This window comes from Mixophyes fleayi, chromosome 10 (genome assembly GCF_038048845.1).
Source record: "Mixophyes fleayi isolate aMixFle1 chromosome 10, aMixFle1.hap1, whole genome shotgun sequence".
Taxonomy (NCBI): domain Eukaryota; kingdom Metazoa; phylum Chordata; class Amphibia; order Anura; family Limnodynastidae; genus Mixophyes; species Mixophyes fleayi.
The window spans coordinates 33,687,675-33,831,853 of NC_134411.1; the positions used below are offsets into that span (position 1 = coordinate 33,687,675).

General features: G+C 42.2%; 1 protein-coding gene across 1 annotated transcript; it reads right to left on the bottom strand.

Moving 5' to 3' along the window:
• Nucleotides 1–31,224: 31,224 nt before the first annotated feature.
• On the bottom strand, nt 31,225–104,195 carry LOC142104165 (uncharacterized). Its single transcript, XM_075188681.1, has 20 exons — nt 104,024–104,195; nt 103,705–103,751; nt 81,673–81,751; nt 80,830–80,855; nt 76,718–76,784; nt 75,859–75,884; nt 71,763–71,841; nt 70,916–70,941; nt 66,823–66,901; nt 65,976–66,001; nt 61,883–61,961; nt 61,036–61,061; nt 56,936–57,002; nt 56,077–56,102; nt 51,980–52,046; nt 45,186–45,211; nt 37,507–37,522; nt 36,585–36,638; nt 34,611–34,667; nt 31,225–31,745 (listed from the first exon to the last, which is right to left on the bottom strand). The coding sequence occupies exons 1-19, from the start codon at nt 104,193–104,195 to the stop codon at nt 34,618–34,620; spliced, it is 1,038 nt and encodes a 345-aa protein (XP_075044782.1). The 3' UTR covers nt 31,225–31,745; nt 34,611–34,617.
• Nucleotides 104,196–144,179: the final 39,984 nt, after the last annotated feature.

Here is a 144,179-nt window from a genome sequence, read left to right on the forward strand (position 1 = left end):
TAAGACACAAATAACAGCCATGTCATCTCAGCGCCCTCCTGTCCTGTAATCTTCCTCTCCAGCTGCTGTAAGACTATAAAATGTGTCAGATACAGAGGTGATCCAAAATGCTGGTTCCCCGTTGAGGAGTGCTCAGTCTAAATGGATTCATTTCAATTTTACAGTCACAGGGAAGGCCGCAATACCACAGCTGAGCTCTGGCACTCTGCATGCATGAAAAGCTCTGTCACGTAGGTGATATCACACAGACAGGCAGGCAAGGAGGGATAGACAAGCGCAGAGATTGCATCCAAAATGGGACACATCCAGATACAAGAACGTTCTTCACTTTTGAACAATGCCTGACCCTGAGGATCACACACTCTGGCCCTGACAATACATTTTTTTTGCATGTTAAAATGCACATAAACTAGAGATGCTCAGGTTCAGTTCCCCAGGAAACGAACATACCCGAACTTAGAAGATCTTTTGCACGCTCTTGGATTTGAAAGCGAGGTAAAACGTCATTGTTACGTTGTCGGATCTCGGATCTCACACGCTTTGGATTCCTTTTTAAGATCCAACATAACGGTGGATAGGAGGATGGGCGGTCCTAAGGACAATTCCATCTTGCACCATTTTTCTTTTCTGCCACTGCTGTGTGCCAATGTGTCCCAGATGTCCCAGATGTACTAGGAACTGCCGTGTGTTTGTGTCATTGCTCTGTCGCTTACCATCCAGCCAGGTCGCTGCAGTATTTGTCTGAAAGTGTATGAAAATAATATTGTGACCTGTGAGGGGGTCAAAATTGACTGCAAATGACTTGAAATTAGTGTTATTGAGGCTAATAATAATGTAGGAACAAAAAAAAGAGCAAAATTATGTGATTTTTAGCATATTTTAGGATTTATTCTAAAAAATAAATAAAAAAAATTCTAAACCAAAACACACGAGGGCGGTTTTGCCAAAACCAAAACCAAAACACGAAGCTAATCCAGATCCAAAATAAAAACCACTTCACGGGTGTCAGTGAGCATCTCTAACATAAACCACATTAAGATGCATTAACAAGTATGTTTGGACTGTGTTTTTTAAGCATGTGTCTGTGACAAAATAGGAATGTTATCTTGCTTTCCTCTGTGATACACCCAATAGTACATGCAATGTCCCCCTGGACTGATGCCCGGCAGCAGTTTGGTGGGAAATTCAAACTCCTGGCTCAATGGGTATGTGCTGTATGAGCTGATTGGATAGGAGCTGTAACCAATCCAGTCAGCTGTTGCCTGCCATGCACAACTCCATTGGTGCTTCAATAGCTGGGTCAGATCCAGTCCAACTTGTCTGACAGCCCTATTCTATTAAGAATAATAGGCTTAAATAAGTGCCCCCAGCTAAAAAAAAATATCATGATATAACTTCCTTCCCCAAGGAACACCAACAATTCATAAATTAATAATTGCTTTAGAAGTAGATTTATCAAAGCTTTTAAATAGGAAATGTGGAGGTGTTGCCCATAGCAACCAATCAGATTCTAGCTATCATTTTCTAGAATGCAGTAGATAAATGATCACTAGAATCTGATTGGTTGCTATGGGCAACACCTCCACTTTTCCGTTTTATAAGTTTTGATAAATCTACCTCTTAGTCTTCTGCTTGCTGGTTTTGTGAGTACTGTACGTGTAACTGGAGCTTGTTCTTACTCTGGGCTTAATTAAGGGCATAAATGTACAAAATAAAATCTGCAATACTAACTATGGAAACAATCTGAATCTTGTTTCCATCCAGTCTTTGCTGCAGATTCTCCTTATTTGGGTAAAACTGAATGCTGATTTTCAGTGCCGCAATAGGCAGCTCATAGTTATACAATACTTCACAAAACACACAGATAATATAAATAAGCTGCACTTATTATACTAATGCCCCTCCAGCTGTTATTGCACCGAGACTCTCAGCATGTCTTGCACTTGTAGTTCCACAGCTGCTGGAAAGCCGCAGATCTACACTAACAGACAGCATATTAATCATATTATAGATTGCAGAATAACCATTCATGTATGCGTCTCATCGCTAATGGGATCTCTGATTAATCGCTATCTGCGGCTCTGATGCGATGTGACATTTATCTACAGCGCTGCTGAATGTTGATTAACTTTCATTAACTTTCCATTTGCACAGATGGGATGTATTTTCTGTTTCACTCTTTTGATTGATATATTTGTCTCGTTTCCAAGTAAGTAGCAGTTATACGCCTTAAAATATGCTCGCAGCATATTGTTAGCTGAGACTTCAAGAGCATCAGTTGTTGGAAAACTAGTGTAGTTTATTTGTCCCCATCTCTATTAAGGGATCCAAAATGAACACCTGCCAGACATATATATAAGTGCCTAATCCAATCAACATTGATTTTAAGCCCAACATACAACATGAGAACCTATAGACTGGTATCAACAAATGTGACGTGTATAGCCTTAATAAAGGGAGCTTTTTCCTGAATTGTATTAGGAGAACGTGTCAGCGGACGCTCTCTGTGATTATTAATAGCCCAGACCCTAGACTACTATACACCAGTTGGCCTCCAGGAGATCTGCGGGCAGGTGGGCGTGTGGGGGCGGGCCTCCGCAAATCGTGTCATTTTAGCCCAGCCCCATGGCGCAATGATGCAAATGGGGGGGGTCTGACCTAAGTTAAGTTATTCCCTTAGAATTGCGTCACTCAGGCGTCGGGGTCACAGGCACGGTAGCAAGATCCAAGGTACAGGCTGAAAGCTCAAGGGTCACTGGCAAACAGGCAGAGTCAAAAGTCCAGGCAGGGGTCATACACAAGAAATCAATCCACAGGTTGTCACCAACACGATACAGGAGCAGGTTAGCTGACAGGCAAACTGGACGCTATAACCGTCAGTGAGGCTGCAGACCTCACTGCCTTAAATACACAGACAGACCAATCAAGGGTTGAATGCACACTTGCAGGCTATTTGCCTGCTATACCGCTAGACAAATCAGGGCTTGCCCCTGGACCTACACTCAGGTGTAGGCTAATAAATAATATGCCCTGCTTAATAAGCCCACAGGCTGTGAAACACAACTGAGCATGCGCCCGGCTACACAGCCTGCCGGAGCACATAAACAATACTTTTGGTGTCCGGGCGTTGCCCTGGCCGTTGCCCTGGTCGGCCCGAATCCCGGAAGTGACGTATCGGTCATCATAGCGATGGCCGGAACGCCAGGCGGAGCCATAATGAGTCGCGGCAGTGCCCGCGACCGCCACAACTGTCTAACACGGAGATGGCACAATACGAAATCACTATGAATTTATTATTAATCAAGTGTTCAACACAAACATTTTCAGAATTTCTTTGCAGAGAATTGCTTCAAAAATTCTTCAAAAAATTGTGTGTTGATTTTGTTTTGCTTACGTATAATTAGTATGTGTACGTTGTTTTAGTCAAGGTCAATATATGTATTTGCAACAGCAAGATCACATGTACAGATAACAGCTGAGGTGATTTGCATGTAAACGTTTTAATAAAGAGGGTTTGAAAAACTCTTATGGAATAATATATCGAAAAGTTGGCAAGCCTATGGGGCCCCCTGTAGAAACTGTCCAGCGTCCCCTTACATTAAGACAGCTGTGGGAATGTGCCCCCTTTGCACCTCCCTTAATCTGGTTCTGATTGGCGGTCTAATACATATTTTCCCTTTTCTCTTACACATTGTATACTCTTAGTACAACACACTGATTGCTACAACACACAATTGTTTCCTGTACTTTTTATTTTCCCCATAAATTATCTAGGTATTGAAATACACAGTGATATCAACAGCCAAGAAACGGTAGCTCATAGTTATTCATAGAGCAAGAGAAGGGAATATGTAGTGGAAAGAATGTGTCTCTGTCTTCACAGGAAATTCTTGTGGAGGTAATAAACATAATAATGAAACACTCACTATCTATCAACAATAAAAATACAAAATCAGAATTATTTTGAAAAAAAGGGACACAGAGCCATCTAATTCTCCAACCTGCGGACAACACATCGTGTCAATCATCATCATCATCATTTATTTATATAGCGCCACTAATTCCGCAGCGCTGTACAGAGAACTCATTCACATCAGTCCCTGCCCCATTGGAGCTTACAGTCTAAATTCCCTAATGTAGACACACACTCACACACAGACGCAGAGGGAGACAGACAGACAGAGAAGGGAGATGGACAGGGAGAGACTAGGGTCAATTTTGATAGCAGCCAATTAACCTACCAGTATGTTTTTTTGGGAGTGTGGAAGGAAACCGGAGCACCCGGAGGAATCCCACGCAAACACGGGGAGAACATACAGACTCCACACAGATAAGGCCATGGTCGGGAATCGAACTCAGGACCCCAGTGCTGTGAGGCAGAAGTGCTAACCACTAGGCCCTATACCTAAGTTGCCCTGTAGTACTTCTGCTGGAATATGATCCACTAGAACAGTGTATCCCAAACTCAGTCCTCAGTCCTAGGGTGATTATTAAGCTGTAAACTATATTAGAGAAGCTGAGGCCTATTTATCAAGGACGGTAAGTAGGCGTTTTATAGCTGTAAACCATACTTGACTACTTTCTGACTCTATCCTCTGGGACTTACAGCGAAAAAAAAGAGAGAGAAAGCAGAAATTGTTTTATCTAGGTCACTCTGCTAACATATAACCAGTAATGTAATTAAAATAATTATTCTTTATTGATAAGTATTAAAAACATTGTAGCGAATTATTAAAAAAGAGGTTGGATTAATTGATTGAAAAGATAAATGTGATTCTGCTAAAATGGTAGGAGAACTACCCTGCTGGCTAGCTGTCCTTATTATAGCATATATCGATAGTAATTGTGAACAAAATCAATGCCTATATTAGCACTCTGTAGGAAGTGTTAAGGTTTGAATCACTATTTGCCTTAGGTTAGTTGATGTTCTAAATTGTAACAACCTTAATTCCTATGATAAGGGATCACCCTGCAAAGAGAACCAACTGATACAGACTTAATTGAAGTTCTCAAAACAGATATATTATAATGCTGATATTAATAGTAAAATGTAAAAGTAAAAATGACACTTTTATGCGGCATATCTAATCTGCTGAAGTATTGTTACAGTCTCTCTGACAGAGGAACATACAGATGTCCCAACGTTATATGTACTTCGTTCAACTAATCTTGAATATTGTATATACCAGAGGGCTGTATGACTTGACTACTAAACAGTGATTCTGATCCTTTGTGAGTCCATAGTAAGGTGCATATACACATATACAGAGACTTGGTATGAGCAGGGCCAGTGCAAGGTCTCCAGGCACCCTAGGCAAGGTTTCAGCCTACCACCCCCCACCCCCACCCCCACCCCACCAATACTCTTTTTTTAATATTTCACTACAATGTTTTTTAATACTTATCAATAAAGAGTAATTATTTTAATTACATTACTGGTTATATGTTAGCAGAGTGCCCCAGATACACAATTTCTGCTTTCTCTTCTCTTTTTGCTGTAACTTCATGCTTACATTTGTGTGGAAGCACCTCCCCTCATATATCTTTAGTGTATTATTATACACAGTCATACTCTCATAGAGGGGTTTAACTAAAACTCATTGCAGTGTTTTTTCACTGTTAAACCCTGTCCACCGGGAGGACAGGTCATGTGACAGGAGGTAGGAGCGGGTGTGGTGACGTCTTTTCGTCACCATAGCTCCGCCCCCACCATAAAGTGCCGAAATTTACTGCATTAAATAGCTGGGGTTGGGCTTAATGACATGATTAAGCCCCGCCCCTGATATTCAATGCTGTGAATATTGGCATTTTTTAGGATCCGGGAGGCTTGCCTACACCTTTAGGAGTCCGGGAGGACTCCCCGTAATTCTGGAGCCTCCCGGAAATTTCGAGAGAGTAGGCAAAAAAATGCATTAAATTTATTAAAAATATATATATTTTTAAACCTTCATTCATTAAAAATGCTTTTATTCAAAGAATACATTTTTTTCAAATCTGTTTCTCCATCCTGAGGTGGCAAAAACAGAACAGGTATTGTGGCTCTCTCATCAGAAGGTATATTGGGTAATATGGTCAAACATGACCTCCCCGCACATGCAGCTGTGAGGTACTGTAGAAAGTTCTCTCACAACACGCTACGCTCTTGTAATACTCTGGAAATCACCATTATATTACTGGATGCACTCATTCAAAAAACTACAGTTCCCCAGCGTGTCTCTGGGAAGTTAAATGTAAATTGTGGCAGTCATTTTGGAGTGGGCAGACTGTAGTGACAGTCGTTTAGGGGGCGGGGCCAAAATGATGCAATTCATCAAGTTCCGCCCCCGCACACACCCACCTCCCCCGGGATCTCCATGAAGCCAACAAGGAAAAGTTGGCAAGTATGACTTACAGTAACGTCCTGTCCCCATACAGTGCATGTGCAGAACACAAGATAATATGAGCGGAGATTGGCTGAAGGGGGTGTGACTTATTTTGTCCCGCTTTCGGAGCTTTAAATGTTGTGAGGTATGTAAGTTTATAATGTATTTTGCTTTGCTATGTTCAAGTTATTAAAACAAATGAGACAACAAACTGTGATTAAATCCTCTGGTCGGGACACGAGGCCGAAGTTAGCTTATTATTGACACTTTAGCTTCTTATTCAGAAAAGGTTATTTTAAAAAGGATTACATCAAGTTGGATCACTGATTTCACATCAGATTAACACTAAAGGGTGTCCCTTACACAAACTGTTATAGCATTTAGCAGTTTTGGGTATGAAATCAGATGACAAAGTGGGCACAGATCGCATTTTGATCATTTTGAATAAGTAGCTGTAGTTTTGCAAGGGTTAAATGCTGTCCGGCCACCAATTTGATAATGGGATACAACAAAGGGTGGTCAGTTACATATAAAATACTTGTTTTTTGCCTGGCCCAACACTTTTTTGGGCATGAAATCAGGTGGCCAAATGGGCACGGACAGCATTTTTATCATTTTGAATAAGTAGCTGTAGTTTTGTAAGGGTTGATGGTTTTCATTTAAAAATTAGCTACAAAAATAAATCCCATATCACTTTATCCAAAATAAATTAGACAATATGCAACATCAAAGGGTTGAAAAAGACCAACAGGAACAAAACTTCATGTTCTCATAACACCCTACACCAGTGGTTCCCAAAATTCTTCAGTTCGCGGCACCCTTAGAGTCTCCATAATTTTTTCAAGGCACCCCTCCAAAACAATTACCGAGCAGTCCCGTTTTCTCCTTCATCCACTCTGGGGGACGCTGCTACCATGGGGTTGTATGAGGGCGCATGGAGTTGGCACTTAAATAGTTAACAACTAAGTTTGCTGCTGACTCCTCCCCTCTGCAACCCCACAGACCTCAGTTCTGTCTAAGTGCCCAAGGAGTTGGGCTGTGTCAGTATTGCTCTGCAGTACTTGCTGCTATATTAGATTGTTATTATTGTCTTAGTGTTACTGACAGTGTCAGTGAGGTTAGGAGTGGATTAGTGTTATGTTTTACAATGGTAAAGATGATAAAAGATATAAAAGAATCATCCTGCAGGCAGTGACACTATGTGACTGTCACTGCATTCTCCCGACGGCTCCGACACTGCCTCATACATAGAGCGCTGGGACTTAGTCTGAGCAGCGGCCATTTTTAGGGAAATACCAAGTCTCCCGCTGAGGCGGAGGGGGGACCTGGATTTCATCTGGCCACAATCTGAGCACAGATTAAAATGCTGCAACGCAAAAGAAACAAAAGAGAGCTATAATGAGCAAAACCCTCCAGTGAGCGGGTAGGATAATCCTGACCAAAACAAAAGCCTCCAGTGCGGGGAGTGTAATGTAGACCTTCCCTACCCCTGCTGATTGGTACATTCCAAAGGCGGGAAAATCCAGCTACAGTTACCTCAGAGGATCCTGACTGACATAATGGAGAATCTGCTGCTGCTGCTTCACTTCATTGAAGAAACAGCTGCAGGTAAGTACCCAGTGGGGGCAGTTGTTTATTATATAAATCAGCAGAGTTATATGTTTATGTATGTGTATATATATATATATATATATATATATATATATATATATATATGTATGCTTATATGTGTATATATATATGTGTGTTTACAAATGGCATATAGGATTATAACTAGACTCTCTCTGCACTTAGTTGAATTTTCACAATATTTTCCACTTGTACCTTTATATTACCACAGATATTTATATTACTGATTTGAGTCAGAACTAGTAATTATTTTATTATTTTACTGTATTTTTCTCTGTGAAAGTTGCCTAATCTGTGTTTCTGTAAAAAAAAAAAAAAAAAAGAGAAAATAAATATAATGTCTGATAAGAACAAGGATTCTTGTGCAGAGTTTTCTACCTGGTCACAATGTTCTGTCAGATTATCTGTGGGGTAAAGAGACCGGGGGTCTGTTAGTGCTCAGTGTGACCCTGTCCTCAGCAGTAAGTACTGGGGGATAACTAGTTACTGAGGGTCCTTGTGGTAATATAGAGAGAACACTGTTATATATATATATATATATATATATATATATATATATATATATATATATATATATAGTTTAGTTTTATTATAGAAGGGTCTAAAGTTAATGCAGACAGTGTTTTACGAGTGTTCAGTCAAATTATTATGAAACATTCCTTTTATTATCCAGATATTAATTTCCATACTGTTTTGAGGCATTAGCCAGGGTCAAAACATAAGTGATTATACTATATATTATCTCTGTGCTGTGATTGTGTATGGTCTGTCTTTTTATTTTTGAATAATAGCATTTAGTGGTTAAAATCTGAGGAGGAGCATGTCCTCTATATAGAGGACTGCTCCCCCTTCACAGATTGGTCTGTTCATTGGAGCCAATTCACGGAACTGGACAGTAGACTCTCTATGAGCAGTATATACTGTGTGTGACTGACAGGCTGCTCTCTATCAGCGGTATATACTGTGTGTGACTGACAGGCTGCTCTCTATCAGCAGTATATACTGTGTGTGACTGACAGGCTGCTCTGTATCAGCAGTATATACTGTGTGTGACTGACAGGCTGCTCTCTATCAGCGGTATATACTGTGTGTGACTGACAGGCTGCTCTCTATCAGCGGTATATACTGTGTGTGACTGACAGGCTGCTCTGTATCAGCAGTATATACTGTGTGTGACTGACAGGCTGCTCTGTATCAGCAGTATATACTGTGTGTGACTGACAGGCTGCTCGCTATCAGCAGTATATACTGTGTGTGACTGACAGGCTGCTCTCTATCAGCAGTATATACTGTGTGTGACTGACAGGCTGCTCTCTATCAGCAGTATATACTGTGTGTGACTGACAGGCTGCTCGCTATCAGCAGTATATACTGTGTGTGACTGACAGGCTGCTCTCTATCAGCAGTATATACTGTGTGTGATTGACAGGCTGCTCTCTATCAGCAGCATATACTGTGTGTGACTGACAGGCTGCTCTCTATCAGCAGCATATACTGTGTGTGACTGACAGGCTGCTCTCTATCAGCAGCATATACAGTGTGTGACTGACAGGCTGCTCGCTATCAGCAGTATATACTGTGTGTGATTGACAGGCTGCTCTCTATCAGCAGCATATACTGTGTGTGACTGACAGGCTGCTATCTATTAGCAGTATATACTGTGTGTGACTGACAGGCTGCTCTCTATCAGCAGCATATACTGTGTGTGACTGACAGGCTGCTCTCTATCAGCAGCATATACAGTGTGTGACTGACAGGCTGCTCTCTATCAGCAGTATATACTGTGTGTGACTGACAGGCTGCTCTGTATCAGCAGTCTGTCAGTCACACACAGTATATACTGCTGATACAGAGCAGCCTGTCAGTCATTTGTCACAAGAGTTTGTCTATATTCCATCAAAAGTTTGATTCTGTTGTGAAACTGCCTAAAAATGGTTGTTGCAGAGAGAATTGCAAGTTGTTTTACCCTACAGTTGCTGGGAGAGAGCTGCTTATTGCATTAGACAGATTGCTAAGTGGACACTGTCCTTTCCACTAGAAATTGTTTATTGGGCAGAATTGCTGTTGTTTACGGAGCATTGAAGTCACGCATGCGTTCAGTTGATTACTGATTTCACCTTGTACAAGTAAATAAGCTTCATGTGTCCGCTAGAGCGGATTCCATTTGTCCAAAATTTGGAGAATCCTCCGCTAACTTCTGGCACCTACTCTAGAGCTGCCCTCTAGGGGGGGACTTTTGGCTGCGGTTAGTGACTTGTATCCAAAACACGGGTATAGAGATACCATTATTATGCCCTAAGATGTGTATATTTGGTTTAGGTGTCAATTAATTGCTGGGGAGGTCAGCGACTAGATATATCACTAATTTATTCGCTCTCGCTAAGGTTACAATAGCCAGAATGTGGATGGCACGGGAAGGACCTGATTTTGGTGCCTGGTTAACTTTGGTAAATGCTGCAGTGAGTGAAAAATGATTTACTTATCAGTCTCGTGGTAATGTGCTAAAATATTATAAGGTATGGTCAAGGTGGGCGAAATCGAGGTTTGCGGTCAGTTCGCTGGCAGCAGACTTTGACCCAATTTAAATCGCTAGTGGGGATCTGCTAGTTGGGGGTGCAGGGATATACTTAATACCTGTATAAGCTTGCAGCGTACTTCTATTTGCTTTCCAGTTTGGATAAACTCTCCTTCAGGGTTCGAGATGTATAGCACTATAATCCTTTATGCAGAGTTGAGTTGAGATATGTAGATAGTACATTATAATGCATATTTAAGCTATATGTTTTATGGCATACTGTATTCTAGTACACTCATTCAGATATATATTGTGAAGATTTAATTATGTGATTGTTGGAATAATTTTTTTCTAAATCTGATTTAAGAGCTGTTATTTAAATGTTTTTTGTTTTTTTTGTATGTTTAATCCTGTGTGGAACTACAACATCTATCGTTGTGTTCATGTTTTCTTTTGTTTGCTATGTTTTTCTTTGTGTTCAAAACCAATAAAAAAACGTTTGATTTAAAAAAAAAAATAAGCTTCATGTGTCAGCTGAAACTTCGCTGAAACTTCTGGATTATAATTTACCCCCTTGAGTTTTGTATATCGTAAAGTGACCCTAGTCTACAGTCATTTCTTCTAAAGCATCTAACCTAAATCAGCTGGATTACTCCTTGTTGCATCTCTTCTGATTTTTGTGTGATAAGTATGATCTGTATAATTGCACTAAAAGTATTGTGATTGATTGGTCTATATTATCTGCTGCTGCAACATTTAGTGTGATGGTCTGATTAACTCTTAGCAACCGGTTGGCTCCTAAGGTATCTATCAAGTGAAATCCATTTCACTGAAGCACAGTGCCTAAATTTAAAGTGGAATATATTTATTCAGTGACCTATGTGTTGTGTGGATTTATATTTGCATATTGTTTAACCAAGATTTCTAAAATGTTATTTATTTGTGACATGTTTAATAACATTGCATGTTGATTGTATTACGGTATTACTTCCCTACACTACTGCTACTTATCTGCTGCTGTAGTAAAGCCTTATGCCACAAGCAAAGAGAATAAACCCACGAGTTTATGCAGTTCCAACACCACTGGGGGGACCTTCGCCTCTGCCATACCGTCAGGCCTGTAGAATCCTTCCTTTCACTGCTTCTGAGGCGCCAATCATCAGCCCCGTTACACTCTCATCTTCCCATTCTCGCACAGGATAAGTTCTGCTACATCTGATGTTTGGTACTTACTCAGCCGTAACACTCAACTTTTTCTAATACCCACTCTCCCAATCTTCCTTCTCTATCGTGTCATATACTCCTACGTCAAAAGCTGGTGTCAGACTTGAAATAGCATTGTACCATCGTGCATCAAACATAGAACATGGCTTTGCTTACTAAGTGTATAAATGAGATTGTGAGGGTTGGGGCTATCGGGCCACCTACACCGCATTTGTCCGTGGCCACAACCAATTGACCGTTAATACAAATATCTAATCAACCAATTATGTGACAGCATCTCCATGCATAAAAGCAGGCAGACATGGTCAAGAGGTTCAGTTGTTGTTCATAATTAAGCAATAGAATGGGGAAGAAATGTGGTCTAAGTGACTTTGACCATGGAATGATTATTGGTGCCAGATGGGGTGATTTGAGTATCTAAGAAACTGACAATCTCCTGGGATCTTCATGCACAACAGTCTCCAAAGTTTACAGAGAAACGTGCACAATTAAAAACCCATCCAGTGAGTGGCAGTTCTGTGGGTGAAGATGCCTTGTTAATGAGAGACATCAGAGGGGAATGGCCAGACTGGTTCAAGCTGACAGAGAGAGGCAGTAACTAAAATAACCATGCATTACAACAGTGGTATGTAGAGGAGCATCTCAGAATGCACAGCATGTCGAACCCACACCGGGTTCCACTCCTGTCAACTAAGAGCAAGGATCTGAGACTACAGCTAGAACAGGCAATATTCAAGTTGTTCTGGTGGGAAATGGGGGTCCTTAAACAGTACTAGAAAGGTGTACCTAATAAAGCGGCATATACATATATATTGAATATGGTGGTATGTCATACCACCACATTTTCTGCTGTCTTCATTGCAAAACTATTAAACTCCATTCACTTACATTTTCCATACCCAGGGCTGGTGCTACGGCGCCCTAGGTCCTCCCCTCCACTCACTGACACTAGTAAGTGGAGGGGAGGAGACGGAGCAGGGAGGCGGCGGTGGTGACAAAATAGCCTCTCCCCCCCCCCCCCCTCCCCGTCCATCTGAATGCTGTGCGGCGGCCGTGACAGGTATGGCCAGCGGTCGCCGCACAGTTTTAAAGTATTTTAGAATACTGTGGCGCCCTCCAGAGCCCGGCGCCCTAGGCAAGTGCCTAACCTTGCCTAATGGGAGCGCCGGGCCTGTCCATACCACTACTTCTAAATCACCATTTCGACTACTGACCACAACTGGAATAGATTACAACATTACAGACCCTCAGTTAGTTATCAAGGTTCAGCGCTGTACTTTACACAGCAGAGCTGCATATTAACGACTATATCTAGCTTCCACTGTCTATAGCTCTACATCAAAGCCAGATCACGCTTTCTCATTGTATTAATTGCTTTCCATCACTCAGAAGTTCTGGGATCCTACGCGGTTCTATTTTTTATTGCATTTGAAAAATGCAAACATTTATGCTGGAGGAAACGCAGGCGAGAAACACGTCTCTTCCATTCGAGGCTGTGGGAACACGTCCAAGCAGAAGGTTTCAAGCTGTTCTGGAAATGTTCTATTAACTCTTCCAGTCCCCAGGGAGGAATGTCACTTGCATGGCTTTAAACACCCTCTCCCCTTATCCCAGTCTGGCTGGACCAGAGCAGCTGATGACAGATTGTCAATCCATTCACTTCCTGTCTAGTCTTTTATTTTCCTATTTCATGGGCTGTTTGTTTTTCTCGTCTCTTCACCTGCCTGTACCCATCTCTGAGTTTACATTTGAGATAACGGCCATTTACTGTCAATATCACATCTCAGCAGATGGTGGTTATTTTCAGATTAATTCCCGCTAGCCATAACACCAATGTTAGACTGATCTTGCTGTTGAACGATGGAGGTGATATAACACATTTTTCTAAGCATCTGGGTTTAAATAAAGGGGATGTGCTGTTAATTTGCATAGTGCCATACAAAAGGGCGTATGTACAAATATTGCACTTAAACCATAGCAATCTACATTTTACAAGCCCTCAATTCGCTAAACTCCCATTTCCCGGTGACTTTCTGTAGACACCACCATGCAGTTCTTTGTACAACTAAGTGCACTTGCATAAATGTATAAATGTAGGGAGTGATTCATCTGCAAACTCAAATCCATTTGCGTGGTGTATCTTGCATGAAATAGCTCAGCGTAATTCATGTCCAAACGCGAATGACACAACTGCCTAGGACTTGAAGGGAGGAACGGGGGTTGGAAGAGGCGGATGGACGTATGCAATGTACATTAAGGATGGCAATGCGGCTGATTCAGGGTATCTCTTAAGTATGTGTTTTTTAGTTGTATAATTTGCACGAGCTACAGGGCAGGAGTAAGTGCTGCCTGATAGTGATGACTGACATGTATGCATGTCACAACATGTCTTTGCAAGTAGGATAGATTATAACAATGCATTTAATGCACATTATGCATTAAGAACATGCTTATTTATGTATTTACTGTAAGAAAAGTGACTTTTTAAAAAAATGTAAAACACATTTTTATATAAGATTATCGTATTAAGAAATGTTAATTTATTTTATTATTTTTTTTGCAATGTGTTCTGATTGGACTTTATATTGCACATATGCATGTGAGTTTCGTGCACTTTGTTTTGTCTGTCTACATACGGCAAGTAAAGCATAGCCAGATTAAAATGAAAACGTATCTTCAGATACCCTTGAAATTGAATACAGCGAATGTGTGTACAAGTTATGTGCATTTTTTTTAAATGCAAGTTATGTTCAGGTTACGTCTGAAGATGAATCGGGCCTGTGATGTCACGAAACAATGTTTGCAGTTTGTAATAGATCCTTATGGTCTATGTTGTACTAGAAACATAGAAAGTAATTGCTAATTGGTTGCTATGGTTCAGCGAAAATGCTGTAATTAAGTGCAAAGCTGTATCCATTGCGTATAAGATTTTTCTATTCTTCTCTTTAAATAATAATTGAGATGAGCAGGTTTCCAAAATATAATATTTCTATTCTTTATTAAAAAGATATTATGCATAGATACAGCCATTACCGAACGAAGCAGACATACGCCCAGGGCCTCAAATGCCAATTGACAATCCATATTTGATTAAATCCTTCTTTTATAGAAAATGTTACCCATCATTACTTAACACACACCTTCCCAGCTTACATCATTGCTGCCACTCTAAGGGCTAGATTTACTAAGCTGCGGGTTTCAAAAAGTGGGGATGTTGCCTATAGCAACCAATCAGATTCTAGCTGTCATTTATTTAGTACATTCTACAAAATGACAGCTAGAATCTGATTGGTTGCTATAGGCAACATCCCCACTTTTTCAAACCCACAGCTTAGTAAATATAGCCCTAAGTCTCTATCATTAATCTTCATTAAAGTGACATGTTCTTGGAGGGGTCTGTTTGGAAGGGTCTTCTTGACATATACGTGGTTTTCCGTTCTCTTAAAAGCACAGACAGATAAAACGTAAGTTCATTAGTTCATTCTATTGAACTAATTTGTAATATAGAGTTTATCGTTAATTATTACTTTAAAATTTGATAGGTGTAGCTGTATACCATTGCTGTGGTACATGTCCCTGAATCCATCTCTTTGGAAGCTGTGTGTATTGTTTTGTTCTGTTATATTCATACTCTCCCACTCTCCTGGAATGGCTGGGAGACTCCCGAGTTCAGAGTAGGTTTCCCAGACTCACCGGAGAGCAGGTCATTATCCTGCATCCTACCCACTGCCTATGGGGCCTCCATGATGCGATTAGCCGCAAATTTCATTTTGGACCTGTCCTCATGATGAAGTTACGCACTTGCATCAGGAGGGTCGGACTAAAATGGCTCGTTTCACGGTGTCCCGCTTCCCTCCACACTCACAATTCACTTCCCCTCTGGCAAGTATGGTGATATTGGGCCTGATTAAGGAGCAAAAATGCTGATTTGGGGTAAAATCGCTTCACGCATGCCCAGAATCGAACCGTACGCCATTGAACACAGCAATGTCCAATTCATATTTGAGCACAAAGGACCCTTACTACAGCCTATGATTTCATGGGCAGACCGGAGAGGGGAAGGGGCATTTGCACGTAGTCACTGTGCCAAGCTCGAGCGCATGCATCGGCGTCTGATTCAAGCTTTGTGCATCTCAAAGGTATGTGATTTTCTGTCTTATCTCTTGCTTCAGCTACAATTCAGGTGTAAATGCAGATAACTAGTGACAAAGGCTGTGTATGTGACACCCAGAAACAGATGGGCACTAGGACCCAGTGAAACAGGACTGTCTTACAGCATGATACTGGAGAGACTTTAAGACCCAGAAAAGTCCAGTCTGTGAGGCTGCTGGAAGGTTCTGTGTTTGGTGTGACAGGAAAAATGAGACTGTGGAAACAGTGATTCAAGGAAGTAGAGTAACAGAGAGAGGGCTGAATATAGAGGAAACAGATAAAAAGACAGCTAACAAACTGGAGTGACAGCAGCAGTGAGCAGAGGTGGTGAGACACAGTGCGAAAGAAATCTGAGGCCGACATTAAAAAGAGAGATAGTATTATAAAGAGATAGAAAGAGATAACATAAGAGGATGAGACAGTGAGATATATTTACCTGTTTGCATGTGACAATTTCTCTGACAGGAAAACAACAAATAGGTTCACATATTTATCAGAATATCAGTATCATTTATTCCTCCCAATTTATAAGAAGAAATGTATTGAACATTTGGCTGAAAGTTATGTCTAATCACCAGATAAGTGTTATGTGTGTTCAATAATGGAGACTCTAATCTCACAATTACAGAGAACCTCCATTGTAACTAACTGTCACCTCAGAGGCATCCTTCTTCTTGTGGTTGTCACCTCAGACATTGTCCATCTTCTGGTTGGCAGCCATATTGCCTAGCTACATTAATTTCCACAAAGACTACTGATTGTTGATTTAGAAAGGAAAAGATTAATTATTTTATTTGATATGCTGTATGTAAATGTAGTGCCGGCGGACATGATGACCCGCACATGTGCACTAATGCCAGGGAATTATAAAGCTTTTCTCACAGTGACATCACTGAGACCAAGGGAGCGACGGAAAAGTGACAGGTGTGAGAGGAATGGCAGTTGAAGTGTGTCAGCAGAGAAACCTGTGTGTCTGTCATGTTGTCAGTAGAAGAAGCCCTGTGAGTCTCTGAAGAAAATCAGCCTAGGAGGAAACAGCCGGGAGGGACAGAGGAGTATCAGCTCTGACAGGAGGGAGAGCCCGGTCAGACTTGTCAACCCTGTCCTGTGAGAGAAACAGTTGAAATTTCCTGTGGGAGGTCTGAGGAGAAAACCGCATCTAAATGGATAAGTAACCCCTGTTTATTATTTGGTGTGACTTTATATTGTGAATCTTGTTATTAGGTAGATATGGACTTGGTGGGAAGACCCGAAGATAATTTGCACACCCCTTTGCAGAACTGTGATAAACTATCAGGGGTAGTGATAAGGGAAAGACAGGAATCACAGACTGTGATATATTGTAAATGTCTTCACTAAACAACAACAACAACATTTACCTCAGACCAGTGACATTCATTACAGTGAAGTACAGAAGAGAGATAGCTCGCTGCAGGACTGGGCCTGTGTAATAGGACCAGACAAGGAGGAAAGTGTGTACACGCTTAATTTCTTCAAGTCATATTCCGCCAAAATAAAGACAGACTAGTGATTGTGCTTATTAGAAAAGTGAGGGATACTACAGAGTGTCACCATAAAAAGAGATTTATGTTTGACAAAGCTAAGGAAAACTGACACCAGCGACTTTATTCTGGAGCCTTTTCTACCACAGGGTCTGGGATAGAGAAGTGGAGAGACATTTGCTTGTCAATAATTTCCTCATAAGACCACTAAACTGCATTTTATTGCTAAATATGCATATATTGATGTATAACATGTTAAGTTAGTGGATATGTGTTGAGTTTAGAATGTACTATTGCTAGACATTATTACAGTTTGAGAATAATTACAAGTAAGCATTTAAGGTAGAGGTACCTCTTGGCTAGGGTACAAAGGGTTAAGGTATTGCATTGTATTCTTGTACGTTTACTATATTTCATCTGTTTTAAATGGTACTTTTGAAATACAGTTTATATAAGACATATTCTATTTTGGTATATATAAAGTCTAATCAGACATGAAAATCCTTTGAGCGCACGCGCCCAATCAATAAAAGTGCCGGCCTGGCTGTCAAAGACCAATTTGCCTATTGCTGTCTCTTTCTGTGTGTGCCTGTGGTTTTGTAAGTAGGGGGCGGAGGGTTCCCTGGTCTCCCTCTGATGTTGCTTGTCAAGAACATTGCCAAACGAAGAGCCTACTGCACTTAGACCAAGGTGGACGCACTGCGCTAACTGAGAATAGAAGTAAAGGAAACACCACAGGTCACATACACTTTACATAGACACCCAGCTGATCTATGGGAAAAGGGGTGTTACATAGAAGTGTAAAAATGTGTCTAAATATGCTGTGCAATTTCCATAACTGTTGCCAAATCACTCCAAGACAGTGAATATTTATTTAGATTAAGGATAAAATATTTGTGAGTAGTATTGCTTATAACTAAAAAATTGTAATTATATGGTATTTGTTGCTAATCATTATTCCCCCCCCCCCAAAAAAAAACCCAAAACATTTTAGTAATATATTGTTCCTGAATAATAAATTTGATGCTACTTAATTTTTGGTGTCCTACTTGTATTGGGGATCCGAGGGTTCTCTGTCCCACTGCCATGTTGTGAACTAAAAAAGAGCATCAGGAGACCAGGTACGATCCGTACTACACTCTAATAACACCTACCAATAGGAGTGTTAGATGTATGCTTGCTAGAATATGTAATCAGGAGCAACTGTAATTATGTATTTTATGTACAGTACATTCCTAACATCCAAATAAATGTATTTTATGGAGAAGGAAAAAAATGGGAAAAAAATGTGAAATTATGTTTTAATGTTTTGTCATTAATGACTATATTATTAACAGGTGACAATCATTGAATAGTTTTTTTTATTTTTCTGTGCATTCTTCTGTGACTTTATGTTCCACATATGTATTGGACGTACCCTGCAATGTATTTTTAGAGCAGAGTGGACCCGTATTCATTAACACCCGTATCTTCAGATGTGCTCCTTGTTGAATATAGTTGTGTGTATGCCCGATGTGCGTGCGCTTTTTAAATGAATCTATTTGATTATTATACCATATTTATTACAAACAATGGGAGTAATTTACATGAACTGGATTTAACACAATATCATAAGGTGACCAGAGGTGGAACTAGTGAGCTGTGGGCCACGGTGCAGGGAAGAGGGAACTGGGTCCCACAGCTTGCTAGATCTCCATGCAGCGGGCCCCATTATCTCATGGGCCCCTGTGCACCGCTCCTGCTGCACCAATGGTAGTTCCACCACTGAAGGTGACTTTGCTTACTTGGAGGTGTACCTAGTTTTGCAGGAGTGCATAGAGGGTTTTCAGCCCCATAGGTAGGATAATAGGACAGTTTTCGCTCAATTCAGGTGCAAATTATAGAAGAAAAGAAGTACATTATATATAAACCAGAATCAAACAAACAATACTATAGGAGAACACGTAGGGGGCTGGTCCAAATACAACAGAAGGAAGCATTTTGAAATAAGACTTTTCTTTAGATAACATTTCGGTCCTTCACCAAAAATCTGCAAAATGTTAAGGAAAGTAACTGTTTAAGTGTAACTGAAAATGCAGAATGGGGGACGCGCGCCTATGTAAACAATATTAATATTACATTGAAGGGATTACAGTGTGTAGTCCACACTTTCCCACCCACACATATACACAGTGTACTCACAACAAATCATCCGTATTGGGAAACTCCAGTACACGCTATTGATTACTGGGCCTGCACCAATTGTGTAAGTTACACGGAATATTGAAAATTTATTTTGTCTCTGCTTGGCCTTGTTTTCTTGTATAATGGACAAAAAATAATTCAATATGCTACTAAAAGAAAGCTATATCTACAAGAAAAACAATATACTTTATTTTTTGTATACAAACCATACTTGCCTACTCTCCTGAATTTCTGGGAGACTCACAAATTTCTGTCCCCGACGGGCCTCAATGACGCGATTCATGGAGAATCAAAGTAGGCAAGTATGGCATAAACCATATACTGTATATTGCTTGACTTGCTGCTGCCACCCCTACCCTCATCAGGGGCAAACGCAGAATTTGTAGAGAGGGGTTTCCATGCCACACCGCCAGTGGGCGTGGTCAGCATGCTTCGGGCGTGGCTATAATTTTAGACAGTGCTTGGCTGCTCTCCAACTCTTCCTATCCCCATCATATCCATGGGCAATGCTGCGTCCACTACTGTTAGGGGCACACAGCTCTCTCTTTTCGAGCAGAGCCGTGTGAAGCGGACATACCTCCCAACTGTCCCTACAATCAGGACAAAGTTCTGATTGAGTGTGTCAGAACAGTTGACAGACTTTCCTGCTCTATCATACCTGTTCCTGCTGCTTTCAATACTTGTTGGGGAGAGATGGCTGTGAACAGTGCAGACAGAAATGATCTGCACACAAGCTGCAAAGTGGCTGGTCCCAGGGCAGGTTCCAGCCACCTTAAGTATACAGCACCCCATGCTGGGAGGGGGGTTTCCAGGCACTAGGAACCCCCCCCCCCTCGGTTTGCCTATGCTCATGCAGTCTATACCTCATCACAGAAATGGCCCTGGTAGTAGCTGAAGGTGTGCAGCATGTATTAGTTTGAGACATTTAGGGCTAGATTTACTAAGCTGTGGGTTTGAAAAAGTGGGGATGTTGTCTATAGCAACCAATCAGATTATAGCTATCATTTTGTAGAAAGCACTAAATAAATGAAAGCTAGAATCTGATTGGTTGCTATAGGCAACAACCCCACTTTTTCAAACCCGCAGCTTAGTAAATCTAGCCCTTAGTGCCTTATGCCTCAATGATGTTACCAGTATATTGCTAGGGTACAATCTCATGAATATGAGTTGAGCCCACAAACTGGTTTCCTCAACTGCTGCAGAGGATGGCTCGCTTTCAGTGTATGGGCAGTGGTGTATTCCCTCCGTACTAACACAAGTGGATCCAGTGATCTGCATTTACTTAGTGATGCTAGTTGATGCAGAAGGCTGATATTTCTCTGTGGGCAATAAAAGTGTTAAGTTTTTCACAGGAAGCAGGAATTGTATGTCAGCCAACACATTATGCTAAAGCTGCAGCACTTCAGACTGAATATGACCCTTTTCTCTAATGTATAATTACACAATTTTCTCTTCTGCTCAGTCTCTTCCTAATCAGATTCCTTTCATTTCCAGCCATAGAAGACTGACCTTCTTGGCTTCAGCACCTCAGTCCCACTGGCAGACATAATGACAAGCAGGTGCTGATCAATCACACATCTCCCCGCAGGCACGTCATGGAATTGCAGGCAAAAACATCCACATTTTAGAGGAAAATATTCGACACCATACTTGCCTTTTTTTATACCTCCTGTCACGATCCAGCACTCATCGGAGCTTGTGTGACGTGTGTGACAAAAGGTTAATAAAAAACAACTACCTGGTCTGTTTAAAAATTATTAAAACTTTCCCTGTCTATTCCTCACACTAACTTCGCTTTACCACCAAGGTTTTGTGTAAAGACCTGACCCTCCTACTCGGAAAGCCTTCAGTTCTCCCTTTAAACTAATCAGTTATAACTTATTTTCATCAGAGTTATCATAAATCAAATGATCTCCTCTGTTTCAACTATGTAGCGTTGTAAAAGCAAGCCAAGTCTGACATGTAAATTCGTAAGAACATAGAGACAATTCAGTGTAATTTCATATGGAAAATAAATCCAATATGCTTAAGAGGAAAAACAGCACTTCGGAGCTACCCCTTCCTTAACTACAACATACTCCCGTTTGCTACAATATCCCCAGCCGTCATTGTTGCTTACCATCTCCCCTCCACTCCCACAGTTGTCAAATAATCCCCTCCCTTTCTTTTCTCCTCTCCATTATTCGTCTTCCCTCTAAAAAACTTTGGCATAAACTTAACCCATGGTATAACTAGGTCTCTCACATATAGTTTTTTTTTGTACATTGATATTGTCTTGTTAATAATCACTGTACCACAACACTTGTTAATTTACTGTTGGTTTTTATTTTTGTACCTTGACTAAAATCAATTAAAAAGTTTATAAAAAAAAAAAAAAAAAAGATGAAAAACAACAAAATAACATACAAATATATAATACAATAGTTCCATGTAAAATAAAAAGGCATAAAACACAGAAATGGTAAACTCACAAATGATCTGTTCTCTGTTTGCTGGGAGAAATAGTAATAAAGGTACACTTTTGAATGTGAAATTGACTCCCAAAAGTGAACATAACTGTTAGATTTTCAGGACATTTTAAACATGCTGTCATACCCAAAGCTCCTGTGATGTAAGAAATAGACGGTCTGTGTACTTGCAAAATTAGTTGTTTATAACCTTTGTTCAATCACCTTTCAAGTCAGGTTTTATTTACACTGGCCTAACTTCATACTAGAATGTCCTACAAAGATGATATTACCTCCACACAACAGCTCATAAGTTTCCCTTCATTTACATACCAGACATGACTCATGTTTGTATGACATTTTCCTGTGCCCTTATTACCCGTCATTCAAACTTATCTCATCTGTAACCTGTGTCTGAAGCTCTCTATCTATCAATACCTCATGTGGAGAACAGAAGAGTCTAGCATGATCAAATTTTCAGGTTTCCCATTTTAATTCAGAGTTCAGCTTAGCCACACCAAGCTAATACTATGAATTAATTCACAAACACATATTTGCAGTTTTGTATGACTAGCAATTAGCTTACATATGACACCTCCACTACAGGAGATCCCAGGGAGAAGCAAGTTTTTTTACACAAGGGCAGGACCTGAAGGCAAAGTGAGCTACAGATATTGGTCTTTTTAGAGACCTAGCCAAATATAGCCACTGTCTAGACTCACAATTATGGATACACAAGAAACAAAATCATGTTTACTCTACAAGGCAATGTACTATGTGCAAGGTATAGAGAGACAAGCTGACATGGAATGTCGGCAACAGAGAACAAAAACCAAATAGACCCAATTTAGCCAGTGAGGACAGCAGCGGTCTCTGGCTCAGAAGTTGAGCAATACCCCAGCAACACAGAAATCCTGGGTTTGCCTCACATGGATGTTTCATCTACAAGCCAAGGCAATGCAAAGACAGCATAACCTATCTTGGAAAAAGCACCAACCTGGGTATCCAGCCACTGTCCTGCCCTTTAAACTGAGGGCTAGGGAGCTGCTGTATGGAATAAGCCCTTCTCTAAAGCACAGGTTGAGATAACGCATGTTATCTATGTAGGGATAACTGCATAGTAAACATTAGCTCTATATGATGGTGTAGAGGTGCCTATATGCAATACAATCTGGTTGTTTGGCTTACTGATCAGGATGAATGACCTGATTTGACATAGGCTCATGCAACTTCCTTATTCCGGTTGGCTAATACCTGTTCAAATATGCATCGTTGGCTGTCCACATTTTCCACATTGTCCAATTGATTTGGTCTCATTGAAATGGATTTTAGTGGGTATCATTGTCATCTAATTGGAAATACTATGTATTCCTTATACTGGTACATAGACAAATATGCAGAAAGGAGCTATTATAATTAATAATCAATAATGACGGAGTCTGATTGTCTGTTATCGGTTGCAGCACTTTTATGCAGTTACCTGCACTCCAATTTTTATAAATGCTTCCACTGCATCATATTATTATAAAGAGCTACGCACAATTGTTTGCGCTGAGTCAGTGATCTCTGATTGCTTACTGCAAACACTAGTACGATGTTTTGAATACCATTGTAACAGCAGAGGTGTACAATTAGTGACAGAAGAATACAATTAGCGTCAAAGGTGTGTAATTATTGTAGAAGAATACAATTAGACACCTAGGATTAATGGGCTGTTCTTAGGAATTCATCAATCCCAGTATAGCAAAGTCTCTGTAAACAATGGATCCTGTCTCATAGTATATTTAAAAGTGTAAACAACAATTTTCAATGGACCTTGAACTGAAACATTCATTATTTAAACAATAATATACACCTAAGTGAGCTTTCTGTATAAAATATTGTTACTCCAATGTCTGAAAGATGCTTTATTCACAAGATAATGTTAAGTAAGTGTGAGGACACCAGGATTGGAACCAAAGCTCACTAGATACCCGGTCTTCTAAGTTCACAGGTCATACAGGTAAGGAGACAGGAAAGAAATAATAATCCCTTTTATTAAACAAAGTGCACACACTTAGTAAAATAGAACAGTGCTCCCCAAGGAGAAACTTGTTCCCCACCAAATATAACAATCACTAGTGCAAGTAAAGACTCCCAAACAAAGTCCCCAACAGGTTACCTCCAAGCACAGGCCAAAACTCCTAGTAATAAAATCCACAGCTGACAATCCAAGTGGGCCAGGGGTTCTGATCCGTAAGGTGGGTCTGTGTATCTTGCTGATCCCAGCCGCTCGGCTAACTCTCCACCAGCTTGATGGGACCCTGGGGATTAGTCTCCCTACCGATGTAGGGTCACCAATTCCCCAAAATCTGCAAGTGTCTCCCGATGGAGTGGTAACGAATCAGTCCTAGAGGTACACTGTCCGATCTGTGTCAAGAAGCTCCTGCTTAAAGCATTCCCTTCTGGCCCTGAGAGAATACGGTTACTCTCAATCAGTCCAATTCGTTGCTCTCACAAGATTCTCCAACAACAACCTCTCCTCCACCAGTCATCACCTTTTTGTCCCTTCTCACAAGACACTCGATCCTGGCCAACTTCCTGCGTCAACCCCCCACTCATTGTCCTCTTGTGATTGGTGGTATAAAGAGTTTGGGTGGTAACAGGGGTGGAAGTAGAGCATGACATCAGTGGTCTCCCACCTGTGGTGATGGTGCCATTCAGACTGTGTTGAAGAGTTGCTGGAATATTAGTTAGCAAACAGGGAGAGTCCACCTCCTGATTTTAGATCCTGAGACTTCTCTTTTTAATCCCTTCCACTGTTTTTTGATGTCCCAGGGTTCACCGCTGTTTCACACTTCCTGTGAGCTGCCTCCCTCTCTGGACTCCACAGCAATAACAGATCTGGCCACCAGGTGGCATTTAATAACAGAGTGGACCACTGTTGTTCAATTGGCCCACTGAGGACAGACCGGGTTGCCACGATATTCTCAATATAAGGTCCGGGTCTGTCACAGTAAGTATTCCACAAACTCCCACTAGGGGCACTGTTCTATTGAAGTGTATATGTTTCATATTTTAATGTTTTTGTTTTTTCAGTTTGATCAAGCAAATATTCAACTGTAAATTTCCCTCTCTCCATCTAGCAGAACAACAGAGGTCCAATGTTCAGAAAATCTGCCAATCAAGACAAACTCAGCAGCAGAAGAATTTAGAAATCAGGTAAACCTGACACCTTCGGTAATGAGAGCACTGATTGGATGACTGCTGTAGCAGGAGAATGGTCCAATACATATTACCCTAAAGCCAACATTTCCTGCATAAGACCCTACCATTTACTTAGCGTCTTATCTTTGTTTGTTCATCCTTTATTAAACAAAACTCTGGTAGACCTTAAAATTAACCTCATTTTAATGCCCTTTGCCAATTGCCATTAAAATACATGCCTTTACAAGGCATATATTTTGATGCCAATTTGTAAAGGGCAAATTCTAATAAAAGTATGTAAAACTGTATAGTTGTAGAGCTCCAATTACTGCAATGTAACATATTAATCTGGGTACACACTACAGGTTTTTCACCCAATTATTGTGCCAATCACACGATAAACAACTGTTAGTTCTGATATTGCATTAGTATGTACGCTCCCACAATCATGTTTTAGCACCTTAGCACATTGTATTGTTTCAATTGATTTTATAACCAGACTAAAAATCTCTATAAACGATGGAACGATGTCGGACAGATTCTGCAGTGTGTATGCACTCACAGCCAGCAGCGTAGGCAGATCCCCATAGAGTTTACAGAGTCACAATCTTTTCAGGCCATAGTTATGACAGATGAAGATCACAGATCTGAAGGTAAATCATGTTAAGTGTGTACACAAAATCAGCATGCTGATCGGGACTGTCAGTCAATGGTAAATCATTATGATACGTAATGATATCGCATTGGGAGAAATTTTCTCTAGTGTGTACCCAGCTTTAGGATTAATGAGTGTCTTTCCTCATGACTACAAGTACAAGCTCATATTAACCACACCTGTAGGTAATCAGTCTAGTACAGCTAGGTAACAATTCAGGCTGTTTCTCATAGTCTGAGCAATATTTCCTTACATGGGCTAATCTGACCTTGCAAACACATCTAACAGTGCTTGCGTACCACTGTTTCTAATTTTAATGATCTCTGTTCCATAGCAAACAGCCATCATTTCTACTACTTACCAGTACATGCGTTAATGGGGAATCATTACAGATCCAGAATCCACACTCGCTCTGTGCATTGACTAACAGGAAGTGGCTTGTGAGGTCCTGAACATAAATTATCTCTACACTGTGTTAGTACAGAGAGAAACTATGCACATTCCGGGAATAACGCTGCAAAACACATCATTACTTGCAATATATCAAAAGTCGAACTGCAGGGGCACACAGTATCCATTCTGGAGCAGATGTGAGCCTTGCCAGTGTCCACATATATTGTATTATGCAGAGATAATTGTACATCAGCTATAACAATTTATGTAGGTATCGGTATGTGCTAAATAAATATGTGCAGTGCAATGGCATTTTGGGACCCTAACTCGGTAGCCCTCAGTATGTAGTTCCATTCCCTGGGGGCAGTCCTATAGTGGCTGGGTGGCCTGGATATTGCTGCACTTCCTGGTAGCCCCCAGGACGTGCCACCACAACATGTCACCCCTCTCTCCTTTAACTCTCTTCTCCTTCACCTCACATGGGCCAACACCCCCATTACCCACAGCGACCTCACTGTTGCATCACTACAGGAGCCTTCTCACAGCAATCTACGAAAGTGGTAATTGTATTTGTGGGATTATTAACATCATGTGTGGACTGTAGAGATACTAATGTTATGTGGGAACGTGTGTTTGTGTGTTAATGTGATGTTGAGACTGGTGGGGAGGTTAATGTATATGAAGCTTTGTGTGTGGGGGGTTTAATGTTATATGGGTACTGGTGTGGGTGCTTAATATTAAGTGGGACCTCGTGTGGGGGTTTAATATTATGTAAGACTGGTGTGGGGAAGTTAATGTTATGTGGGGGCTATACATGTAATGTGGGTCAGGTGGGAGCTGTTAAAATATTTTAGGGGCGATTTACGCTATATAGGAATGCTATTTAATGTCAGATCTGGTAGGGGGAATTTATTAAATGTTAATGCTATTAATTTAATTTGGGGGCTGGCTGAAAGGAAGGATGCCTAAATACTAAATGTGGGTGCTATTGATTTAATGTCAGCGATATGTTGTGATCCTTCCTACAGCAGTTAGAATGCTGTAGATTCAGTTAAAGGACTTTCAACACCTCTGCAACTTGTTCTGCTATTAAGAACACTATATAATCTTGTCAGACATTCCCTACCAGATCAATTTGATTAGTAATGTATCATCCTGTTTTTCCCTGGCCAAGGTCCCTATTTGTTCCTGTATTTGTAGTGGATTCTCTGTTCTTGTTACTTGACCCTTGGGCGCCTTCATTTGCCATATACCTAGTGACTTCTGCCTTGGTCTGTATCTATTGCATGTGTTATTATTTTCATCTTACTTTTGAGTTTCTATTTGCACCTACTTGTGTTTCTATTTGCACCTACTTTCACGGCAATTACTGTCATTTTTTCATTTATGCTTCGCACATTCTCCCTGCATTGTGTTTTTGCTTCATGCCCCCTCTCTGGCACTTACACTCATATTTTCATCTTTCTGTTGTGACACGTTTTATAAACCTCTTCAAATACATTTTTTGTTGTATCAGACCTTACAGGCTGGTTGCCGGGAGAAAGGCTGTGAGGAAAGCAGGATACTTCAGGCATATAATAAAGATTAACCTACCTGGTACCTGTTATTCCAGCTAACAAATAAACTGTGTAAATTTAGGGTGCACTAACTAAACGGTACGCATCACAGAAGGTTAAAATAAGATATGGCATTGTCTTTATTATATTACGTAGTTAGTCTTCATACCATTATTATTGTACCTCTGTTGGGAAATATTGTTTAAATTACACCAGGTAGGCAGTTAATTACATAGTTAAGTGGGCATTATTGGGGACGCAGACTGTCATGAGTGTCACATGAAGGTGTTCAGTTGGCAGTTAATGACCCAGTGTTCCGTTCAGTCCAGTGTTCCGTTCAGTCCAGTGTTCCGTCCAGTCCAGTGTTCCGTCCAGTTCAGTGTTCCATCCAGTCCTGTGATTATCTAAATATCTCATCCCACAAAACAAGATCTTATCATTGTGATCTGGGCATATAGCCTGCTATAATATTGCACCTGTCTCTCTATGGTGAGGAGCATCCAGACAGTTTTACCCATCACAAGAAGGTGGCTGTAAAGTTTGGATGCAGCAGCCCCACCAATGGATCAATAGCATTCATATTTAATAAACAGGCCTATTCAACTCCAAAATCAAATTACCGGAATCTACATTTAATAAATACTTCTATTTCTTCTCCTTGACATCAAATTTATAGGATACATATTTAATACAGAGACCCCACATTGCATTTATAGCTTCTAACATGTATCAATAGCAACCACCAACCCCACATTACAGTAATAGTCTTTTAATAACATTAATATATCCACCAGTGTCAACATTAACCTTCTCACATTAGTCCCTTATAACATCAACCCATTAGACCCCTGTACCAGTCCCAACATATTATTACTTTCCGCCATTCCCACCCTTTATTAATAATCCCCCCAACACCCTTACATAGAATGCTGTGGATGATGAAGCATGAAGTCTCTGAGTGGGGTAGAGATTAAGCTTGGGGAGGGAATGGAAGGGGTGAGAGTAAGAAGGGAGGTAGTTTAAGATTAGTGGCTGAACCGTGGCACAACACTTATAAGAGGGTGGCTGGTCTTTGGCGAGAGGCCAGCCACTATGAAGCAGCAATACCCAGGGCGCCCAGTCCTGCCCGGGGATGCATAGCCTACATCTCCTAATCACATATAAAATTTGCAAAGTTCAGAATTTGATATCTGAGATCCCTTTTTAAGCTAATTTATAATTTAAGATTATTTTCTATATTTTGACTACTGTGATGGCAAAACAGTGTAGGACTTTCATGAATCACAACTACACGTTGTTGAAACATTTTCGTTGCTAAAACAAAATATTTTCTTAATGTACCTTAAGCCTGTTAATTCTTCCCAGTGCCTTTAAATGCTAATTTCACCTTTAAAAACTATGTACAGTTTTTTAATACCATATAACCCTTAGGGGTATATTTACTAAACTGCGGGTTTGAAAAAGTGGAGATGTTGCCTATAGCAACCAATCAGATTCTAGCTGAATTTTGTGGAATGTACTAAATATATGACAGCTAAAATCTGATTCTTTGCTATCGGCAACATCTCCACTTTTTCAAACCCACAATTCAGTAAATACAATCCTTAGAGTCATTTGTGCAAACGCAAATATAGCGCATAGATGCATGCTATGGAAATATCTGGTGGCAAGGAGCATACTCTGCACCCTTCTTGTGTAGGCGCAAAATTTAGACTTGGTAAGTAAAGTATCTCAAATGGCATGTCCATGCCTTCTTGTACTCCATAAGCACAAAAGCTGCATATGTCAGATATGTGTGGCTGAAAATACCGCTGCTAGCTTTGAGAATGCACAGTATGACTAATTTTGTATAAAATGCATATTTGCATTTGCGTCCAAAAGGTGTACTTTGCAAATATTTTTCTGTAGCTGTTTGCTAGATACACCCTCTAGTAGAGTTTAAATAGCACTTACCTCTTCTTCAGTCTCTGACATCTTTAGGTGGGTCAATAGCCACCCAATCAAAAGTGGTTTCCCACACTAGCCACTTGCAATTGGCTGAGCAGCTATTGACCCTCCTGGGCAAATGGGGACACAGTCACTCAGTGCCATGTCTTCCTAGCGAGCAGTCATCACCATGTATTATACTTTTTATGTTCTTCCCTGTTGATTACGATATCAAGTAAGATTTTTAAAATAAAATATTTGTAGTAAAATAGTGGTTTCGGGGGAGTCTTTTCTCATTTCTAAAACGTGTGTGTTAAATTTACGTATTTATTTTATATTAGTATAATGGAGAGGGGTCCCAAATTTGTACCATTATCCCAGGACCTACTGCCCATGGGAGGAAGGGTCCCAGCGCTTTCAATGCAAACATTCATTCTCTCTCTCTCTCTCTCTCTCTCTCTCTTCTCTCTCTCATATCCTATGTCCTATCCATTCTAGTATACAGTATACTCCTTTCCAGTCTCCTACTTAACTTCCTACCTTTTCTTCTGACTATTCCCCTTAATTCTTCTTCCCTTATCCTCCGTTCTCTCCTTCTCTCCCCCGTGTCTCTCTGCCAGTCTACCCCACCCCTTAGATTGTATGCTCCTTTGAGCAGGGTCTTCTCTCCTCCTGTCTTCACCACTTTTAACTCTGCTCGCCAGCTACCTAGCGTTCCTCCTCGAGGACCCTCTTCCCCCATCCCCTCTCGCTCCCTCCTCTTCCCCCTGGGGGTCTCCCTCTCTTCCGTGCCCTCCTTCCTAGGTGCCGCTGTTGTACCCCTCTCCCCTCCCCCACCTCTCCAGCTGTGCCCTGAGCTCACTGAGTTACTGTGGTTATTGTTTGCTGTTCTGTGCTGTCTCACCTCGTATTGTAATTTTGTTTGTCCCTGTACGGCGCTACGGACACCTAGTGGCGCCCTATAAATAAAAATTAATAATAATAATAATCCATGTATACATAAGAGTATGTGACATTCGTGTATACAGTATATCACATCAATGGCCCATCTATTCTAGTATACTGTATGCCCGCCCCATTCATGTATACAGAACAGAGCATGTGGCACTCATGTACACAGTATATCACATCAATGGCCCATCTATTCCAGTATGCATTATGCCACATCCACATTTACAAAGACAATTTCAAACTAGTGTACACATGCATACAATGCTAGCAAGTCTCAGACTTTTGATGTGAAATGGAGTTTCTCCGAGGATGCATTGTCTGGAGAACAAAAATAAAATAATTGAATCAATAGAGTGGGTTTGTAAACTACGAAGAAGTAAACCAGCTTATTCCTTTCATTATAACATTCATTATAATGCTGACTCGGAATATGTGGCGCCTTATAAATAAATGATGATGATGATTATACCAATATGTAGAAATATTTTTACATTTGTGTTAGTCCTCAGGCAACATCAAAACAGAGAACACCATTCCTGGTACATTATATATCTTTATTCACTGTCGAGCAGAATGGATTATAAATATGCATAAAACAATAATGGTTCTATCGTGAGTCTCATGTTATCAGTCTTCCAGGCAAAGCTTTGTGTTTGTGTTCTAATGATATAATCATATAAATGATGCTTCTCTGTGTCAACCTACAGGATTACATGAATTAGGGCAGTGGGTAGCTCTAATGTAATTGTAGCAAACGGAATCTATATCAGACAAGAAACAGGAAACTTTCTGCACTCTGTGAAACATAAATGGGTAATAGGGGGCTTGTATTCTAGTGATGGGAGTGTAGAAGATTATAAATTGGTGTTGTGCACCTAGAACAAATGGGAGCTATTAACTATATCTCTGTGGTATCAGTCAGTCATGACGTTGGTGTGGCTGTGTGTCAGGCTGAGATGCATCCAGCTGTAACCTTTACCACACATATGAGATACAACATAGCTGATTTTACAAGTGGCTGTGGGTGGAGCGAACGCATTTTGCAGTGGAGCATCTGCAGATCCTAAAAAAAAATAAAGAACAATTGAATGAGCAAATGAAGTGATTGTTTTCAATGCATTGCTGGCCCCCAAATGTGTGTAAATGATTCAACAATGCATAATATCTAAATTTCCTTAGATTCCATTAAACTGCAAATATTTGTTTAATTTTTCAGCAGAGCGGAGTTGAGATCTGTTACGCCTGTATATAACAGTCATTTACAACACACACAAAACTGCCAAGGTGCAGTGCGAATCCTATTTAGAGACCTCACATGCTGCCCTTTGCAACATTTGCACTGGCCGATGGGAGCAGTTGTGAGGAGTGAGGTTGTTTCTTGCTAAATGTCGAATACGCCTTGTTTCTGCAGACCAAACAATATGTAGTTTTGAGGAGTGAGATTATTAGCAGTATAAAAGAGTGGATAATGTTCATTTTTAGGAGTCCTTCTTGCTTTGCAGTAGGGTGCTCGTCCATTTCCACTCTGCAGTTTGAAAACTGGGTGAGGTGAAACACTGATACAAAACTGTGATCCATTGGTGTGATATGCGTGTTTGCTTTTAAATTCAGGTGGAATACAGCTGCTGAAGTTTCATATGTCAATATCCTTGATTGTTTTAGCTTGCGGCCAGCAAGCCTGCACAAAATTGGAAGGGAAGACTTGGCAATTTCTGTGAAAAAGACCACCCAACTCATTGAAACATAGAAACATATAATTTGACTGCAGATAAGAACCACTTGTCCCATCTAGTCTGCCCATTTTTTAACCTATGAAAACCTCAAACACTATTTGATCCTTAGTTCTTTTGTAAGGATATCCTTATGTCTATCCCAAGCATGTTTAACTTGCTCTACTGTATTATCCTCTACCACCTCTGATGGGAGACTATTCCACTTATCCACTACCCTTTCTGTGAATTAATTATTCCTCACATTTCTTCTGAACCTACTGCCCTCCAGTGTCAGTGCATGTCCTCGTGTTATAATACTTCTCTTCCTTTGTAGAATGTTTCCCTCCTGTACCTGATTAAACCCCTGATATATTTGAAAGTTTCTATCATGTCCCCCCATTCCCTTCTCTGGTCCAAACTATACATATTAAGATCTTTTATTCTTTCCGGGTCGGTTTTCTACTGTAGGCCATGCACCATTTCAGTTGCCCTTCTTTGTACACTCGGGTCTATCTAGTATTGAGTCACATGTTGTATGGATTTATGTAGTTTTAAGATTTACCCAGAAGTGCACCATTCTTTGTATCTTTAGAGGAAAAGGAAGAAATCCTGTATGCTCTTACATGCTCAGCAACACCACCCATTCATACATCTCCAATCTCATCTCAAAGCACAGAGCTCGGTAACACAAACTGGAGAAACTGCAAAGGTTGCTTTATGTGCACCTATTTCCTAATTTCTCATTGCGATTCTTGATGCTTGTCTGAGCAGATGCTTTGTAGATGTTTGGTCTGTGCCAGAAATGTGTATCTTGGCAAAAGTAATAATGTTACCTAGAATTACTGGCTACTGCCATTTCCACAACCCCCTTAATAACTATATACTACCTCATCTAATATATATAAGCCTAGTGGCGTGTGTTAGTGTGTGTGTGTGTGTGTGTGTGTGTGTGTGTGGAAAAAACTATTTTCTCAGAAAGGGCTCATCCAATTGAACTGAAATTTGGTATACTGACATTATTTGACAAAAAAATTATAATAGTGAAGTCAGTTAACTTCCATCCTCCCCCCTTCCCCCCGTGGGAGGGGTAGTAAAGGCTAAATTTACCAGTTGAGGCCTCAAACTCTTGACTGTGTGGGTATTTATTTACCAGAGCCTGTGTTTGGTCATGGACAATTGTATGTCGCATTTTCACGAGTACGGAGAAGCAGTGATGTGAAAGTGCAGGTTATGAATACTGCCCTTCAAGGAAGACTGATTGAGCACAGCGATAAGGTGTTTAGCAGAAACGTTGTGTATCGAGAGGTTTTAGAACAGTAAGACGATGGAGATTAAGGATGTGGCGATGAAGATGAAGGATGAGGTGATGGAGAAGAATGATGAGGTGGTGACATGTGGACCAAACCACGTTAAAAAAGGGTGCTTACGTCGGGAAGTAACGCTCTTCCCCTGAGGAGGCCTGGCCTAGCCCCAAATGCATAACAAGAACCTTTTTAACACCTTAAGTAGCTTGATTTGACTAGAATGCATGAGTATCATGCACGGGTTAACTGGTTTATATATGAACTTACTGATAACAGTAAGGGCATATTAAAGTTGCCTATATTTCAAGTGCAACAAATTTATATAGAGTTTAAAATTTACATTGGTTTTTGTACACATATTTATGCACTGAAACTGTGCCTAGATGGCTGAAAATGTGTCGCACTGAAAGCAGCTACTAAGGCCAAATTACTTTGACCCTGGTAGTGGTAAAAAATGTATTTATCTTGTGCGATTACAAAGACTATTTGGACACCAGCTGATTTGGTAGTGTCTCCAAATATTGCTCAGTCTGCAATTATATCCAAAAGCATGAGAAATGGCTATACCATGTTCGGGATAGAATTCCCTGACCCATTCATATCCTGCTCGCTTTGCCCATCATAAGTTTAAAAAAAAAAAGGTACTATTATTATGATCCTCTAATTTGGGCACCTAACAGAAAAAACAGGCAAATGTCATCAGAAAGCAGAAAGTAATGACTATTGTGCCGTATTGACATATTTTTGCCGGTTCAGAAATTACCTCCACAGTCTCTATAATGGACCTAGAACCGTTCAGCGGTGGTGAAAACGGTCAGTGTGTTTTTAGCATAGCAATGTAGCTACCACAATCGTCAGCTGACCTGCCCCTTTCTGCAATTGCTTTTTAGATTTAAGAATCTAAACACTCACCAAGTCTCTATGGGCTCTTGTGTGGTTTTGAAGGGCAGTTGAATCTGTTGTTTAGTTCTGCAGGGAGTAAAGACAACAAGGCTAATTAGAGGGAGCAATAAAGACTTGAGATTGGAAATGCAACAAAGAAATGTGCTACAAGAAAAAGCAACATTCTCTTAAGAATGTTGTCGGATCAATGAAGCAAAGCGCATATTTTATCTAATTTTGCATTATTACAATGGGGATATCTGGACAGCACGGTGGCTCAGTGGTTAGCACTTCTGCCTCACAGCACTTAGGGTCATGAGTTCGATTCCCGACCATGGCCTTATCTGTGCGGAGTTTGTATGTTCTTCCCGTGTTTGCATGGGTTTCCTCCGGGTACTCCGGCTTCCTCCTACACTCCAAAAACATACTAGTAGGTTAATTGGCTGCTATTACATTGCCCCTAGTCTCTCTCAGTCTGTGTGTGTATATGTTAGGGGATTTAGATTTTAAGCCCCAATGGGGCAGTGAATGAGTTCTCTGTGCAGCACTGCAGAATTAGTGGCGCTATATAAATAAATATATAATATAAAAATTGCTTTCCAACTTTAAACATGGCAATTAGATTCCTTTTCTCACTTCTTATACACCTTTAGAGATATCAACTGTACCAGTCATCTGCACTGCCAAGAGTAATGTATTTGTATTATATTGCAAGTTCTGTGTGGCATTCGGAGCCTTCTTTCTTGTAATCACTATGAAGGATCATCTGTTCTGTGAATGAATTGTGCTTTATAGTGAATAGACAGCTGAATATTAATTATTAATACTGTGTGAAGGCAGCAGATGCAATGTGCAACTATCGTAGGTACATCTATTGGGTAAAAAGAGACTTGTATTTGACTTATTTGTATTTATTTGAATAAACTGATTTAATTTAGCTGTTTGATATCATTGTAATTCTCATTCTCTCCTACAGGCTTTGTTGACCATGGGAAACATACGAGCTGCAAGATTTCTGGTATGACACCTGCAGTGAATTACGTTGGGTCATGAAGAATGCTGGCAATATTAAGGCATCGATAAACTTTTTGGCTCATCACATTCCGGCTTCAATATCAGAATTGTTTTCCGTGCAGTGCCCACAAGTCTGATTCATTACGGAAAGTAAAGAAAATGAGTAACTTTTGCACATTGGCAATACCATGTTGCATTGGAGGTGGAGGCAAATTTAAAATGTGATGACACATTTATAGTTGGGGTAGGACATGTCCTAGATCAATTTTAAATATCAGTGTACAAATAAAGCTATCAAGTATTTGTGTGCTACATGAAAAACAGCCAGTATTTAACTTATGTGCAAAATAATAAACTAATATGCACCCCTTGCATTGTAACATGGTTTTCTCCTGGAGAAAACTTACAATTTTTTTTTGCCTTACATTCCTTAATGAATCTGGCCCACCTTGTTTTCCATTGTTTGTGAACCTTGAGAAGAATTTAAAAGCAACGAATGTAGAAATTTTACGATATAAGGTATTTAAAAACCTGCCCGCACGTCATTTTTTCAATATGAAATGAGCAAACTGGCCACAGAATTTCACCCAAGCCAAATTTTTGCGGAGGAACAGGACATTTCGCATAGTTGTAAAGTTCCGGTGATATAATTTTGGACTTCCCTTTTAGTGTCACCATTCTGCAGAATTTATAGCTTATAGAAAGTGCTGGGGTGACGCCTGAGTCATTTCATTCTGCCCTGCGGGGTGGTGGGGAAATTAGTAGGGAATTCTATGAAGAACAATAAAACAAATTCGGTCCAGAGAACCGTGTAAAATTCCACAACCAGATGCATAATCAGACAAATATTTTGCGTCCCTGTTTTAAAAATTTCAATCGTCTTTACATTTAATTTAAGATAATTATTTGTCTTTAAACTCCTGAGTGGGAACAGAAGAAACCTTTCCAGAATGTTTGGCGTTAGTTAGTAATTAATATTGACAAACGTACCGCTTTCCGCCAGAAAACAGAGAAGTTTTCCAAATTGTACCGTGTATATTAGTCCTGTGGATTATAAAAAAGAAAATTAGTGCATCTCTCTTATTGTATATTTCAGAACAAGTTTTAAAAAGTTGACAAAGCTTAATGAGCTACAAATAGACTTACTGGTCTGAGGTCTAGGCAGTGATTATATAAATGGTGCTATATGGAGGCTTAGAATTGGATCCAATTAGTTGACCTCTGCTAACTTGTGGGATAATGTGTGGAACAAAGTAACACCCAACAAGCGTAATTTACATTTAAAAAAAGCCAGTAATTATGTATTTGCGGCTAAATGCTGAGTATCGTATCGTAAGATCTGTGCAGTTTAACACCAGCAGTAAATGTGGCTGGTTTAAACCAGGCACATGTCACATACACTTACGCCCCACTCGTGCCCATATTTTTATCCATTTGTGTTTCATCATCGCCCGCTATTTACGCCTGCCCAATACCACCTGCAAATAAAACAGCTTCCTCCGGCATATACACATCATTTTCCCAGTCTGCTTCGGATCATAACTGAACATGCGCGACGGGCAGGAGCACGCAAATCTGCATGAGCACATATGCGCCCGCGATCTCTCTGGGCATGCACAGAGCGAATTCATGCAAACTGGCATACATCCCACACTGCGTCAACCCTACATTTCAATATAACTGTCACCAGAGCGATATACATATCTTCTATCCCCAGCAGGCCCGTCTCAATAAATGAAAATACACCCTGAACGAAGAAGACCTTAATAGCGCATTTTCCTCTGGGTGCTGGATCCTCTATGCTGCCGAGATAATAATAGTCACATAGGCTGCGGTGGTTCAAAAAATTTTTAAATGCGTATTTCAATCTTTGTACCATAATACATTGGTTGACTTAGAAAAGATGTCCTACCTTCACACTCGTAATGCTACGGAATGGAAAAGAAAAGAGACATAAGACATTGCAGACAGAAGGTCCTACTAAAAAGCAGAGTGAACAACTAATGGAAAGTTGTAAACGGGATCGCATATTGTGTATATATATATATATATATATATATATATATATATATATATATATATATATATAATTTAACTCAATAAACTTTTATTGAAAGATATGAAGGATATCTTGCAAAAGACAACCGGTATTAAGGGGGTACTGACAAAGGAGGGGGAGGAGATAGGTGAATAGCTGGGGAATATTGAAGGAAAAATACAATTGTTAATTGACACATTAACTTTATGGAGGAGACAAAGAATTGCTCACAAAATTGCCAATGGGTAATACTGTGATACTCGTTATGGCGATATGGGAGAGCAAGGCGAATGTAAACAAACCATTGGTTCCATTTAAGCAGAGAAGAGGATGTTGAGGTTGAATATTTGAAACCAATGGCTTCCACAGCATAACTCATCTGAATTTTGGATACATTTATAAATAGGAGTGAAGGGGACAGATTTTTTTTGACTATTGAGCTATTGCGGCTCAAGTTGCAATTAGTATATGTGCTGTTACATATTTATTATGCCTCTGGAGCTGTGAGGGGATAATGATGGAGAAGAGCAATTTTGGGTAGAGGTTGGAGTCTTGATTTAGGAACCTGTTTGATTCAATCAAAAACCTCTACCCAGGGGTGTTGAAGTTTCGGACAGTTTCAGAATATATATGAGTTCCAGCCTCACCGCAGTCCATCCAGCAAAACTTGGAGACAGAAGACCAAGTTTTATGGCGTTTTTCTGGTGTAAGACATAATCTACGGATAATTTTCACTAACACCTCGGAATGTTTGATACACGTAGATATTTTATACACATATTCCATTCCTCATTAGGCAGGGAGTGGTGCGAGTCAGATTCCGACTGCAATTTGTTTCTTCACCGGTAGACATAAGGATTTTTTATACCAAGATGAAATTTCACCCCCATGACTCTGGCTTACAAAAGGAGACAGATGGTTCAGAAGAGAGGGGTGCATTTCCTGTGGTTGAATCCAATGATGGATTCGTAAATATTTGTAGAAGTCCAGCATGGGAGCAAAATATATATCTTGGAGTTGGGCAAAACATAGGAAAGAATTGTTAGGTCTTGTATCGTGTTGATGCCCTGATTATGCCATGAATCCAGTCTTCGATAAAAATAATATAGAGAAACGGGAGGAGAGAAATTTGATTTTAAATGTAGATTGAATAATTTTATCGTATACGTCAAGAATACATCATAGAGTGGACTTGTTTACAGGTCTGTGTTTCTTATCTGCCGAAAGAAGGTGTCACGATCTGCCTGCAGCATACTGCTTTGCCTGGCAGCTCCTGCCTCCTGGACTATCAGACTTTATCATTTGTGTTCATTTTATTTGTTAGCAGCAGTACCTCTGATCACCAGAGGTGCTGCTATTGTGACTGTTGTGCTCTTAGTACCTTAGGAGTTAACACTGCTTCACTCATTATCTCATGCGCCTGGGTGTGTTCCATTTATACCTGTCTCTCCCAGCATTCAGGGCTGGTTATTGTTGTCATATCCTGATGTCACATCCTGTTATTACTTGTTCCTGCCTTCTGATATGCTTCTGGTTACTTGCTGCTTGGGATTTGTTCATATTACCTCCTGCTTCCTGCATCAGCTTTGCACATGGTATTTACTACAGACTTGATTACCTGCTATTTGTACATTTCTGCAAATAAACACAGAGTGTTTTCACCATATTCGTGGCGCCTAGCTGTATTCCTGTATGTAACCGTGACAGGAGGTCACCCAGGGGGACAGGGTTAAATTGTGCTTTTCAATATCAACCCATGGCTTGTGAGGAGCTAGCCAATCCTTAAGTTGAACCCAAAGACTACCCTTTTAATAAGTCTCTAGCTTAGGAGTGGCCCCTTTTAGTTTCGATCTAAAGAGATGTTCCTGGGCAAGTCTCGGACATTTACCTCTCCAGACAAAATTTAGTAATACTGTTTATAATTTATTGATTGATTTATGGGAGAAGCATCATCATTACTGTGGCTATTCATCCTAGCCATGAAACATTGATGATGGTCCATGATTTGTTTAAACAGTCAAACTTTGAACAGCGGTAAATAATTACAGTTTATAGTGTTTGAAGGAATATATATCCCCAAGCATTTCAAAGATGTAGATCACCAGTGGTATTTATATGCAGATTTTAAGGGATCCTTGAATACGTTCGGGCACTGGGATTCAGATTTAGAGGTGTACAGCTTATAGTAGGAAGCTGGGGCAAATATAAGCGGAGATAGAGGACAACCCTCTCTAGTTCAATTTCAAATTCCAAAAATTTGAGGAAAGGACCCCATTGCTAAAGATCCGTGCTGAGAGATTTTCACATAATGTATGGATTGCCTGGAAAAACAAGCCTTTAAAGCTAATTCTGGCAAGAACCCTAGGCAAGAAGTCCCAATGGAGCATTGTCAAACATCTTCTTCGCATCTAGAGAAAGCAATACTAGAGGCTGAGAGCTAGTAATTTGATTTGCTATTCTATAATATTGTATTATTAGGTGCCTGACAGAATAAGACCCACCTCATCCAGATTAATCAGTTGAGGAAGGATGGGGTTGACTCTAATAGCTAGTTTTGGCAGTTTGTAGGGTCTTTACCAGGCTTGGGTATCGTAATGATTTCCTTAGGAAAATGGCTATCTCTTGTAGCTTTGTTAAATAGCACGTTCAAAATTGGGATCAGCTCGGCCTGGTATGTTATGTAAATGCCATTGGTAAAACTCTCTGAACAGGGGGCTTTATTTCTTTTCATAGACTTTAAGACACTTTTAATTTCCTCATCCTTCCAGGTGTAGCAGAGAGTCACCACTTCTTCTGAGGGTAAGGAATTGGAGGTTAAGTAATTCTAGGAAGGAATTAATGAAATCTGTTGTAGGTTGGAATGTTGATTGGTCGATTTTGAGGTTGTAGATTTGTTCATAATATAGTGCAAATTAGTTTGCAATATCTAAGGATTTCAAAATATGGGTCAAGGGTTTGAGTATGACTATTGGCCAAGGATTTAAAACGATTAACTGCATTCTAAGTTTACAAGCCAAGAGTTTATATGCCCTGTTTCCCAAAGTATTGAATTACTTTTTCTGTTGATCTTCTAATTGTGCTGTCCAAGATTAGTAAGAAAATTGAATTGTATTGTTTATTTTTTTAATTCTAACTAGTGCCCAAATTGCCACACCTCTCAAAACAGGTTTCTGAGGACCTGCATAACCGGTCAATCTCTAAAAGGAGTCTCTGAGATGCAGAAAGAATAAAGGTGAGCCAAGCATGCATGATATGACATTCTCATAGGTGGGGATTAAAAACAATCTGGGGGTAAATGTATCAAGCTGAGAGTTTTCCGGCGGGTTTGAAAAGTGGAGATGTTGCCTATAGCAACCAATCAGATTCTAGCTGTCATTTTGTAGAATGTACTAAATAAATAATAGCTAGAATCTGATTGATTTGGTTTTTCAAACCCGCCAGAAAACTCTCAGCTTCATACATTTACCCCCTGGTGTCTGTTGCTTTTCATTCTTTGCAGATATGGCTAATAGACTTTGAAGAAAAAAGTCAGGCCCTTTTCCAGAGACACAATTGTAGTAAAAGTTCCATTCTTATGGATTATGAGTTTTGACGGAAATCCACATCTGTATTGAATGTTTGCTGCTCTTAGGGCTGTGCTGATGGGGCGGAATAGTCCATGTTTAGCAAGAATTGTTGGGTTGTAGAGATGTCCGGGATTAGCTGAAGGTCACCAAAGGCTTCGGAGGTGTATGAAGATGGTAAGGGTGCTTTAAGGTTCTGCTCCTTAATGTGAAAGCAGTGCACTCTAAAAAGTAGCTCTAGGAGAGGCACTTGCTTGGATTTGGATAATCTATGGATCCTATCAATGCAGAGGTTGTTTGAGGCAGCTGAGGGAAGCTGATTGTGGAATAAAGCAGTAACATAACTGTAGAGGTTTGCGTTCGATACAAAATCAGAAAGGCCTCTTATTTTAATGTTATTGTGACTGGATCTGTCTTCCAAATCGGTAAGGAGGAAACTACTGGAAGGTTGAAACTACTCGAAGGTATATTAAGGGATAGTATTCAGGATTATTTGGTGCACAATAAGATTATTAGTGGTAATCAGCATGGATTTGTGAGGGATAGGTCATGTCAAACTAATATTATTTGTTTCTACGAGGAAGTTAGTGGGAACTTAGACCAGGGCAGCACAGTAGATGTGGTCTGCTTAGATTTTGCAAAGGCCTTTGATACATTGTTACACAAGAGGTTGGTTTACAAAATAAGGAAAGTGGGTCTAGGAAACAACATTTGTACTTGGATCTAAAACTGGTTAGAGGATAGGGAACAGAGAGTTGTGATAAATGGAACATTTTGTTATTGGTCAAAAGTTTAAAGTGGAGTACCTCAAGGTTCTGTGCTGGGGCTACTCCTTTTTAATATATTTATTAATGACCTTGGTGATGGTTTAGAGAGTAACGTTTCCATTTTTGCTGATGACACTAAACTCTGTTAGGTAATAAAATCAGAGCACGATGTAGCTTCTCTACAAAGGGACTGAAATAAAGTGGAAGATTGGGTGGCCAAATGGAATATGAGGTTTAACATAGATAAATGTAAGGTTATGCATTTAGGGCTCTAAAACAAGCATCTAATCTTTAAATTAAATGGGATTAATTTAGGGAAATCTATAATGGAAAAGAATTTGGGAGTGCTTGTAGACAGTAGACTTAGCAATAGTGCTCAATGTCAAGCAGCAGCTGCAACGGCAAATAAAGTATTGGCATGTGTAAAAAAAGGTATAGATGCAAGGGAAGACACTGTAATTTTGCCACTATATAAATCATTGGTCAGACCTCATCTTGAATATGGAGTACAGTTCTGGGCAGCACTCTACAAGAAAGATATTTTGGAACTAGAAAGTGTTCAGAGAAGGGTGACAAAATTGATAAAGGGTATGGAGTCATTAAGTTATGAGGAAAGGTTAGCCAGTTTAGGCATGTTTACTTTAGAAATGAGACGTCTAAGAGGAGATATGATTACTATGTACAAATACATTAAGGGTCAATACAGAGAACTTTCATGGGAACTTTTTACCCCAAGGACTATACACAGAACACACGGTCACCCCCTAAGGTTAGAGGAGAGGAAGTTTCACAACTAGCAAAGGAATGGGTTCTTTACAGTAAGGGCAGTCAAGATATTGAATTCACTGCCAGGGAAGGTTGCAATGGCAGATTTAATAGATATGCTTAAGAAAGGGTTAGAGAAATTTTTAGCGTAAAAGTGTATCCAGGGATACGACTGTTAATGAAGGATAATAGTGGATATAGGGTAAAAATAGGACTGCAATATTGGGTCTGGAGGTATTTTTCCCGATTGAAACGATAGGTGGTTGCATAATCTGGATCAATTTCAAATATAAGTGAGGGATCGCAGGAGATACAGAATAGGTTGAACTTGATAGACTGGTGTCTTTTTTTTTTCAACCTCATCAACTATGTATAGTACTGTCTATCTTGATCGCAGACAATTTTTCTTGGAGTAGATCATGCACAGATATTATGGGATAAAACTACTTCTTACATCTTGGTTGGTCCGTATGTGACCCAAAATCCGTCAGTTCAGTTTTTGTTTCTTTAACCATTGTTCTAAACTTATATTGGTTTTGAGAGTTGTTGACAAGGACAGAATAGATCAAAGTGTAACAGGATCATCAATTTCAATCAGTTGTGCAACATCCTGAATGGGAGAAGAAACCAAGAAGAGACCAATCTGGGTGGTGATACCTGTGTTAACTGCTGTGCTGTTTTGGAACGTGCATTAACCTGTATTTGGTGAGAAATTGATGAGGGGTAATTGTTGCCAAAATAGTTCACTTGGGGAGCCAGTTTGGTTGGTTATATCATATCGGTATGAAATAGTGTTTCCATTCAAGAAGTACAACAACACTCAACAGGATCCCTGAGAGTCTTTGGAAATTTCCAGCTTACAATCAGAGTTTTTATGACATTGAGCTGAGGTATGTCAGTAGTAGGTCAGTTAACTATACATATCTGAATGAGGCGCATATATTGCCAGTGGAACATTGCGTAACATATTGCATTTTGTTAATAATAGGATTTGCAGCAGTTAGCTGGAACAATCACAAGGTGGCAGTGGAGTGTCACATTCAGCAACTTGTATAATCTGCCGGGAGACACCTGCTGTTGAACTATGTTGTATAAAATCAGAAGAGTCAGTGGTAATAGACTGACAGTCCAGACAGTGAGTGTATATATATATTGATTTGATATGATTGAGATATGTAATGCAGGACAATTGTCAGCCTTGCATGTGGTTACATACCCAGCAGAGCTTGCAGATCTCAGAGCATTAATGATAGACTGCACATTCACGTGATCAGAGGATGTACTCACTAAGGCTTTCAGTGGTCTTTGGAAATAGCGGGTGGTGGATGCACTAAGGGCAATGGAAATGGTCTTTAGAGGTCCAAGGACTCCAGAATGTAGATGGACAGTGCTGCTTAACTGAGGAAAGGAGATCAGGGTCTCTGATGGGAAATACAGCACAGTGTCGCTCCTCCAAGGGTCCCAATGTAGCAGGTCGTGTTTGGGGTACAATCTGCACAAGTGGCAGGCTATTGCTGTGCAGTGGTTGCGTTCTGTTCCTGTCTACCAGCGAGTTTGACAGTCTGGTGATGTTCAGGAGAGAGTTCCTGATGCTCCTCAACTCGAGGCCTCAGCTTCAGAGACCTAGTGACGGTCACACGTAGCAGTACCTGGCTTTCAGCTCCCCATGTCTCCAACCCATTGATACAGGTGTCAATATATTCCTGGGGGTCTTCCCCGTGTAGATGTTGGTAAGGTTGCTTAGTTTGTAGAAAGGGAGTCCCCCATGTGTCTCGGATTTTATATTGGCTGAACGCAGCCCACTGCAAAAGTGTCCGTTCAGAATGACTGCTAGACCACACCCCACATTATAAATATTTATAACAGCCTCAATTGATAATAATTAGAAATAATTTTCATAAATGTAAAGGCTGTCTCTTGACTGAAAAGCTGTATTTACACTTACTGGTCTATCTAGTTTATTAAGAGCGTGTTCTAGAGTGAAAAGTAGGGCAGCTCACAGTGATACGTCTGCCTGCCTCCCAAAGTGAAAATATGGATCTTTCCATGGTGTCCTGACGTGACAGGGGCCTGGTAATGCCAAACTACACTCCTGAGGACACCGTTATTCTCAATGATCTTGAGAGACTTCAATTTAAACATGTGTGAATGTGGCAAAATATATTCTACTATTAGATCAACTATTTATTTTATAATTAATGACTCTTTAAAGAATAACCTCAAACTAAATAGATTTTTTTCCCCCTGAAATTCTCCAATATGTCCTACAGGCAAGAGAAAAAAATATCTTTTTACTTGCACTGACCAATATTTAACCAAGAGTTCCATTATGATGTCACTTATTACATCAATATTACATTACCTGTATTGTGGAGAACGTCACTGAGATACGGAACCAGACTTTCACTTAAAATGATAATCGTTCTTTGTGTGAAATTTTGTAGTGAATAATAATTACCTGTTTCTTAACTTCTTTTGATTTACCTGTGGATAAAAAATAGATTAGTTATAATTTCCTAAGAGAAAATCGGAGAGTCATCAGAAATGAACTAAACTGTGTTTTACCATATCATGCTTAGAATAATGATTGTAGATTATTCCTGAAGATAGATGGCCTGAGTCACTAAGGAGAGCAAATCATAAACAAAGGAGTAACTTTGCAAAACCATGTTGCATTTGAGGCAGGCAAAATTTAAAATGTGGGGACACATTTATAGTTGTGTTATGAGCCGCAGCTCCCTGACGGGCCGCCGCGGCTCACTTCCGGGTCACTCAGACGTCCCGGCTGTCTCCTTGACGACCGGGACGTCACTTCCGCCCTCCGCGTCCCGGTTGACTGGGCAACAACCGGGACGCTCTGCTCTACTGCCGCAGCGCCCGGCCAGCTGTCCTACAGTCGGGCGCATGCACGCAGACGAAATTTAACTAAATTATAACTTTAGGCTACTGTCAGAAACTATTGTGGGAGGCAGGATAGGAATATACATGGACACATGTCCAAGAGCTACCACTGTTTATTCAGGCTAGTTAGTCTGTTTAATATGATTGGCTGATTGTATTGGGAGGAGTCTCGCTGCACACTGCTCTGATTGGCTCCTCTCACTACTTAAGGCAGTAAGGACAGAGCCTCACTGCCAGTTATAGCTCCCAGTGTACCTAGGCTCCTGTTCCTTGTTCCCTGCTCCTGTGCTGTACTCTAGTTTGGATTTCCCGTGTATGACCCCTGGCTTGTCTCTGGACCTTGTTGTATTGCCTGTGACCCCTGACCTCGGCTCGTTATCTGGTATCGCTGTCTGCTGCCGGCCCTTGACCTTTGCTTGGATCTCACGCTGCTGTGTACTACTTCACGCTACCCCTGGGTTCTCCCCAGTCAGTGCACATTTCACGACCCTCCGTTCGTCTGCAGCCAAGTCTGTCCCCACGACTAGGGGCTCCAGTGAGCCGATCAGATTGATCTGAGAGGAGCATATCATTTGATCTGGATCAGAGAAGGGGATGAGTGGAAGACGGCTTTCAACACCCATTCGGACCATTATGATTATCGGGTCATGCCCTTTGGCCTATGTAATGCCCCCGCGGTGTTTCAAGATTTTATTAATGATGTCTTACGAGAAATTCTGGGAAAGTTCGTTGTGGTCTACCTTGACGACATTTTGATCTATTCCAAGTCACTGGAGCAGCACCGTATACAAGTAAAAAAGGTTCTCCTCAAACTGCGCCAACACTGCCTCTTTGCCAAACTCGAGAAATGCGAGTTCGATGTCACCCAGGTCACGTTCCTCGGATATGTCATCTCTCCTCATGGCTTCTCTATGGACCCCAGTAAGGTCCAGGCAATTCTTGATTGGGTCCAGCCTAGCAATCTAAAGGCCATTCAGAGGTTTTTAGGATTTGCTAATTACTATAGACGATTCATCCAGTCATTTTCAGTGTTAGTGGCTCCCATTACTGCCCTTACCCGAAAAGGGGCCGATACTGTTAACTGGTCTTCCGCTGCTGTGACATCCTTCCAGGCTCTCAAAGATGCTTTTGTCTCTGCACCCGTCTTCAGACATCCCAATCCGGATCTACCATTTGTTATCGAAGTGGACGCCTCTGACGTCGGGGCCGGTGCCATCCTTTCTCAGAAGGATCTTAATGATCACAGGCTGCACCCCTGTGCATTCTTTTCTAAGAAATTTTCTTCTGCTGAGACTCACTACGATGTGGGTAATCGGGAATTGTTAGCAGTCAAGTGGGCATTTGAAGAATGGCGACACTGGCTAGAAGGAGCTAACCATGTCATCACGGTATATACCCACCATAAAAATTTGCAGTATATTCAATCTGCCAAGATTGTGAATTCCCGACAAGCTCGGTGGGTCCTTTTCTTCTCCCGTTTCAAATTCACTATTACGTTCCGGCCAGGATCCAAAAACACGAAAGCAGATGCCTTATCTCGTAGCTTCGTTGCCTCGCATCCTCCTTCCACAGAACCCACTTTTATTATTCCCGCGTCCAAGATAATTCTTGGTCTGACTCAGGATCTCAGTACAATTCTCCATGACCTTCAGCATTTGGCGCCTCCGGCTACGCCCAAGGGTAAATTATTCGTACCCGACCATTTGAGAAGAACGGTTCTGGTGGAATGCCATGATAATAAGACTTTGGGTCATCCTGGAGTATCCAAAACGATGGAACTTTTGTCTCATTCAGTCTGGTGGCCCTCGTTATCCGCAGACACCAAGGAATTTGTCTTATCCTGTGAATCCTGTGCCAGGAATAAATCCTCCCGCAAACTTCCTGCAGGTCTTCTTTTGCCTCTGTCTGTTCCAGTAAGACCCTGAACACACATAACCATAGACTTCATCGTGGAACTGCCTTGATCATCCAGCTTTAACACCATCTGGGTGATAGTAGACAGATTTAGTAAGATGGCTCACTTCGTTCCTCTTGCGGGATTACCATGTGCCAAAACATTGGCTTCCCTATTCATTCAGCATGTTTTCAAGCTCCATGGACTTCCCGTTAACTTTGTTTCAGACCGTGGCTCCCAATTTGTCGCCACTTTCTGAAGGGCGTTCTGTACCCAATTGGGGATCAAAATTTGTCTGTCTTCTGGGTATCACCCACAGTCCAACGAACAAACAGAAAGGGTCAACCAATCCCTTGAGCAATACCTCCGGTTATATGTAACCAAATGCCATGCTCTGCTTCCATGGGCAGAGTTTGCCTACAACAACTCATGCCATTCTTCTACTCTGATGTCCCCATTCTTCTGCAACCTTGGATTTCATCCTCGGTCCAATTCTCTGTCTACTTCGGAATCTCCGAACCAATCTAAGTCTCGTTCTCCTATTTCTCATCTCTTCCGGATATGGAGGAAAGTTCACATTGCCCTCAAACAAGCTTCATTTAAATCTAAGCATTATGCTGATCGATACCGCCGACCATGTCCTTTCAAAGTTGGGGATAGGGTGTGGCTGTCGACACGCAATATTAAACTCAAGCAACCTTGTAAGAAGTTAGGTCCCAGGTTCATTGGGCCCTTTATTGGACAGGTTAACCCTGTGGCGTTTAGGTTAAAACTTCCTTCTTCGCTCAAGATCCCTAATACATTTCATTGCTCCTTGTTAAAAGCGGTCACATGGTTGCATAAATTCAGGCCACACCGAGTTCACAGACCCGGTCCCGTTTCAGTTAAAGGACATCAAAAGTTCATTGTCGAGAAAATCCTGGACTACAAAAAAAAGTGCAAAGCCAAATCCACTTTTTGGTCCACTGGAAGGGCTATGGCCCGGAGGAACGGTCTTGGGTACCACGAAAACATCTCCATGCTAATAAACTAATTAAGGACTTTTTTAAAAGGTACCCTGGGAAACCTGGTGGTCGGGGTGCCTTGACCCCACCTCAAGGGGGGGGTGCTGTTACGAGCCGATCCCCCATAGGAGCGGGTTTCTTCTTCGTGGCCAAAAAGGATGGGAGTCTTCGACCATGCATCGACAAAAAATATTTTACAGCTATAATTTCCTAAAAAGAAAACAGAGTATTCAGGAATTAGCTAAACTGTGTTTTACAAAGTCATGCTTAGAATAATGATTGTAGATTATTCCTGAAGATATTTGTGGTGATAATTCTAACTAAACAAAGCTAGACTGTGTTACAGAATTACCCAAATCATGTATTTGACACATAAAGAAGAAATCAATTTAATTTTGAAGTTAAGCTGTACAGACATACTGAAATATAGCCATTTGGGCAAACTGCCTTTACATCAATGTGTGGGGGCCACAGAACAAGTCTGATAGCCGAGGATGATCTGATTGTAACAGATCATTATGAGATATGCTCACAAATCTGTTCCGCATATAACTACAGTCACCCTGCGTCTGCCGATCCCTCTAACTCTCATATAATGTAGTAGACATCAGTGCTAGGATATATGGGTGATTTTTATTTTTTTCTCGCACAATCTCAAAATATTAATCCAATGAAAGAGATAACTCATCTTGTAATGCATTGTTTCCTATATGCTCTTCTACATAACCGAATGCTTTATCTCCTTCAATCTCACATTGCCATAGTTTTATCGCCTATCATGAACTCCAGACAATTAATTTGCTCCATAGTTAGTAATGAGATGAGCGATTCGCTCATTCTGGCGATATTATGCGATTCAGGGCAGGAAATGCTTATTGAACTAGAGAACACAGGAAGATTGTTTTTCCTTTGGATTATTCATTTCATGACATTGCATAAATCACAAAACTCAGTCTTACTTGTCATATATGGCAAACTCAGACTTTTTGTTACCGGTATGGGTACCTTTGTCTTCCTTTGTCCTCTCTTCATCGGTTTCACCGTCTTTCCCCATCCCTTTATCGTCGTCCCCCTTTCATAACATAGCAAAGTAAAAAAAAATGCAATGGTAAAAAAAAGTCAGGTTGAAGCATTGTCCTCTGCACAATTTGTTCTAACCACATTATAAACTTTAGGTTTTCCTTATTTCTCTAAAGGAATTGTTCATTTGTGGACAACCTTCTCTCTTTAATTGAGGCTTAACATGCAACACTGCAGTGGGAATCCATCCCTTAGAATCTCAGCTCTACATTATAGCTGCTTCTGTACTGTAATGAATGGTAGGAAGGAGAGAGCACTGAAGGATGAAACTGGTCTTAACGATAAAATAAGATAGGAGGGGAATGTGCGTAGCTCCCAACATTTTAAAACACAATAGACCTGATTCATCAAGACACGTATACTGAGTGCTATGTACGTTTGGTTCAGAACACACGTAATTCAGGTCTGTGCATACAAGGAACAGGTCTACAGATACATGTACAGATTAATACGGGTCTAGGTCTGCTCTGCTCTACTACACCACACACTGCACGATGCCTATGTGGAATATAAATTCGTAAAAGAATGTGCAGTAAAATAAAACTACTGAATTAATGTCACCTGGTAATAATGTAGGCATTAATGACAAAATTGTAAAAATATTTTATTTTAATTTTTTCCCCTATGAAATACATTTATTAGATTGATATTAATGTCTACCATACATAAAATACTTTTTTTTACAGCTGGTCCTGATTCCAAACACACGTTTTAGCATGCATACACAGCCGTCATCACTAGTAAGCGACACTTAGACTAGCCCTGCAGCTGGAGCAGGAGATACAGCTAAAAAAACAAGTACTTTTAATATGCTCATAGCTTGGACTGGACACTGCTGTGTTCACTCGCTATTGTCATGCCCTTACTGTACATTGACTATGGCCAAAACTCTCTTTCCTACCCCGTTCTCTCTCTGAAATCGTAGTCTGTAGTACGTGTCCTTTGTGCTCAAACGCAAATTAAATGTGACTGCGTCCTATGGCGTATGAGCCGGTTTTGGCAATGCGCAGAGTGATTTTGCGGATAATACATACAAAGTCTCTATTTATGTCCCTTGATGAATCCGACCCAATATCAGCATACCTTCTGATTCTAGGGCTTTGTCCTGCTCTCCCACCCTGGGACATGTTAGTCCCACAAGCATAAGGAGAATTTCAGCAGTATGTGAGAACCCACCACCGCCGGTGTCACCTAATCTCCTTCTCTCCTCGTTGACTACAAGAAGAGGAGGTGGAAAGCATACTGTGATGGATGCCGACACAGAATCTAATGAGATAGAACTGTGGCTCTGAGGTTAAACATTAACTGGTTGTTAACCCAAAACCTGGAATCGTTAGAGCACCAATAGGAGGCGGATGTGGAAGTTCTCCTGATCTGCAGTGGTCTGTGGCATGGAAACTCCACATTTCTTGCAGGGAGGAGCCAGCTAAAAGTGTCTAGAATTATCTTTTTAATTGCACTGAACTAAGAGTTCCATTATGATGTCATGTCGTTAACCATGTCAATATTATTACCTTTTTCTTTTCTCCTTTTGATTTACCTGTTGACAAAAAATATTTTACAGCTATAATTTCCTAAGAAGAAAACAGAGTAATCAGGAATGAGCTAATCTGTGTTTTACAAAGTCATGCTTAGAATAATGATTGTAGATTATTCCTGAAGATATGTGTGGTGATAATTCTAACTAGACAAAGCTAGACTGTATTACAGAATTACCCAAATCATGTATTTGACACATAAAGAAGAAATCAATTTAATATTGAAGTTAAGCTGTACAGACATACTGAAGTATAGCCATTTGGGCAAACTGCCTTTACATCAATGTGTAGGGGCCACAGAACAAGTCTGATAGCCGAGGATGATCTGATTGTAACAGATCATTATGGGATATACTCACAAATCTGTTCCGCATATAACTACAGTCACCCTGCGTCTGCCGATCCCTCTAACTCTCATATAATGTAGTAGACATCAGTGCTAGGATATATGGGCGATTTTTATTTTTTTCTCGCACAATCTCAAAATATTAATCCAATGACCGAGATCACTCATTTTGTAATGCATTGTTTCCTATATGCTCTTCTACATAACTGAATGCTTTATCTCCTTCAATCTCCCATTGCCATAGTTTTACCGCCTATCATGAACTCCAGACAATTAATTTGCTCCATAGTTAGTAATGGGATGAGCGATTCGCTCATTCTGGAGATATTATGCGATTCAGGGCAGGAAATGCTTATTGAACTAGAGAACACAGGAAGATTGTTCTTCCTTTGGATGTTTTATTTCATGAAATTAATTGCATAAATCACAAAACTCAGTCTCACTTGTCATATATGGCAAACTCATACTTTTTGTTACCGGTATGGGTACCTTCGTCTTCCTTTGTCCTCTCTTCATCGGTTCCACCATCTTTCTTCTTCCCTTTATCGTCGTCTCCCTTTCATAACATAGCAAAGTAAAAATAGAATGCAATGGTAAAAAAAATTCAGGTTGAAGCATTGTCCTCTGCACAATTTGTTCTAACCACATTATAAACTTTAGGTTTTCCTTATTTCTTTAAAGGAATTGTTCATTTGTGGACAACCTTCTCTCTTTAATTGAGGCTTAACATGCAACACTGTCTACACCTCTCTACTGTCTAACTCTACCAAGCCTCCTCAAACCCGCAGAAATCTGAATTCTATTAATCTTCAACAATTTTCCACCTCTCTCCAACACCTTCTCTCCCCTATCTCTACATTCTCATCCCCTGAGATGGCAGTACCTCATTTTCACCTGACCTTAGCAACGGCCCTTGATCAAGTTGCTCCAGCGACACTACATACTACACGTCGACTTCTATGTCAACCGTGGCACACTAAAGCAACACAAAATCTTCAAAAACTGTCCCGTAAAGCAGAACGTCACTGGCTTAAATCTCGCACCTCTAATGACTTCTTCACATATACTTCTGTCTACCACTCCTATCGAAATGCTCTGGACACTGCAAAACAAACATACTTCCAATCTCTTATCTATGCTCAGGCTTCTAACCCCAAACGCCTTTTCAATACATTTAAACATCTTCTCAATCCTCCCACCCCGAACCCTCCATCTACTATCAGTGCTCAGGATCTTGCTTCCTACTTCAAGGACAAGATTGATAAGATCAGACTAGAAATGGTATCCTCTTCCTCGACAAGCAATCGGCTCAATTCCTTCCCACTACCCTCTGACACCCTCTCTTCATTTGACTCCACAAATGAAGAGGAGATTTCTACTCTCTTCTTATCTTCCTACTCTACCTCCTGTCCTCTTGATCCTATTCCCTCACAAATTGGTAGATCCCTGTCACCTGTGCTCATTTCACCTCTAACTCAAATCTGTAACCTCTCGCTCTCTACTGGCATCTTTCCATCACTATACAAGCATGCAGTGATTACTCCTATTCTAAAAAAATAAAACTCCGACCCAAACTCTCTCTCAAATTACCGTCCCATCTCTCAGCTCCCTTGCCCCTCCAAGCTTCTAGAGAGACTTGCCTACACTCGCCTCACACGCTTTCTTTCCGCAAACAACCTGTTGGATCCTCTTCAGTCTGGCTTTCGTTCTCAACACTCCACAGAGACTGCGTTGGCCAAGGTTGTCAATGATCTGATCACTGCTAAAACTGAACGCCATTATTCTTTCCTAATTCTCCTGGATCTCTCGGCTGCATTTGACACCGTTGACCACTCTCTTCTCATACCAATGCTGCAATCCCTAGGTCTTCAAGACACTGTTCTATCCTGGTTCTCATCCTACCTCTCTAATCGCTCTTTCACTGTTAATTTCTCTGGAGCCACCTCTGCTCCGCTTCCCCTATCAGTTGGAGTACCACAAGGCTCAGTGCTAGGTCCTCTGCTGTTCTCTATCTATACCGCTTCTCTTGGAAATCTAATAAGTTCCTTTGGCTTTCAGTATCATCTCTATGTGGATGATACCCAAATCTATCTATCCTCTCCTGATCTCTCGACATCTGTGTTGTCCCGTGTAACTGACTGTCTTTCTGCCATATCATCTTGGATGTCCTCTCGCCATCTCAAACTTAATCTTTCTAAAACAGAGTTAATAATATTCCCACCCACCAACAAGAGCATACCTGACATTTCTATCTCTGTTGATAACATGACCATAAATCCCACCCACAAGCTCACTGCCTAGGTGTAATCCTTGATTCACACCTATCCTTTGTTCCCCACATTGACTCTATATCTAAATCATGCTACATACATCTAAAGAACATTTCCAGAATTTGCACATATCTCATGCAAGACACTGCTAAATCCTTAATTCATGCACTTATCATCTCCCGCATTGACTATTGCAATTCCCTCCTTACTGGTCTTCCCAAAACAGACTTAAACCCCTATAATCTATTTTGCACACTGCGGCAAGACTGATTTTCCTTGCAAATCGTTATTCCTCTGTTGAATCACTCTGTATGTCTCTACACTGGCTGCCTGTCTTCTACCGAATCCAATATAAAATACTTTTACTAACCTACAAGGCCATCAACAATGCTGCACCAACATACATCTCCTCTCTTGTCTCAAAATATCTCCCAACTCGGCAACTCCGTTCTACACAAGATCTGCGTCTCTCATCCACCCTCATTACATCCTCCCATTCCCGGTTACAGGACTTTTTTCGGGCTGCACCCACTCTATGGAATTCTCTCCCTCGCACAATAAGACTCTCCTCTGGTCTACAAACTTTCAAGCGTTCACTGAAAACCTACCTATTCAGACAAGCTTATAATATTCCTCAACCACCCTCTTAACCTCACTACCTTTAGCATGTTAACGCCTGTTACACAATTTCACACAAGACAACTACCCCCTAACCAACATTGTTGTGTGACAGGATCATTTAGCTTATGAGTCACTTTTACCTTTGCAGTCTGGCTGGGCCAATATGCAAAATGTATACTTAACCTCATGTGTCAATCTCCCATTGTCCCATAGATTGTAAGCTTGCGAGCAGGGCCTTCTCACCTCTTTGTCTGTTTTACCCAGTTTGTTTATTAGTTTATTATGTTTGTCCCCAATTGTAAAGCGCTAAGGAATATGTTGGCGCTATATAAATAAATGATGATGATGATGAACACTCCAGTGGGAATTCATCCCTTAGAATCTCAGCTCTACATTATAGCTGCTTCTGTACTGTAATGAATGGTAGGAAGGAGATAGCACTGAAGGATGAAACTGGTCTTAAAGATTAAATAAATAGGAGGGGAATGTGCGTAGCTCCCAACATTTTAAAACATAATGGACCTGATTCATCAAGACACGTATACTGAGTGCTATGTACGTTTGTTTCAGAACACACGTAATTCAGGTCTCTGCATACAAGGAACAGGTCTACAGATACATGCACAGATTAATATGGGTCTAGGTCTGCTCTGCTCTACTACACCACACACTGCACGATGCCTATGTGGAATATAAATTTGTAAACGAATGTGCAGTAAAATAAAATTACTGAATTAATGTCCCCTGGTAATAATATAGGCATTAATGACAAAATTGTAAAAATATTTTATTTTAATTTTTCCCCTATGAAATACATTTATTAGATTGATATTAATGTCTACTGTACATAAAATACTTTTTTTACAGCTGGTTCTGATTCCAAACACATGTTCTAGCATGCATACACAGCCGTCATCACTAGTAAGCGACACTTAGACTAGCCCTGCAGCTGGAGCAGGAGATACAGCTAAAAAAACAAGTACTTTTAATATGCTCATAGCTTGGATTGGACACTGCTGTGTGCGCTCGTTATTGGCATGCCCTTACTGTACATTGACTATGGCCAAAATCCCCTTTCCTACCCCGTTCTCTCTCTGAAATCGTAGTCTGTAGTACATGTCCTTTGTGCTCTAACGCAAATTAAAGGTGACTGCGTCCTATGGTGCATGAGCCGGTATTGGCCATGCGAGGAGTGATTTTGAGGATAATACGTACAAAGTCTCTATTTATGTCCCTTGATGAATCAGGCCCAATGTTAGCATACCTTCTGATTCTAGGGGTTGGTTCTGCTCTCCAACCCTGGAACATGTTAGTCCCACAAGCATAAGGAGAATTTCAGCAGTATGTGAGGACCCACCACCGCTGGTGTCACCTAAGCCCCTTCTCTCCTCGTTGACTACAAGAAGAGGAGGTGGAAAGCATACTGTGATGGATGCCGACACAGAATCTAATGAGATAGAACTGTGGCTCTGAGGTTAAACATTAACTGGTTGTTAACCCAAAACCTGGAATCGTTAGAGCACCAATAGGAGGCGGATGTGAAAGTTCTCCTGATCTGCAGTGGTCTGTGGCATGGAAACTCCACATTTCTTGCAGGGAGGAGCCAGCTAAAAGTGTCTAGAATTATCTTTTTAATTGCACTGAACTAAGAGTTTCATTATGATGTCATGTCGTTAACCATGTCAATATTATTACCTTTTTCTTTTCTCCTTTTGATTTACCTGTTGACAAAAAATATTTTACAGCTATAATTTCCTAAGAAGAAAACAGAGTAATCAGGAATGAGCTAATCTGTGTTTTACAAAGTCATGCTTAGAATAATGATTGTAGATTATTCCTGAAGATATGTGTGGTGATAATTCTAACTAGACAAAGCTAGACTGTGTTACAGAATTACCCAAATCATGTATTTGACACATAAAGAAGAAATCAATTTAATTTTGAAGTTAAGCTGTACAGACATACTGAAGTATAGCCATTTGGGCAAACTGCCTTGATATCAATGTGTAGGGGCCACAGAACAAGTCTGATAGCCGAGGATGATCTGATTGTAACAGATCATTATGGGATATGCTCACAAATCTGTTCCGCATATAACTACAGTCACCCTGCGTCTGCCGATCCCTCTAACTCTCATATAATGTAGTAGACATCAGTGCTAGGATTTATGGGCGATTTTTATTATTTTCTCGCACAATCTCAAAATATTAATCCAATGACCGAGATCACTCATTTTGTAATGCATTATTTCCTATATGCTCTTCTACATAACTGAATGCTTTATCTCCTTCAATTGCACATTGCCATAGTTTTATCGCCTATCATGAACTCCAGACAATTAATTTGCTCCATAGTTAGTAATGGGATGAGCGATTCGCTCATTCTGGAGATATTATGCGATTCAGGGCAGGAAATGCTTATTGAACTAGAGAACACAGGAAGATTGTTTTTCCTTTGGATGTTTCATTTCATGAAATTAATTGCATAAATCACAAAACTCAGTCTCACTTGTCATATATGGCAAACTCATACTTTTTGTTATCGGTATGGGTACCTTCGTCTTCCTTTGTCCTCTCTTCATCGGTTCCACCGTCTTTCTTCTTCCCTTTATCGTCGTCCCCCTTTCATAACATAGCAAAGTAAAAATAGAATGCATTGGTAAAAAAAAAGTCAGGTTGAAGCATTGTCCTCTGCACAATTTGCTATAACCACATTATAAACTTTAGGTTTTCCTTATTTCTTTAAAGGAATTGTTCATTTGTGGACAACCTTCTCTCTTTAATTGAGGCTTAACATGCAACACTGTCTACACCTCTCTACTGTCTAACTCTACCAAGCCTCCTCAAACCCGCAGAAATCTGAATTCTATTAATCTTCAACAATTTTCCACCTCTCTCCAACACCTTCTCTCCCCTATCTCTACATTCTCATCCCCTGAGATGGCAGTACCTCATTTTCACCTAACCTTAGCAACGGCCCTTGATCAAGTTGCTCCAGCGACACTACATACTACACGTTGACTTCGATGTCAACCATGGCACACTAAAGCAACACGAAATCTTCAAAAACTGTCCCGTAAAGCAGAACGTCACTGGCGTAAATCTCGCACCTCTAATGACTTCTATACATATACTTCTGTCTACCACTCCTATCGAAATGCTCTGGACACTGCAAAACAAAAATACTTCCAATCTCTTATCTATGCTCAGGCTTCTAACCCCAAACGCCTTTTCAATACATTTAAACATCTTCTCAATCCTCCCACCCCGAACCCTCCATCTACTATCAGTGCTCAGGATCTTGCTTCCTACTTCAAGGACAAGATTGATAAGATCAGACTAGAAATGGTATCCTCTTCCTCGACAAGCAATCGGCTCAATTCCTTCCCACTACCCTCTGACACCCTCTCTTCATTTGACCCCACAAATGAAGTATAGAGTTCTACTTTCTTCTTATCTTCCTACTCTACCTCCTGTCCTCTTGATTCTATTCCCTCGCAAATTGGTAGATCCCTGTCATCTGTGCTCATTTCACCTCTAACTGAAATCTGTAACCTCTCGCTCTCTACAGGCATCTTTCCATCACTATACAAGCATGCAGTGATTACTCCTATTCTAAAAAAACAAATCTCTGACCCAAACTCTCTCTCAAATTACCGTCCCATCTCTCAGCTCCCTTGCCCCTCCAAGCTTCTAGAGAGACATGCCTACACTCGCCTCACACGCTTTCTTTCCGCAAACAACCTGTTGGATCCTTTTTTAGTGTGGCTTTCGTTCTCAACACTCCACAGAGACTGCGTTGACCAAGGTTGTCAATGATCTGATCACTGCTAAAACTGAACGCCATTACTCTCTCCTAATTCTACTGGATCTCTCGGCTGCATTTGACACAGTTGACCACTCTCTTCTCATACAAATGCTGCAATCCCTAGGTCTTCAAGACACTGTTCTATCCTGGTTCTCATCCTACCTCTCTAATCGCTCTTTCACTGTTAATTTCTCTGGAGCCACCTATGCTCCGCTTCCCCTATCAGTTGGCATACCACAAGGCTCAGTGCTAGGTCCTCTGCTGTTCTCTATCTATACCGCTTCTCTTGGAAATCTAATAAGTTCCTTTGGCTTTCAGTATCATCTCTATGTGGATGATACCCAAATCTATCTATCCTCTCCTGATCTCTCGACATCTGTGTTGTCCCGTGTAACTGACTGTCTTTCTGCCATATCATCTTGGATGACCTCTCACCAACTCAAACTTAATCTTTCTAAAACAGAGTTAATAATATTCCCACCCACCAACAAGAGCATACCTGACATTTCTATCTCTGTTGATAACATGACCATAAATCCCACCCCACAAGCTCGCTGACTAGGTGTAATCCTTGATTCACACCTATCCTTTGTTCCCCACATTGACTCTATATCTAAATCATGCTACATACATCTAAAGAACATTTTCAGAATTTGCACATATCTCACGCAAGACACTGCTAAATCCTTAATTCATGCACTTATCATCTCCCGCATTGACTATTGCAATTCCCTCCTTACTGGTCTTCCCAAAACAGACTGAAACCCCTACAATCTATTTTGCACGCTGCGGCAAGACTGATTTTCCTTGCAAATCGTTATTCCTCTGTTGAATCACTCTGTATGTCTCTACACTGGCTGCCTGTCTTCTACCGAATCCAATATAAAATACTTTTACTAACCTACAAGGCCATCAACAAGGCTGCACCAACATACATCTCCTCTCTTGTCTCAAAATATCTCCCAGCTCAGCAACTCCGTTCTACTCAAGATCTGCGTCTCTCATCCACCCTCATTACATCCTCCCATTCCCGGTTACAGGACTTTTTTTGGGCTGCACCCACTCTATGAAATTCTCTCCCTTGCACAATAAGACTCTCCTTTGGTCTACAAACTTTCAAGCGTTCTCTGAAAATCTACTTATTCAGACAAGCTTATAATATTCCTCAACCACCCTCTTAACCTCACTACCTTTTGCCTGTTACCGCCTGTTACACAATTTCACACAAGACAACTACCCCCTAACCAACATTGTTGTGTGACAGGATCATTTAGCTTATGAGTCACTTTTACCTTTGCAGTCTGGCTGGGCCAATATGCAAAATGTATACTTAACCTCATGTGTCAATCTCCCATTGTCCCATAGATTGTAAGCTTGCGAGCAGGGCCTTCTCACCTCTTTGTCTGTTTTAACCAGTTTGTTTATTAGTTTATTATGTTTGTCCCCAATTGTAAAGCGCTAAGGAATATGTTGGCGCTATATAAATAAATGATGATGATGATGAACACTGCAGTGGGAAATTATCCCTTAGAATCTCAGCTCTACATTATAGCTGCTTCTGTACTGTAATGACTGGTAGGAAGGAGAGAGAACTGAAGGATGAAACTGGTCTTAAAGATTAAATAAATAGAAGGGGAATGTGCGCAGCTCCCAACATTTTAAAACATAATGGACCTAATTCATCAAGACACGTATACTGAGTGCTATGTACGTTTGTTTCAGAACAAATGTAATTCAGGTCTGTGCATACAAAGAACAGGTCTACAGATACATGCACAGATTAATATGGGTCTAGGTCTGCTCTGCTCTACTACACCACACACTGCACGATGCCTATGTGGAATATAAATTTGTAAACGAATGTGCAGTAAAATAAAATTACTGAATTAATGTCACCTGGTAATAATATAGGCATTAATGACAAAATTGTAAAAATATTTTGTTTTAATTTTTCCCCTATGAAATACATTTATTAGATTGATATTAATGTCTACTGTACATAAAATACTTTTTTTTACAGCTGGTCCTGATTCCAAACACATGTTTTAGCATGCATACAGAAGCGTCATCACTAGTAAGCGACACTTAGACTAGCCCTGCAGCTGGAGCAGGAGATACAGCTAAAAAACAAGTACTTTTAATATGCTCATAGCTTGGATTGGACACTGCTGTGTGCACTCGTTATTGGCATGCCCTTACTGTACATTGACTATGGCCAAAATCCCCTTTCTTACCCCGTTCTCTCTCTGAAATCGTAGTCTGTAGTACGTGTCCTTTGTGCTCTAACGCAAATTAAAGGTGACTGCGTCCTATGGTGTATGAGCCGATATTGGCCATGCGAGGAGTGATTTTGCGGATAATACGTACAAAGTCTCTATTTATGTCCCTTGATGAATCAGGCCCAATGTTAGCATACCTTCTGATTCTAGTTGTTGGTTCTGCTCTCCAACCCTGGAACATGTTAGTCCCACAAGCATAAGGAGAATTTCAGCAGTATGTGAGGACCCACCACCGCTGGTGTCACCTAAGCCCCTTCTCTCCTCGTTGACTACAAGAAGAGGAGGTGGAAAGCATACTGTGATGGATGCCAACACAGAATCTAATGAGATAGAACTGTGGCTCTGAGGTTAAACATTAACTGGTTGTTAACCCAAAACCTGGAATCGTTAGAGCACCAATAGGAGGCGGATGTGCAAGTTCTCCTGATCTGCAGTGGTCTGTGGCATGGAAACTCCACATTTCTTGCAGGGAGGAGCCAGCTAAAAGTGTCTAGAATTATCTTTTTAATTGCACTGAACTAAGAGTTCCATTATGATGTCATGTCGTTAACCATGTCAATATTATTACCTTTTTCTTTTCTCCTTTTGATTTACCTGTCGACAAAAAATATTTTACAGCTATAATTTCCTAAGAAGAAAACAGAGTAATCAGGAATGAGCTAATCTGTGTTTTACAAAGTCATGCTTAGAATAATGATTGTAGATTATTCCTGAAGATATGTGTGGTGATAATTCTAACTAGACAAAGCTAGACTGTGTTACAGAATTACCCAAATCATGTATTTGACACATAAAGAAGAAATCAATTTAATTTTGAAGTTAAGCTGTACAGACATACTGAAGTATAGCCATTTGGACAAACTGCCTTGATATCAATGTGTAGGGGCCACAGAACAAGTCTGATAGCCGAGGATGATCTGATTGTAACAGATCATTATGGGATATGCTCACAAATCTGTTCCGCATATAACTACAGTCACCCTGCGTCTGCCGATCCCTCTAACTCTCATATAATGTTGTAGACATCAGTGCTAGGATATATGGGCGATTTTTATTTTTTTCTCGCACAATCTCAAAATATTAATCCAATGACCGAGATCACTCATTTTGTAATGCATTGTTTCCTATATGCTCTTCTACATAACTGAATGCTTTATCTCCTTCAATCTCCCATTGCCATAGTTTTATCGCCTATCATGAACTCCAGACAATTAATTTGCTCCATAGTTAGTAATGGGATGAGAGAATCGCTCATTCTGGAGATATTATGCGAATCAGGGCAGGAAATGCTTATTGAACTAGAGAACACAGGAAGATTGTTTTTCCTTTGGATGTTTCATTTCATGAAATTAATTGCATAAATCACAAAACTCAGTCTCACTTGTCATATATGGCAAACTCATACTTTTTGTTACCGGTATGGGTACCTTCGTCTTCCTTTGTCCTCTCTTCATCGGTTCCACCGTCTTTCTTCTTCCCTTTATCGTCGTCCCCCTTTCATAACATAGCAAAGTAAAAATAGAATGCAATGGTAAAAAAAAGTCAGGTTGAAGCATTGTCCTCTGCACAATTTGCTCTAACCACATTATAAACTTTAGGTTTTCCTTATTTCTTTAAAGGATTTGTGGACAACCTTCTCTCTTTAATTGAGGCTTAACATGCAACACTGTCTACACCTCTCTACTGTCTAACTCTACCAAGCCTCCTCAAACCCGCAGAAATCTGAATTCTATTAATCTTCAACAATTTTCCACCTCTCTCCAACACCTTCTCTCCCCTATCTCTACTTTCTCATCTCCTGAGATGGCAGTACCTCATTTTCACCTGACCTTAGCAACGGCCCTTGATCAAGTTGCTCCAGCGACACTACATACTACACGTCGCCTTCGATGTCGACCGTGGCACACTAAAGCAACACGAAATCTTTAAAAACTGTCCCGTAAAGCAGAACGTCACTGGCGTAAATCTCGCACCTCTAATGACTTCTTCACATATAATTCTGTCTACCACTCCTATCGAAATGCTCTGGACACTGGAAAACAAACATACTTCCAATCTCTTATCTATGCTCAGGCTTCTAACCCCAAACGCCTTTTCAATACATTTAAACATCTTCTCAATCCTCCCACCCCGAACCCTCCATCTACTATCAGTGCTCAGGATCTTGCTTCCTACTTCAAGGACAAGATTGATAAGATCAGACTAGAAATGGTATCCTCTTCCTTGACAAGCAATCGGCTCAATTCCTTCCCACTACCCTCTGACACACTCTCTTCATTTGACCCCACAAATGAAGAGGAGATTTCTACTCTCTTCTTATCTTCCTACTCTACCTCCTGTCCTCTTGATCCTATTCCCTTGCAAATTGGTAGATCCCTGTCACCTGTGCTCATTTCACCTCTAACTCAAATCTGTAACCTCTCGCTCTCTACTGGCATCACTATACAAGCATGCAGTGATTACTCCTATTCTAAAAAAACAAAACTCCGACCCAAACTCTCTCTCAAATTACCGTCCCATCTCTCAGCTCCCTTGCCCCTCCAAGCTTCTAGAGAGACTTGCCTACACTCGCCTCACACGCTTTCTTTCCTCAAACAACCTGTTGGATCCTCTTCAGTCTGGCTTTCGTTCTCAACACTCCACAGAGACTGCGTTGACCACGGTTGTCAATGATCTGATCACTGCTAAAACTGAACGCCATTACTCTCTCCTAATTCTCCTGGATCTCTCGGCTGCATTTGACACCGTTGACCACTCTCTTCTCATACAAACATTGCAATCCCTAGGTCTTCAAGACACTGTTCTATCCTGGTTCTCATCCTACCTCTCTAATCGCTCTTTCACTGTTAATTTCTCTGGAGCCACCTCTGCTCCGCTTTCCCTATCAGTTGGAGTACCACAAGGCTCAGTGCAAGGTCCTCTGCTGTTCTCTATCTATACCGCTTCTCTTGGAAATCTAATAAGTTCCTTTGGCTTTCAGTATCATCTCTATGCGGATGATACCCAAATCTATCTATCCTCTCCTGATCTCTCGACATCTGTGTTGTCCCATGTAACTGACTGTCTTTCTGCCATATCATCTTGGATGTCCTCTCGCCAATTCAAACTTAATCTTTCTAAAACAGAGTTAATAATATTCCCACCCACCAACAAGAGCATACCTGACATTTCTATCTCTGTTGATAACATGACCATAAATCCCACCCACAAGCTCACTGCCTAGGTGTAATCCTTGATTCACACCTATCCTTTGTTCCCCACATTGACTCTATATCTAAATCATGCTACATACATCTAAAGAACATTTCCAGAATTTGCACATATCTCACGCAAGACACTGCTAAATCCTTAATTCATGCACTTATCATCTCCCGCATTGACTATTGCAATTCCCTCCTTACTGGTCTTCCCAAAACAGACTGAAACCCCTACAATCTATTTTGCACGCTGCGGCAAGACTGATTTTCCTTGCAAATCGTTATTCCTCTGTTGAATCACTCTGTATGTCTCTACACTGGCTGCCTGTCTTCTACCGAATAAAATATAAAATACTTTTACTAACCTACAAGGCCATCAACAATGCTGCACCAACATACATCTCCTCGATTGTCTCAAAATATCTCCCAACTCGGCAACTCCGTTCTACACAAGATCTGCGTCTCTCATCCACCCTCATTACATCCTCCCATTCCCGGTTACAGGACTTTTTTCGGGCTGCACCCACTCTATGGAATTCTCTCCCTCGCACAATAAGACTCTCCTCTGGTCTACAAACTTTCAAGCGTTCTCTGAAAACCTACCTATTCAGACAAGCTTATAATATTCCTCAACCACCCTCTTAACCTCACTACCTTTAGCATGTTAACGCCTGTTACACAATTTCACACAAGACAACTACCCCCTAACCAACATTGTTGTGTGACAGGATCATTTAGCTTATGAGTCACTTTTACCTTTGCAGTCTGGCTGGGCCAATATGCAAAATGTATACTTAACCTCATGTGTCAATCTCCCATTGTCCCATAGATTGTAAGCTTGCGAGCAGGGCCTTCTCACCTCTTTGTCTGTTTTACCCAGTTTGTTTATTAGTTTATTATGTTTGTCCCCAATTGTAAAGCGCTACGGAATATGTTGGCGCTATATAAATAAATGATGATGATGATGAACACTGCAGTGGGAATTCATCCCTTAGAATCTCAGCTCTACATTATAGCTGCTTCTGTACTGTAATGAATGGTAGGAAGGAGATAGCACTGAAGGATGAAACTGGTCTTAAAGATTAAATAAATAGGAGGGGAATGTGCGTAGCTCCCAACATTTTAAAACATAATGGACCTGATTCATCAAGACACGTATACTGAGTGCTATGTACGTTTGTTTCAGAACGCACGTAATTCAGGTCTCTGCATACAAGGAACAGGTCTACAGATACATGCACAGATTAATATGGGTCTAGGTCTGCTCTGCTCTACTACACCACACACTGCACGATGCCTATGTGGAATATAAATTTGTAAACGAATGTGCAGTAAAATAAAATTACTGAATTAATGTCACCTGGTAATAATATAGGCATTAATGACAAAATTGTAAAAATATTTTGTTTTAATTTTTCCCCTATGAAATACATTTATTAGATTGATATTAATGTCTACTGTACATAAAATACTTTTTTTTACAGCTGGTCCTGATTCCAAACACATGTTTTAGCATGCATACACAACCGTCATCACTAGTAAGCGACACTTAGACTAGCCCTGCAGCTGGAGCAGGAGATACAGCTAAAAAACAAGTACTTTTATTATGCTCATAGCTTGGATTGGACACTGCTGTGTGCGCTCGTTATTGGCATGCCCTTACTGTACATTGACTATGGCCAAAATCCCCTTTCTTACCCCGTTCTCTCTCTGAAATCGTAGTCTGTAGTACGTGTCCTTTGTGCTCTAACGCAAATTAAAGGTGACTGCGTCCTATGGTGTATGAGCCGGTATTGGCCATGCGAGGAGTGATTTTGCGGATAATACGTACAAAGTCTCTATTTATGTCCCTTGATGAATCAGGCCCAATGTTAGCATACCTTCTGATTCTAGGGCTTGGTTCTGCTCTCCAACCCTGGAACATGTTAGTCCCACAAGCATAAGGAGAATTTCAGCAGTATGTGAGGACCCACCACCGCTGGTGTCACCTAAGCCCCTTCTCTCCTCGTTGACTACAAGAAGAGGAGGTGGAAAGCATACTGTGATGGATGCCAACACAGAATCTAATGAGATAGAACTGTGGCTCTGAGGTTAAACATTAACTGGTTGTTAACCCAAAACCTGGAATCGTTAGAGCACCAATAGGAGGCGGATGTGGAAGTTCTCCTGATCTGCAGTGGTCTGTGGCATGGAAACTCCACATTTCTTGCAGGGAGGAGCCAGCTAAAAGTGTCTAGAATTATCTTTTTAATTGCACTGAACTAAGAGTTCCATTATGATGTCATGTCGTTAACCATGTCAATATTATTACCTTTTTCTTTTCTCCTTTTGATTTACCTGTCGACAAAAAATATTTTACAGCTATAATTTCCTAAGAAGAAAACAGAGTAATCAGGAATGAGCTAATCTGTGTTTTACAAAGTCATGCTTAGAATAATGATTGTAGATTATTCCTGAAGATATGTGTGGTGATAATTCTAACTAGACAAAGCTAGACTGTGTTACAGAATTACCCAAATCATGTATTTGACACATAAAGAAGAAATCAATTTAATTTTGAAGTTAAGCTGTACAGACATACTGAAGTATAGCCATTTGGACAAACTGCCTTGATATCAATGTGTAGGGGCCACAGAACAAGTCTGATAGCCGAGGATGATCTGATTGTAACAGATCATTATGGGATATGCTCACAAATCTGTTCCGCATATAACTACAGTCACCCTGCGTCTGCCGATCCCTCTAACTCTCATATAATGTTGTAGACATCAGTGCTAGGATATATGGGCGATTTTTATTTTTTTCTCGCACAATCTCAAAATATTAATCCAATGACCGAGATCACTCATTTTGTAATGCATTGTTTCCTATATGCTCTTCTACATAACTGAATGCTTTATCTCCTTCAATCTCCCATTGCCATAGTTTTATCGCCTATCATGAACTCCAGACAATTAATTTGCTCCATAGTTAGTAATGGGATGAGAGAATCGCTCATTCTGGAGATATTATGCGAATCAGGGCAGGAAATGCTTATTGAACTAGAGAACACAGGAAGATTGTTTTTCCTTTGAATGTTTCATTTCATGAAATTAATTGCATAAATCACAAAACTCAGTCTCACTTGTCATATATGGCAAACTCATACTTTTTGTTACCGGTATGGGTACCTTCGTCTTCCTTTGTCCTCTCTTCATCGGTTCCACCGTCTTTCTTCTTCCCTTTATCGTCGTCCCCCTTTCATAACATAGCAAAGTAAAAATAGAATGCAATGGTAAAAAAAAGTCAGATTGAAGCATTGTCCTCTGCACAATTTGCTCTAACCACATTATAAACTTTAGGTTTTCCTTATTTCTTTAAAGGATTTGTGGACAACCTTCTCTCTTTAATTGAGGCTTAACATGCAACACTGTCTACACCTCTCTACTGTCTAACTCTACCAAGCCTCCTCAAACCCGCAGAAATCTGAATTCTATTAATCTTCAACAATTTTCCACCTCTCTCCAACACCTTCTCTCCCCTATCTCTACTTTCTCATCCCCTGAGATGGCAGTACCTCATTTTCACCTGACCTTAGCAACGGCCCTTGATCAAGTTGCTCCAGCGACACTACATACTACACGTCGCCTTCGATGTCAACCGTGGCACACTAAAGCAACACGAAATCTTCATCAACTGTCCCGTAAAGCAGAACGTCACTGGCGTAAATCTCGCACCTCTAATGACTTCTTCACATATAATTCTGTCTACCACTCCTATCGAAATGCTCTGGACACTGGAAAACAAACATACTTCCAATCTCTTATCTATGCTCAGGCTTCTAACCCCAAACGCCTTTTCAATACATTTAAACATCTTCTCAATCCTCCCACCCCGAACCCTCCATCTACTATCAGTGCTCAGGATCTTGCTTCCTACTTCAAGGACAAGATTGATAAGATCAGACTAGAAATGGTATCCTCTTCCTTGACAAGCAATCGGCTCAATTCCTTCCCACTACCCTCTGACACACTCTCTTCATTTGACCCCACAAATGAAGAGGAGATTTCTACTCTCTTCTTATCTTCCTACTCTACCTCCTGTCCTCTTGATCCTATTCCCTTGCAAATTGGTAGATCCCTGTCACCTGTGCTCATTTCACCTCTAACTCAAATCTGTAACCTCTCGCTCTCTACTGGCATCACTATACAAGCATGCAGTGATTACTCCTATTCTAAAAAAACAAAACTCCGATCCAAACTCTCTCTCAAATTACCGTCCCATCTCTCAGCTCCCTTGCCCCTCCAAGCTTCTAGAGAGACTTGCCTACACTCGCCTCACACGCTTTCTTTCCGCAAACAACCTGTTGGATCCTCTTCAGTCTGGCTTTCGTTCTCAACACTCCACAGAGACTGCGTTGACCACGGTTGTCAATGATCTGATCACTGCTAAAACTGAACGCCATTACTCTCTCCTAATTCTCCTGGATCTCTCGGCTGCATTTGACACCGTTGACCACTCTCTTCTCATACAAACGTTGCAATCCCTAGGTCTTCAAGACACTGTTCTATCCTGGTTCTCATCCTACCTCTCTAATCGCTCTTTCACTGTTAATTTCTCTGGAGCCACCTCTGCTCCGCTTTCCCTATCAGTTGGAGTACCACAAGGCTCAGTGCAAGGTCCTCTGCTGTTCTCTATCTATACCGCTTCTCTTGGAAATCTAATAAGTTCCTTTGGCTTTCAGTATCATCTCTATGCGGATGATACCCAAATCTATCTATCCTCTCCTGATCTCTCGACATCTGTGTTGTCCCATGTAACTGACTGTCTTTCTGCCATATCATCTTGGATGTCCTCTCGCCAATTCAAACTTAATCTTTCTAAAACAGAGTTAATAATATTCCCACCCACCAACAAGAGCATACCTGACATTTCTATCTCTGTTGATAACATGACCATAAATCCCACCCACAAGCTCACTGCCTAGGTGTAATCCTTGATTCACACCTATCTTTTGTTCCCCACATTGACTCTATATCTAAATCATGCTACATACATCTAAAGAACATTTCCAGAATTTGCACATATCTCACGCAAGACACTGCTAAATCCTTAATTCATGCACTTATCATCTCCCGCATTGACTATTGCAATTCCCTCCTTACTGGTCTTCCCAAAACAGACTGAAACCCCTACAATCTATTTTGCACGCTGCGGCAAGACTGATTTTCCTTGCAAATCGTTATTCCTCTGTTGAATCACTCTGTATGTCTCTACACTGGCTGCCTGTCTTCTACCGAATCCAATATAAAATACTTTTACTAACCTACAAGGCCATCAACAATGCTGCACCAACATACATCTCCTCTCTTGTCTCAAAATATCTCCCAACTCGGCAACTCCGTTCTACACAAGATCTGCGTCTCTCATCCACCCTCATTACATCCTCCCATTCCCGGTTACAGGACTTTTTTCGGGCTGCACCCACTCTATGGAATTCTCTCCCTCGCACAATAAGACTCTCCTCTGGTCTACAAACTTTCAAGCGTTCTCTGAAAACCTACCTATTCAAACAAGCTTATAATATTCCTCAACCACCCTCTTAACCTCACTACCTTTAGCATGTTAACGCCTGTTACACAATTTCACACAAGACAACTACCCCCTAACCAACATTGTTGTGTGACAGGATCATTTAGCTTATGAGTCACTTTTACCTTTGCAGTCTGGCTGGGCCAATATGCAAAATGTATACTTAACCTCATGTGTCAATCTCCCATTGTCCCATAGATTGTAAGCTTGCGAGCAGGGCCTTCTCACCTCTTTGTCTGTTTTACCCAGTTTGTTTATTAGTTTATTATGTTTGTCCCCAATTGTAAAGCGCTACGGAATATGTTGGCGCTATATAAATAAATGATGATGATGATGAACACTGCAGTGGGAATTCATCCCTTAGAATCTCAGCTCTACATTATAGCTGCTTCTGTACTGTAATGAATGGTAGGAAGGAGATAGCACTGAAGGATGAAACTGGTCTTAAAGATTAAATAAATAGGAGGGGAATGTGCGTAGCTCCCAACATTTTAAAACATAATGGACCTGATTCATCAAGACACGTATACTGAGTGCTATGTACGTTTGTTTCAGAACGCACGTAATTCAGGTCTCTGCATACAAGGAACAGGTCTACAGATACATGCACAGATTAATATGGGTCTAGGTCTGCTCTGCTCTACTACACCACACACTGCACGATGCCTATGTGGAATATAAATTTGTAAACGAATGTGCAGTAAAATAAAATTACTGAATTAATGTCACCTGGTAATAATATAGGCATTAATGACAAAATTGTAAAAATATTTTGTTTTAATTTTTCCCCTATGAAATACATTTATTAGATTGATATTAATGTCTACTGTACATAAAATACTTTTTTTTACAGCTGGTCCTGATTCCAAACACATGTTTTAGCATGCATACACAACCGTCATCACTAGTAAGCGACACTTAGACTAGCCCTGCAGCTGGAGCAGGAGATACAGCTAAAAAACAAGTACTTTTATTATGCTCATAGCTTGGATTGGACACTGCTGTGTGCGCTCGTTATTGGCATGCCCTTACTGTACATTGACTATGGCCAAAATCCCCTTTCTTACCCCGTTCTCTCTCTGAAATCGTAGTCTGTAGTACGTGTCCTTTGTGCTCTAACGCAAATTAAAGGTGACTGCGTCCTATGGTGTATGAGCCGGTATTGGCCATGCGAGGAGTGATTTTGCGGATAATACGTACAAAGTCTCTATTTATGTCCCTTGATGAATCAGGCCCAATGTTAGCATACCTTCTGATTCTAGGGGTTGGTTCTGCTCTCCAACCCTGGAACATGTTAGTCCCACAAGCATAAGGAGAATTTCAGCAGTATGTGAGGACCCACCACCGCTGGTGTCACCTAAGCCCCTTCTCTCCTCGTTGACTACAAGAAGAGGAGGTGGAAAGCATACTGTGATGGATGCCAACACAGAATCTAATGAGATAGAACTGTGGCTCTGAGGTTAAACATTAACTGGTTGTTAACCCAAAACCTGGAATCGTTAGAGCACCAATAGGAGGCGGATGTGGAAGTTCTCCTGATCTGCAGTGGTCTGTGGCATGGAAACTCCACATTTCTTGCAGGGAGGAGCCAGCTAAAAGTGTCTAGAATTATCTTTTTAATTGCACTGAACTAAGAGTTCCATTATGATGTCATGTCGTTAACCATGTCAATATTATTACCTTTTTCTTTTCTCCTTTTGATTTACCTGTCGACAAAAAATATTTTACAGCTATAATTTCCTAAGAAGAAAACAGAGTAATCAGGAATGAGCTAATCTGTGTTTTACAAAGTCATGCTTAGAATAATGATTGTAGATTATTCCTGAAGATATGTGTGGTGATAATTCTAACTAGACAAAGCTAGACTGTGTTACAGAATTACCCAAATCATGTATTTGACACATAAAGAAGAAATCAATTTAATTTTGAAGTTAAGCTGTACAGACATACTGAAGTATAGCCATTTGGACAAACTGCCTTGATATCAATGTGTAGGGGCCACAGAACAAGTCTGATAGCCGAGGATGATCTGATTGTAACAGATCATTATGGGATATGCTCACAAATCTGTTCCGCATATAACTACAGTCACCCTGCATCTGCCGATCCCTCTAACTCTCATATAATGTTGTAGACATCAGTGCTAGGATATATGGGCGATTTTTATTTTTTTCTCGCACAATCTCAAAATATTAATCCAATGACCGAGATCACTCATTTTGTAATGCATTGTTTCCTATATGCTCTTCTACATAACTGAATGCTTTATCTCCTTCAATCTCCCATTGCCATAGTTTTATCGCCTATCATGAACTCCAGACAATTAATTTGCTCCATAGTTAGTAATGGGATGAGAGAATCGCTCATTCTGGAGATATTATGCGAATCAGGGCAGGAAATGCTTATTGAACTAGAGAACACAGGAAGATTGTTTTTCCTTTGGATGTTTCATTTCATGAAATTAATTGCATAAATCACAAAACTCAGTCTCACTTGTCATATATGGCAAACTCATACTTTTTGTTACCGGTATGGGTACCTTCGTCTTCCTTTGTCCTCTCTTCATCGGTTCCACCGTCTTTCTTCTTCCCTTTATCGTCGTCCCCCTTTCATAACATAGCAAAGTAAAAATAGAATGCAATGGTAAAAAAAAGTCAGGTTGAAGCATTGTCCTCTGCACAATTTGCTCTAACCACATTATAAACTTTAGGTTTTCCTTATTTCTTTAAAGGATTTGTGGACAACCTTCTCTCTTTAATTGAGGCTTAACATGCAACACTGTCTACACCTCTCTACTGTCTAACTCTACCAAGCCTCCTCAAACCCGCAGAAATCTGAATTCTATTAATCTTCAACAATTTTCCACCTCTCTCCAACACCTTCTCTCCCCTATCTCTACTTTCTCATCCCCTGAGATGGCAGTACCTCATTTTCACCTGACCTTAGCAACGGCGGCCCTTGATCAAGTTGCTCCAGCGACACTACATACTACACGTCGCCTTCGATGTCAACCGTGGCACACTAAAGCAACACGAAATCTTCAACAACTGTCCCGTAAAGCAGAACGTCACTGGCGTAAATCTCGCACCTCTAATGACTCCTTCACATATAATTCTGTCTACCACTCCTATCGAAATGCTCTGGACACTGGAAAACAAACATACTTCCAATCTCTTATCTATGCTCAGGCTTCTAACCCCAAACGCCTTTTCAATACATTTAAACATCTTCTCAATCCTCCCACCCCGAACCCTCCATCTACTATCAGTGCTCAGGATCTTGCTTCCTACTTCAAGGACAAGATTGATAAGATCAGACTAGAAATGGTATCCTCTTCCTTGACAAGCAATCGGCTCAATTCCTTCCCACTACCCTCTGACACACTCTCTTCATTTGACCCCACAAATGAAGAGGAGATTTCTACTCTCTTCTTATCTTCCTACTCTACCTCCTGTCCTCTTGATCCTATTCCCTTGCAAATTGGTAGATCCCTGTCACCTGTGCTCATTTCACCTCTAACTCAAATCTGTAACCTCTCGCTCTCTACTGGCATCACTATACAAGCATGCAGTGATTACTCCTATTCTAAAAAAACAAAACTCCGACCCAAACTCTCTCTCAAATTACCGTCCCATCTCTCAGCTCCCTTGCCCCTCCAAGCTTCTAGAGAGACTTGCCTACACTCGCCTCACACGCTTTCTTTCCGCAAACAACCTGTTGGATCCTCTTCAGTCTGGCTTTCGTTCTCAACACTCCACAGAGACTGCGTTGACCACGGTTGTCAATGATCTGATCACTGCTAAAACTGAACGCCATTACTCTCTCCTAATTCTCCTGGATCTCTCGGCTGCATTTGACACCGTTGACCACTCTCTTCTCATACAAACGTTGCAATCCCTAGGTCTTCAAGACACTGTTCTATCCTGGTTCTCATCCTACCTCTCTAATCGCTCTTTCACTGTTAATTTCTCTGGAGCCACCTCTGCTCCGCTTTCCCTATCAGTTGGAGTACCACAAGGCTCAGTGCAAGGTCCTCTGCTGTTCTCTATCTATACCGCTTCTCTTGGAAATCTAATAAGTTCCTTTGGCTTTCAGTATCATCTCTATGCGGATGATACCCAAATCTATCTATCCTCTCCTGATCTCTCGACATCTGTGTTGTCCCATGTAACTGACTGTCTTTCTGCCATATCATCTTGGATGTCCTCTCGCCAATTCAAACTTAATCTTTCTAAAACAGAGTTAATAATATTCCCACCCACCAACAAGAGCATACCTGACATTTCTATCTCTGTTGATAACATGACCATAAATCCCACCCACAAGCTCACTGCCTAGGTGTAATCCTTGATTCACACCTATCTTTTGTTCCCCACATTGACTCTATATCTAAATCATGCTACATACATCTAAAGAACATTTCCAGAATTTGCACATATCTCACGCAAGACACTGCTAAATCCTTAATTCATGCACTTATCATCTCCCGCATTGACTATTGCAATTCCCTCCTTACTGGTCTTCCCAAAACAGACTGAAACCCCTACAATCTATTTTGCACGCTGCGGCAAGACTGATTTTCCTTGCAAATCGTTATTCCTCTGTTGAATCACTCTGTATGTCTCTACACTGGCTGCCTGTCTTCTACCGAATCCAATATAAAATACTTTTACTAACCTACAAGGCCATCAACAATGCTGCACCAACATACATCTCCTCTCTTGTCTCAAAATATCTCCCAACTCGGCAACTCCGTTCTACACAAGATCTGCGTCTCTCATCCACCCTCATTACATCCTCCCATTCCCGGTTACAGGACTTTTTTCGGGCTGCACCCACTCTATGGAATTCTCTCCCTCGCACAATAAGACTCTCCTCTGGTCTACAAACTTTCAAGCGTTCTCTGAAAACCTACCTATTCAGACAAGCTTATAATATTCCTCAACCACCCTCTTAACCTCACTACCTTTAGCATGTTAACGCCTGTTACACAATTTCACACAAGACAACTACCCCCTAACCAACATTGTTGTGTGACAGGATCATTTAGCTTATGAGTCACTTTTACCTTTGCAGTCTGGCTGGGCCAATATGCAAAATGTATACTTAACCTCATGTGTCAATCTCCCATTGTCCCATAGATTGTAAGCTTGCGAGCAGGGCCTTCTCACCTCTTTGTCTGTTTTACCCAGTTTGTTTATTAGTTTATTATGTTTGTCCCCAATTGTAAAGCGCTACGGAATATGTTGGCGCTATATAAATAAATGATGATGATGATGAACACTGCAGTGGGAATTCATCCCTTAGAATCTCAGCTCTACATTATAGCTGCTTCTGTACTGTAATGAATGGTAGGAAGGAGATAGCACTGAAGGATGAAACTGGTCTTAAAGATTAAATAAATAGGAGGGGAATATGCGTAGCTCCCAACATTTTAAAACATAATGGACCTGATTCATCAAGACACGTATACTGAGTGCTACGTACGTTTGTTTCAGAACACACGTAATTCAGGTCTGTGCATACAAGGAACAGGTCTACAGATACATGCACAGATTAATACGGGTCTAGGTCTGCTCTGCTCTACTACACCACACACTGCACGATGCCTATGTGGAATATAAATTCGTAAACGAATGTGCAGTAAAATAAAATTACTGAATTAATGTCACCTGGTAATAATCTAGGCATTAATGACAAAATTGTAAAAATATTTTATTTTAATTTTTCCCCTATGAAATACATTTATTAGATTGATATTAATGTCTACTGTACATAAAATACTTTTTTTTACAGCTGGTCCTGATTCCAAACACATGTTCTAGCATGCATACACAGCCGTCATCACTAGTAAGCGACACTTAGACTAGCCCTGCAGCTGGAGCAGGAGATACAGCTAAAAATCAAGTACTTTTAATATGCTCATAGCTTGGATTGGACACTGCTGTGCGCGCTCGTTATTGGCATGCCCTTACTGTACATTGACTATGGCCAAAATCCCCTTTCCTACCCCGTTCTCTCTCTGAAATCGTAGTCTGTAGTACGTGTCCTTTGTGCTCTAACGCAAATTAAAGGTGACTGCGTCCTATGGTGCATGAGCCGGTATTGGCCATGCGAGGAGTGATTTTGCGGATAATACGTATAAAGTCTCTATTTATGTCCCTTGATGAATCAGGCCCAATGTTAGCATACCTTCTGATTCTAGGGGTTGGTTCTGCTCTCCAACCCTGGAACATGTTAGTCCCACAAGCATAAGGAGAATTTCAGCAGTATGTGAGGACCCACCACCGCTGGTGTCACCTAAGCCCCTTCTCTCCTCGTTGACTACAAGAAGAGGAGGTGGAAAGCATACTGTGATGGATGCCAACACAGAATCTAATGAGATAGAACTGTGGCTCTGAGGTTAAACATTAACTGGTTGTTAACCCAAAACCTGGAATCGTTAGAGCACCAATAGGAGGCGGATGTGAAAGTTCTCCTGATCTGCAGTGGTCTGTGGCATGGAAACTCCACATTTCTTGCAGGGAGGAGCCAGCTAAAAGTGTCTAGAATTATCTTTTTAATTGCACTGAACTAAGAGTTCCATTATGATGTCATGTCGTTAACCATGTCAATATTATTACCTTTTTCTTTTCTCCTTTTGATTTACCTGTTGACAAAAAATATTTTACAGCTATAATTTCCTAAGAAGAAAACAGAGTAATCAGGAATGAGCTAATCTGTGTTTTACAAAGTCATGCTTAGAATAATGATTGTAGATTATTCCTGAAGATATGTGTGGTGATAATTCTAACTAGACAAAGCTAGACTGTGTTACAGAATTACCCAAATCATGTATTTGACACATAAAGAAGAAATCAATTTAATTTTGAAGTTAAGCTGTACAGACATACTGAAGTATAGCCATTTGGGCAAACTGCCTTGATATCAATGTGTAGGGGCCACAGAACAAGTCTGATAGCCGAGGATGATCTGATTGTAACAGATCATTATGGGATATGCTCACAAATCTGTTCCGCATATAACTACAGTCACCCTGCGTCTGCCGATCCCTCTAACTCTCATATAATGTAGGAGACATCAGTGCTAGGATTTATGGGCGATTTTTATTATTTTCTCGCACAATCTCAAAATATTAATCCAATGACCGAGATCACTCATTTTGTAATGCATTATTTCCTATATGCTCTTCTACATAACTGAATGCTTTATCTCCTTCAATTGCACATTGCCATAGTTTTATCGCCTATCATGAACTCCAGACAATTAATTTGCTCCATAGTTAGTAATGGGATGAGCGATTCGCTCATTCTGGAGATATTATGCGATTCAGGGCAGGAAATGCTTATTGAACTAGAGAACACAGGAAGATTGTTTTTCCTTTGGATGTTTCATTTCATGAAATTAATTGCATAAATCACAAAACTCAGTCTCACTTCTCATATATGGCAAACTCATACTTTTTGTTATCGGTATGGGTACCTTCGTCTTCCTTTGTCCTCTCTTCATCGGTTCCACCGTCTTTCTTCTTCCCTTTATCGTCGTCCCCCTTTCATAACATAGCAAAGTAAAAATAGAATGCATTGGTAAAAAAAAAGTCAGGTTTAAGCATTGTCCTCTGCACAATTTGTTCTAACCACATTATAAACTTTAGGTTTTCCTTATTTCTTTAAAGGAATTGTTCATTTGTGGACAACCTTCTCTCTTTAATTGAGGCTTAACATGCAACACTGTCTACACCTCTCTACTGTCTAACTCTACCAAGCCTCCTCAAACCCGCAGAAATCTGAATTCTATTAATCTTCAACAATTTTCCACCTCTCTCCAACACCTTCTCTCCCCTATCTCTACATTCTCATCCCCTGAGATGGCAGTACCTCATTTTCACCTAACCTTAGCAACGGCCCTTGATCAAGTTGCTCCAGCGACACTACATACTACACGTTGACTTCGATGTCAACCATGGCACACTAAAGCAACACGAAATCTTCAAAAACTGTCCCGTAAAGCAGAACGTCACTGGCGTAAATCTCGCACCTCTAATGACTTCTATACATATATTTCTGTCTACCACTCCTATCGAAATGCTCTGGACACTGCAAAACAAACATACTTCCAATCTCTTATCTATGCTCAGGCTTCTAACCCCAAACGCCTTTTCAATACATTTAAACATCTTCTCAATCCTCGCACCCCGAACCCTCCATCTACTATCAGTGCTCAGGATCTTGCTTCCTACTTCAAGGACAAGATTGATAAGATCAGACTAGAAATGGTATCCTCTTCCTCGACAAGCAATCGGCTCAATTCCTTCCCACTACCCTCTGACACCCTCTCTTCATTTGACCCTACAAATGAAGTAAAGAGTTCTACTTTCTTCTTATCTTCCTACTCTACCTCCTGTCCTCTTGATTCTATTCCCTCGCAAATTGGTAGATCCCTGTCATCTGTGCTCATTTCACCTCTAACTCAAATCTGTAACCTCTCGCTCTCTACAGGCATCTTTCCATCACTATACAAGCATGCAGTGATTACTCCTATTCTAAAAAAACAAATCTCTGACCCAAACTCTCTCTCAAATTACCGTCCCATCTCTCAGCTCCCTTGCCCCTCCAAGCTTCTAGAGAGACTTGCCTACACTCGCCTCACACGCTTTCTTTCCGCAAACAACCTGTTGGATTCTTTTTTAGTGTGGCTTTCGTTCTCAACACTCCACAGAGACTTCGTTGACCAAGGTTGTCAATGATCTGATCACTGCTAAAACTGAACGCCATTACTCTCTCCTAATTCTACTGGATCTCTCGGCTGCATTTGACACAGTTGACCACTCTCTTCTCATAGAAATGCTGCAATCCCTAGGTCTTCAAGACACTGTTCTATCCTGGTTCTCATCCTACCTCTCTAATCGCTCTTTCACTGTTAATTTCTCTGGAGCCACCTATGCTCCGCTTCCCCTATCAGTTGGCATACCACAAGGCTCAGTGCTAGGTCCTCTGCTGTTCTCTATCTATACCGCTTCTCTTGGAAATCTAATAAGTTCCTTTGGCTTTCAGTATCATCTCTATGTGGATGATACCCAAATTTATCTATCCTCTCCTGATCTCTCGACATCTGTGTTGTCCCGTGTAACTGACTGTCTTTCTGCCATATCATCTTGGATGACCTCTCACCAACTCAAACTTAATCTTTATAAAACAGAGTTAATAATATTCCCACCCACCAACAAGAGCATACCTGACATTTCTATCTCTGTTGATAACATGACCATAAATCCCACCCCACAAGCTCTCTGCCTAGGTGTAATCCTTGATTCACACCTATCCTTTGTTCCCCACATTGACTCTATATCTAAATCATGCTACATACATCTAAAGAACATTTCCAGAATTTGCACATATCTCACGCAAAACACTGCTAAAACCTTAATTCATGCACATATCATCTCCCGCATTGACTATTGCAATTCCCTCCTTACTGGTCTTCCCAAAACAGACTCAAACCCCTAAAATCTATTTTGCACGCTGCGGCAAGACTGATTTTCCTTGCAAATTGTTATTCCTCTGTTGAATCACTCTGTATGTCTCTACACTGGCTGCCTGTCTTCTACCGAATCCAATATAAAATACTTTTACTAACCTACAAGGCCATCAACAAGGCTGCACCAACATACATCTCCTCTCTTGTCTCAAAATATCTCCCAGCTCAGCAACTCCGTTCTACTCAAGATCTGCGTCTCTCATCCACCCTCATTACATCCTCCCATTCCCGGTTACAGGACTTTTTTTGGGCTGCACCCACTCTATGAAATTCTCTCCCTTGCACAATAAGACTCTCCTTTGGTCTACAAACTTTCAAGCGTTCTCTGAAAATCTACTTATTCAGACAAGCTTATAATATTCCTCAACCACCCTCTTAACCTCACTACCTTTTGCCTGTTACCGCCTGTTACACAATTTCACACAAGACAACTACCCCCTAACCAACATTGTTGTGTGACAGGATCATTTAGCTTATGAGTCACTTTTACCTTTGCAGTGTGGCTGGGCCAATATGCAAAATGTATACTTAACCTCATGTGTCAATCTCCCATTGTCCCATAGATTGTAAGCTTGCGAGCAGGGCCTTCTCACCTCTTTGTCTGTTTTACCCAGTTTGTTTATTAGTTTATTATGTTTGTCCCCAATTGTAAAGCGCTAAGGAATATGTTGGCGCTATATAAATAAATGATGATGATGATGATGATGATGATGAACACTGCAGTGGGAATTCATCCCTTAGAATCTCAGCTCTACATTATAGCTGCTTCTGTACTGTAATGACTGGTAGGAAGGAGAGAGAACTGAAGGATGAAACTGGTCTTAAAGATTAAATAAATAGAAGGGGAATGTGCGTAGCTCCCAACATTTTAAAACATAATGGACCTAATTCATCAAGACACGTATACTGAGTGCTATGTACGTTTGTTTCAGAACAAATGTAATTCAGGTCTGTGCATACAAAGAACAGGTCTACAGATACATGCACAGATTAATATGGGTCTAGGTCTGCTCTGCTCTACTACACCACACACTGCACGATGCCTATGTGGAATATAAATTTGTAAAAGAATGTGCAGTAAAATAAAATTACTGAATTAATGTCACCTGGTAATAATATAGGCATTAATGACAAAATTGTAAAAATATTTTATTTTAATTTTTCCCCTATGAAATACATTTATTAGATTGATATTAATGTCTACTGTACATAAAATATTTTTTTTTACAGCTGGTCCTGATTCCAAACACATGTTTTAGCATGCATACACAGCCGTCATCACTAGTAAGCGACACTTAGACTAGCCCTGCAGCTGGAGCAGGAGATACAGCTAAAAAACAAGTACTTTTAATATGCTCATAGCTTGGATTGGACACTGCTGTGTGCGCTCGCTATTGTCATGCCCTTACTGTACATTGACTATGGCCAAAATTCCCTTTCCTACCCCGCTCTCTCCCTGAAATCGTAGTCTGTAGTACGTGTCCTTTGTGCTCTAACGCAAATTAAATGTGACTGCTTCCTTTGGCGTATGAGCCGGTTTTGCCAATGCACAGAGTGATTTTGCGGATAATACGTACAAAGTCTCTATTGATGTCCCTTGATGAATCAGACCGAATGTCCGCATACCTTCTGATTCTAGGGCTTTGTCCTGCTCTCCAACCCTGGAACATGTTAGTCCCACAAGCATAAGGAGAATTTCAGCAGTATGTGAGGACCCACCACCGCTGGTGTCACCTAAGCCCCTTCTCTCCTCGTTGACTACAAGAAGAGGAGGTGGAAAGCATACTGTGATGGATGCCAACACAGAATCTAATGAGATAGAACTGTGGCTCTGAGGTTAAACATTAACTGGTTGTTAACCCAAAACCTGGAATCGTTAGAGCACCAATAGGAGGCGGATGTGGAAGTTCTCCTGATCTGCAGTGGTCTGTGGCATGGAAACTCCACATTTCTTGCAGGGAGGAGCCAGCTAAAAGTGTCTAGAATTATCTTTTTAATTGCACTGAACTAAGAGTTCCATTATGATGTCATGTCGTTAACCATGTCAATATTATTACCTTTTTCTTTTCTCCTTTTGATTTACCTGTCGACAAAAAATATTTTACAGCTATAATTTTCTAAGAAGAAAATAGAGTAATCAAGAATTAGCTAAACTGTGTTTTACAAAGTCATGCTTAGAATAATGATTGTAGATTATTCCTGAAGATATGTGTGGTGATAATTCTAACTAGACAAAGCTAGACTGTGTTACAGAATTACCCAAATCATGTATTTGACACTTAAAGAAGAAATCAATTTAATTTTGTAGTTCTGCTGTACAGACATACTGAAATATAGCCATTTGGGCAAACTGCCTTTACATCAATGTGTGGGGGCCACAGAACAAGTCTGATAGCCGAGGATTATCTGATTGTAACAGATCATTATGGGATATACTCACAAATCTGTTCCGCATATAACTACAGTCACCCTGCGTCTGCCGATCCCTCTAACTCTCATATAATGTAGGAGACATCAGTGCTAGGATATATGGGCGATTTTTTTTTCTCGCACAATCTCAAAATATTAATCCAATGAAAGAGATAACTCATCTTGTAATGCATTGTTTCCTATATGCTCTTCTACATAACTGAATGCTTTATCTCCTTCAATCGCACATTGCCATAGTTTTATCGCCTATCATGAACTCCAGACAATTAATTTGCTCCATAGTTAGTAATGGGATGAGCGATTCGCTCATTCTGGAGATATTATGCGATTCAGGGCAGGAAATGCTTATTGAACTAGAGAACACAGGAAGATTGTTTTTCCTTTGGATGTTTCATTTCATGAAATTAATTGCATAAATCACAAAACTCAGTCTCACTTGTTATATATGGCAAACTCAGACTTTTTGTTACCGGTATGGGTACCTTCGTCTTCCTTTGTCCTCTCTTCATCGGTTCCACCGTCTTTCTTCTTCCCTTTATCGTCGTCCCCCTTTCATAACATAGCAAAGTGAAAAAAAAAATGCAATGGTAAAAAAAGTCAGGTTGAAGCATTGTCCTCTGCACAATTTGTTCTAACCACATTAGAAACTTTAGGTTTTCCTTACTGAGTGCTATGTACGTTTGTTTCAGAACGCATATAATTCAGGTCTGTGCATACAAGGAACAGGTCTACAGATACATGCACAGAATAATACGGGTCTAGGTCTGCTCTGCTCTACTACACCACACACTGCACGATGCCTATGTGAAATATAAATTTGCAATAGAATATGCAGTAAAAAAAAACTATTGAATTAATGTCGCCTGGTAATAATATAGGCATTAATGACAAAATATTAAAAATTGTAAAAAAGTTTTTAATTTTTTTTTTTTACCCCAATGAAATACCTTTTTATAGAATGATATTAAAGTCTACTTGTTACGGCTAACGGTCTAATCATAAACCCGTAGAACCAGATGGAGAGGTCTTCACCTTTAGCAGCCATCTTTCCCGTAGAGCTCGTTATGCTCACAGGTACTCAGATGCCCCCGAGGTCTTATGCTCAAGGTAGTACAGGTGTATGAATGTACCGTAGCGCAGAGTTGCAGGATAAAAGCATCTAGAGTGGTCAGGAAACAAGCCGTAGTCTGAGTCAGAAGTAGGTAACGTGGTCAGGGTCAGGCAAGATGTCAGGGCTGGCAGAAGACAAGAAGAATCCAGTACCGAAGCAAAAGGTCAGGGCAACAGGCAAACAATCCAATCCAATAAACGAAGCCAAGGGTCATACACAGTGTCGTGAACATAGAGAGCTTGCAGTTCTTTAAAAGGGATAATTCATAACTGCAGTGTAAATAGGTGATATCAAATGAATCCATTGATAAGTTAACGTGTAAAGTTTGCAGTCAGAGAATCTGTTGTAAATTTATTGGATGGCTTTGCACACCCCAGTGTGAACAGATAGAAGTGTCACCTGGGGGCAGTTCAAAGGACTCCCGGGGTGAGATCTAGACTTTTTGTGTGTGGAAAGGAGATAATTGAGTTAGGTAAACCCTGTGTGAAGAGACCAGCTTTAGATATGCAGATCACAAACATCCATTGTATTTGATCATGTATTTCCCTAGCTAATGGACTTCCTTTCAATAGGTAGTGTAAACACAAACTAACTCCTGGGTGTAAATTGGAGAACCATATGCCTAGAGGAGATCCTGGTAGACAGCATGTGAAAGCCTATACAGGTATATAGAAATGTGAACTTGAAAGGAAATTAATTCATTTTTCATATTTTGGGAAATCTGGATGCTACTCTGTATTGAGGGGCAAAAACCACACAAGGGTCTTGAAAGATAGATACCAACTACACAGGGAACAGCCATAGGCACATGTATTTCAGGATGAGATTGGATAATGTTGTAATTCCATTATGTTTGGTATTTAAACGTGCAGGAGATTATGACCGGTTTATTGAGGGGGGTGTTATTTCTCTGAGATATATCTGTGAAGAATTACCAACAGCTCAAAACTTAGGAATAGTTTGACCAAACCTGAGGTAACACCCAGGGGACATTTCCGCCCCCCGCAATAGCATTCACGCTGCCCCTGTGAATGCCGTCCCATTTGAGTTGGCTTAAAAACCTGTGTCTGGAGGGACAAAGTGTCAGACTTCTGGGGAAATCAAGTTACATTGATAAGCTGTCTATCTTCTTAGCCAAATCCCCTTGGCCAGATGCAATTCATGTAAGTGCAAATCTGAATGTAATCCTTTTTATTTTAAACTGCTTTTGCTTGTTATGTCAAATTAATTCATGGTTATTCATTATTTTTGTTATCTGTATGCCCTGTACCTTTTGTATATTAAATCTAAAATTTAATAAGTTGCGTCCTTGATACTCTAAAGAATCCATAGCCTGTGTAGAAGAGAGATTGCTCGTCCAGGTTACCCTGTGTGTGATTTGTTGATACATTTGATTAACAAGCTGTGTGTGCTTGTATTTACATTTTTGTAACAGTCTGGAGGTGTGAAGAGTTAACCCTGTGTGTGCTGGTGTGGGTCTTGCTAGTTTGTGGAACTAGAAGCCTGTGTGCCAGTGTGGGACAGTATATTGGGGTCCTATTGCCCGTACCCAAAAGGTTGTGGCTGTACCTTGAAGTGTCTGGGGGGTGTGAGAGCGCTGTGTTTGGGGGCGATTCTGTAGGTCTAGAACCTGTGTGATAGGTGAAAGAGACTGCGGGCTGAAATCGTGTGTGACCTCATACAGCAAACACCCCAAAGTCACGGCAGCTCGGAGCGTGTTCGTGACACACAGGAAATCCAAAATAGAAATAGATTCAAGGCACAGGAGCAGGCAAGTACACAGCACTGAGAACTGGAACTATAACCGGCAGGTAGGCTAGGCTCTCCCTGCCTATATACAGGCACTAGCCAATGATAGCAGGGAAAAGAAGCAAAGTAATTAGCCACATGGGCTGCTTAATGACTCCAATTGCGCACGCGCCCGGCTGTACCTAATGCCGGGACGTGGCGCTAGCTATTACAGCCTAGGCAACGGCCGGGACAAGACCCAGAAGTGACCTCCCGGTCATCATAGCAAAACGGCCGGGACGCAGGCAAGAGAGTCGCGGCGGCTGAGCCCTTCCAATGCACCAGAAAATTGGTTTGTCCCTGAACCTCCATGGAGTCGAGAATCTTCTCTACAATAAATTCATGAGAACCATGCAAGTTGACTGGTCGAGGTTTGGATTGATCCTGGAGTCTCAAACTTGGAGGATGAGACAACAGGTTTCATGAGGGAACAGTGAAACGTATTAGGAATTCTCAAAGAAGGTGGAATCTTCAGCCTGAAGGCAACAGGGTTAACTCTTTTTTCACAATAGAAAAAGGTCCAATGAACCTAGATCCCAATTTCTTGCAGGGCTGTTTGAGCCTAATATTGCGGGTGGAGAACCAGACTTTGTCTCCTACTTTAAGAAAACAAATCTTACGATGACAATCTGCAAAAAATTTTGGTCGAAAGGAGGCCTGAAGCAAGGCAGAATGGACCATCTTCCAAATAAGTCTGAAACGGGCGTTTGTTTGGCATACCTCAGGAAAACCAGAAGGATTGATTGAGGAAATAGAATTAGACCTGGGATGAAGGTCACAGTTGCAAAAGAAAGGCGATGTGCGGGTGGAAAAATGTCTGGAGTTATTATAGGCAAATACGGCCCACAGAAGTAAAGAAGACCAATTGTTATGAAATTTGGAAATATATAATCGGAGGAATTGTTCCAATGACTGATCGACTCTTTCTGTCTGTCCGTTTCACTACGGATGATAGGCAGATGACAGACTGATGTTGATGCAAGGTGGGTGCAGAAAGACCTCCAAAACTCAGTGATGAACTGAGACCCACGGTCAGAAACAATATCTTCAGGCAGACCATGGAGGCGGAAGGTATGGCGAATAAATAGCGATGCCAAAATTTTGAGCTTTGGGTAGCCCTGTGAAAGCGATGAAGTGGGCCATCTTGCTAAAACGATCTACCATCACCCAGATAGTATTGTAACCGGGTGACCAGGGTAATTCCCCAATGACATCTATTGACAGATGACTCCAAGGTTTAATTGGAGTAGACAAGGGCATAAGTTGACCCAACGGAGAGCCTCTGGAAGACTTATTTTTACAAGAGAGCACAAATTCATTGACATCAGTGGTCAAAGAGGGCCAGCAAACTGTGCGCAGGAGGACTTCAGTGGTTTTAAAAACTCAAGGATGACCGGCAATCTTGTTGTCATGTGCTTCAGATAAAACGGCCTTCCTGAGATGTACTGGTACAAATAATTTCCCCGAGGGAGTCTCAGGATGGGTGATTCTTTGGATATGGTGAAGAACGGCTCCCAAATCCTGGGTTAATCCTGTATGGATTGAGGAGGTAGGAATAATAGGAAGCGGAACAGCGGGTGGAGTGTGGGAGGAGGTAAAACTGCGGGAGAGTGCATCCGCTTTAACATTCTTGGAACCAGGTCTGTAAGTGATCACAAACTTGAAGCAGGTAAAGAACACGGACCAGCGTGCTTGTCTGGAATGAAGACGTTTGGCGGATTCAATAAATGATACATTTTTATAATCCGTGAGCACGGAGATAACATGAACAGCACCTTCCAGCCATTGCCGCCATTCTTCAAACGCCCATTTTATAGCTAAAAGTTCTCGATTGCCCACATTATAATTTCTTTCAGCAGCTGAGAACTTCCGTGAGAAGTAAGCACATGGGTGCAATTTATGATCCCGGGGGTCCTTTTGGGACAAGACAGCACCAGCACCCCTATCAGAGGCATCCACTTCGATGATAAAAGGTAATTCAGGGTTGGGATGTCTCAAGACTGGAGCAGAGGCAAAGGCAGACTTTAGGGCTTCAAAAGAGGCTATAGCTTCAGAGGTCCAATTAGCGGTATTAACCCCTTAATGGATTAGGACAGTAAGAGGAGCTACCAGATCGGAGAAGAAATGGATAAATCTCCAGTAATAATTCGCAAAGCCCAGGAATCTTTGAACGGCCTTCAGATTGGTTGGCTGTACCCAATCTAAGACTGCTTGGACCTTGCTAGGATCCATCAAGAACCCATCCGGGGAGATAATATACCCTAAAAATGAGACCTTTTGGACCTCGAATTCACATTTTTCCAGTTTGGCAAAGAGTTGATGCTGCTTTAGTTTAGAAAGGACTTGTTTCACGTGAAGACGGTGTTGGTCTACGGATGAAGAATAGATTAGGATCTCATCCAGATATACCACGACAAAGTGTCCCAAGAACTCTCGTAGGACATCGTTAATTTGATCCTGGAAGACAGCAGGTGCGTTGCATAACCTAAAGGGCAAAACCAGGTACTCATAGTGACCTGAGTGGGTGTTGAAAGCGGTCTTCCATTCGTCCCCGTCCCTGATATGTATAAGGTTGTATGCTCCTCATAGATCAATTTTGGTGATCACTGAAGCACTTCTGAGTTGATCAAAGAGAACCAATATGAGCGGAAGTGGATAGGTGTTTCTAACGGTGATTTTATTGTTAGGAACTCCCAAGCCAGTACAGTGAAACTCGGGGTCTACTCTGAAGGCCCGGTGTTCGCTGGAGCCCCTAGTGGTGGGGAAAGACTGGGCTGCGGGCCGACCGAGGGTCGAGTAACGTATACTGACTTAAAGGAGTACCCAGGAGTGGAGTGATTGGCGGGCTGTAGTTAAGAAAAATCCTAGGTCAAAGGGTCACAAGCACAGATGCAATATCCAGAGACAAGCGAAGGGTCAGACACACGGGCAGAGAAGCAAAATCCGAATTCCAGGCAAAAAGGTCGAGGTCAGAAGAGAAGGGTCACAGGTCCAAGAACAAGCAGGGGTCAAAACACGGGTAGTCAATCCAAGGTAGCAAGAACTAAATAGATAGCACAAGCAGGCAGCAGGACTGAGGACAGAATGCTATAACTGGCAGTGAGGCTAAGTCCTCACTGCCCTAAATAGTACTGATGGCCAATCAGGACACAGTCCAGAATGTGTCCTCAGCTGCAGCATAATAAAAATGCAGATCCTGCAGCCAATGGAAAAGACAGAGTACCAGCGGTAAACTAAATCCTCAATCAGCCCTGATTGACTGATCTTCAACAGCCTTGCACGGCTGACTCAAACTCTCCCTATGCGCACGCGCCCGGCTGTTCGACAGCTGGCCGGGCGCGGCGCCAGAAGCTCCCCTGCATCCCGGTTGTTGCCCAGACAACCGGGACGCTGAAACCGGAAGTGACGCCCCGGTTGCCGTAGCAACAGACAGGGCATCCCCAGAGAACCCGGAAGAGTCGCAGCGGCGCCCGCGGCCGCCGTGATCTCTAACATTTATTTAACCCACGGAAATCAATGCAGGGTAGAAGAGAACCTTCCTTTTTAGAGACAAAGAAGAACCCGGCTCCTACCGGGGATTTAGATGGCCTAATAAAGCCTTTTTTTAGATTCTCCTTAATATACTCATCCATGGCCTGCGTTTCTGGTATCGAGAGGGAGTATAATCTCCATTTAGGGAGTTTAGAGCCAGGAACTAGGTCAATAGCGCAATCGTAATCATGATGAGGAGGTAGCGTGTCAGCCGCTTGTTTAGAGAATACATCACAAAACTCATGGTAGGGTAGCGGCAGCTGATCCAGAGGAACCTGGAGCAGACGAACAGGCAAAGATAGGCAGGATGAAGAACAAGAAGAACTCCAGTGAATGATGTCTCCCTTGTTCCAATCAATGACTGGACTGTGGAGCTGCAGCCAGGGGTGTCCCAGGATCACTGGAACGGAAGAGCAATTAATAAGGTAAAAGGATAAAGCTTCAGAATGTAGCGCCCCCACGGTGAGCTGCAAAAGTGTTGTCTGTGAACATATTCTCCAGCCAGGTAAAGGACTACCACCCAGGCCACAGACAGTAATGGGCGACTTGAACTTAATGGTCGGAATCCCCAATGAACGGGCGAAATCCAGAACCAGAAAATTCCCTGCAGCGGCCGCTGTTCAGGAAGGCAGAGATAGATATAGATTGTGCACCAAAGGAAATTACTGCAGGAACCAGGAGTGCATTTTTGGAAGATATTATCTGCAGACCTAGACGAACCTCTTCCACATTCTCTAGGCCTGCTCTTTTCCCGACTTGTCTGATTTGTTAGGACAGCTTCGGAGAAGATGGCCCCTGTTGCCACAATATAGACAAAGGCCTAAGGTACGACTCCTAGTCTTTTATTCCGACGTGAGACAATAAGCACCTAGCTGCATGGGCTCAGCAGTTTCAAATGGTGCAGCAGAAGGAGTCAGAAAAGAGCATGAGAAAACGGAGGTATCCCTCTCGGCTTTTCTTTCTTTAAATCGACGGTCAATTTTGATGACCAATTGCATTCGATTCTCCAGTGTAGCTGGTACAGGGTATTGCACCAAAGAGTCTTTTATCTGCTCGGAAAGACCCAAACGGAACTGGCTCCGGAGTGGTGGGTCATTCCACTCGCTGTCCGTGGACCAGCGCCTGAACTCAGCACAATATTCCTCAGCAGTGTAATGACCCTGTTTGAGAGCCCGGAGGTGAGTTTCAGCCGAGGCCACTCTGTCCGGATCATCATAGAGTAGCCCCAGGGCATTAAAGAATGCATCAACGGACTGTAATGGAGGGCTCGTGGAAGCAAGACTAAATAACCAGGATTGAGGATCACCTTGTAGAAGGGACATGATGATGGCAACCCTTTGAAGCTCCAATCCAGATGAACGAGGTCTAAGGCGGAAATAGAGTTTACAACTTTCTTTGAAGTTGTGAAATAAGGTTCTATCTCTGGAGAACCGATGTGGCAGGTTCAATTTGGCTTCCACAGTAGTGGCCAGGGGAGCTTGCAGGGCTTGTGAGGCTCTAGCAGCTTCCTCTTGTGCAGACCACCTATGCGCCAGACCTTGGACCATCTGGGATAGAGTCTGGATTTGGCCCGCCAAAACTTGAGCTGGAGAAGGATTTGTCTCGCTTTCATCCATGGAGACGGCTTTCATTCTTCACTGGCTGGTTATAATTTTACGGCTAATGGTCTAATCATAAACCCGTAGAACCAGATGGAGAGGTCTTCACATTTAGCAGCCGCCTTTTCCGTAGAGCTCGTTATGCTCACCGGTACTCAGATGCCCCCGGGTCTTATACTCAAGGTAGTACAGTTGTATGAATGTACCGTAGCACAGAGTAGAGGGATAAAAGCGTCTAGTGTGGTCAGGAAACAAGCCATGGTCTGGGTCCGAAGAAGGTAACGTGGACGGGGTCAGGCAAGATGTCAGGGCTGGCAGAAGACAAGGAGAATCCAGTACCAAAGCAAAGGGTCAGGGCAACAGGCAAACAATCCAATCCAATAAATGAAGCCAAGGGTCATACACAGGAAATCCAAAATAGAAATAGATTCAAGGCACAGGAGCAGGCAAGTACACAGCACTGAGAACTGGAACTATAACCGGCAGGGAGGCTAGGCCCTTCCTGCCTATATACAGCCACTGGTCAATGATAGAAGGGAAAAGTAGCAAAGTAATTAGCCATAGGGGCTGCTTAATGACTCCAATTGCGCATACGCCCGGCTGCACCTAATGCCGGGATGCAGCGCTAGCTATTACAGCGTCCCGGCCATTGCCTAGGCAATGGCCTGTAAAAAAGTATTTTATGTACAGTAGTGTTACGAGCCGCGGCGGTGCTCAACGTAGATGACGAGAGTCAGAGAAAGGAGAATCCCATAGGTCCTCTCTACCCAAAGGTACCAACTATCTTATCCTAAACACTTTTGTCCATACCATCACCCCTGGGCCATCCCACATAGCTCCCAACATATTAAAACTCAATATTAGCATATCTCCTAACCTTCCTAATTTTAAGGATCTGTCCTGCTGTCCCACCCTGAGAGTGGAATGTGGTGGGATGAGAGATATCTAATAGGCAACCTAGTGCTTTGTAGCATTAAGCAGGCCTCTGGGGGCATGGTAGTGCCCTCATCATGACATGGTCATGCCCCCCGCACCCGATGACTGTCCCAGATTCATATAACCTCACCCATGGTCCAGTGCAATCACTTCATGATAGGCCATATTCCTCTCCTGGTCCAAGAATCAGGATGGTCCTGCTAACATCAGGACTATCAGGAGGTATGACTGTGAAGGGAATGTGGCAAGGTTCTCTTCCTCATATTTGACACAGATAATCATGTAGTGCTATGGTTCTGGGCGATAATCTTACCAATGTGTTGGATGGACAAAAGACAGGATTCTCCCAAAGTGAGCGAGTGTATTTCCACATGGATATTCCAATGCTACCTAAATCTCAACAAGTCCAAAATAGAGTTTCTCTTCTCCCAGACTCACCATGTCCCTTAAATCTCCCTCACCATCAACAGCATCACAATATCTACAGTTTATTAAGTCTTCTGCCTTGGTCTTACTGTTGACTCTGCCCCCTGCTTTACTCTTCACTTTCAGTCTCTCTTGCAGTCCTGTTGCCTTCCCCTTTAAAAATTGCTAGAAAATGCCCTTTTCTTGCCAAGATCGGGGGCAGATTGACAACTTAAAGTGGCCCTGGAAAGGAAGCTCCCAGCTTTAGGATTGAAGTAATATTACTTGGGTCTAGGAAGTCCTTGATGTTGCATGACACCCGGGGGTAAATGTATCAAGGTTTTGCCGGCGTGTTAAAATCGCGGCAAATTGCGGGTGTTAACCCGCGATTTTAGTCCCAAACTCATTGTCACGAGGAAGATTGCGGCACCTGCGGGTATTGGCACTGCTACCCTAGAAGGCGCGGATTCTAACACACCACCAGTCTTCACCAGGGACCCCCGTAATGAAGTTTGGACTTCGCGGCGAATGACGCGCAGGTCGCGGCCCTCCCAGGGAGCTACCTGCAAGATGGCGTAGGTAATCGTGGTCGTTGCATGCGCGCGGCAAGACCCGGAATGAATGTCTCCGTTGCCTAGCAACGGAGCGCTCCGTGGGAGAAAGACGTCCGTCCCCGGCCAGCGGGGAGACACGGAGACGGCATCTGACAGTACACCCCCCCCTTTTAATTGAGGGAACCACAGGACAACCATTGTTTCTTCAAGAAGGCAGACAATAATCGTTGGGTATGTAAATATTCTTTAAAGACCCACGACCTCTCTTCGGGTCCGAAGCCCTTCCAATGAACTAGATACAGAGAACGTTACTGAAGATTGCGTTCGGCCAGGATTTGGCTGACCTCATATTCATCCCCAGTGGTAGTTGGAATAGCCTGAGAGACAGGAGAAATATGAGAGAATTTGTCAAGCACCAAAGGTTTGAGTAAGGAGATGTAGAAGGTATTATGGACCTTGAGGTTAGAGGGGAGCCGGAGTTTAAAGGTAACAGGGTTAATAACTTGAATAATCTGAAAAAGTCCAATGAACCGAGGTGCCAACTTCATAGAACGGACCCGAAGTCTGAGGTTCCAAGTGGACAGCCACACAACTTATCTCCGACCTGAAGAGTAGTTACCAGTCTTCTGTGAAGATCAGCAGAGGATTTGTATCGCAGTCCAGACTTCAGTAGATTTTCTCAGAAGGAGGTTTGGCCATATCACGAGTCATAGCGTGAGCGGCAGGAACCGTGGGAGATGAAGAGGAGAATGTGGGAAGAATAGGGTGAGTACCGTAAACAATGAAGAAAGGGGAGGATCCGGTGGAGGAAGGATTATGATTGTTATGGGCAAATTCAGCCCAAGGCAACAGAAGACTCCAGTTAGACTGATTGTGGGATGAAAAACAACGGAGGAACAATTCCAGATCTTGATTTACCCGTTCAGTCTGTCCGTTGGGTTGTGGATGGTAACCAGAAGAAGATTTGAGAGTAACACCTAAGTCCTTGCAAAATGCCCTCCAAAATCGGGATATGAACTGAACCCCACGGTCAGAGATTATCTCTCGAGGACACCCGTGGAGGCGAAAGATCTCCTTGACAAAGACTTGTGCCAATTTGGAGGCGGAGGGTAAGCCTTTCAGAGGGACAAAATGGGCCATCTTCGAAAACCTGTCCACTGTTACCCAGATGGTGTTGAAACCACAGCTAGGAGGTAGATCTGTGATGAAATCCATAGAAATGCTTAACCATGGCTGGTCAGGAATGGGAATGGTTTGTAGTAAGCCAGCAGGAAGTTGCCTAGGAACTTTATTTTGGGCACACGTGGCACAAGAGGCTATGAATTCTCGGGTGTCTATCCGGATGGTAGGCCACCAGTAGTATCGGGACAGTAATGAAAGAGTCTTCTCTACCCCGGCATGTCCAGTGAACTTGGAAGAATGTGCCCAACGAAGAGCCTTCAGATGGAGGTGGGGTTCCAGGAATGAACAACCGACAGGGGGGGTATGAGTGATTGCTACGATACAAGAAGATTCAATCACAGGTGGGGGTTCCACAATGGTTGGGACATCGGAAATGTCAAATGACCTGGAGAGAGCATCAGCCTTGGAGTTTAAGGAGCCGGCACGGTAGGTAAGCTTAAGATTGAACTTGGCAAAAAATGAAGACCATCTGGCTTGGCGGGGATTCAAACAACGGGCATCTCTAAGATAGATAAGATTTTTATGATCGGTGAACACAGTAACCGTGTAGAGAGCGCCCTCGAGGAGGTGACGCCATACCTGCAGCGCGGATTTGATTACGAGTAGTTCTTTATCACTGATGCCATAATTAGACTCAGAGGAGGAAAATTTTCTTGAGAAGAAGCCACAGGGCAGGAGGCTACCATAGATGGATTCTTGAGATAATACCGCCCCAACACCAAGAGAGGATGCATCAACCTTCAAAAAGAAAGGTCTGAGCGAGCACCAGAGCTGAGAGGAAAGCTTCCTTTAGTAGTTCAAACACAGTGATGGCCTCTGAGGACCAATTCCATGGATCGGCCGACTTCCGAGTAAGGGCCGTGATGGGAGCAATTATAGAGGAGAAGTGCGGAATAAACTGCCGGTAATAATTGGGGAAGCCAATAAATCTTTGCACAGCCTTTATTCCTAAGGGTCTAGGCCAGTTGAGTATTGCGGATAGCTTCTCAGGATCCATCCGGAGGCCAGCTCCAGAAACAATGTAACCCAGAAACTGAATTTTTGAGGCCACAAACACACACTTCTCAAGTTTGCAGTATAGATGGTTTGAACGTAGACGTGATAGGACCTCTTTGACATGCAAATGATGAGAAGTCAGGTCGGGAGAAAATATTAGAATGTCGTCTAGGTAGGCAACGACAGAGACGTAGAGAAGGTCTTGGAAGATTTCATTGATAAAGGATTGAACAACTGCTGGAGCATTGCAAAGGCCGAAGGGCATAACAAGGTATTCAAAGTGACCCTCTCGAGTACAGAAGGCAGTTTTCCACTCATCTCCTGGATGTATACGAATGAGGTTATACGCACCACATAGATCCAGCTTAGTGAAGATCTTGAATCCGCTGATCCTGTCAAAGAGTTCCGAGATAAGTGGCAGAGGACACCTGTTTTTGACAGTGATGGCATTCAGTCGCCGATAATCAATGCAGGGCCGTACTGTTCCATCCTTCTTCTTGACAAAAAAGAAACCCGCACCTGCGGGAGACGTAGACTTCCTGATGAAGCCTCGCTGAAGATTCTCTGAGATATGCGTGGACATCGCCAGATTCTCAGGAAGGGATAATGGATAGATTCTGCCTTTAGGTAGTGGTTTATCCTGCAGTGATTCAATGGCACAATCCCAGGGATGGTGAGGAGGGAGGCTCTCCGCAGCGGCCTTGCAGAATGCGTCTTGAAAAGCGGTGTAGGGAGAAGGCAAGTGTCAGACGCCGTCCCCGTGCCTCCACGCTAAGCAGGGACGGATGTCTGTCTCCCTCTGAGCGTCCCGTTGCTAGGCAACGGAGACGCGTCTTCCAGCGGCGTGGTGCGCAGGTGCGCCCGTCGCCATGACAACGGGACGCGCTGCTGAGGCTTCCTGTCGGCGGCCAGCTGTCTGACCGCCGAATCACTGCCCACCAATGAGGGGGAAGGACTTCCTATATATATCCTGCTCTGACATCACTAGGATGCCAGAGCAACTAGTTATCTAGCCTCCAGCGTTCCAGCTATACCTTCATTATATTCTATCTGTTGATTCCTGTTACTGACCCGGCTTCCTGACCTCGCCTTTGGATTTTCCCTGTGTCCTGTCTTGTTACTTCGGTTTGACCTTGGCCTGCTGACTATCCTCTGCCTCCTGATTTGGTACCTTATCTGCCCGCTCGGTTCTGACTCGGCCTGTACATCTACGGATTTGCCCTTTACCTCGCATGTAGCTATCTGGGAGGGCCGCGACCTGCATGTCGCTCGCTGCGAAGTCCAAACCTCCTTGCGGGGGTCCCTGGTGAATACCGGCGGCGTGTTAGACTCCGCGCCTCCTTGTGTAGCTGAGCCAATACTTGCAGGTACTAACGTCACCTCCGTGACAGCAAGTCAGCCTGCGAAGACAACAAAGCACAAGGAAGAGATAGGTGTCCGGGTTTGACTCCTGACAAGCAATATCCATGACATTGAGAGCCCTATGAGGTAACCATCGTACGAGTCCAGTCGAACTGGGGGGAGTGAAGCTTGAGCCACGGTAGTCCTAAAATAATGGAATTCACAGACCGAGGAAGGACCAGGAACTTAATTTCTTCGGAATGTAGCACCCCTACCGTCAGCCAAATAGGAGAAGAAAAGTGGGAAACAGAACCATTAGAGATACGATTCCCGTCCACGGCGGTGAGAAAGAGTGGCTGAGGCAATTTTCTGATCTGTAATTGGAGTTGTGATGCCAGTGTGGAGGAGATGAAATTCCCAGCAGAGCCGGAGTCATCAAAGGCAGAGGTCTCATAGGGACCGACAGGAGTATCCAGAGATATAGACATAAGGAAGTCAGAACCGAAATTGGTATAGGGAGTTGTAAACCTAACTCCTAAGTTGGCCTCCCTGTTACCGATTAGGAAGGAGCGTTTCCCGGCCTCTTGATGCATGAAGATAGAATATGACCAGGTTCTCCGCAATATAGGCAAAGATGTTGCTTGAAACGTCTTTGACGTTCTTCAGGGGACAAGCGAGAACGGCCAATCTGCATGGGTTCTTCTGCAGGACCAGGATTTTGGAACAGGGGAGCAAGGCGTGTAGAGACCCGTCAAGTAGCAGAGCGTTCTTGAGTTCGCTCCCGGAAGCACAGATCAATGCGATTGCATAAGGAGATCAAGGAATCCAGGTCTGCAGGGAGTCACTAATTCATCCTTGACGCGGTCTGCCAGTCCTTGCCAAAATGTTGCCATCAATGCCTCGTTGTTCCATTTGAGTTCGGAAGAGAGCGTGCGAAATTGAATGGCATACTGACTGACTGTCAGAGACCCCTGGCGAAGGTTCAGAAGACTGGAGGCGGCAGAAGATACCCGGCCGGGCTTGTCAAAAACTCTCCGGAATGCCTCAATAAATGAAGATACATTGGAGAGGAGAGGGTCATTCCATTCCCATAGGGGAGAGGCCCAGGCTAGGGCTTGTTCAGATAAGAGGGAAATGATGAAGGCCACTTTTACCCGTTCAGAGTGAAAGGATACAGGATTACACTCGAAATGAATCAAGCACTGGTTTAGGAATCCCCTGCACTTTTTAGGTTCTCCATCAAATTTGTCAGGCGGAGAGAGTCTCAGAGAAGTGGTAGACACCACTACGGAAGAAGAGGGGGTGACTGCAGCTCAGGAGGTAGTTACCGATATGGCCTGGGGGGAGGTTACGGAGACCTGAAGGGACTCAAGTCGTGCAGCGACTCCTTGGATGCACTGGAGAAGCTGCGCCTGTTCGGACTCCTGTTTTTCCACTCTGTGAGCAAGATGGAGGAGTAGGTCCTGGGCCGACTGTTCACCTGGCGTCTCCGTAGACATCTTTTGGGCCAGAGCAAACTGTCACGAGGAAGATTGTGGCACCTGCGGGTATTGGCACTGCTACCCTAGGAGGCGTGGAGCCTAACACGCCGCCGGTCTTCACCAGGGACCCACGCAAGGAAGTTTGGACTTCGCGGCGAACGACGTGCAGGTTGCAGCCCTCCCAGGGAGCTACCTGCAAGATGGCGGAGGTAATCGTGGTCGTATAGGCTGAAGTCGGGAACCGTGTGGGCAGATAAGGTACAAAATCAGGAAGCAGCGGATAGTCAACAGGCCAAAGGTCAAACCGGAGAGAATGATGCAGGACCAAGGGATAATCCAAAAGCAAGGTCAGGGAGAGCTGGGTCGGTACACATAAATCAATGATCAGGATATAGAAATTAGAGAGGAGCGGGCTCGGCTCCCCGAGATCCGAATTCATCTGAATTTAGCCTATCCGAGTACCGAGCCGAGCAGGTACTCTCCTGCCCATTCGGATTCGATATCGAGGCAAAACGTCACTGTGACGTATTCGTATTCCTGAGCTCGGTTCACGCGAGATTTGAAAAGCATAAATACCAGCCTCCACAGTAATCCATCGCCATTTGACAGAGGGAGAAAGCAGGGTTAGGTTACACTGGCTATATCAGTGCAGGGACAGAGCAGTAATTGGACACATTATTGTTTCTATTCAATACCATTCCAATCTTAATACCAGTTGTTACAGCAGTAAGAGGAGGATAGAGGAGGGTTTTTGTTCAGTTTCTGGCACTCCAAGTGCTTTTGGGGTGTCCCCCATTCTTTTGCATTAATTTTTCAGGCTGTCAAAAGTCATATTTGTCAGCAGTCTAAAAAAATAATATTTAGCACTCCAAGTGCTTTTGGGGTGTCCCATATTCCCCAGTGTTTTACTGTAATTTTTCTGGCTGTCAAAAGTCGTAAGAATGACGTAACATGGATTAGGATCCCAGATGGTTAAGGTCCCTACCTCTACTGAGTGTGGCTTTAAAAATGCTACAAATGGCTAGACAACTGTTGTCAGGATTTCTGTAAAAATAATTCCACACTTAAGAGGTGAATTTTTGGTCTTATGCCCAGGCATGACAATGGACTTTTTCTTATCACTGGCAAGAACTGCAGCAATTTATCTTTGAAAGTGTATGAAAATCATATTGTGACCTAGGAGGTGGTCAAAATTGAATGGAAATGACTGGAAATTAGTGTTAGTGAGGTTAATAATAATGTAGTTACAAAATAATACCTAAATTGTTATTTTAGGCCAAAAAAATGTTATTTTTTTAACAAATAGCAAAACAAAACCAAAACCAAAACACGCAATGGCGGTTTGGCAAAACCAAAACCAAAACATGACGGTAATGCAGATCCAAAACCAAAACCAAAACACGGGGGTCAGTGAGCATCTCTAATAGAAATATATATAACGCTGGAGGCTAGAATGAACTAGTTGCTCTGGCACCATCATCCTTATATAGAGAGAAGAGGGCGCTCATTGGTGGCCAGAGGGCGGCGGTCAGACGCGCTGACCGCCGTCAGGAAGTCGCGCGTCCCGTTGGCGTGGCAGCAGGCGCGCATGTGTGCGGCAAGACCCGGAAGGAGCGTCTCCGTGGGAGAAAGACGTCCGTCCCCGGCAAGCGGGGAGGCACGGGGACGGCGTCTGACACTCGTCAAATGTATCAAGCTGCGATTTTTACCGTGATCTTCAAAATCGCTGGTCATCTCCGGCGATTTGCTGCGATTTCAAACACACCCGTGTTTGGCAAACTCTCCTGCGTTGTAGCAGCAAGTTGTATACACATCACTGTTACACTGCCCTGTCATACAGCTGCCGGAGCTCCGGCAGCTGTAAAAACTGTAAAGAATAGATAAAAGTAATAAAAAAAAAAAAAGTGTGGGGTCTCCCCTCTATTCATGCTTAACCCTTGTGCTCCCTGACTACTGTCAGCTGGTTCCGTGAAAATCAGGAAAAAATTTTGCGTGGGGTCCCCCCGATTTTCATGGAACCAGCATTAGGCAAACCAGCCGGGGTTGGAGGCACTATAGCAGTGGGACACGCGGCAGGGGTCCAGCTGCCATAATGACTAACCAACCCCAGACTGTTCAGCTCTGGGCTGGATTCCCTATGGAGTGGGGTCCACCGAAAAAAACGAGTGCCCCCCCCTAGGGACACCTAGCCCAGTGCTGATAGCACTAGGGCTCTTCCTACACCCCTGGGCGGTGGGTGCAGGGTAATAACGGCGATAGAATAGTGAAAAAAACAAACGGATGCCATTTTGTTTTGTGGAACTACAAGTGCCAGCATGCCTGTTTGCCTTAAATATTGTGGGCATGCTGCTACTTGTATAACTACAAGCACCAGCATACCCATGGCAGCCAGGGCATGTTGGCACTTGGAGAACCACAAGTGCCAACATCCCCTGACACCCACGGCTGGCTGGGACCTGCAGTTCCACAAAATAAAATGTTAAATAAACCACCACTCCCTTGTTATAACCACTAACATTTAATAAAAATACTAAACCCACAATAAACATAGTAAACACCCTCATTTACACCATATTTTTTTTATTAAAAATAATAAATTCCCTGATACTCACCAATGAAGTTTTCTCCTTTTGTCTGCAGCTTTCAATCCAAAAATGGCTGTAAACCAAGTCCAAAATAAATTTGTATCCAAAGTCCGGCTTGCCCCTGTCCCAAAGTAATTTTTACTTACAAAAGTCCATGCTTGACAAAGTCCAAAAGAAATTTGTTATTCCAACAGTCCGGCTTGCCCCTGTCCCAAACATATTTGTACTTCCAAAAGTCCTGCTTGAAACCTGTTTACATCTTCTGCCCAGGGGGGCCCATTGTTGCTTGAAGTCTTCTGTTCTTCACCCAGGGGGGCCCAATATTTGTAACATCCACGATTCTTTATGTTGCTTGAAGAAAAATAAAAAAAAGCCAGGACCCGCCGCAAACAGTTCCTACCTAGTAGGAGGTCCGATATGCAATGAACTTAGTTCATTGCGCTATGTCTATTTACAGTATTAGGTGATACTATATACTATAAATAGAACAACCGCAATGACCTAAGGTCATTGTGCATTGGAGCTCCTACTGTGTAGGAGGTCCGATACGCAATTAACTTAATTAGTTCATTGCAGTAGGTTTATTTATAGTATTAGGGGATTTTCCCACCAGCGTGGGAAAATCCCCTAATACTATTAGGGGAAATCAACCCGGTGCTAGCAAGCAGTGTGTTGTATCTAGCGTGTTTGAAAGCAAACTCTCCTGAGTTTGCTTAATCGCAGCTTCATACATTTGAGACTTGTATAGCTGCAGTGGCAAACAGTCGGGAGTTTGATCTCAAACGATTTTGCAAATAGCGGTTTTGACAGAAGCACAACTCTGGCGATTTTGCATGAAATCTCAGCTTCATACATCTGCAAGTTTCAACTCTCCCGAGAAAATCACTGGATTTGCAAAATCGGACCTTGATACATTTACCCCCCGGTGTCCGTAAGACAGATCATCTGCAGCCAGTGGCATGAGGCAGGAAATGCGACTGAATGTGTGAGGAAACAAAAATACTTCCATGAAATCAATACACAAATTGTAGTCTGAAAGCCCCACCATCCATTCCATGGAAGTCACTCACTGAGGCCCTGTCATACAAGCCTATATGCTGGGAACCAAGAGTCAAGGGAGGCAGTTTCCTTTCTCCGTCTCCTTCTTCCTCCTTCTCCATCTTCATCCTTCTAATTTCTTCTCCTCCTTTTCTCCTCTTCTGTTTTCCTCCTTACTCCTCCTTGTTCCTCCTCTTTCTTCCTTCTCCATTTTCATCCTCCTAATTCCTTCTCATCTTTTTTCCTCCTTTCTTCTTTTCCTTCTTCCTCCTCTTTCCTCCTTCTCCATCTTCATCCTCCTAATTCCTCTTCCTCTTTTTATCCTCTTCTTTTTTACCTCCTTCATCCTCCTACTTCTTCTTCATACTGAACTTACATTTCCCTGAATCACTCACCCTCAGCCACATCAGTATTTTCTATTGGAGGATCTCAACACACATAGGGAGAGAGTGGGAATTCGGGAACAGATCAGCCCTCGGTTGATTCACAGCACCTGTTATAAGGGATTGACCACTACAGGTGCCATGGAAGCAATCCAATGTCGGGACCAACCACTAACAGGCCAGAAATGCCCTACTGAGTGGCCAGGGCTCATGTTGTAAAAAAAGACAATAAATATAAAACAATTATAAAGTTTAAAAAGAGCACATCAAGTGGGCCCATGAGCCACTGGCCTACTGGGAAAACTCCTGGTGAAGCCTATGGCCAAGCCACCACTGCTGAAGACACAATGAAAACACTTATTTGTTCTCTCATTATCTTCTTCCTTGACTACTGCAGTCTCCTCCTACTTGGAAAAAATTCTCTAAAAAGTCATCAACAACACCACCCCTCCATACATCAAAAGTCATTGTGAAATTCTCTCCCTTACACCCTGTTAGATCTAACTCTCAGTTGTTCCTAGCCTCTTTAATGGTAACCACCACTCACTCACTATTAGACATCTCTTTTACTGCTACCCACCTATGGAATTCCTTACCACTCCTAATCACATTCAAATATTCAAACTCTTTCTGAAAAACCCACCTCTTTAGTAGAACCTTCTCTCACCTATACTACACACGCTCCCTGCTGTCCATATCTCCACTCTGAGACACAAACACTTCTCTTGCATCTACTTTGTGTTTTTACTCCTTGACTGTAAACTCTCTGACAAGCAGAGGCCTGACTACCCTTTGTTTTCACCTCTGTATTTATGTTGTCTATATTATATGTTTCTGTTTTATGTATGCTCCATTTCCTCCATTGCCTGGTGCTGCATATCAATAATAATATTATGAAACCTCCTTACTCCATCTAAGTGGTGAATTTGTAATATATTTGCGTGTGTGTCACTTATTTCTCTCATGCACAGTGCCTCCACCAAGTTGTCTTAGTCTGGGTTTGTATGGACATGGATATATATATATATATATATATATATATATATATAAAATCAATCATACTAAATTACTGTATACTATTCTGAAAGTGCGCACTTAAAACTTCACGGTTCACAGTATTGACTCTTGCAATATTCCTCTATTTCAGGCCAGACTGAAGTCACTTAGTTATATGTACATTTCATTTTATCCAGATTTGTATGAATTGTATATCACTAACGATGATATACAATGATATTTGTATATTCCTATATAACTCGGTCTCTGAAATAAATTCTTTTAATAAAGATTATATATTTTTTTACCTATATTATAGTCTTTGAAATAAGCATTTTAACTGATGCAGAGGATATCTTGAATGGATCTATATCACAGTCTCTTAAATACATATTTATACTGATGCAGGTGTTAAATCTATATTTCCGTTTCACTTCAGGTTTATGTAATATAACGATATGATAAGTTCTCAGGTTTACTCACAAGAACCAGGGTTTGGTTATATAAATACCTCTTTTCTCACTGTTTCTTTTCCCAGAGGGTTTTTTTTTTTTTAATATGATGTTTTTCCTCACAGATGCTTTGGCTTTAAAGATAATTCTCTTTACATATATTTCTATTATCAGATGCTTTTTCTCATAAATGTTGATCTCCAGTCTTTTTAGATATACATCTCTTAATAGATCAATATCAATAATGTATATCTGGTTTCTCACAGATCTGTCCCAATTAGTTTTCTCATTCTCACATAGGTCTGTCACCTCTCTTTCTCCCCCGGTGTCCAGTAAAACCATTATTTCTCCTCCTCCCACCACTGCAACTGATACACTCCCTTGTCAGTTCCGGGGTGATTGCGCAATATCTTCTGGCCCCTGGGGACACTGTGATATGTAGTCACATCCTGCGCCTGCTTCTATATTTGTTTCTAGTAAATAATATTAGATTATAATAATAATAGGCATCCTCCATCTAAAGCACATAGTTAGTTATGTACTCTTTGCCCACTGTTTCCAATCCACTATCCCACCAAGCTGAATTTAAATACTGACTAAATAGCACAGGAATTGATAGAAACCAGTATGAAGCCATCCTCTTATAGATGCCACAATAGATAAACTTTAATGTAAACCAGAGCACTGTGACAAAGTCAATCGCTGCCATTGTCCACAGTTCACACTGCTCTGGTCCCACAGTAAATCGCATATCTTTTATGGATGATGTTTCTGCAAGTACGTGTAAACACCACTAAGAGTGGGTGAAGCTGCACCAGGTTACTACAATAATCGATCGTATCATAATTCATTTATTTTTCTAAGATGCAAGGAAGCTGATATATAGATACTGTTTGTAACTTTGACAGGTGTACCACTCCAATTACAGCAGGATCCCAGAGAGTTAGGACCCTTGCTGTAATTGGATAAACAAAATTTGGTAGCCATGGAAAATATTTTACTGTATTTGGCACTCAAAAGGAAGCTTCAAATAACTTCTATGGACAGAGGAAATGTCATTAAGGTGTCTCATTTAAAAAAAAATCAATAAAAAAATCAATGTATGGGTCCAAATAAGCCACTAATCCTGATGAACGTCTGATCAGAGTATTATAGTAATATTCTGCGGTACAGTTTTGTAAATTTGTACTTCTCCATTTGAGAGGTTATAGATATCAGGCGGGAAGGATGATAAATTCAGTAAGACAGTTACAGCATCTCATCACATGTGGTCGTCATCCATTTGAGATAATGGTGGTCTTTAACATCTATATTGGCTTTGTTTTGATATATGTGGGGCTGTATGGAGGTATATTGGCAAGATGGGTAAGGCTATATAGAGACATAAAGGAACAGTTGGTATATGGCATTTATTTTGCCATACCTTGTACACTAAATGTAACTAATTTTCACCATAGCCCACATGGTAAGTATTCCCCTCTAAGCTACAATAGACCATGGATATCGGGTGTATATTATCACAATGAAGTGTGGTAGGTAAAATTGTTTTTGTTGTGCTAGTGTCAGATCTCACAGATCAAGTAGTAATTAATTTTGAAATTTGCAAGCCTCTACATATAACATAACTGTTTGCTGCTAATTTAAGATATTCATTGCACAAAGCGTAGTACTACAGTAAAATCATTTCACTATAACACAATATATGATTTGGTGTGTCTGAAGTAATAATTTCCAAGTAATCGCTTTATCAACTGGGAACTTTTTTAAAGAAAAGGAATTGTGTAGGCAGCTATTTGTGGCTCAAAAAGGGCTGATGTTATTAGTTGCTAACGCTCTGATAGGCTACATTTCCATGAATATTGGCACAGCCTTCATAATCATCATCACCATTTATTTATATAGTGCCACCAGTTTTGCAGCGCTGTACAGAGAATATTTGTCATTAACATCGGTCCTTGCCCCATTGAAGCTTACAGTCTAAATTCCCTAACACACACACAGACTAGGGTCAATTTGTCACTAGCCAATTAACCTACCAGTATGTTTTCAGCCTTACTGAAACTTTATAATGTGTCAGACAATACAACATAAACAAACCAGTGCACAACCATGAAAATGCGCATACCTTTTCTTCATCATCGCCATCATCATCGCCATCATCATCGCTATCACCTGTATAAACACAGAAGACATGTATGTTAGTCAAGTCACTATATATTTAATACAAGGGCCCATATATGTAAACATTTTTATTCCAGTAAATCAATATATATTTATATCATAAGTTTCCATAGCGAAAATTGCATTCAGAAATTACAGCAGCTCAGTCATAGCTCCTGACCCTGGATTATAATCCGGGGGTCTATTTATCATTGGTTCACAAGTGAACCATTCAGCTGCCCCAGTAAACTTTTTCTGGTAAATTACTATGATAAAAGATCTACTATCACTGCGATAAGTGGACCTCCGGGTCTTTAGATCGGAGTCAAATATATCTGTGAGTTCAGATTTCTGCTCATAAGTGTAAGATTCTGGTGTGAGACTCCCAGGAGGTTGGATGGTTGTATTTGGAGCAAAATATGCACCTTTTATAAAACAGACAATGACATAGTGCATATTGTAAACACACTGAAGGCACAAAACACAATTGCACTAGGCTTACAGTATGGGCTCCAATTAAGAGTTACACACAAATCAAACTAAAGGGTGCAAATGTACACATGGATAAACCATGCTGCAATGAAAGGGGTGCAAGTAGCGGCTGCTTTTGCATGTAGCACACAGATACTGGGCAGCCTTATTTTTGCACTGTAAGTAAGAGATGAGCTCAGTGCACCCCCTCTCAACTCTATATCTGCCCGTCCATCTTAAATTTGTCTTCCTGCAGGGCCACATGAGTTTACCAAGGTGGATTTTCTCTTATCTCTAAGGCGATATACGATTTTGCCCTAGAGTCTGTGGTGGAAGTGAGGGTATATGGTTGCATGCCGCACCGCTACTTCCCCTACTACCTTCATTGTAACACTATCACATTCCAGTCACTTACATTATATATATATATAAGTGATGGAAGTGGGGGGTATATGGGGGTATGTCATACCGCCATTTCATCTACTGCCTTCATTTTAAAAGTGTCACATTCCATTCACCTATATTTTTTATACCGCCACTTCTCAATTTCCACTTCGTCTTTTTGCCTACTTGACTGACTGTGTTCAAGTCCACAGGCCACACAAACAATTTTTATTTATTTCTTTGGGGGTGTGGGGCAGCATAAATGGAAAACAGTATTTTTAAAACTGCATGCAAGACACACAGCACTTTTACAGATATAAGATGGCATACGGCAATTACTAACTGTAATAAGTGGAGAGAGCCGCAGATGCACTCCTCCCGCCTGCCTGGCTGCTCAGCTACTGTGGCGCCTATGAGAAGCCGCACAGGCAGTGCAGTGCTATCATGTGATCAAACGGCAGTAAATCAATGTTAAGGGGGGCCAGGTCCGTCAGGAGCCTCCTTATTGGCTCCCAGCTCTTTACGGTGCAGGGAGCACAGTACTTCTGTGCTCATTACATGCTGTTCTATGACTAGCCGGTTCCAGAATAAGCCTCCTACTACTAAAACCTAATCTTGCCTAAAACCTGGGAGCAACCAAGGCCTCTATATGAGTCCTTATATTTCACTTGGCTATTTGATAGCTCCGATGACCAGTGTAAACAAAATGTATGTATTAGAAACGAGTGCTGAACAATGACAATAATGGCATATTATACATATACAGGAATAATGCACACACATGAAATAGTTTGCATTGTACAATTAAAATATATTACTATAAATGATCAGGCTATGGCATTGTACATATCGCCACCTTGGGGTCTTCCTGGTAATTGCATTTTAGATGAAGAGTTTATGCACCCAACAAAGCAAACAAGGGGTATATTTAAGTGCCAGAGAGAGGCTAATTTTACACTTCACCCAATTTATTAAAGGGTTAACGCTGGAGAAAACTCTGGCATTAACCCTGTTTTCACTGAGACAAGCTCATAAGAGACAGAGCTTGGATAATTTTCTCTTGTAAAGGTAATGCGATCTATGGATGGCGTTAACCAGGTATCTTTTTATATCTTTATATCAGTAGACATTCATAGAACACTGAGCTGCACTCTAAGTGCCATAGTGTATAGTCCCTAGGGTTTCCACCATTCAATGCACCACATAGCTTTTTAAATTGCATACTCCTCTTGCCAGTAAGCTCTGGTTTTGGTGTTATCCACCTCTCTATGTCACCCTAGATAATGTCTATTCTTGATTCGTACCTGAACCTGAATCTGGGCACAGAGCGCACCTAGTGATCCATATTCTGGAGCACAGAGATCACAGTGAGATGTGGGATCCGGATACAGTTAAGAGTATGCAGACTTTGGTGACAGTACGTAGTCCTGGGACTATGGATATCAGCCTTTTACAGGATAATCTCTCCAGGGCACACACATATGTAGAATGGAGTTTACAACAAGAGCAACTCCTAGATCACCATCACATGGATATACAGGGCCACCTTAACAACAGTATGGGCCTCCGGACACAGCAGTGCACCAGGGCCCCTATATATAAATATATACGTAAAAAAAAAAAAAGGATTATATATATATATATATAGATATATATATATATATATATATATATATATATATATATATATATATATATATATATATAGTCCGAGGGTTGAGCTACCCCATACACCCCTTTGTCCCTCTCTTTCCTGTCCCCCCCTGTTCCCTGGTCCCAAGAAGCTGCAGATCATTCAGACAACACTAGAGCGCTGAACTAAACACCCACCCCCTCTTAACTTACCTTTCAATCGCGTTGCTTCAAATCCTGTTCTGTACTTCGTCACTGTGCGCCTCCATGCTGTGCTCGCAGTGAATGTTGGGTGTGATGAGGTCATCACGCCCGACATTCACTGCGAGCGCATCACGGAAGAGAGGACCAGGGAGTGAACCGGATCGTCACCTGACCTGAACGGTCAGGTGACCGCAAAAGGTAAGTTTCTTTTTCTTTTTTTTTCTTTTTTTTTCTTTTTTTTTCTTTACAGGATTTTTTACAGCAGACCTGCCAGGGCCCCCTTTCCCGCTGGGCCCCCGGGCACCTGCCCATCGTGCCCAATGGGAAAGACGGCCCTGTGGATATATACTGTACTGATGATGACTTTTGGTGCAGTATGTCTCCTTTTCCCCTCTCCTGTATCTCTGCCTCTCTCTTCTCTATGATTTCACTGTCCTAGGCACTGGAATACTATCAGCCCCTTACAGAGAATGAGGAGAACACTGATATTTGTGATATTGTGAGCTACATGAAAAAACAGTCACTATTTAACTTATGTGCAAAACAGAATACTAATTTGCACCCCTTGCATTGTTACATGGTTTTGTTCAGGAGACTGAAATAAGAAGTTTTTCAAGTTAAGATCCTTAATGAATCAGGCCCAAGGTGAGGAACCTGCCCATATATTTAATTTAGCGTTATTAGTCACACAGAGCCCAAACACTCAGCCGCTAGTCTCAACTAATTCACAAGTCTAACCACCTGTCATGGATAAAGGGATAAAGCTCCTTTAAACTGGAGTTCCTGGCAGTTGTGTGGCCCATGACCGACAAGTTTGCCGAATATCCGATGGCCGCGGAGGTAGAAGTAGTGACGGATAACAGCGCTCTGGTACACTTGGATTCTGCAAAGCTGGGAGCCTTAGAACAATGGTGGCGAGCCCGGTTGGCCAAGTTCTCCCATTGGTTCCATTATCGCCCTGGACGGAGTAATGGCATTGCCGATGCTCTCTCCAGGGACCCATTCCAAGGACGAGGAACATGATGAAGTGGAGGTCCCTGACCTCACTCAACTTCAGAAGGTGACACCACTTGTTCCGGTGGAAGGAAGGGTATGCACTACCTTTCTAGAAAATCGAATGCAGGACTAGGCCACAGAAAAACAGAAAGACCCCGGCCTACATCAGATACTGCAATGGTGCCAGCAGGGATGCTGGCCCTCTGAAGGGGAGAGGGAGTGTCTACCTGCAAACAGGCAGAAGCTTGTGACAAGTTGGAATCAGCTTGCGGTACACACAGGAGTTTTGAGACGCCGCGCCTACTTGGAGCACGAACTGCGGCCGGTGTGGAAGATTGTAGTTCCGGCTGAGGCCACTCGGCGGCTAGTGGAAGAAGCCCATACTCAAGACACCCATCTGGAACCCCTGAAAATGGCTCAGTGGCTCAAACAGCGGTTCTTTTGGCCCAGGGTTGCAAAAATTGATAGAACAGGTTTGCCGGGAGTGTCGAAGATGCGGGGTGACTAAGCCCACACAACAACGGCCCCTCGTCCACACCATCACGACAGGACGACCCTTGGAGCTCCTTATGATACACTAAGTACTAATTGGGGGATCCACTAGCGGACATCAATACGCCTTGGTCATGACTGACCATTTCATCAAATTTACGGTGGTAGTACCGACCATGGACCAGGCGGCCGACTCCGCCGCCAAGGCCATCGTGGAGTGCTTCATCAGGAGGTACAGCTGCTCAGAATGAATTTATTCGGACCAGGGAGCCTGTTTTCAGCTCATGAGAGGACTGTGTGATGTATACGGCATGCATAGGTCTCGGACAACCCCGTATTCTCCCCAGGTGAATGGCACCTGTGAACGGTTCAACCGGACTTTGATACAGATGTTGTGGGTATTGGAGAAGGACCAAAGGATGCACTGGCCGGCGGTGGTACAAGACCTGGTGTGGGTGTACAACAACCAGGTGCATAACACCACCGGATACACGCCGCACTTGCTGATGTTTGGACGCCTCGGAGAATGAACCGTGGACATGCCCAGGTTGGGTCGCAGAGCAGAGGGGTCTGCTGAAAATTGCCTATAGTGTGGGTGGCCAAGACCAACATAGAGGACAAGGTTCACGACGGCGGCAATTGGAGGGAGGTTCCACTGTTCGCGCGTATCCTGCCCAGCGGACAAATTAGAGGAAAGGTGGGAAACGGCCCCCTACATATTTAGGCGACGGCTGGCCCCAGAAAGCCCAACCTATGAGGTTGAGTCTACTACGGTACCTGGACAGATAAAGGTACTGCATAGGGACAAGCTGAGGCCCTGCCTGTTCAACGAGGACCCCCAGCGGTTCCCGTGGCATAAGAAAGCATCACCAGATCACCACCGGGAAACAGAGGCGAAGAGTGGTGGGTGGCTTTGCCACCGATCCCTGCCACCCCGCAGAAAGGAGGGCACATTCGGCTCCACGGGAGTGGAAGAGGGCGTAGATTGGGGGTCGGCCGTACCAGAAGAACCTGCCTCCGGTCCGCGGCGGAGGGGTCAGGGCGAGGAGAACCCCGTCCCCACGACTCTGGAACCCGTACCACCGCCTCGGCAATCCCAAAGGAGTAACCGAGGCGTCCCGTGTCCACGGTTTGTGAGACCCGCACTTTGATTGGTCACAATCCGTCATTGCAGGGACTGCAACGGAAAACGTGGGGGGAAATGTGAGAGCCGCGGCGTGTGTTGCCGGGTCGGGGAGCCAATCACCACTCCCCGACCGGCCATTTAAACAGTGTCAGGCGTCGATGCGCCAGCGCCCGGGTGTTTTGTCGGCGGCGGAGAGACTGTTGAGAGGATGACGCGGAGCAGCGGTCGGCAGCAGAGACATATAGCGTTTGTCAGGGCTAAGAGCTACTCTGTCTATCGAAAACCCGGCCTCGCCAAAGGAGTTCCGAAGGCCGCTCCTGGAGGACGCCGGTGGACGGAAGAGGACATTCGCTGAAGTAGCCAGAGGTATCCATGAACCAGGTAAGGCCCCCTGGACATCACCTCTTCCAGGCCTGCGCCCACACTCTTCAACACCTCTTTTGCCCTATACCCATCTTTTTCCGGGTACAAGGCCCGCGGGGCAGGTGCTAGGCCTGAGCAGCAGATAGCGGCGGCCACTGTAGGCTGGGTATTGGGCCAGCGATTCAGGAGCGATTGAGGGTCAGGGCCTACGGGTGGATAGCCCGGTCCCCCGCTGGGCCAGTCCGACCCTGGGGCCACCTAAGGGGGAATCACATAGATACCCACAAAGAAGGTGCACACAAGTCTCAGAGGTTTCTCAACAGTTGCCCGCACATATCATAGCAGCAATTGCTTTGCGGGAGAACAAATGCCACTAGGGGTCAGTTCATACCTGTAATTCTACAACCAGGTAGCTTAAATGTTAATCTGTGGTAAGTGTAACTGTTCAGGTTTAAAGAGAGGTAACTTGAAAGTATATTTTCTTTTTGTTGTTTGTTTGTTTTCTGTTGTCTTGTGTTTACTTTCCTGTCACTGGTCGATGATAAGAATTGAAAGTAAAAGAAATATCATGTTTGTTTTTTTGCTTTTATTTGAAACTAATCTTGTTTGTTCTTCTCTTCTGTACATAAGGACAGAAAGATAAATATTTATTTAGTAATTAAGGGGATTGCAGGAGAAGTACAAAGTTTTCTCTTGAAAGACAAAAATTAACAGTGGGTCATTGTAACACTCTTCTAATTGCATTGACTCATGATAATTTATTTGGCTGAGATTCATTATTTAAAATGAAGTGTGTATATACTCTGCTCCTAATATTGTTTTTTTACAGAGTATGTGTCACAAAGGGTTAATTTTGCACTTCTCCATTTTAGTCACGAGTCTATAACAAGGTATATAGTTATTGTGATCAGAAGATACCAGGCTCCTTACGAGCTAACGATGGACGACACTGGATTGGATGGGTGATGTAACTCCCTGTTAAATTTAATAAGAATGGGTGAGGGGTCATAGATTAGTTAACAGCTAAGGGGATAGTGAAATAGTAGAGCCATTTCCCCATAGTGCCCAATCCAGTTGTCATTTTGCTGTAAATCTCCTTCTCTGCTTTTCTTCTTTTCTATTGTTCTGCAAGTCACTTCAGTATTATTATTCTTCTTTGTCTTATTTTCCGTTCTTTACATTTCTAACTGTCAGTATCTCATTCTTTTCTGAACAAAGAGATACAAAATACGTAGATATTGTCTGACCCATGGGGCTATGACATTTTTGACAACGGACAGAACTAGGGGTACACACACTACATTGACATAGTCACGGAAGTAGCTAAGGGTTTATTTTAATGTTTATAGAAGCTTCTGATTTTAAGCAGGAGTGTTGGTGTGGAAATATGATTCATTTTATAGATTGCATGTAGTATCTGCCCTCCTAAGTTCTGCCTAAACTACATATGTCTCCTGAACAAAGCATACAAAGTGCCTCTAGATGCACAAAGGGTGGAAGGAGACTCGCTGAAGCTAATTTAGGTAGACATACAGATATGCATCTCTGTGTAGAACATTTGAGTAAGATTTGTGCCACAAGACTCAACATAAGTGAAACCCTTTAGAAAATGTAATATTTTCATGTTTTATATTTTTCATAATTAGGTACTGGATATTGTTATAATTGACGAAGGTGCTATAGAAATTGACCCTTTTGACCTCCTCACTGAGCCAAGTAGCTGAACTTGTGAGATTGAGAATGGCATGGGAGTTGGCAAAGGGTAAATCTATTGATATACATTGGTTTTCAGTATTTTCCTAGGACAGGGGGCGACGTTGAGGCAACTGGGTAACTTTTCTGACAATAGCAGTACATGACTAGAACACTCACATTACATGAAGGACTTGTGACAGTGACACAGTTACCAACTGAAGTAGCTGTTATTTAAGTTAAAGCTTACACACATGACTGTACATGACTTTAATAACAGGGCGGACATAGCTGTCAAGTGGGCAGCAGGTTTTAACATAACAACCAACAAATCAATGTTTTGTTTTATTTTTCTTTGTTTTGTTTTTAAATTGCAAACACACATGAATTAGTCAAAATATGAGATTTGTGTTACCAGAGGAAAAAGCTGTCTGGAAGGTAAAGGGATGTGGTCAGGAGTCCTCTGGACCCTGAAGAGATAAACAAGGTAGGCCTGTGGCTCCCAGAGTGTATCTTCCAGACCTAACTGAAGCAGCACCTGGTCTGACTCAGCTGGGTAAAGAAGGTGTGTGCAAACTGGTAAGAGCATATTGGTGTGCATCGGATGTTTATTCTTAAGCTGGCAGGAAGGCAATGTCCTGCCTTACTTCATTGAGAGAAAATATCAGGAAGACAATACCAATAGAGCCATCCCATACCCCTTCTACAGATAGACTTTCTCCAGGTAAAACAAATCAACTTCATCCAATTGCCACCTTGCAGGATTCTCAAGTATGTACTGGTGTACTGATGAAATATCTGGGTAAAGGTTTATTGAAATGTTTCTAATATATTGCTGTGTCATAGTTAGTAGATGTGGTATCCCTAGAGTTATAGAAAGTGATAGGGGTATTCATTTAATTGGTAATAACTTCACAACGTATGACCAGTGATAGTAAGTTACATACTTTTGATCAGCCACAAACCAGTGGGAAAATAGAGTAAAACAGTACTAGCTAGAATGAATTGAATAGAATGACGATTGAGACTAGATTGGAGTTGCCAGAAGCTTTGACCACTAGTCCCCCATATCATCAGACTGCCTCTTAACCTGTCACCTTTTGAAATACTTTTGACTTTTCCTGTGATGAGTTTATAATGGAGAGACTGTTCAAGATCTTGAAAGGAAAAACAAATAATGAGAGAGCAACAAAGGACCTTCAAAACACTGTCTCCTGATGCGTTAAGTTGGATTGGGAGAGTATGTTATGGACTGTAATTTCCTACGATCAAGTTGTTTGACAGGCAGGTACCAAGTGTTGACGACCAGCATCACATCCCTAGGAGTAGCAGAGAGACACTTGTACCCATTCCATCCACTACAGAGGAGTCAACACCTGGAGAAGGTTTCAATTACACTTGTGAATCTGTTCTGGGAGACCCAAGATTGCAGTTAACAACACCTGAGCCAAGGACTTTGCAAAGACCGTTGTCCAGCATGGAGTAGCAGTTTTTCCTGGTTTTCCCTGTTCAGTGTTTCTCTCATCTCCTTCTCTTTTCAGGACAGTCAATTCTTTCAATTGTGAACAGGTGACAAAGGCTGGTTCAGGTAGTGATATTGAGGAGTTGGGGATAACGGAGAAGTTGTTAGCACAATCGTTCCAACCAATCTCTCTATTCAATTCAGGCGTAAAGAAAAATTTGCTGACCTTGGAGCTCGGAGACAGTGTGAGGGGCTATTGTCTGAGGTATTGTGTCTGTACGTACTTTGACCCCATAGTTGAAGAGAGGTGCATCCAGCAATGCCAGTCCAGTAATATTCGGACTTGAGCGGGCATCCTTGAGAATGATTATCATTCTTGGGTGGGTAAGGTTGTAGACCAAACTGAGTGCTGGGTGTGCTCTCACGTGCCTCAGAGATCATATCAAGTAGGATTAGTTCTCTTTCCACTAAATATTTCTGAGGTACCCGAATTATGGGATGGGAGATCAGTAGGGGAAAGGTAATACAGCTAGGTCCCTTCGTTTGGAGTCTCCCAATATTCGGCAGACCAATCACCGTTTCACGTACAAAGAAACTTGAGTATTGGGAGACTGGGAAGAACGAACAGACAATAGCCCGCCCAAAAAGTATTGATGAAAAAAAATCTGTTGAAATTATTAGAATGTATTTACTAACACAGTTTGTAAGAGATCATAAATTACTTAAGGATTGAATGACTGTAAGCTGGATCCAGAGCGCCCGCATATATAATCGACTGTACTTATATTATTGAATTATTACTCTTTTGCTTGTGCTAATAAATCGCATGTGTTGGAACTACAACAATCGCAGTGGACAATAATTATTGGTAAGCGATAAAATAACTTTAATACAGCTAATATAATACTGTGAGCTGATCCTTTATTGAGAAATAATTACCTTCTTGATTGTCACCTGAAGTCTAAAAATAAAGCAAAGAAAACAAGATATTAGTAAAAAATTTAGTGCACTTTCATGGACTTTCTTCAGGGGTTAAATGTGCAAAATGAACACAATAGTTAACCCCTATCCTATCTGTAACAATTTGCTATATACACTTTAGAGTAGAGTACATATAACACTTATCTCTCCTGCCGCTATTGGCCTCTTCAGTGGGCTTGACATACTGAATCTCCTGTCTGAACCTGGCTCATTTCAGCCTAGCGCCAATCCAGAACCATCAATTTTGATCTGAGTAGCGGAACCTGATTTTCAAGCTTCTCTACTCAAAGCTGATGACATCAGCAAGGTGAACCGCTGAGGGGGCTGGCCATAGAGGACTCTGTGTGGCCGCTCCACCAAAGATTGCATGAGCGGTAAGTGTTATATTATACATGTTACTAGAAAGTGTATTTAGCAAACTGTTAAAGATAAGGTAGGTGTTATAGCACAATTGCACATTCATGCCCTTAAATTGCAACATAAGGGTTTTTGTTTATTATTACTCTTATTATTATATTTTAATTATAAGGCACCACAAAGGGTCTGCAGACAATATAGGTAAAAACAGTACAATATAATACGGTACAGTACAATACAAGACCATGCAACATACAGCAATGAATTACCGAACCAGCAGCAATGAGGTGTTAGTCCTGGTAGAGCCTCTCCCTATAACTTGAGGAAAGGAGCGTAAGAAGTGGGGGATGGAATAGAGAGCACATCAGCACAAGCTGAACCTGTACCCAGAAAGATGGGACATAAGAAACAAGAACAGAGATGCTGATTATGAAAAGGAGCAAAGCTGGATGTGTGCTGGTGGCATATGAAATGAGAGGAGGACACAAGAGAAGAGGGCCCGGCTTGTGAGAGTTTACAATCTAGAGGGGGTCAGACAAATGATGGTGACGCAGAATGATGAGTCAGTGTGAAGGAGGCAGGTGGATTAGCAAGAGAGCTGATAGGCTTTAATAAAGAAATAGGTTTTGAGAGAGAAGTAGAGAGCCTGGTTGTGAATTCCAAAAGTTGGGAGCAGCATGGGAGAAGTCTTATAGGCGGGAGTGAGAGGGTGTAATCTGTAAGGAGAAGCAGAGGCGGTCATTAGTGGAATGGAGAGGGTAGGAGGGAGTTTGAAGGGATATGAGGTTGGAGATGTAAGAGGGACAGGATAGGGTGAGGGCTTTGCAGAAAATTCTCACCTAAGCATTATTTTATCTAATTATGTTTTGCATGCTGATTTTTTTGCATATGTTGAACTTATTTTTTAATTGAAAAGTAATGTGTAATATAGTTTGCCAGTTACACCTTTTATGGTGGTTAACTTTCAAAATTTTTGAAGCTGTATGAATACATAGGGGTTTCTTGTTTCAGATAAGAAAGATGGAGCTAGAGATAGGAACAGACCAGATTTAGATGTCACTATAAAACTGTATTATAGTCAATATGCCTTGCAGTGAGTCTTGGAAGTAAAGAGTCTGCAAGATAAAGAATATCTTTGTGTTGTCAAGTAACTGCGTTGGTGGTCCAAGTGCCAAAACATGATGCTTGCTTAAACTATTTACATTTTGTAAACAATTATTCAACAAAAAAATATTTGATGATGCTTCAGTATGTATGTTGGAGGCTATATAAAGATGCTGAGCACTTATGTTCCAACTATTTGCCACTAAGAAAGGGTACAGGTTGTTACTGAAACGCATTGGGTTTTCTAAATGATAATTAATCCCAGTGTGTTTTACCTAGTGTGAGAGCAGTCAATTGGTGGAATTCCAGAACTACATAGTGCAACTAATTCTAAGGTAGTTGGCTATAGCCAAAGCTTCTTTGCCATCATTTATAGCCTTATAAGTAGTCACAGACAAACTCTGGAGAATCTGCAATTTACTCATGTAGTAAGAGATTCCTTCCTTCACTGTGGAAGCTGTGTGTCTAAATAAGGAGCATTCATTTTGTATTCTTTTTATAGTACTGTCTTTATTGCAACAAAAAGACTACAAAAATATTAATGAAGTAATGTTTTGTTCTCTTTAATTGATCAGTATTATTATCACAACAAAATAATTGATACATTGTTTCTGTATATGAGCTCTAAACATTATGAACTTTCAATCTCCTGGGCTGTTTACTGCTTATTAGTACATACCCAGGCGCGGGCTGGCAAATTTCAGCCCGGAGGGCAGCACAGGTGGCCGCATCACATGACACGCGATGACGCAGCCGCATCGCGTGTCATGTGATGCGGCCGCCTGTGCGCCGCTGGTAATCAGGTAAAATTGCATCCCCTGGGAAGGGGGGCCGGCGGCCCAAACAGCGGTTAGATTGATGCCCCCCTGCCCCCCGGCCCAGCCCGCCCCTGTACATACCTATGTCTTTCTGATATATTAGATTTTGGATGTTTAAAATAATAATTGGTTATATGTGATTATACTATTAGATATCATTTAATCTTTTATTAAATAATTTATTATGTGATAATGTCAAGTATATGAATTATTAAACATAAACTAATAGTAGCAATAATGGGCTAATGACACTGCTTGATACAAAAAGAAAAAGATGCTAAATAACATCAAAAGAGATATTAAGTTAAATATATTAAACATTTTCTAAGCAGGAGTCAAACATATAACCAGTTTATTAAAAGCCCTACTACCCAACCATTAAGAGATACCTCTAAACCGCATCCAGTGTAGGCAACATTCTACCAGTGACTGAGTAGAAAAACAACACTTCAGTAGTACAGGTGTAAACTGTCTTAGATCCCCCAAAAGTAATGGGATCAATATCGATATATTCATCAGAAGTAACAAAGAAATAAACAGTGATATTTGGTTAAAATTGAGTGAAGTCATATCATTATCAGATACATATCTAAATGTTTTTCTAAATATTTGCTATAAAATAAGATTAAAATAAATTAACTCCATCCTAACAGGACTAATGACTAAATCAAACCTATATAACTTTTTTCCCTAAAAAATGTAAACAACTTATTATGTAGTATAAATGTGAATTTAAAGTAAATAAAACTTAAAATAAGGGTTTATAAAAAAATTTCAATTAAAAATCAAATGAAAAATGTTAAATAGGAAAGTTCTCTAAATAGGAATTAAACAGATGACCTACTTTAATGAAAGCCCTAACAACTAACATTCAGCCACATAGTATAGCTTTCTGAAAAGGGGGAAAAAATATTATATGTCTCACATACAGCACTCACCTAAGCATGCGTGACGTGCAAGTATGAAAGAGTTAATCAAAACAAAACCACCTGGTCTGTCTAAAAATTATTAAAATCCCACAGCATGCTATGTCACCCAAACTATTTAATTATTTAGATCTAACACCACCAAGATTTGATTTCAAAGCTGGCACTTTGAGAAAGTATTTTAATGGAACTCAAAGACAGAACATTATTAAATGAATTTTAATATGGCAAAGAAAGTCACAATGCTTAATAAATAAAATGACAAACAGTTTCATAAAATGAAAAGAGATAAAACAGTAACCAAGACCACATATTTTCATGGAATCTGTTGCTGTGGAAAGCGGAAAAAAACAGACAGAACCTCAAAAGCTGACTGATCCCAATGGGATTATTACAGTTGACATTTTAAAACCATTTTTACTCCTCAGCAGCCTGTCTTCTGAGGTCATTGAAAAGAGGATGTGTACGGTACGTGGTTTCAAAACAGTTACTATAACCTATAACCCAGTGTTTAAAGCCACTTTTATTCAGAAATTCTTATGCATAAAGTACTTCTCTTACATAATATAACATAATAGGAATGAACTATAATCAAACAGATCAGAATGCTTTGCACATCTGTATATGCAACATGACTATGCTAAATAAAGTATTTGGGAAGAAACTTAATCTCTCCCTTTTTCTTATACAGATAGTAGTTATCAATGACACATGACACAGGGCTTAGGTTTACTGATTATAGACATATAGAGATTTCCTCAAATATGAGTGATGAAGAGTATTGTTTTAATGTATTAAGTTTCCTATATGAATATATAAGGCACTGACAAGGAGACCCTGTTATAGTGTTACTCAGGGCCGCCATCAGGGGGGTACCAGTGGTGCACCCAGGGGGGTTTCTGGGTCTCCAGAAACCCCTCGCCTCCGCTAACAAAGTGCTCCTACATACGGCACTGTACTATACAGCAGCCGCGGCGCTGTCAAAGAAGCTGCCGAAATGGAGCCGCTGCGCATGCGCGGGCGCTGTTTTTTTTTGTTTTGTTTTGGGGTTTTTTCCGATGGGGGGAAAAAACAATCCTGCGTGCGCCCCTGGGTACAGGGGGAACTGGTATATGGGATCCGGGTTCACCAGGGGTCCCGCGGCCCCGACTTACCAGGGCTGTCTGTACCTGATGGTGGCTATCTTCCCCTGCATCCCTGCTGCAGTCTGCTTCTGTGGCTGTCACTGTGACAGCCAGGCAGCTGTCAAACACGATTGCAGGGGACTAATAGCTCCGTCCCTGTGATCATGTGATCTGCCCCCTCTCCCTGTCAGTTGCTGGTGTGACCTGACATCACAGTGATGTTCCCACCACCGCCACTGTAGGAAGAAGATAGTTTTGCAGCAATCAACATCAAGGTAAGTACTTTTATTTTAAAATAATTTATTTTAAAAGAGATGGGGGGAAAAAAAGGGGGGGGCTGTCTGTTTCATTTGTACTGGGCCCCATGATTTCTGATGGCAGCCCTGGGGGTTAATGTATCAATATGCGGGTTCTTCAACACCCGCGTGTTCAGCCTCTTCCGCGATTAAATTTCAAGCGGCGCTGCATTGTAAAGGGTTAACTTCCCTTTACAATGCAGCGCCGCTTGAAATTTAATCGCGAAGAGGCTGAACACGCGGGTGTTGAAGAACCCGCATATTGATATATTTACCCCCTGGTGTTACCTGCCCAGCCCAACCTGTCATACCCTAGTGCTGATAACAACATGCTGTTTGTCCCATTGATTTTGCAGCCACCAGCTAAGGCTATGAAACCTGGTGCTAGTAAGACTTTCTTTTTTGGGGGTGGGGGTGGAGAGTACTGTTTTTTACATTTTTATTTATTTAACCTTGTATTTTAAATACTGCAAAGGTCTGCACTGACAGATAGTTGAACCAGCCATCTGGCACCCACAACAAATACACCTACTGGCAGGCATATCTGTCTGCCCCTGCTGGTCTGCATCTGATCACATTTTTGTGGACACGCCCTTACTGTACTCAGCCTTTGTTTGACCACCCCTTCCCTCCACCTCTCCAGTTGTAAGGAGGCACAAGTGTCAGATGGGAGCAACTCTACATTTGTTTGTCAGTATGTGCAGTGCAAATTGCATGTTATCTTTCAATATCCACACTAGATTTCTGCGGAATCAAGGATAAAGAATCCTATCCAAGAGTGAGAAAACCAAAATTATGGATAAGTGACTTATCCCAGGTTGGCTGGCTTGCAGGTCAAGGTAAGGGAGGATATGCCTACCTGTTGGCATCTCGCAGGAAGAAACAAACCCTTTTTCTGAAATAAAACGCACAGGCTGGTGTTGGTGTAAATAACGGTCACAGTTTTATTTAAAATCAACAACAAATGCAGGGAAAGCAGTGTGCAAGGTTCTTATCCTTTTACCAATTCCTCAACCTTTTGGGGTGAATTTTCTGCCCACCATGTGGGCACCGCAAGCACGCCCCCTGGAATTTCTGGGGCGTGTTCTGCCCACCATGTGGGCACTGCAAGCACACCCCCTGAATTTTTTGGGCCGTGTTCTGCCCACCATGTGGACACTGCAAACACACCCTCTGGAGCCTGCATCTTGTGCCCACACGCCCTCTTTTCCCTTGGCACGCCCCCTTAAAGGCCCAACCGTTGAAGCTGGAGCCGGGCAGACGGTCGCCTTTCCGGGGGGATTATGCAACGATGCTGGCTCCCCCATAGTTATTCCTTGCACGCCACTTGCCCCTGCCATACCACTGCGACAAAATACATGAATAGCCAATATTAACATAAACAAATACACCATCTGTAAACTATATACAGGCATGCCATTGTCCTCTGTTTAAAACTTAAACCACATATTTGACATAACTGAAAAGCACAAGCAACTTTACAAATACAGACTTTTCCTTTCTTCTCTTTTTTTTATTTTTTATAAATATATACATTTTCTTTTTTCTATTTATTTATTTATTTATTTAATCATTTTTCCTTGGGACGGGAGGGTGGGAATCTCCACTTGATACTAACCCTTGTCTTCCTGTCCCTGCAAGATCTTAACCTCCCCCACTTTTTTTTCCTAGTAAGTGTGGGGGTGTCTCCGGGGAAGACCCCCGCCAGCGCTGTGTCCCTGGAGGGACAGAAGATGCTGGAGCCGGTGCCCATGAAGAGGGCGAAGATGTCCGCCAGTGCTGTGCCCCTGGAGGGGCTGAAGAGGTCCCCGATGGTGCCCAGCAGGAAGAAAGAAGAGAAGAAGTACTCACCCGTCCAGCGATCCAGCGGTGAGTATCGTGGCTTCTTTCTTGCAGGTCCTGTGCGCGGGGGAAGGATGAGCCAATCAGGGCTCATCTTTCCCCGCTGGCCAATCAGCGGCCGGATGCGCGAGCCAATCGCGGCTCGCGCCCGGTCATTCAAAAGATTGGCCCCAACGCGAGCCAATCAGCGCTCGCGCCGGCTAATGACGTCACGCCGGCGACTATATAAGTCGCCGGGTGGCGCCATTTTGCCAGAAGTCCGTCGGCGGAGAAGAGGAAGGACGTCTCTTCACGGCGTCCAGGACCAGGACCAGCGGCAGCGGCGGCAGGGGGCCCTTGTAAGGGCCGTGAGCTACCCTGCCGCCCGAAGACTACAATCAAGCCGCCGGAGCAGTGATCGCCGGCGGGGAGCCCTTGTAAGGGCTGTGAGCGCCCCCGCCAAGCAGCTCTCAACAGCGCCGAACCGGAGAAGAGGCGCCGCCGGTTGGAGGGTCTGGAAGACCCGGAGAAGGCGGAAGAAGACGGCGTGGCAAGCTGAGATTCCTGCGCAGAGCAGGTAAGTATACTCAGCGTTAATTCGGGCACTAGGCCCGTGGGCACAGTCGGGCACAAGGCCCGTTGGCACGGTACATTAGGGGCACAAGGCCCAGGGACCTGGGCACTAGGCCCCGATGAAGTTAGTGGGCCAGTAGGCCATTGTATTGATATAGAAGGGGACAAGCCCCTATTAGTTAGACAGGGGGCGTGGGAGCCCCAGTTACAAGGGCACAAGGCCCTTAGGTAGTGAGTGGCCTAGAGGCCATAGGAAGGCCACAGGGCCTGGTTAGGGGCTGGTAGCCCGTAGGCTATTAAGGGCACAAGGCCCTCAGTCAGTTAGGGAGGCCACAGGCCTCAGGCAGGGGTTAGTGCCCCTAGGTAGTAGGGCATAAGGCCCTAGTGAGAGGGCTCAGAGTCCTGAGTTAGAGAGGGGGCTGAGGCCCATGAAACAGAGCAGAAGGCTCTGTGTGTAGCTGGGCAGAGACCCATGGTGTGTAGGGCATAAGGCCCTGGTGGTGGTGAGGTAGAGGCGTGGGAGCCTCGTGAGTGTAGGCGCGGTCCTGTGTGAGGTGAGCACACGTGGTTAGGAGGTACAGTAGAGCGGAGGCTCCTGTGGTGCTGTAGCAACCTGCTGGTTGGCTAACAGCGGTGTGCTCTGGTAAGTAGCGTGCAAAGTACTGTATATTGTATTCTGTCTGTGAGGCGGGTATTGTTGAAGTACAGTATTTTGGGTGTGCTATATAATTGTGTCCAGGGGCAAGACGTCAGGCCCCCATTAAAGGTAGGCTCTTGTTCCTGTGGTTTTCCTGTGCTAACCCGTGTTGTGGGGACAAGTGTAGTTACCAGCATACACATAGTCAGGGGAGAACACACGTAGTTTCCCTGTCCCTTAGGTCCCCGGGGTCACACTGGTACCCAGAGGGGGTGGCTGAGTGAGTTGGTGGCAGTGCAGCACACCTTGAGGCAGTTCCAGGGGCGGCCGTGGTTCTGATCAAGGGTCCTCAAGGCCGGTTCCGTGCAGGTGGACCTGTGGTTCCGGACGTAGGGACACGTGTGAGATACCCGAGTACAGGCAGTCGGGCGGTTCAGTTCGATCGGCTGTTCCGTGCGGCAGTCGGCCCGCGGGTTAGTGTGCTGTTCTACTGAGCCTCAGCCGGGCTTAAAGAACCGGTCCTTAGGGTCCGTGGGTGACCCCATAGCAAGAAGGCAGCTTCTTGGTACGACCTGGGTGAGGGGGTTAGGAACCGCCCTCCGGTTTAGGCTGTGAACACCGGCTGGTGTTCCCCGTAGCGTGTAAGTGAGCAGTTCCGTTAGTGCACCACACCTAGTTAGTCATAGTGGTTTGACTAGTTGCGTTGCCGACCATTAGAACGTTGTTAGGGTCGGGTCGCTGTTGTAGTTAGTCCAGTTTTGTGGGTGCCATCTTAGTTTCACGGAGAGCGTAGAGGGAGGCTGTGTGTTCTTGTCATCCGCAGGAGTCGGGAAGGTGCAGGAGAACCGGATCGGAAGTGGGAGTGTCCCCGTGAGTATCACGCTCGATTCCCCCTTTCGGTTAGGCCCTCACCGGCAGGTGTGTGAGGTACTTGAGGCGGGATTAGTCCTCGGACTGGTCTTGGCCTTCAGTGCCTGTAGTCCCCCGCGTCTTGGCAAGAACAAAGTGAGGAGGCGGCAAGGAGCTTGGACTGACCGTGCCCTTGTTCTTTGCCGTAGTCTCGGACAGCCCTTACCTGGTAGGCACGGCCGTAATCTCTGTCTCTATCTCAGAGGGACGTGATTGGAGGTGACTGCGGCTGCGGATCTGCTGGGATTGGATCGCAGCTGGGAAATCGGAAGCGGACTGGAGGTGACCATCGTTTTCAAGGCAAGTTCTTTTGTGTTGCGTCTGTCCCTGTCTTTCCCCGCTGGGGGCGTTACATAAGTCTCTCACTGTCCTTCTTAGTCCCCAGATGTGAAAGGGGGACATGCCTCCCTGCACGTTTCCCCCCCCCCCCTTCCTGATGCCTGTGTACCTGTGTCAATCCTCCTTATCTGGCTACGGTGCCAGTGTGACCCCTCCGCCCTCTTTAAGGGAGGATATGCCTACCTGTTGGCATCCCGCAGGAAGAAACAAACCCTTTTTCTGAAATAAAACGCACAGGCTGGTGTTTGTTTAAATAACGGTCACAGTTTTATTTAAAATCAACAACAAATGTAGGGAAAGCGGTGCGCAAGGTTCTTTTCCTTTTACCAATTCCTCAACCTTTTGGGGTGTGTGTTCTACCTACCATGTGGGCACCGCAAGCACGCCCCCTGTAATTTCTGGGACGTGTTCTGCCCACCATGTGGGCACCGCAAGCACGCCCCCTGGAGCCTGCATCTTGTGTCCACACGCCCTCTTTATCTTTGGCACGCCCCCATAGAGGCCCAACCGTTGAAGCTGGAGCCGGGCAGACGGCCGCCTTTCCAGGGTGATTATACACCGATACTGGCTCCCCCCATAGCTATACCTTGCGTGCCGCTTGCCCCCGCCACACGAGGCCCTTATGAACCCTTAATGAGGTCGAAGCCCCTACCACCATGCTGTGACACCAACCGCACAACACCTCCAACGCTTCCAGTATTGCGTTATCAAACAAGTCCAGCACAACCTCTGACAGGTGTACCCCATCTCCCCTATAAAACCAATGAATTTCATGCTAATGTCTGCATGCCATATGCTAATGCCGCCACACGCCGAAATGAGTTTACTTATGGCCGAATTCACCCTCTTACGAGCTCTGTCAATGCCCGCTCCCTTCCTCGCACCTATCGAGGACAGCCTTGGGATGATATATGACCATACCAATGTAACGTCACTCCAACGGTCTTTCATCCACACCAAATCCTCCCAGATACCTCGTACTAAATCTAAAGATTTCTTCTTTCCTAGGTCATTGCCCCCGATGTGTAAAACTACCACATCAGATTGGCGTCCCTTTTCGCCTGCCTCTAGCAACTCCTTTCTGAGGTCCCACCATACCATTCCTCTTTTTTCCAGCCAACTAATGGTAACTGCTTCCTTTGGCAGGCATAGCCTCTGCCCATATGGCCTAATAGACATAGGAGTGTCCTCCTACCCTGGTTGGCTGTAAAAAGATTGAGACTGCATAAATGAGGTGGACTGTACTGTCAACTCGCTGACTCTGAAAGCCCTACTGTATGCCAAAATGAATACAGTGTTATACTGTGGGTGCTATCCATAATAACTCCCTCAGCCTCTCTGCTGTCACTAGTTCCTGGGGATCCGGGTTCCGAGTCTCGCTCCTGGCCCAACCTCTCATTATTGTACGCACTATGAATGCTTTGGTTATATGTGCTTCTCCCCTCAGCTTTAAGGAAAAAGCAAGCCCTGGCTGTGTTCAGCTCACCCAGGAATGCCAATAATATCTGTAGGGCTTCCTTACCCCCTTATGATCTTGTGGCTATAAACTGCCATCTATCCCAAACTGCACTATAAGGTCTGCATGTCTTTTGTGCCAAGGATTTCACCACCAGCTCGCCTAGACCGGGTTGCCAATCTATCAAAGATGGAAAGGGCATGGTAAGCCTGCTCGTTTCCTCCTTTAAGATCTCCCACTTCTGTCGCAAGAGCGCATCAGCTATGGTATTATGCTCGCCCTGGACATGCTTTGCTCTGAATGTAATGTTCTGATCAGGCACCCTGCAACTAACCACCTAAGCGGCGGGGGGGGATGATGTTGACTGATTGTTAATGGCTTGCACCACCCCCAGGTTGTCGCAACAGAATCTGCTCTCTAACCTCTTCACACAAATTTCTAATGCCACTACTATAGGAAACAATTCCAGCGCAGCTAGGTTCTTCGTGAGTCCGCTAGCGATGCACTCGTCTGGCCATGATTCTGCGCACCATTTCCCCTGCCTATGTGCTCCAGTAAGCCTATTGCTCCCCCTGCTTCTGTGAACAGCTTCAGCTCACGGTTAGGCTGCTCTGTTGCAGCCATAAACACACCCAAATAAACTTGAGTATGAAATGATCCCATTCCAACAGATCCATTATGATCTCCCTGCTAATACGAATTCCTCTTTTAGCTCTCTCCAGCCCCCTCTTAAAATATGCAGCCTATTGGTATCACCCGGCAAGCAAAGTTCAGCAACCCCAGCATTGACTGCATCTGTTCTAGAGTGACCTTCCTAGCCTCTTTGCTATTTTATCTCTAACCACTGTTGTCTGCGCATTGATGGACTTCAGGTTTTACTCGCTATCATTCCAGAAACTGACCGCCTAACAATAATTTTAAACCCTTCTCTAAATCCTGCACAAAGTAACTCTGCTTTGCACCGCTTAGGTTACATGTCCAGCCACGTCTGCATCCTGTCCAGCCGTATTGGACTAGTTGCCTTTGCTAGGCGTGCTTGCCTACGCACTCTTTTGCGGAGAGGCTTTCAAAACCTGTATTGTGCCATTGCACACTGAGCTTTGTTGAATGCTTCGTTGAGCTTTGTTCCCCCTGTGCAACCTCTGATCTCGATGTGATATGCGCTGTTATCCCGCTGGCTGGGCTGGATGTGGCTCCTGGTGAGCAGCTTGGAGCTGCTGGGGTCCCGCTGGGAATGGCGTGGACTTGGCGTTATTCGTCTCCTGCTGTGGTTCTAGACGTACACCGGCATTCTCCCTGTGCAAGCTCTTATCTTGATGCGATATGCGCTGATTGTACCGCTGGCTGGGCTGGATGTGGCCCCTGGTGAGCGGTTTTGAGCTCCTGGAGTCCCGCTGAAATTGGCGTGGACTTGGCGATATCCTTCTCCTGCTGCAGTGCTGGACGCGGCACCGTCAGTCCCCCTATGCGAACTCTAATCTTGATTCGATGTGCGCTGATGGCTGGCCTGATGAGATCTATCTTCCTGAGATCTAGATGATCTGGTGGTGAGGTGAGGAGTGGTGTCTCTGCTCCTTTGTCATTCTGCAGCTCCCATGTCTCTGCTTTCTCTGTTGTGGGCTTCCATGCCTGCTCCCTTGGTGGTATTGGCTGCACCCTCTTTCATGCTGGTATCATGTGCTGCTGTGATCCCTTCTTCTGTCTGCTGGGTTTCTCCTTCATCTGCTTCTATCATACTAGCTGGGACTTCCTTATATGTATGAGAAGATGGCTGTGATGAGGATGTATTGTGTACCCATTCAAGCTGTTCTCCCATTAATCTGCTTCTTTCCCTGATTCCTCGTCATCTTCAGCCCTTAACCCTGTGCAGTTGGTTGAGGAAGGGGGGACAGTTCACTCACCATGTTCTACTGGTCTGATATTTTCTGCTACTTGCTGGGTTTGTCCTGCCTTTGCCTCCCACGAGATAGCTGGGATGTCCATGCTGTTTTGCTCCTTCTTGGCTGCTCTCTGACCTTTTGCTCTGCCTGTAGCTCCTCCTTCTGCTCACATGTGACCCATAGCCATTGCTGTGTAATGTTCATGCCTGGCTGCAGTGTTTTCCTTGTTAATTTGCAGGCATGTCTGCTGCTTCGATTCCAGCAATTGTGATTTTTCTGATCAGCTATGGCAATGGCTGCTGCTGCAATCAATCTCCACTCAATACTAACCCTTGTCTTTCTGTCCCTGCAAGATCTTAACCTCCCCCACCTCTCCTAGTAAGTCTCTCACTGTCCTTCTTAGTCCCCAGGTGTGAAAGGGGGATGTGCCCCCCTACATGTCCCTCTCCCCTTCCTGCTGCCTGTGTACTTGTGCCAGTGTGACCCTTCTGCCCCCTTAAAGGATTGTACTTATACTTTAATTGCAGTGGATCCTGTCTGATTCGTATCGCTTCTTTTCCATGTGTGATGGTGTGTATTTAGGTGCTGATCATGACTAGGACTAAGTACTGCTAAAAACAGGTTTTGATTTTTTTTTATTTAGTCAAATCAATCAATACAGAGACTCAGGGTGTTTCTATTCCTTAATTTACAACCGCCTGTATATACTAGAAGGTTGCCGACATTTTCTTCATGCGTTCCCCTTGGGGTCAGAGGTTTCAGATTCTATATCTATTTTAGTTCTTCTTCATTTATTGTATTTAAAAATTAGCCCTTTTCCAGTATTATTTACTTGTTCTATTGCAAGAAAAGTTTGAGCTGTCGGGTCACAGTTGTGATGGTTTACAAGACTGTGATTCTCCACTCCCTTTACGAATATTACGTATGTGTTCCCCTATTCTGGTTTTTAATGTTTTGATGGTCCTATTGAATCTCGCAGAGGCCCTCTATCAGACAAATCACTTCTTTACTTCTGCATGTTAAACTTTCTCTAGTTTTGAACGTCTATCCAGTTTGTCTGGCAATGAATTCCCTTATTGGTTTTGTGCTTTTCCATGGTTTGGCAGCTGCAGTATTTACCACAAAAAAACCCTAAAAAACATTTTCTAAGACTTAGTCTATACGTAACTATGCTATAATTTGGGGATTTATTTGATTTTGAACTAAATGTGTTTTGAGGTCTGGAGCCTTTTTGCAAACTATGTGTGGCTGAGGTGGTAGTATTTTTGAAAGGGTGCCATCTTTTTGTAAAACAGACCAATGTTTCATTAGAATATGTTTGATTCGTTTATGCTGATTTGTTATACCTATTGATTATATATATCTTATTATTATCTGAAGGAGTTGCACCTTATTTGCTTAAATTGGCCTGTGGGAGTATATTTTTAAACATGATGGATGGTGTCCACTGGTGGCTACAATGTAGCTATTAATGTCTACATTATTTTAGAAGGTTTTTGTCTCTACTTTGTTGTTTTCTATGTAAACCTCTATGTATAGGAATTCTACCCTTTTCTACTGTAGTTAGTAGTGAAGCAGAGATTGTATGGTTTGTTGTTCATATGTTGTATGAATTCTTGAAGTGATCTTTCGGCCCTTTGCCGAAAGGGCCGAAGAATATGCCATCTATGTATCTCGCCCACAGGGATAGGTTTGCTCCTTAGCTATGGTCCGCCCAGATGTTGTCGTCTTCCCACTTGTGCATAATGAGATTGGCATAGCTTGGAGAAAACCTAGTGCCCATGTTGCACCAAGAACCAATTAACATTCTCCATAAACAGAGATACCCATTAACAGTGATAGGAGACGGTCTAGCGCTATTTGCATATTAATCCGTCCTACCTTTATACCCTAGCATTTTAATCTTTGCTATAGTGAGCTATTTGGGGCCATGATGTCTGGAGTGGAATAGTCGCATGTTTATCCTATCTTCTTGCATACGAAAGGACTCACTGAAACATAATTTTATTGCCTGTTGGCAAACACAACCTGCAAAAATCTTTAAGACCCAGTGATTGACCAATGGACCCACTGGATTAGATTGAATCAACATTAACAAAACAGGTCTCATTCACAAACGACACTTATTTGAACACAATTTATTATTATTATTATTATTGTAGATTTGTAATGCGCCACAGTGCTCCTCAGCGCCATACAACAGGGAAAACAATACATATGTAAAACAGGGACATACAAAGTAGACAAAATAAATGCAGATATGAAAACAAAGGGTATGAAGGACCCTTCTCATTAGAGAGCTTACATTCTAAGTGGAAGAGGGTACAACTGAAACAAGAGGAGTAAATGTTTTTCAGAGTGTAGATTGGGATAGTTGTGAGGGTGCATTAGTGTGAATAGTGTTATTGAGGATAAGGTCACCTCTAAAAAAGAGATGGGTTTTCAAAGATCATATAAAGACTTGAAGGCTGTGGGAAAGACTGCTTGAGTGTGGTAGGGAATTCCATAAGTGGGGAGCAGCACAGGAGAAGTCTTGTAGGCCTAAGTGAGAGGTGGTTACCAGAGACGAGACAAGGAGCAGGTCAGAGGTAGATCTAAGAGGGTGAGAGGGAGAGTATTTTGATATGGAATTTGAGATGTATGCAGTGAGTAATTTGAATTTGATTCTGTAGGACACAGGGTAGTGTAGGGATTTGCATAGTGGTGCAGCAGATGTGGAGCGGTGAGAGAGGAAGATCAGTCTTGCAGCAGCATTTAGGATGATTGAAATGTGGATATGGGTGTCAGGAATGCCTGATAGCAGGAGGTTGCAATTGTCAAGACGGGAGATGATAAGAGAATGGATGAGTGTTTTGGTAGCATGTTGAGTAAGAAATGTGTATAATCTGGCAATGTTTTTAAGGTGGAGTCGACAGGACTGGGAGAGAGTCTGGATCTGGGGAATAAAGCAGAGGGTGGAGTCAAGTTTGACACCAAGGCAGCGGCCTTGGCAGACTGAGAAAATTGTGGTGAGTGAGATTTGAGGGCAGGTGGTGACTCTGGCAGGAGGGAAAATAATGAGCTCTGTTTAGGACATGTTGAGCTTTTGGTAGCATTGGGACATCCATGTGGCTGAAAGACAGTTGGTTACACAAGATAGTACAGAAGGAGGAGGGGGAAAGAGATATGGATTTGGGTGTCATCAGCATAGAGGTGGTATTAGAGGCCAAATGGGCGAATTAGTGCTCCAAGAGACGAGGTGTACAATGAAAAAAGTAAAGGGCCAAGAACAGAGCCTTTTGGGACCCCAGCAGATAGTGGGAGTGGAGGGGAGGATGTGACAAAGGTAGAAACACTAAATGAGAGATTTGATAGGTAAGAAATGAACCAGGAAAGGCCAATGAAGTGAAGGATGTGTAGGAGAAGATGGTGATCAACAGTATCAAAAGCAGCAGAAAGGTCTAGTAGAACGAGTATGGAAAAATTACCCTTAGATTATGCAGTAAGTAGATCTTTGGTCACTTTTGTAAGAGCAGTTTCAGTGGATAATGGATACAGTTAAATAACATACCACAAGTATAGTATTAATATAGAGTGAGCTATAAATTTAACAGAGAACCCCAACATTGTAACAGAGAGAATACACACCAATGAACAGTAAATCACCTTTTAAGAACTTAGGGTAAGCTTAGCCTTTAAGAATTAGGGCATTATCCCCTTTCTAGTGCTCTGGGGATCTGGGGAACATTAAACAGGGCTATAAATGTCTTTAGTTTGTATTTTATGAGAAACTAGGTATAGACAGAATAAAGCGAAAGCAACCCCCTTCCCTCCTTCCAAGGACCACACCTCTGTGGACCCTCTCCTGAGTTGGCGCATGCGCAGTGGGTAAGTGTGCCAGACTGTGCCTGCACAGAAGAGGCCATGGGCTAGATTTACTAAGATGCGGGTTTGAAAAAGTGGGGATGTTGCCTTTAGCAACCAATCAGATTCTAGCTTTCATTTATTTAGTACCTTCTACAAAATGATAGCTAGAATCTGATTGGTTGCTATAGGCAACATCCCCACTTTTTCAAACCCGCAGCTTAGTAAATCTAGCCTCATGTGGCTAAAGCGGCATTGCTCCATCCTTAAACTGGCAGCAAATGAAATGTCATGCAATTGTTGCAGTTTGTAGGCTACCATAGGTGGAAGCTATGTTTGGCAAACTTATAACGCTGTGCAACTGATTGTGAACATTAACTACCAGCAGCCAGTTATTATTAAGGGTTAATAGGTGCTGTGATGTAACAACAAAGTGTGTGACTGACATTCATGTAAGAGCCACTGAACATATGTATAATTGTTTCTGTTACCTCTGAATCTTCTGATAGAGGAGGTGGTTCCGCTACTACAGACAAGGTAAAAATGTGTAGAAGAAGTGAAATGGTTAGTTGTCTATTAACCCTTCAGGAAAAAGCAAATAACTTCATAATAGTACAACATTTTATAACAGTATAACATACCTGGCTTTTTCTGAAGGTGTTGGATAAGAAAGAAAGGAGATATGAGTTATGAGAACGTTAGAAGACGCAACTTGATAATTTGTGCAATCTGAGATAAAGTTTAGTTTAACAAAGAAATTGCTGAAATGTCAAATAAATATATTTACAGGATGATCTTTATTGACAAGCAGAGGTTAATGACATTTTCAAGGAGGACACTTGTCACCCTTTTGTTTCAGTCTGTATCAGTGCAGTGTTGTCAACCTCACTGATCTGGTGACACCTGCCAGCATGCCAATTGTGTGGTTAATTATTAAAAAACCATAATCATTCAAAAATATAGTACTAATATAGAGTGAACTATACATTTAACAGTGAATCCCAACATTGTAACACAGAGAGTACACACCAATGAACAGTAAATCACCTTTTAAGAACTTAGAGTAGGCTCAGCCATCAAGTAATGGGGCATTATCCCCTTCCTGGGGATCTGGGGAACATTAAACAGGGCTATAAAAGTCCCATTTCTTTAGTCCATATTTTATGAGAAACAAGGTATAGACAGAATAAAGCAAAAGTAACCCCACACACCATGGCCCCTATCCTGAGTTGGCGCATGCGCAGTGGGTAAGTGTGCCAGACTGTGCCTGCACAGAAGAGGCCATGTGGCTAAAGCGGCATTGCTCCATCCTTAAACTGGCAGCAAATTAAATTCCATGCCATTGATGCAGTTTGTAGGCTACCATAGGTGGAAGCTCTGATTGGGAAACTTATAACGCTGTGCAACTGATTGTGAACATTAACTACCAGCAGCCAGTTATTATCAAGGGTTAATAGGTGCTGTGATGTAACAACAAAGTGTGTGACTGACATTCATGTAAGAGCCACTGAACATATGTATAATTGTTTCTGTTACCTCTGAATCTTCTGATAGAGGAGGTGGTTCCGCTACTACAGACAAGGTAAAAATGTGTAGAAGAAGTGAAATGGTTAGTTGTCTATTAACCCTTCAGGAAAAAGCAAATAACTTCATAATAGTACAACATTTTATAACAGTATAACATACCTGGCTTTTTCTGAAGGTGTTGGATAAGAAAGAAAGGAGATATGAGTTATGAGAACGTTAGAAGACGCAACTTGATAATTTGTGCAATCTGAGATAAAGTTTAGTTTAACAAAGAAATTGCTGAAATGTCAAATAAATATCTTTACAGGATGATCTTTATTGACAAGCAGAGGTTAATGACATTTTCAAGGAGGACTCTTGTCACCCTTTTGTTTCAGTCTGTATCAGTGCAGTGTTGTCAACCTCACTGATCTGGTGACACCTGCCAGCATGCCAATTGTGTGATTAATTATTAAAAAACCATAATCATTCAAAAATATAGTACTAATATAGAGTGAACTATACATTTAACAGTGAATCCCAACATTGTAACACAGAGAGTACACACCAATGAACAGTAAATCACCTTTTAAGAACTTAGAGTAGGCTCAGCCATCAAGTAATGGGGCATTATCCCCTTCCTGGGGATCTGGGGAACATTAAACAGGGCTATAAACGTCCCATTTCTTTAGTCCATATTTTATGAGAAACAAGGTATAGACAGAATAAAGCAAAAGTAACCCCACACACCATGGCCCCTATCCTGAGTTGGCGCATGCGCAGTGGGTAAGTGTGCCAGACTGTGCCTGCACAGAAGAGGCCATGTGGCTAAAGCGGCATTGCTACATCCTTAAACTGGCAGCAAATTAAATTCCATGCCATTGATGCAGTTTGTAGGCTACCATAGGTGGAAGCTCTGATTGGGAAACTTATAACGCTGTGCAACTGATTGTGAACATTAACTACCAGCAGCCAGTTATTATCAAGGGTTAATGGGTGCTGTGATGTAACAACAAAGTGTGTGACTGACATTCATGTAAGAGCCACTGAACTTATTTTCAACTGTTTCTGTTACCTCTGAATCATCACCATCTTTTGGTGGAGGAGCTGGTTTGTCATCTGGTAGAAAAAATGTAAAGAAGTGAAAAAGTGAGTTGTCTATTAACCCTTTAGGAAAAAAACAAATAACTCCATAATAGTACAACATTGTATAACAGTATAACATACCTGGCTTTTTCTGAAGGTGCCGGATTAGAAAAAAAGGGGATATGAGTTATAAGAAAGTTAGAAGACGTAACTTGATAATTTGTGCAATATGAGAAAAAGTATAGTTGAACAATTAAATTGCTGAAATGTCAAGTAAATATCGTTACAGGATGATCTTTATTGACAAGCAGATGTTTGTTTCAGTCTGTAGCAGTGCTGTGTTCCCAACCTCACTGATCTTGTGACACCTGACAGCATGCCAATTGTGTGATTAATTATAAAAAAAAAACAAGATCGTTAAAAAACCTAATAGAGAAAAAATTATTCACTGAATCTGCAATAAATCTTTTTATGTGCAATGGAAATATAGTTTATATATCATTTCATGGATATACCGTATTTTAATATCTTTTAAGGTATTTATCCTATGACACCTAAATTCTTGTGAAGCCGTCACACCGTTGCTGTCACTCTTGTGATTCCGTAGGTTGTAGTGACTCAAGTCAAAACTGTGTCCTGACACACTGGTTGGTAACAAAAATGGGGGAATTGATTCACCCAATTCTGAAATGTGGCCAAGGTGAATTGATTTGTGAATCAGTCCTGATTTGCCAAAAATGTGGCAAATAACATACAGAGCACCGATAGTCTAGACATAGCGATAGTCTAGACATAGCAATATTGGGGATAGTCTCTTCCCCTGCATAGATCTCAGTACTTGGAGTCACAGGATCGACACTGTTAAAATTGCAGTAAATAAAATAATTATTTGTAAAACATGCAGCATATCCCCCTCCCCAAGTCCTGAACCAGGCCGAACACTAGCCAGCCTAGGCTGGTTTTTACAAGTCTTTAGAGATGCACGGTGTAGAGATCTAAATGTCAAGTCCAACTTCCTACCCCTTTCATATCACCCTTTTAATTACAGAAAGTTTTGTTTATCTCCTTAGAAAATGCTTGGTTTAACTTTATTTATGGCTTTAACTAATCACAAGACCGAGGGAACATCGGGACTGTTTTTATTATGACAATTTTGTGTGTTTGATTCTTTTCATTACATTTCTCGGAGTGCGCCTAGATATGTCAGAAGAGATCGGGTCATATCCTCTGCTTTTTTGGGACCCATTCATAGAAGTGCCTCCGAGTAATGTCATATACTTCACACGCAAAATATCCACCTGCCATAAAACGGAGTCCATGCTTAGTATAAAGGAAGCAGTGTGCCCACCTGTCCCAATCAGAGCAAAATTTAAGTCCATTTGGGAAACAGGAAATCAAGGATTGCCCATACAGTAGTGGATCTAGAGAATGGTGAAAACAAGGTAAGTAATATTTTGCTTTTTGATTTGGACCCATTTTTGGTGGTTGTTGTTGTTGGGTTTTTTTTAGCCTGAACTTCTATGTTCCAAATGCTTAAAGGTGCCAGGACATTCTAGGCTTATACTAAGTTGTATTTCCTTGTGCAACAAATTTTTTGAAATTATTGTTACTTTGTTATTGCTATTGGATGATTAACAATAAAAATTGCTCTCATTAGAATTCAGCGATTGCAACATGAAAAGATTTCCTATAAATTGATTCATTATGTCGAACTTATCAATTTAAAAAAAAATAAAAAATACATGCACCACCATGCTGAAAGCCACGGCACATATATTACATGCTCTCTATAATTTGTGTATATTACTGTGTAAATACACTGGCTATAAATGGTATTACTTTTTCACATATTGCTGTTACAACGTAGAACCCTGATGGTTTTATTTATAGCATAAATTACTCGGTTGAAAATAATCCAACCACTTTTTAATTAATTGGAAAAAAAAGTGATTGCCCCCTCAGAGCTAATACTTGGCAGAACCACCTTTAGCTGCAATTATAGCTCTGAGTCTATTTCCGTAAGTGTATCAGTTTTGCGCATCTAGACCCTGGAATTTTCAGTGGTACTTACCAGAACACCGAAGCTTCAGATCTCTGATGGTAGCAGCATGCTGACACAGTCATTCCGAAGACTCAGGACTCCGGCACTTCAGTTTGACATCAGCGTGACTTACATCAATGTTAATTTAAAGCGGCAATGTCTGGACCCTGCAGTTTAAGTGTTTAAACACTTACACTGCGGAGTCCAGTCATTGCCTGTCAGCATGCCGCTTCCATTGGAGATCTGGAGCTTCTGTGTTCAGGTAAGTCTCTTTATATTGTATAAATTTTTGTCAGAATTCGGGGGTTTTTTGTAGGACTAAAGCCTGTTGGAATTTTCATCATCGGAAACACTTACCCAACCCGGAATTTTAGCCCATTCCGGTTGGATGATGATCGTTGGTGGACAGCAATTTTTTAATTGTGGCCACAGATGCTCCATTGGATTGAGATCTGGGGGTAAATGTATCAAGCTGAGAGTTTTCCGGCGGGTTTGAAAGACCAATCAGATTCTAGCTATCATTTATTTAGTGCATTCTACAAAATGATAGCTAGAATCTGATTGGTTGCTATAGGCAATATCTACACTTTTCAAACCCGCCAAAAAACTCTCAGCTTGATACATTTACCCCCTGGGCTTTGACTAGGTCCCTTCAGGACATTAATCTTTGTGATGGTAAGCCACTCAACTGTGGCATTTGCTGAATGCTTTGGATCATTGTCATGTTCGAAGATAAATATTCTTCTAAGTCCAAGCACTCTTATAGGAACATTAATCTGCTATACTTGTGTCATTAAAACTATATTGTTACCCAAACTCACCTATCCTTTGCAAATACTCCCTGTAGGGTTAAACACAGCAGATGCCATACATTGTGCTAAGCTGATCTTCAGGTTTCTTCGGAAATATTGTAAACTCAAAATTTCCAAAACCAAATTGTATCTGGATAGACAGAGGGTGGTATTGGCTTTCTGCCTCTGGCTGGTTATAACAGTCCTTTTTTTGTTAATCTAGATCTAAAGCATGAACTTTTTGCCACTTATTCTTTGGCGGCCCTATTACAAACACCCCCACATCTTCTTCCTCCTCGGATAGCAAATAACGTTTAATTCTGGGAAATATATCGCGCATGGCACGCGATTGATAAAAAATTAGATCAAGCTTCTAATATCATTAAACACAACACCATATGGGGCAATACCACTTTTGAACCTGGAATAACCAACAAGAATTTCTTGAAGTGGATGGATAGGGGGATTTCCTCTATTAGGGATGTGTTTGCTCCTGAAGGATCTTTGTACTCATTTCAGCAACTATCTCAGAAACACTCATTAGATAATAAACAATTCTACATGTATTTACAAGTTTTCCATTTCATCATGACCATGACACTTAATTAAACCAGATGGCCAGATTCAGACAAACTAGAAAGTTTATTACATTTTCTCAGGAAAAACAAGTTTAAAATCCGATATTTGTACCAGGATCTCCTATATTGTGATAGTTCTAGACTCTGGAAAAGCACACTCCAAAGCTGAAGTCGCGTTATCCCTTCATTAACGAATCTAGATACTTTACTGAAGTATCAAGACAAAACTCTAAAATCTTTAGCCTCAGCTAAACTACAAGAGATACACATCAAAGTGTTACACAGAGCTTATACAGTCATGGGCAAAAGTTTTGATAATGACACAAGTATTGGTTTTCACAAAGTTTGCTGCTTCAGTGTTTTTAGTCCTTTTTGTCAGATGTTGTTATGGTATACTGAAGTTTATGCAAAGAGTCAATATTTGCAGTGTTGACCATTAGTTTTGAAGACCTCTGCAATTTGCATTGGCATGCTGTCAATCAACTTCTGGGCCACATACTGACTTATGGCCGCCCAATCTTGCCTAATCAATGCTTGGAGTTTGTCAGAATTTTGTGTCTTTTTATTTGTCCCCCCGCCTCTTGAGGATTGACCACAAGTGCTCAATGGGATTAAGGTCTGGGGAGTTTCCTGGCCATGGACCCAAAATATCAATGTTTTGATCCCTGAGCCACTTAGTTATCACTTTTGCCTTATGGCAAGGTGCTCCATCATGCTGGAAAAGGCATTGTTCGTCACCAAACTGTTCTTGGATGGTTGGGAGAAGTTGCTCTTGGAGGATGTTTTGGTACCTTTCTTTATTCATGGCTGTATTCTTTAAGCAAAACTGAGTGAGCCCACTGCCTTGGCTGATAAGCAACCAAACACATGAATGGTCTCAGGATGCTTTACTGTTGGCATGACACAGGGCTGATGGTAGTGCTCACCTTTCCTTCTCTGGACAAGCGTTTTCCAGATTCCCCAAACATTCTGAAAGGGGATTCATCAGAGAAAATGACTTTATCCCAATCTCTGTACCTTTTGCAGAATATCAGTCTGTCCCTGATGTTTCTCCTGGAGAGAAGTGGCTCTTTTGCTGGCCTTCTTGACACCAGGCCATCCTCCAAAAGTCTTCGCCTCACTGTACGTGCAGATGCACTCACACCTGCCTGCTGCCATTCCTGAGCAAACTCTGCCCTGGTGGTGTCTCGATCCCACAGCTGAATCAACTTTAGGAGACGGTCCTTGCGCTTGCTGGACATTCTTGGCTACCCTGAAGCCTTCTTCACAACTATTGAACCTCTCTCCTTGAAGTTCTTGATGATCCAATAAATGGGTGATTTGGTGCAATCTTACTAGTAGCAATATCCTTGCCTGTGAAGCCCTTTTTGTGCAAAGCAATGATGACTGTACGTGTTTCCTTGCAGGTAACCATGGTTAACAGAGAAAAAAAAGCAATGATTTCAAGCACCACCCTCCTTTTAAAGCTTCCAGTCTGTTATTCTAACTCACTCAGCATGACGGAGTGATCTTCAGCCTTGTCCTCTGCAACACTCTCACCTCTGTTAACGAGAGAATCATTGACCTGATGTCAGCTGGACCTTTTGTGGCAGGGCTGAAATGCAATGGAAATGCTGTTTTGGGGATAAAGTTCATTGTCATCCAAAGAGTGACTTTGAAATGAATTGCAATTCATCTGATCACTTTTTGTGACCTTCTGGAGTATATGCAAATTTCCATCATAAAAACTGAGGCAGCAGACTTTGTGAAAAATAATATATGTGACTTTCTCAAAACTTTTGGCCATGACTGTATATCACAATCACAGAGAAAGCATTTCATATCAGAAGAGAGGGGTTTATGCCCGAAATGTAAGCAAAGCCCGGCTACCTTTTTTCATAATTTTTGGGAGTGCAGAAAAATATCTTGCTCTACAAACAAAATATTGGCTTTCCTGAACTCTGTTTTTAAGACTATATGGGGATCCCATTCCATTACTATTTTACTTCAATAAATTTTTATTGAGTTTTGCAAAATTAAATGGGGTACAGAAAAAAAGAAAGGGTAACAACACAGTTGGAGGGACAAACCAAAGGGAAACAGAATAAAGGGGGGGGAGTCACTCAATTGTAACAGCGATCTTATAACATGCACGTAACTTTAAGAAACAGAAATAAGATATACACATTGGTCTTTCTCATAATACCCCAGATGGGGCCATATTAATACCTAGGTGGCTCAGATGACACACAGGCAGAACCTATTCATTAGGTTGGGGATCCTCTATGAGGGCTGTTGGGGAGGGAGGGGGTGAAATACTTGAGGCTACTCGTGCTCTGCCGGAGCCCTCTGTGACATATTCGTGCCAGCTAAACCATTTGAATATTGGATTGGAGGCTGATGACGTATAGGGCACATTCGTTGTTTCCATTTCGAAACTATACTGGATCTTAGACACGACCTTAGTGATGCTGGGGGGAGCAGGGGACTTCCAGTTCTGAGCTATTGCTGCTCGAGCGGCTATTAGTATGTGTCCTAATACATAGCGCTTATAGCTAGGGATCACAGACTGATATCTATGTAAGAGGGCTGCCTCCGGGTCAAGAATGACAGAAACTCGCAGGACCTCCGAACTCAAAGCGGATATCTCACCCCAGAACGCCTGGATCACCGGGCATGTCCAGAAGACATGGTAAACATCTGCTATCTGACCGCATTGACGCCAGCAGAATTTAGACTGGCTTGGCCATATCTTATGAAGGCGATCCGGGGTGAGATAGAGCCTATTGAGGAGCTTTACATGCATTTCGGTATGATTGATGCATCTAGACATGCGGTGCGAGGAAATGTAGATCTTTTCCCACTGCTGGAGGGAGAGAGTCATACCAATATCTGCTTCCCAACGTGTCTGAGTCGGGGTCTTGGAGACTGGGTCCAGGGACTGGAAATAGCGGTACCAGAATGTTATTCCTCCCCTACTACCCGCCTTTGTTAATCTATCTAAAACTTGAGCTGGTAATGTGGATAAAGCATGGGGGGTTCTGGAGGCTGCCCCCACCCAGTGTCTAATTCGCATATATTTAAACAACTCAGACTGAGATAGATTGTATTTATATTCCATTACTATTTTGTAACTTTGACACCTGGAAAGGTAGTTTGCTTTCTGTTAATGTTATACCAATTTTAACAGTAGTTTGGACAGTGGGAAGAAAAGTAATTCTGCACACCTGGACTTCCTCTACTACTCCATTCTTAAAAGATGTACAATTGGAATTACTAGAACTAATTTTCTTTGATAGATGTGCAGCCTTCCAAGACATTGAAAAGGGAGTACTCAAATTCTATTCTAAGTGGGATCCCTATGTGGAGTCGTTGCCAAACTCCTAGCAGGATGACATTCTCCAAGCATTTGAATCTAATAAGTGGTCCTTTATATAGGTGTCTAGGAGCGATGATTAATGGCTTTTGCTAACTATTTTCTCTGGTTCCTCATACATAATTTGTATAATGTATTATTCTGGGTAATGCAGCCTATGTGATACTACCTCCTCACCCCCACCTCAACCCTTCCTCCCACTCTGCCAATACCAAATACACTGTATAAAATAGGCAATACAAAGTACAAAAATAAAAGTGTACAATATACTCAACATGCTACCAAAACTCTTATCCAATCTCTCATTGTCTCCCATCTTGACTACTACAACTTCCTGCTATCTGGTATTCCTGACACACATATATCCACACTACAATCCATCCTAAATGCTGCTGCAAGACTGATCTTCCTCTCTCACCGCTCCACATCTGCTGCACCACTTTGTAAATCCCTACACTGGTTTCCTGTGTCCTCCAGAATCCAATTCATATTACTCACCCTTACTTACAAAGTCATCAACAACACCACCCCTGCATACATCTCAAATCTCATATCCAAATACTCTCCCTCCCGCCTACAAGCTCTGACCTGTGCATTGTCTCATCTCTGGTAATCACCTCTCACTCCCCTCTACAAGACTTCTCCCGTGCTGCTCCCCACTTATGGAATTCCCTACAACGCTCAATCAGACTTTTCCCACAGCCTTCAAATCTTTAGAGGCTCTTTGAAAACCCATCTCTTTTTAATAGTGACCCTTTCAGACAGGCGTATTTATGCTGTAATCATTTCACACATCTTACCTCCACACAGGTGGACTCCAATAAACTATTAATGTGACTTGTGAGTTGTAGTTGGTTAAATTTAGTATGGATATAGCAAAGGTAAATACTAATTCAATCACTTTTTTCAGTTTTTGTTCATTATTTATTTGGATGATATGATTGGATTAAACATTTTTTGGCACATTATAGAGTACATTCTGTTGATTAGTGGAAATACCTTTTAGACAAATCCATCACTTTTCCATGATGTAAATCAGCAAAATGTAAAAAGAAAACAAGGTGGAGTAAATATCTTTTATAGCCATTTTAGATATGTGTGTATAGCTGTGAATACAGTACTACTGGTAAAAGTTACAAAAGAAAGCAAAAATTGACAATCTTACCGGTGGCTTTGGTTTTTTACCTGCAAAACATAACAATTCTTAATGTTTTCAATTGAAATTTTACTTAACCTTACCTCCAAGATATCATGATGGACAGACGGACGATAAAACCACATTACCCAACTTGTATACAATATAATACTGTAATGAAGTGTCCTATACAGAGAATAGTGTCTGCACAGCGTTATTAATCATTTTGAAAGTCGGATTTACCATCTAAAATACAATTAAACACAGACACAAATACAAAATAAAAGTACAAATGAAATTTAATTAAACACAAATATCCATTCTCTTCCCCTTTAAAAATTAATCTTCTTTCCTGCAATGGGCCAAATGCAAGTATCAATTAAGTAATGTGAATTTATTAATGTGATTTCCTATAATACACTATTGCTTTATTTACTATCAATGGGATGGGTCCAGAGTCACATCGGCCAATCAAAAGTAGCTGTCAATCATCATCATCATAATGAGTATGTATTTTGCGCTAGGGGTGCTATATACACCTCCAGACAGGTACATATGTATCTGTGTTCAGGTCTACATCGGTCAAATTTAGGGAAGCACGCCCTTTTCTTACTGTATTCATGAACCACTTGTACGCCCCTTCCCACTCCCGTTCCGCCTAAACATGAGGCTTTGTAAGAGCAAAAGGCAACCGAATCTGCATACGTATGGAAGCATAAGCCTTTTTTGTGCGTATGTGTGTGGCGATTATGTATTGCACCTCATCACTGATTGTTACTTTTCCCCTGAACATTCATGTATGTCTGTGTGTATTGTCACAAACTTACTTGCTTTCATGCTGCTGATTTTCCTGTCTCTGTGTACAGCAGCACTCCCTGGTTTGGGTGGTCACATGATCGTGGCTGGGAGGCGGCTTTTACTATCCACAGACTATATTAAGCTCACCTGGACACTGCAGCCTTGTCAGAGCAACAAGTTACCACTTACCTGTTCCTGGCTCCTGTGCTTTGTGGATTGCTGAGTCTTCCAGTCTCCTGTGTCTTCCTGTGTTCTGATCTCTGCTTGTTAGACTATCCTGGCTCTCCAACCCCTGTGTACCGACCCGGCTTGCTGACTATCCCTCTACTCTTGTGACCCGTGTACCGACCCCGGCTTGATTGACTCCGAGTTGCCTCCTGATTCTGCCTGCCTCCATTCCTATGTACCGACCCGGCTTGATTGACTCTGCATCTTCTGCTCCACTCCGCTGCACTACATCTTGGGGCGAACCTGAGGACCGCGACCTGCGACTCCTGGCAGCGAAGCCCCCCCCCCCGCCTTGCGGCGGTTATTGGTGAACACCGGGGAGATCGTTAGACTCCGCACCTCAGGTAAGCCAGCGCTAATCAAGATTAGTAATAGTATTCCAGTATCTGTTATATGTATTTTGTATGAATGTGTCATTCAGCGAAGCAAACTTTGACGAGTTTGATCTATGCAAGTGTCAAGAGTGTTTTGAAAGTAACCAGGCCAGACAGATAACATCTCTGAGGCTTTACGGAGCAGAGGTGAGAAATTATGTCCTTTGAGATGTCAGACCTACATCTCAGGAAATAGATACCTGATTTTGAAAGCTCAGTGCCAGTCTGCCCAGACATTGGGAGAGTTCATTTCCAGAGGTGGAGGGGGTAAGGACTGTATGAGAAGGTTAAAAATCAGCTGCCTACCCGGTAATGTTGTTCTTTCTCTGTGGAGACCTCTCTAGGTTGGAATGTGCCATTTTTTCTCAAAGAGTACTCCTCTCACTCCTTAAACTAGTAAGTTAGTGACTCTGGTTTTATTTCCTATTTTATTTCTGAAATTTATTTGTGCAACTTATTTTTATATGTCTTGTTATTAACTGTTTTTGTGTTTAAGCCTTGGAAACATTTTTTGGGGATAAATACTGTTAATCGAGCATATTCTCTATGATTCTTTATGAGCTTAAAAGCCAAGTGATGCTCATGCTACATGTATATGTGATTTAAGTGTGAAACATTAATAAGTGGTTTTGGTGAACGCAAGGACTCCATAGTAAATCCTTTGTGGTGGCAGAAAAGGTGTATTCATTGGTAAGTGACCAAGGTGATTCCAATCACGGCCATCTGTTTCATATGGCTGTAACTAAGGCAGGCTGCGCGTTTGTGACAATGGGCAATACAGATTTTACATAAAACAAAGATGTACAAGCCCAACTCATTTTTGTTTTACATGTGTATCACATACCGGACTTGCCGATCACTTGCTCAGGCTCCAGCTGTCCTACCTGTGGCTCCCCCTGCCACTTCTCCTCGGTGGGAAAATGCCACAGCTGCCTCCGGATGGCACCATTGTTGAAAGTGGGTCTGCGCACTCACCCGTTAAAGACTCTCATTGCTGCCTATTGGATACTGCCCTCTAATGGACAGAATACTTAAAGCACCTGCTTCAATTATCCTTTGCCAGTCTCTCTACCTGTGAGGCTGTGTCTACTCCTGGCTCCTCTGCCTATGCTCTTGGTCCAGTCATCCTGTAGCCCAGATGTTTTGGACCTGGTGTGAATCCTTGGTGAAGAACTTTACACTTACCTGTTCTAGATACTGTGCATCCCAGCATCACCTGGACCATCATGTGTCTCTGCTACTACCTCCCACATCACCATCGATCCAGCCACCCTGCTGCCCAGCATACCTGGACCTCTGTGAATCCTTGGTGCAGAACTTTACACTTACCTATTGCAGCTGCCATGGTTCCCAGCATCACCTGGACCACCCTAATCGCTGCTACTATCTCTACCTGTAGGTGGCACTAAAACAAGCAGGTCCTGAGAGTCTCATTTTACCGTTGATCCATGACAATGTGTTTTTAGAAAGTCACCACTGTCTCATAGAAAGCAATTGTTAAATTCATCCCAAAAAACTTGGGGATATATTTACTAAACTGCGGGTTTGAAAAAGTGGACATGTTGCCTATAGCAACCAATAAGATTCTAGCTGTCATTTTGCAGAATGCATTAAATAAATGATAACTAGAATCTGATTGGTTGCTATAGGCAACATCTCCACTTTTTCAAACTTTTACTCCCGAACATCACATCCCTGTGCTTGCTGAACATCTCATTCCAAAACCATGAGCATTAATACGAAGTTGCCCCCCCTCCCCTCTGACACTATAACAGCCTCCACTGTTCTGGGAAGATTCTCTTATAGATTTTGAAACACGACTGTTTTTTTCGCAGCCATTCAGGCTCAAGAGCATTAGTGAGGTTGGGCTCGGTTATTGGTCAATAAGGCCTGTCTCCAAGTCAGCATTCCAATTCATCACAAAGGTGTTTGATGGGCTTGAGTTCAGGGCTTTGTGCTGGTCAGTCAAGTTCTTCTACACCAAACTCGGGAAACCATTTTTTTGATGGTTCCCTCTCTGTGCATAGGGACATGCTGAAACAGGAAATGGCCTTCCCAAAACTGCTGCCACAAAGTTGTGTCACAACGAGTAAGAGATGGAGGCTATCTGCCGGTATTACAGCTACTGTACAGGGAGGCGTGGAGTTTAACACACCCCTGATTTTCACCAGGGACCCCTACAAGGGGGTATGGACTTGGTCACAAGGGATGTGAAGGTCGCGGTTTTCCAAGATATTCACCGGTGAGATAGGGGTGAACAACGGGTAGTCAGACAGGCCAGTGTTGAAACCAGCGAGACAATGCGGTACCAAATCCGGAGACAAAAGCGTAGTCAGGGAAACCAATGTAATGCCAAAACAGAATTCAAATGGAGGTCTAGTAACAAGCACAGTCAAAACCAGGAATACAATGGAGCAGATAGCTGGGAACAGGTACGCTGGAGTCAGGTGTGAGCCTAATACTCTGGCACCCTAATGGTGCCAGGGACAGGTTTAAATAGAGGTAGGTTAAACCTCATTGGAGCAGGAGAAAATAGGAGGGAACCCTTCATAGGAAGAATCTGGTGGTCAGCGATGTCACTGACCGCCAATGATAAATGGGAGCGTCCCCGTTGCTAAGCAATGGGGAAATATTGGTGCGCAATCGCACAGAAGAGCCGGGG

What these genes read in the sequence shown, in the direction of transcription:
- LOC142104165 (XM_075188681.1), bottom strand. Translation starts at nt 104,195, where the DNA reads ATGCACTATGTCATTGTCTGTTTTATAAAAGGTGCATATTTTGCTCCA. An exon ending in CAAAAGGAGAAAAGAAAAAG is followed by an intron (nt 76,785 to 80,829) that starts GTAATAATATTG and finishes ATGTTATGAAAG; the next exon opens with GGGGACGACGATAAAGGGAA. An exon ending in CAAAAGGAGAAAAGAAAAAG is followed by an intron (nt 66,902 to 70,915) that starts GTAATAATATTG and finishes ATGTTATGAAAG; the next exon opens with GGGGACGACGATAAAGGGAA.